At 40.6% G+C, this 110858-nt stretch overlaps 3 protein-coding genes across 3 annotated transcripts; 2 read left to right on the forward strand and 1 right to left on the reverse strand.

Moving 5' to 3' along the window:
* Window positions 1-610: 610 nt before the first annotated feature.
* Window positions 611-93191, reverse strand: mdn1 (midasin AAA ATPase 1). The gene is given in 105 exon segments (XM_036581362.1): window positions 611-2194; window positions 3271-3413; window positions 4285-4351; window positions 4636-4750; window positions 5247-5320; window positions 5795-5969; window positions 6468-6583; window positions 8014-8103; window positions 8271-8363; window positions 8365-8429; window positions 10656-10826; window positions 11131-11329; window positions 11910-12011; window positions 12461-12619; window positions 13750-14051; window positions 14492-14633; window positions 15458-15592; window positions 16372-16550; window positions 17637-17772; window positions 17856-17993; window positions 18327-18488; window positions 18575-18753; window positions 19449-19586; window positions 19999-20222; window positions 21509-21609; window positions 21611-21917; window positions 22553-22668; window positions 22941-23046; window positions 23818-23944; window positions 24280-24426; window positions 24825-24978; window positions 25332-25515; window positions 25682-25755; window positions 25884-25993; window positions 26776-26931; window positions 27110-27234; window positions 27528-27622; window positions 27784-27879; window positions 28126-28364; window positions 29140-29422; window positions 30269-30430; window positions 31198-31861; window positions 33043-33155; window positions 33705-34092; window positions 34378-34592; window positions 34675-34839; window positions 36079-36205; window positions 37990-38233; window positions 38508-38724; window positions 38884-39004; window positions 39875-40035; window positions 41272-41405; window positions 42098-42204; window positions 42289-42418; window positions 42580-42693; window positions 44131-44366; window positions 44470-44669; window positions 45048-45196; window positions 47096-47304; window positions 48230-48346; window positions 48706-48865; window positions 50082-50346; window positions 51426-51689; window positions 51826-51915; window positions 52003-52191; window positions 52989-53096; window positions 53187-53384; window positions 53635-53757; window positions 54042-54250; window positions 54876-55073; window positions 56341-56604; window positions 56923-57052; window positions 57265-57403; window positions 57501-57631; window positions 57791-57817; window positions 57819-57930; window positions 58206-58344; window positions 60064-60198; window positions 60282-60423; window positions 62175-62321; window positions 63016-63224; window positions 64677-64855; window positions 67122-67273; window positions 68306-68413; window positions 68548-68695; window positions 69619-69732; window positions 69950-70046; window positions 70624-70768; window positions 71255-71358; window positions 72207-72418; window positions 73476-73536; window positions 74122-74270; window positions 75201-75313; window positions 77716-77811; window positions 78846-78927; window positions 82982-83145; window positions 85163-85277; window positions 85569-85672; window positions 86434-86565; window positions 86713-86922; window positions 87731-87923; window positions 88248-88355; window positions 88852-89076; window positions 91758-91984; window positions 93096-93191. Coding segments are annotated over 105 exon segments (16596 nt in total). The 3' UTR covers window positions 611-2008.
* Window positions 93192-94895: 1704 nt separating this feature from the next.
* casp8ap2 (caspase 8 associated protein 2) lies at window positions 94896-105596 on the forward strand. Its single transcript, XM_036581363.1, is given in 11 exon segments — window positions 94896-95163; window positions 95955-96051; window positions 96925-97005; window positions 97224-97330; window positions 97500-97574; window positions 97850-97965; window positions 98104-98458; window positions 98461-100960; window positions 101173-103687; window positions 103781-103880; window positions 104082-105596. Coding segments are annotated over 10 exon segments (5967 nt in total). The 5' UTR covers window positions 94896-95163; window positions 95955-95996; the 3' UTR covers window positions 104145-105596.
* Window positions 105597-107334: 1738 nt separating this feature from the next.
* On the forward strand, window positions 107335-109344 carry gja10b (gap junction protein alpha 10 b). The gene is made up of 2 exons (XM_036581364.1): window positions 107335-108750; window positions 109306-109344. Exons 1-2 carry the CDS (start codon window positions 107335-107337, stop codon window positions 109342-109344), a joined length of 1455 nt encoding a protein of 484 aa, XP_036437257.1.
* Window positions 109345-110858: the final 1514 nt, after the last annotated feature.

Here is a 110858-nt window from a genome sequence, read left to right on the forward strand (position 1 = left end):
CTATGCTTCCAACTTTGTGGGAACAGTTTGGGGAAGACCCTTTTCTGTTCCAGCATGACTGAGCACCAGTGCACAAAGCAGGGTCCATAAAGGCCTGGCTGGGTGAGTTTGGTGTGGAAGAACTTGACTGGCCCACACAAAGCCCTGACCTCAACCCCATTGAACACCTTTAGGATGAACTAGAATGAACATTACGAGCCAGGCCCTCCGGTCCAACATCAGTGTCAAGCTCCTGTAGGTGTAATGTGTAGGTGCCCTGATACTTTTGCCCATAGTGTGCATCATGAAAAACCAACACAATCACATACATCCACCTACTCAGACTACAGCAGTTTAGCTCCACTCATTCACACTGATAGACGTTGAAGTGTTTCAGCTCAGACTGCTTTTCAAATAAGGCACAACACAGAAGGCAGCCAGCCAAGCAGAACAGAGATCATTTACATATCAGTCTTAAATGCATAGTAACAAAAACAACCCATTTAATTCTAAGATTCTAAAGTTCTCAGGAAATAAAACAGGATATTTAATAATTATGATACATTTTTGAAACCTCGATTCCTGTTTAATGAACCCAAAGCAGAAAGTCTGAAAAAATGACACGTCTTCAGTACATTTTCCCTATTTATTCTTTTAATACACTTCTTAAAAAGTTCTGGCCAAATACTAAAAATTGTGTCTCCTTCAGTTTGTACAAGTGCTTACAACTGTTTTTTAACGGAATATGAGCAAAAACTACCACTGGCCAACAGGTATCAGTCACATGTGTCTCATAAGATCCTCCACATCTTAAGATCCAACATCAAATCAGGCCATCATGAAAAGACAGGTCCAAAAATCTTTTATTATTATTTCCCCACTGAAGGTGTTGATGTTTGAAGACCCAAGACATACGCTGAGCTACGGGTTGAAATGTTGTGTACAGGAAGAATCCTTTTTTTTTATTGAGGCTACCAGCTTGAACACAGAATGCACATACTAAACTGAAACAGTGTCTCCTAGAAGTAGTTTAATAAAAACGATGCCAAAGAAATGTATTTAAAGTTGACACGCCTGGTCACAGGATGTGGAGTTTGTACCTTCAGTTTCTGTCGGCCAGGAAAGGCCAGATCCTAGCAGTTTTGGAGATCTGCCTACTTGACCACATGTATTAAACATGATGATGAACGGATGAGTTGATTCAGATGTTTCTGAGAAGGGAATTCAGAAAACTGTGCTGGACGAAGGCCCTCCAGGGCTGTAGATCTAACAATGCTGAATTCATAACCAAATGCCTCATTTAGCAGCACTTTCAGGCGTGTGGGACATAACGGCCTGATACAGTAGTCAGAATCCTTAAAAATGTGCACAGGCAATGAGTTTTCCTGCACATACTGTCCAAGTGATGCCGTCCAAGCAGAGATAAGGAAGTGGGGGAGTCTTAAAAAGGCACATTTTTGCTGGATTTCTTCAAATGTGTCAGGACGAGAATATCCACATCCACGTGCACCTTTTTCTGGGCATATCGATCACGTTAGATGAGCATTGGCAGTGCCATTCGCACTCGACGAACAGTATTTCACATTTGGAAACTGGACATGTACAGAATGAATGAGCCTGGGACCACGCGTCCACATTCACAGAGTCCAACTGAAGGCTTTTGTTTCATTCAAAATGGTAGAGAATCACATTTTCTTTCAAGACAAAAACGGAAACGCGTGCAGAAGTTGAATGATGGTAACAATAAGAGAGCAAGAGAGAGAGAGAGAGAGGAAAAAATACTATTATAATCCAAAGCTCTTCAAATTCCTAGTCAATGTGAGGAATAGTAATAGCAGCCACTGCTGCAACTACAATTCAATAAAATAATACCAAAATTAAGAAAAAAAAAGGCACATGTACAGCAGCCGGTCCGATGTGTGGATGCGTGTGTGTGCATCTGTCTGAGTCTCCGTGTCCGGGAGGGCTAGCAGCACCGGGAATTTTGTGCAGATGTGTGGCCCCTGCTTGACGGCTTCCGCACGCGTAGCTACTGGTCCGTGGCAGTGACGAGCTCGAACCACTGCCGCAGTGCGTCGCTCAGCGTCTCGGGCAGAGCGTTGACGTCGCGCAGGATCACGTAGAAGGGGAAGGGGAACTCCTCCATGTACGAGCGGATCTCTGGCAGCTCCCCCGGCCCTTTGAAGATGGGCACTTTGATATCCAGTATGGAGTCCTGACAAATGAGAGGCAAAACTGGTCAGCGTCCGCTGAGATCATTAAAAGGTTGAGATGTAAACAAAGCTATTCAGAGCTGTTGGATGTCAAATGTGACCTTTTACAGAAACTTACTAAGCCAAAAGAGTTCACAATGGTGGTGATAGGAACCAGACGTCTGAGGAACAGTTTAATGCCCCTAAAAGCTCCCTCACAGAATGTTATCACACAAAATGGTTATGAATATGTTGCCTGATGTCTGAGATGTCGTTTTGATAGTTTTGAGATCAGCCTTAGATCTATTTTTTTTTATTCATTTATAGAGGAGGGGTACACTGCAAAAAATGGTATCTTGTCAAGTAATAGTATCACAAATATAGTCAATACATCTAATATTTCTCCTGTTGTACACCAAGATTGTTGTATGCTTAATTTAAGATCATTCAATGTACTTCCAAACACTTTACTTGTTTTAAGTGATTTAGTAAAATTCTCTCATTATGTTGGCAGATAATTTTGCCTTGTTTTAAGAAATGTGCTTGAAACCAGCAAAATTACCTGCCAGTATAGTGAGATAATTTTACTAAATAAAATAACCTAAAACATTTTATGCTAGAAATAAGCTAGAAAATCTAATAACAAGTTCACAACAATCTCAAAATAAGAAATATTAGATACATCAACTAGATTTAAGACCACTTCACTTGACAAGATACAATTTTTTGCAGTGTACACAGAGAACGCTACAAGGTTCCGCTTAAAACTTATTTTTTCAGATTTAACACTGAAAAAATACCATCATCAACATTACATATGAGTACTCAAAAGATGCATGTAGGTTCACTGGTGGTTTTGGATACTAAATAAAATGACTATATTTGTGTTTTAGGCATCACAACATAACAACCCCTGGTTCCTCTCACCACCACTATAGAGCAGTCAAAGTCAGTAAGTGTCTCTCCATTTCACATCAAACCACTCTGAATGACTTTCCATCTCGTTATTATGTAGTAACTTTGAACAATCATAATTCTCCTGTAGAAATGTGCGCATGCAAAAGCTGAACATTGAGAATGAAGTTACAGTGGTGCTCACCCTGGAGTTGGGGTTGTCCAGCACTACAAATATGACAAAGACATTCGCACTCCGAGCAGCCTGAACTGCAGCCGCGACCCTCTCCTTCCCCTCCAGGAACAAACCTCTGCCATCAGACACGATCAGCAACAACTGAGCCGTCTCTGCAGAGAGAGGGACAAAAAAAATAAAAAGATTAAAGAATGGTAATAAACAATAAAATTAGTATATGCTTATTTACTTATATAAAATAAGTAAATAAGTATATACCAAACTGCACTGATGGATTGACCTGCACTCATCTTCCAATGACAGAATCAATTCTAATCAATAAGCAGATCTAAAAAAAAGCTGGGTACACTGAACTGTTTCATTGTTTCTATGAGGGACATCTATGATTTCTGTTTGAGTATCATTAGAATACAAAGTTCAAGAACTTCTCCACTACAGGCTTGATACCATTCGAAAACATCAAGAAGCAGAAAGTCTGGCTGAATATGACGCCATCTGTAGGCTCAGCTTTTGAAATGATGAAAAAATTCCCCAAAAGACAGCAACAAAGTGCAAAGCATAACTAAAAAAAATGGAATTCATTGCCTTGGATTACAGGCCATTTTCTGTTGTTGATGATGTTTGACTGAGTTGTGTTTTTGTGTATTGTCAGCTCAGTTTCATTCTATTGAAAACATATATTATCAAAAACAAACACGTATTTTCTTTATTACTTTGTATTTTTAAATTGATCCCATTTATTCAAGAGCATAAATGAAATGGTGGTTTGGTTTTTGGCCACTAATTATAACATTCAAGAAACTGTATGCTATTTTTTTTGGGCAAAATAATTTTGGGAGGACTATTTTTAAACATAAAACAAAAAAAAAAAAGTGTTTTTTCGGTCTATGTACCCAAATAATCAAATCATGGTGCAGTTCAAAATTTCATGATCATGGAATAATTTTTAAAGAACCATTATGAATCTGCGAAGTCAGAGACAATAATTCAGGAATTCAGCCTGTAAGGAACGTGAACTCTTACCTGTATTTGCTGAGCCAGGGCTCTGCTGTTTAGCTGCCACAAACATGTTAGCTGAAGACTCCAAAAACTGAAAAAGACAAGCAAGAAAGTTTCAGATCAGACTCACAGCAGTCTTGATGAAACAAAACATTCATTTATACAACGTCCACATTCAGTAGATTCAGAACACAGCTGTGTAGAGAAAAGCATGCGCTACATAGGACTGAGGAGGGCAGCAAAACCTGCCTTGCCACTTTGTAGACTTTGTCTTAGTCTGTATTATCAACACAATACCAGATAATAGTGATGGTTATCCAAAAATCAGTATGTTTAAAATCATAAGTGGAATCAAAGAGAATAGAAGATCCCTACTTGAGCTATTCTTGTCTTTTTCTGCTGGAACTGGCAGAGTCGCAGTATTCTGGCTCCTGATTGGTCGTTGAACTGCTGGTGGAAAGGGTGGAGCAGCTGGACGCTCTCGCCAAAGCTGTGAATAATAAAACAATAAAATCAACATGTTAGCATGAAAGGCAAAGCCCACTGTTCCCACAAAGGGACTATACTGTCCCTTTAATTATGGGGGTCATATTTAGGACACTAGATAAATTAGAATGAGCAAAATTATGCCTTATTTATTTACACACCCTGTGTCCGTCTCATGTCTGCCAAAAGATCCACCAACGCTGTTGTTGGACCAAAACCTCTCCAAAATGAGAACTTTACAGGCGAAGGTAAAAACATACCCTACTTTTAATGTAAGTCAATGGAACCAGACTTTTTTCCAAGTAATTTTGGGTCAGATCTTTTGGTCACTCTTCATTCAGACACAATATATAAGACCATAGGTATTTTCAAATTATGTCAAAAACTGAAAAATGACAAAAAATGGAGACACAAGGTTTTTTATCCCACAGCAGCGATAAGCAGTTTTACACTGAGCGTCAGTGTAGATGACAGACTGAACTGTTTGAGAATGGACTCACCTGCACACTGCTACCTGTCCCACCTCCAGCAGCGTCAGAGCGTTCACTATTACAGAGACAGACTCAAACGCCAGCTACAAACACAAACACATGCACACATTAGAAAGAAGAAAGAAATAAGTGAGCCAGAACTGATTTACGTAGTACAAGGGCTGAAAATCCCTCATATCCAGAGAACAGGTCCATTACAAAGGCAGGCCATTCAGTTACTTATGTAAGTACAATACATTTATATATGGGTGTTTCAGCAAATACAGGAATACATGACCACATTTTTCACTATGCAAAGAAAATAGCTTATAAGTATCATGAACACAAGTAAATTGGTGTAAATTGTCATTGAAGTACATTATAAAACATAGACTCGGTCAAAATACCAGTTTTATTCTCAACAAGATTTCAGTCTTCCAATATTTATAATATATAAATATCATATTTCATGCATTCTATATATGTATCATGGTCATTTATGAAAGCTAGCAACAACTAAAATACATGTATTTCTTAAATCACTACTATCAAGATCAGGTATTTTACTCATACTGCACCTGTTTGGAGTGGTTGTCCACCATACTGGACGAGTCGTCCACAGCCAGGCAGATTTGATAGTCCCTCTTGCTGGGTTTCGTCCTCCTCAGCCAGATTTTATCTTTGCGGAACTGGCTGGCGATGTAGGGAATGACCTTACGCATGTTCAGCCGCTTCCCTGTGCGGTAGTCCCCCCTGCACACGGTCCAGACAGAAGAACGAGGTTAACCGCAAACCAAGGACAAGGACAAACCAAGATATGCTAAATAGGTTTTACGCTTTTTTAAATGCCTGATGATGTAAGCGACTGAAAAGGAAACTGTAATATAGTAAGATTTTAGGCAGTTTGTTGGTATTTTGTCCTAAATGTTGAGGAAAAACTATTATGGACAGGATTTTTTTTGACGGGAAAAACAATTCCTATGTGTCTCTCCTACAACCAAGAACATTTATCAAAAATATGGCCTACTGTGCATAAATACAACAAACATTTAATTATATGAGCATCATTTCTATATATATACACATACATACATACATACATACATACATAGTTAACTGTGTATGATAATCGCAAGACGACACTTTCATAACAATATCATAAATACATTGTCAGTTGTATGCCACTGAAGAGAGAAAGTAAGAAAGAATGGGAGAGAGAGAGCAATAGTGAAAGTACAGAGAGGGACTAACTTGAGTTTGGAGGCCTGCGTGGGCTCCAGAATGAGCCGGAGCTGTTCACACAGCTGCTGTGAGAGAGGAGACGTGAGGGTCTGATACTGCTGCCACATCGCCGCTGCTGCGCTCTCCTGGACGATACACACGCACACGGACACACACGGACACACACAGACGCAGACAGACACACGGACAGACACACGAACAGACTGAGTCAACAAGGAACTTAAATAAGCTCAGTGTACTTGGAAGAAAACCTTGGGCAAATAGTCACAGCCACAATATTATTTAACATCACCATTTGGTATTAAAGACTACCTGCTACCTACGTAGAACTCCACAGAACACAGCTCACACCTTAGAACATATTAAATAGGGACGTGGGGGAGAATTCAGCTTAGGAAAAAAAGATAAATAATAATAATAAAGAAATCATAAAACAAATAGTAAATAATAATAATAAAAAAATAATCTGTATGCCCCAAAACGTATTGGTTACATTTTACCAAGAAGCACATCAATGTAGGTTTTATAATACATCGCATAGAGGAGACATAAATGTGAAAAGTCATGTCATTTGAATATCATATTTTATAAATAAAACATTTACCAAGAAAAATGTAGATCTGCAAATGCAATAAATTAGTATGAACGATTACATACCATAATACTTTAAATACAGGCAAGCATCACCTATAAAAAAATGCTCATCTATGCCCAGATACTAGACTCTGATACAGATCACCTGTGTTAGATCTGTGGCTCCTCTATTAAATGACTGTGTTTAGTCAACCTGAAGTGAATTTAAATTGTTCAATTTAACTGGCACTCCAGACTGTTTTCAGTCGTTTCTGGTGAACATTGCTTACAATTTTGTTTAGACATCAGTTTATATCTGTTATGTCCCATATGAGAACATCTGAGTTTCTCAAAAAAGCTGCTGCTCTGTGTAATTTATTGCTAGCTAAAATTATCCACAAATACAATCGTATGCAGAAGTTTAAACTCAAATTGCAAAACTGTCTTGCTGATTTTCTAATAACTGGTAATAAGTGAACGCGTCCTCTACAGGTAAAAAAAAAAATAATTATAGCACTTTTCTCCAATTTTTAGCACACAATTCCTGTTTGTAATGCTTGAGTTTAATACATTAGAAAAAAAAAATCACAACATATAGATTGTTTATGTTTTGTTTTAACATTCAAAATTCAGCAAATAAACAGTAAATATATATTAAAATGTACAGTGTGTTCTCTGTAGTGGATGTTTTAGTTATTATTTTCACTTCATTATTTTCAATCAACAAAAGCTGTCATCTGACCAGCGTCACCCAAACTTTTGCATATGACAGTATGTACTAGCATATGTGGTTAACTGGGTAAAAATGAAAAAAATACAGATCTGAGCTTTCATATTATAACCATATGGACATATACAGGATATGTATCTAATCTAGTATGTAAACACATATGAAGTTGGCTCAAATCTGATCTAAAAATTATGTATTTTTGTGATCACAATTATGCAAAAGAATCTTGGCCCATCATGTAAAGTACAGTACCTCTTCCTTTGTTCCTGCAGTTTGCTTCTGCCAGTCTTCCAACTGCAGCTCCAACTCTCGCCTCAGCAGTTCTGGGTCCTTCGCTGGGAGCTGTTACACACACACACACACACACACACACACACACACACACACACACACACACACACAAAAACACACACACACACACACACACATGAACATGAACATGAACAGATTCAGCAAAACGGGCTGATACAACTTAGTGCTTTATCATCTCCAGGGCAATGCACTGGTACCTTGAGCGTTTCTGTCAGCAGTTCTGGTACAGTGTGGATGGTAGATTCTCTACTCCTCTCCTTCCTCTCTTCTTCATCACGACTCTCCCTGTCTCTCTGGCTTTTCATCCTCCTCTTTGTCAGCCTGCTTCTGGCTCTCCATCTCTCCCTCTTCCATACCTGAGAGAAGCCAGGAGAGAGACACAAACACACAGGCGCATTATATTACTATCAAATTTGTCAAAAATATACAAATAAATGGGTAAATAGTATAAATAGTAGATAAATAGTAGACCAGTAACCATAAAACAAATAGTGCACCAAAACAAGTTTGAATGTCTTCCAACAGTAGCATTGGGACACTTTATAAATTCAATTTCTGTCTGACTTTTTTATTATTTTCCAAGCTAAAGCTATTTTTTATTCTTTTGTATCCATCAGAAAAGATATAACAGCCAACAATAACAACTAGGATTACTAACTGACACTCAAAATGATCTGAAAACTTAGTAAGGCGGGTAAAAGTGCTTTCATTTATGTAGCTCAGTATTTATTATGTTATTGAGGTCAGTATTTTGTTGCATATTGTCTCTTTTGGACGACAGCTTGAAGCCTTCTAGGCACAGAGCTGTGCAGTGTTTGCACAGCTGATGCTCAGCTAGCCTTCCTAGATTTTCAAGAGCACAGAGTTCATTGCTCTGCTGTGTTCATTACAATTTCTCTGCATTACCTACGTAGCAATTTTCACACGTGAATCATGTAAAGATGAACAGTGGAGGCAAGAACTGCAAAAAACCATGGTGGCACCAAGAAGGCAAGAATGAAAAAGCTACTTAAGGAGGACACAGCCGAGCAGGTCTACAGTGAGAAATTCTGACCTTAACTTACTTAGCTAGCATTAGTTTGTAGCATGTGTGTGTATGTAGCCTTTGATAGGCCATGGTTGGGCCTGGGTCTACACAGATTGATTACAGGCCAATCAAACCCAATGAAATAGAGGAAATACTAAGCTTTATTAAGATTTTTTTTTAAGGTAATGCAATTTAATTTGTTTTCTATGAGTGCTGCCATTGTTTTATGGTGAATAAAATCATTACGAACACCACCTTCTTTAAATCAACTTTCTGAACACTGCACAGCATCAGTTGCTGCCATTGCTTCAAGCCTTCAGTTCATTATCAGTGTGCCAGTGTTTGAATATAATAAGTGAGACTGCATCACACAGAATATGCCATTTTCTACTCATCTAAAGCCCATTCAAAAACATCTAATATTACTTGAGTGATTCAAACATAAGACAGGAATGGACCATTTTTATGGCCACTGTGGCATTATGTTCTGGATTTGATAATTGGATTTGATTTTAAACTTGCTGTGTTGTTTTTCCTCATCCTTGCACATCTCAGCTGTTTGATTTTATCTCAGTCATGTCGTCTTCTTTGAGTTTGCCCCCTTGGATAGTGTGCTTTAGGATGATTAGGTTCAGGCTTTTTTTCTTAAGTTTATAAAAATTAAGTCTATTTTCTTAAAACTTAAGAATTTTCATCTATTTTCTATTTATAACTATTTTCATCTCAGCTGATTTTTGTTATGTTGTCTTCATTGGATAAACTAGTCTGGGGTGAGAGGAAGCATGTTTTATAGTCTTTATAGTAAAGGACGTTGCAGTGTTCATTGTGTTTATGCAAATCCAGTACTCTGGTTGACTGCAAGAATATGGTGATATTACCATTGGGAGTGGAAGCGTTACGTGATGGTAAATAGGTAATAGAGGAATAGCTAAGGTGGTGACCGACCTGGTGTCCGGAATCGCCTACAGCCTGATGCATACATTGTGGGACGTTAGGGCATTTGGAAGTTGTATCTACTAATTTGGCCTACCCACTTTTCACAGGCCTACGTTCTGACTGCGCCACTGGTGTGCGTGTAGCATGAGAAACACAGTTAGAATCTGGGGTGGGCTGGCCTGCATCATGTAACTTCCAGCCTGAAAACAAGTCCCACTGCAGCCCTGCCATCAGACCAGTATGTAATAACTGAGACAGGTCAAGCAGTGTGCATTATTGTTGTATTTTCTGCTGACAAAGTCTTTTATTAAGTATTTCCAGACTAATAAAGTCTGGCTTTGCGTTTTCTGGACTGTCATGCTGATTTCTTCTTCTGCTGCTGCCATATTTAATTACTGAAATCAGGCGCCGTCCCTGAGTAGCCCAACAGCAATCGATAAGCAACCCCAAATCTCTGCTGGGTTTCAGGGAGATATGTAGAAATTTATTACATCTTGATTGAAATTATAGCAGAATAGACGAAATTCAGTAAACAGTCAGTGAAATTCTATCAGTTTGCATCAGTCAGTCAATACAAACACTTGGCTAGACATGCTTAGAAGCCAGGAGGTGTATGTACCTCTTTTAGAGGCCTTAGAGCTGTCCATCTTCTCTGGCTTCAGCTCTGGAGCTTCTACTGCCTGCAGTTCTTTCTCTTCATCTGTATCCATGGCTATGTCATCTTCCTCATCATCATCATCATCCTCCTGCTTCATAGCAGCAGGCCTCTGTTGCTCTGTGCTTGCAGCATCTAGAGCAGACAGACCAAACGCATGTCAAAGAAATCTCAACACAACTTTTACAGTCTAAAGCCCCTTTCACACATGCTTTTTCATAGGAACTCAAAGGTATTTAGGTATCCTATCAAGTAATTAAGTAAGCAGAAGTGTCCCAATCATGTCTTTCGTGTTGAATGTGAAAAGGGGTTAACAGAGAGAGAGAATCGAACGCAGTCTATAACATTGTAAATCAATTTAAAATAAATTCAGTATTTATCTAATATAAATATAAAGTGACGATTAAGGTAGTCTTTTGGCATAACGTGAGAGCCCCACCATATGTTTGCGCATCGTATTTCTCTTCTCCTTGTTTGATGTGTTCGTACAGGTCAGACTCCTGTAGAGCGTCAGCTGAGGTCTGCTCCTGCTCTCTCCGCTCCGCGCTCTCCATCGTACGCAGGCGCTTGTTGACCCGCTCGTTAGCATCACCCAGAGAGCGCTCGTTATCTGCCCGCCCCGGCTTCCGCTTAAAACTCTGAGCACATAAATATATCACAGCGTTACAATCCGCATTAGGAGACAGGAGACAGTGCCCTTATGTCATGTACCTTGCTATGTTTATACACACACAACACACACACACCACAGGGATCTACAGGATAAAGAGAGGTTGGAAAAGTTTAGGTACAGAAAACAATGGACCACAAATACTTTTCAACGACTGTTTTAACATCACTAATGTCAAATAAGTGTTTCTGCTCTAAATTTTGTGCCTAATAAATTTGCATTGCTGTAATATAAATCGCTGTTGTCAGAAGAAAACCTCGTATCTCCAAAATGGTAACTTTACAGAAGAAGGAAAAACATACTTTACTTTTAATGTACGTCAATGGAAACAGATACTTTTCCAAGTAAGTTTGGGCCATTTTTTTGGTCAGTTTATCATGAAATTTACACACAATATAAAGGACAACAGACATTTTCAAATTATGTCAAAAACTGGAAAACGACAAAAATAGAGATACAAGGTTTTCTTCCGATAGCAGTGAAATGCAGTGTTTATGTTGTATTTTAGCTGCAGAGGTCCCTCCTGTGAAGACAGCAGACTCGATCACCTGTGTTTGTTTTTGTCTCTGTCTCTGAGAGCTCATCCTCGCCATCAGTTTCGAGTCGTGTCCCTCAGCTTGACTGGCATCAGCTGCCCCGCTGCCGTGCTCCTGAGAAAGAGAGAAGGAAAGAGAGAAGAAAAGAGAGAAAAGAGAGAGAGAAAAGAGAGAGAGAGAGAGAGAGAGAGAGAGAGAGAGAGAGAGAGAGAGAGAGAGAGAGAGAGATACAAAGCCAGTGAAGGATTGAAGTTGTCAATGTACATGTATGAAATCAATTATGGTATGTGAGCATTAATTATTGAGGCAAATGTTTAAGGGTGTGTGTGAGACTATATTAAAAGAAATCAACCTGCATTTGCACAAAAAATGAGCAATTTCCACAAATAAGTAGCTGCATATTCATTATTCGACTATCACAGTTTAACCCATTCTTGTGCAACAACTGCATTTAATATAATAAGATAATGAGATGTCTAAAATATTGTGACGACAAAGACCAATTTCAGACATGCACATTAATGGGTTAACAGTTAACGACTGACTGAGGGAGTGGGGTGTACCTCTTTGGCCTGGTCTCGTTCTGACGCAGCACCTGCCAGCTCCACTGCCGTCTCACTCTGAACGTTCTCCTCGCCCGTCTGCCCATCAGTCGCGTGCTCCTTTCTCTCAGCTGATTCTACCTGTGGTTCATCATCATCCTCACCAGACTGCTCCTCCTCCTGATGAAGAGCACATTAAAAACACCCAATGTTGGCAAATTATAACAGTTCTTCGCTAAAAGTTAATAATTCAGAAAACACATTCTGAACATCTGTAACAATATGAACTATAAGACAAAGGTCTTTACAGAGGTAATGATATGCTGATAGACTTTCTGTCCTTAAATATACACCGATCAGGCATGACATTATGACCACCTCCTTGTTTCTACGCTCATTGTCCATTTTATCAGCTCCACTTACTATATAGGTGCACTTTGTAGTTCTACAGTTACAGACTGTAGTCCATCTGTTTCTCTGCATACTTTGTTAGCCCCCTTTTACCCTGTTCTTCAGTGGTCAGGACCCCCACAGGACCACCACAGAGCAGGTACTATTTGGGTGGTGGATCATTCCCAGCACTGCAGTAACACTAATGTGGTGGTGTTGTGTTACTGTGTGTTGCGCTGGTCTGAGTGGATCAGACACAGCAGTGCTGCTGGAGTTTTTAAACACCGCAGTGTCACTGCTGGACTGAGAATAGTCCACCAACCAAAAATATCCTGTCAACAGCGTCCTGTGGGCAGCGTCCTGTGACCACTGATGAAGGACTAGAGGATGACCAACACAAACTTTGCAGCAGCAGATGAACTATCGTCTCTGACTTTACATCTACAAGGTGGACTGACAAGGTAGAAGTGTCTAATAGTGGACAGTGAGTGGACACAGTGTTTAAAAACTCCAGCAGCACAACACACACTAACACACCACCACCACCACATCAGTGTTACTGCAGTGCTGAGAATGATCAACCACAGTACCTGTTCTGTGAGGGTCCATGGGGGTCCTGAGCACTGAAGAACAGGGTAAAAGTGGGCTAACAAAGTATGCAGAGAAACAGATGGACTACAGTCTGTAATTGTAGAACTATAAAGTGCACCTATATAGTAAGTGGAGCTGATAAAATGGACAATGAGTGTAGAAACAAGGAGGTGGTCATAATGTCATGCCTGATCGGTGTATAATCAGTATGACAGAATTGTGTTTTCAATCGACAGCTTTTCTTATTCTGCTCAGATTCTCCTTTAACTATGTAGTTAATGAGCTACATTTCATCTGCTCTCCTGTAGAAAAGTGACATACAAACAAACCTTTGGTTTCTGGCCCTGGTCAGCCGGGATAGACTTCTCCTCCTCTCTCCCTTCTTCCTGTCCTCTCTCCTTCTCGTCCTCATCCTCCTCTCCTTCATTCCCTCCTCTCTCATCTGTTTCAGAGTCTTCCTCCCCCTCTGTTTGTTCCTCTCCTGCGTCTTCCTCTCCTTTCTGTTCTTTGTCTTCTCCTCCTTCACCATCCTGTTGGTCTTCCATCATCTCTGTGCTTCCCTCTTCCTCACCGTTGCCTTCCGCCTCGTCTACCTCCATGGGTTTGTCCTCGATGTCATACGGGTTCTCGGCTAGAGCAGAAAAACAGAAGAACTCTAAAATGACGCGCTTCATTTAAACATGGCAAGCCCTTCAACAAGCTTGTGGCAAGTGAATTATTTATAAACCTGTTAAAATCTGTGACATTATGATTTAAAAGTTTGGAATCAAGTTTTTTTAAGAATATAAAAGGCAATTAATGTGTAATATACAAAATTTCCAGGTCTTAAAATAAGCTACAGCTACAAAGCTAATAAAAAATAAACAAGACAAGCACGGAATAAACAGAGCTGCAAATGCTTCTAAAAGAATAGTCGAAAAACATTATGTGACATATAAATATACAACTACAACTGTTTCATGTCAAAAACACACAGAATTCCAGTCACGTTAATAAAAAGGACCTGAACACGGATATTTTCTTTGACCACTAAAGTGTTAATAAACAAAAACAGACATCTTCATCACTCACCATCTCCCTCTCCCCCCTCGTCCTCTCCTCCCTGCTCGTCCTCGTCCAGGTTGAGCTCCTCCGGCAGGTCCATGGCCTCCGGCTCAGTCTTGTGCTCCTGCTTGCCGTGATAGGGGTCCACCTCGTTCTCATCGAACTCACGCTGCACACACACACAGACACATTAAACACAGTACTAAGCAGAAGTGAAGCACAAATGGCATTACAGTGTGTTCTTCCATGTGTTGTGTGCAATTACACATTTCCACCAGAGAGGTCAAACGTACACAATGTAGTGTTAAAGCTATTTATTCAAGTGGATTTGTTTCACTTTGGCATTGGTGCATCACTGTGTACTTTTTAATTCTTGTATTTTTTGTCCCTGCTTTTAGTTTTTGCACGTGTATTATTTTTTGGCTATTTTACTGTTTTATTTTAACAAAAGTTTGTTTTCTTTTTACTCCCTCCTGTTTTTGAACTGTAAAGCACTTAAACTTAATTCAATTTAACTTCAGAGTTATTATGCATGTACATTACACAAACAGTACAACAAAACACATTCAGGCTACTCCTCTAGTGCTTACAAAGGTGCATGGTACATGTACATGTGCACCTTGAGCTGCATTTAAATGAATTATGATGGAAGTGTTTATTTGCTTTGGAGAATGCCAACATTAGAGATTAGTAAATAGTGATTTTTTTTATCTGTCAGTGTGTTAGCTTAACCCTTATAACATGTTTATTATCCTAAAACATACCATTCTGTAATTACATATCAAACAACACAATTCATAAGTTTTAATAAAAGTTTGGACCTCATGGCTGACCTCCATTTCCCCAGTACTATACATGCATATTTTGATGGCTGTAACTTTAAAGGCACAGAAAACCATTACAGACTAGAAAACAAGCCTAAAGAGTAAATCTTAACCACACATTTCTATGAGAAAGAACTGCTCGAGGTGGAGCCCCTCAACTGAAAAGTACCTCATCTATCTGCTCATGTACTTTCTCCTTTTGGTCTTCGCTGTCCATCGGATGATCTTTGTCCTGGTTCTTCTTATCTTTGTTGGACTCCCCAGCGTCTGTGTTGTCGTCCTTGGCAACCAACTCAGACTCTCCCTACAGAATCGCATTCGACCAATCAAAGACGGCAAAACAGCACTGATGTTTACATTTATGAAATATACTTCTCCTCTGTTTTTGCAGTAAACTTCTCAATAAACAACCAACAATCGATAAACGCGACCCAACGAGACTTGTAGCCAGCACAGCCTTTGCTTAATAACTTTACAACTGACAAAAAAATGACGGTTAAGGGAAATTTCTCTCTTTAATTTCTCCATAATTAAATAGTAGAGATGTCAACAAAGTCATTCAGAGTGGTTTGGTGTGAAATGTTCCATTCTAGAGAAATTTATGGAGTCAGAATTGTTTACAGTGGTGGTGATAGGAACCAAATGTCTGAAAAGTTTAACACCTCTAAAAGCTGCCTCACAGAAAGATAGACATGAAACGGTTATTGATACACACTAACGCTCAAGACAATGTTTATGGTAGTTCTGAGACAAGATTTTGGTCTAAAACATATTTTTATATCTGTTTATGATGGACGGTACATGCAGGACGTTGTGTGGCAAAACTGTTCCCAAAGAAAACTACAGTACAGTACATAAAATGGCTACATGTATCAAAACTCTCTAAATGACTTTCTTCAATTCTCACTGAATAAATTACGCAGAAATTTTGAAATATCAGTGGAATTCCCCTTTAAGGCAAAAACTAAAGCATCTCAACCCAATCCATCTGAGCGCCAGCCAAATGTTAACATTAAGTCCAAAAAAAGTTTATCTAGGAGTGCGACTACCATTCAGCACTACTGTTCAATAAACTGTCATCACCTGGTCCATTCCCGGCCCGGACTCTTCCTCCTTATCACTGCCGTCAAGGTCGTCATTATCGTCATCTTCATCACCCCACATCCTTTCATCCAGGGTGTCCGTCGGCCCATCTCCCAGATCTCCCATCTTCTTATCCAGCTCCTCATTCTGCTCTTCATCAGAGTCCTCCTCATCCTCACCTGTAAATTAGAGAAGAGAATAAAAAATAAACACTTCTTAAACTTAATAATAACTTATTATGTAAAATTTATATCTTACTTTATTCACAGCATTTATTTAATAGTAGTAACAGGGCTGGGCTTCCTTTTTTTAGGGGCAAATAGGAGCATATTCATAAGCAATAAATAGTTATAGTACATATATACATAGTGTTTTTTTTTCTATTTGGTCTCGTACAATACAATCAATTGACAAATTTCCAGCAGTATTTTACAAATTACTAGATTTAGTTTCTAGATTTAGATGTCTTTTTTATTTTACCTATTTATTTATCTTTTTCATTCCTAGGTTTGAGTTTTTATGCCTGTTTCATTTTTTATATTTATATTTATTATATGTCTATTTCTATGTTTCATGTTAAAATACAGAAATGTGCAGGGAAGCACAATAATATTGGTGCTGTAACAGTATCAGCACTGGACAGATGTTTGGATTTAATAGATATTTCAAACCATTACTTGACGAATTAGTGTATTTATTTAAGAGTTATTATTTTACTCTGGAAGAGCAGAATGTTAAGGCAATGCCTGGATACAGAGGTGTATGTGTATACACACACATACACATATACACACACTTATATATATAAATAAATTTGTGTGTGTGTGTGTTAATTTTACTGCATTTCTATCTGTAATGCAGATTAAGTAAGTAATTACGTAAAGTTTATTTGTATAGCACTTTTATTTGTATAGCACTTTGTCACAAAGCAGCTTTACAGAAGAAAATAAAATCAGCATTACAGAAAGAAATCCGGGTCCAAACCCCCATGAGCGTCGCAGTGGCGACAGTGGCAAGGAAAAACTCTCTAAGAGCAAGAGGAAGAAACCTTGAGAGGAACTAAGACTCAGAAGGGGAACCCATCCTCCTCTGGTCGACACCAGATAGCAAACATTGTTAGTTTAAGGTATTGTAGTACACAATTAAGCTGGGTATAGTCACAGTTCTACATTTTATAAATTTTAGAAAATAACAAATTCTCATACGGGTGCATCACTTGAAATCGCTATAGTAAAACTGAGAGTCCTCAATTTAACATGACTCACCTGGTTCTCGAGGTTCGCCGTCGTGCATCTTTCCATCAAAGTCCTCAGACATCTCGATGGCGTTGTCTTCCTCTTTAATGTCTCGCTGGTCTGGCTCCTCCTCTCTCTCCTGTCCTTCCCGAAACGTGTCCTCAACCTGCACAAAATAGACAAAAGCCTTTAACAGGTCTGGCCTTCTTTTTTATTTTTAGCTTTCGGACAGGATCTGCCGAGCGTTACCTGATCTTCATTCTCAATCTTGTCACTGACGTCTTTGACTCCCTCTCCCTCTCCAATACCCCCACCCTCATAGTCATGGAACTCTGTAGCTCCCTCCCCATCACCTCCTCCCATCAGCTCCTGCGGCAAACAAAACCCCTGTACGTGCAGAAGAGAAAGAGAAGACATGTAAGACATGATAAATCATTAGTATGACATGATAATTTATCCATTTCAAGCTCTCTGATGACCTGTTTTAGAACATGAACAAAAAGTGAACACAGCTCCTCTAGAAACAATATCAATAAAAGGTAAACGTCAGCCAGCCAGATAAAGATGTGGTAAAGGTTGCGCCAGTTGCAAAAAATATAATGCACACGACTGGACTAGAACCTAAACAGTTTAGAACTGGTTGAAAGTTCAGAACAAAAAACTGGTTGCAAGTGCAGTTTTGCATTTTACAGTCGCTATGAAAAGTAGCTCTGACTCTACCTTCTGGCCGAGGTCAGTGAAGAGGCTGGCGAGGACGGACAGCAGTTTGCCGGTGCTGCGATGAGTGCCCATGCACACAGCCACGTACCAGCGCACTAGCTCCGAGTACACACACAGCATGGGCTCCAGACGAACCAGAAACCTGCAGGCCTCCTTAATCTCCTGCACATTACAAAGGCCAAGTTAGTGTTATTGCGCCATAAACACTGGAATGAATGTGGAGAAAGTTATTACAGTGTAAATCTTACTCCCAAGTGCTGCGGCGAACAGGCGTCTCTGTGGGATCTCAGTCGTTCCAGAAGCTGCTCCGTCACCCCCACGACGTCAGGCACGGAAAGTGACAACACGTCCCCACTCAGGTCCTCTTCCAGCAGCCTGCTCAAGTGACCCGGCTTCAACAGCTCTTCAGCCACTTCGGAATCACTTTCTATAAATATGTACATGCGCAAATATATAAATACTCGGAAAGTATGTTATCCAGTATGTTAAAAATGTTTATCAACAGTCATAATTAAAAGCCATGAAATGAATAAGAATTTATAGTGTTTTTGTTCCCTTCTTATTCTTCCTTCAAGCATGAAGCGCTTTCAATTTTTTTTTTCCTTTGATTTCTCATCCTGGCAACCAAGTGGCAACCACATGAGATACCACAGCACCACTTCATCCAAAATACTACAGCAACCAACAACCTTAAAACCATCTGTAATACTGAAACAATTCCATTGAATTTTCCTTGCAACCACCCGGAACACCATAAAAACCATCGAGCAGTATCCTAGCAACACTGTGGAATTGCTTAAGGACATGGGAAAAAGATGAGGACGAGAAGAAATGGATCTATACAGTAGTAAAAACTTTATTATTATAATTATTATTTTTGCCAGTTTCAACTCAAAGATACACAGCAGCAGAGTTGTCTACTTTAAAACCTTTCACTACTCTGATGACAAACTCAGCGTTACTATCAGTGTTTACGTTTTAAAAACTTAACATACACTTTGCTTTTTTGTGTAAGTAAAACAGAGGCCTTGTGGCTTTGCGTGTAATTTGTATATATTGTATAGATCTGTGACGTGTGTATGTAATTGTATAATAACATTAAATTACACATCAAATACGCACCCCTTCTGCTGTCTGCCTGTTGTTCTCCCTCACTCTCTCTTTCTCTCCTTTTCACCAAGCTCTGCACCGCACACAGAACCGTGTTGATGGTTCTCTCCACCTGCTCCGAGAACTCAGCCTGGAATGACGTAGCAGGACCTGAGATGAGAACACACTGATATGAGAACAGAGCAAGAATTTTTTTTGTTCAATAAAAATATTCTGAAAATTTTAAACATGAACTACTTGAAACTTACCTACTTGAACATTACCTGCTCAAAAATAAAAATGCAGCAAGGAGAATTCCAATCAAATTCACTTTTAGAGCTATTATAGCTAATGGGAACCTCCAGCATACGTGCTATTTGCACCATGTAACTAAAGTGATGGCTATTACATTCATTCATGTTAGAACTTCAGTCAAAGTGTTACTTTAAGAATTAGTTCAGCAAGAAAAACCACGCTGATGTGACACTTAGAGAAAGCTAAAGTCGCAACATCAACTCTTTAGAAATTAGCATTCCTTGCTTGAACTTTCCCTTAAACCAGGCCTTAGTAGGCTTTCTCTCACGTTTTGAGGTCTGTCCGAGTGACAGCAGCTGAGATTTCCACGCGGTGAACTCCGTGACGCAGGTGTCCACCTCACCCCTGACCGCGTGAAGCCCTCGGGTCAGACTCGGCTGTGTGTTGAGCACTGCTAACCCCTCAGGGACAAAGAGCTGCTCCAGAGCCACCATGCGGCCCGCCAGTGACCCCAGACCATATACATACGAGCAGCACTGCTCCATGTGGCTCCTGAGGAAGAGAGAAGAGAAACATACTAGGGTTCAAATGAGGATTAGACATCAGAAGCTTTTATGTTGCACGTAAACTCTGTCATTTAAGCTACCATATAGATTTTTCTACGAAATATGAGAATGGAGCTCCAGCTACTACTAAAAACTAAATGGTTAAGATGTAAACAGTCATTCAGAGTAGTCTGATGCGCAGTTTCTGATGTGATGTTCTCTAGATTTCTCTAATTGATGGAATCCAGACATCTTCTACGCAGCTTGGTGTCTGAGACAGTGTTGTATGATGGTTTGCGATCAGATTTTGCTATAAAACATACATTTTTAAACAAATTCAAAGTGGAGAGGCACCTGCATGGCATTGTAAGAAAAAACAGTCCTCAAAGATAACATATTGTTTCAGATTTACTACTGTTTACCATGATTAAAATGGTATATAAAAACTTAGGCATATTAAAAAGTCATAGTAAATAAAATATTTCCATTATAGACATTGGGACCCCTGGTTCCTATCAACACCACTGTAAAGAAATCGGTAAGTTTCTCTACAATGAACCACTTCACATCAAACCACTCAGAATGACTTTATTTACCTTTCAAAGACTGAATTATGCAGAAATTTTGAAGAGTCAATGGAATTCCCATGTAACCTATAAGTCTTTAAATAACTACACAAATATGCAACAATGGACTACGTCTGGTTTGGCGCCCAGCTGTTGGGGTACGTACAGTTACAATGTACATAAATTTATTTATTTATTTAGTTAGTTCTTTTTAATGTACCATTTTTTCTTACTTTTTTATATTCAGCACAATTTTACCTTTACCAACATTACATATAACAACTCAAAAGACACCTGTACCTTCACTGCTCCTTTTGGATACGCCTGTGACCCCTGGTTTCTATCACAACCACTGTAAACTTTCTCTACATTGAACCAATCCACACTGAGCACTCTGTTTAATTCTCAATGACGGAATTACGCATAAATAATTCTGTGGAATTAGCCTGTAAATACAAAAGCACCCTAAAATTCACTATGTTGTTCATATTGCACACATGGCTATTCTGACAGACTGCAATACACACTACAGGAAGCTCTGGAACTCTGACTGATGGTGACATTGAAGGGCAGAAGTGATTACAATTTCGATTAACTGATTAAAGAAATAATCATTTTCCGCTCTAGTGTGGGCTTCTCTTTCTTACTAGTGTAGGAGCCTGTTAGGATGTTGTGTAATGAATCTGCACCAGAAAACCGATTGTGGCCCTGTGGACCACTGACTCACCATGTATGGATGGCTCCGTTTGTAGACTCTAGCTCTAGAGCATTAAGCTTCTCTTTCAGCTGCGTGCTCTCGCTGTGTAAAGCCTCCACCCTCTGCACTGCCCTCGCTCCAGCCCGCCTCGCCCCGCCTCATCAGACACGCCTGAGGCTGCAGGTGAGGGGCCAGAGGTGACGGGTGGCTCAGAGTGGCTTCCCCCTGTCCAGCCTGGGACAGTGCAGCAGAGGTACCCTCCGGACAGCACTGGAGAACCCAGGAGAACTGCTGCAAGGCCGCGCTGCACTGCTGCGCCAGAGCCTGAGCCCTCACCACCCAGCCATGCAGAGAGTCCTGAGGAGGAAGACCACTGTCCTCTTCCTTACTCGAATCGGTCACATGTGAGCGGACGTCCTGGATGCTGTCAATCAACTTCCTGCCATTTTGAAGAAAGAAAGTAAGTTCAGTCTGACTTGTCCAGTGTCACTACAGTGCTGAGAATGATCCACCACCTAAATAATACCTGCTCTGTGGTGGTCCTGTGGGGGTCCTGACTATTGAGGAACTATGCAGGTAAGTTATCTTTGCTTTTTTAGTGAAATACATCCTTCTACTTTCCAAAATTAAAGGAAAGTCCTGGACCTGTGGTTAGAAACTATTTAAACTTTTCGTTTTTAGCTGTTTAGCTCCATTCAGTCCCACTCATTGAGGACTCACAGGTGCATTTTGCAGTTATGTTTTTGATATAAGGGCAGAAATAGTAACTGACCAGGCCCCCCTTAAACCAGCTCTGGTTTCACCTCCTCATTCAGGAGCTGGAACTTCATGAGAGCTTTCGCACACAGCTCCCCTGCAACTCAGTTTGAGGTGCTTTTGGAGATGCTTTTGCCGCATTTGATGAAGACGAGGAAAAACTAATCCTTATGACTTTTGTCGTCTGCATTACATTTTTGCCTTCCAAAAAAAACTGCATTTCTGTACAAAATATAATCAGTTATGCATGTCATCAGATTCATTAAATGACACCCGAATAAATCATGCTGTGTAAGGCTTTTGACATGAAGACAGTACCTGAGGTGCACCCAGTGTTCTGTTAATTTGGTGAGTCGGCGTCGTTGTCTCAGCAGCAGTTTGAAGAGGTGAGAGGAGAAACCACGGCAACGCTCCACACTCCCCAAACCCAGCTCCTACGCAGCACACACACACACACACACACACACACACACACAGGAGACACAAGAGCATCATAACACTGCACCGACAGCGCACCTAGGTGCTATGTGGTTTGTGTGTATAGAACACAAACACAGAAACACTTCCACTGACTTTTAGCCATCGATTTGGTATCCAGAGAGTAGCAGTCCTACTTTGAAGGAGCAGTGGTGCAATCAGTCACTTACAACTTAGTTCATATGTTTTGCTAGTGAAGAAAAATCACCAAACCACTGAAAGTGCAAACCTTTGCAGCCGTCTGCAGTGCAGCCTGCATGGCGTTGCGTCTGGCCCAGGAGCGGTAAAAATACTTCTGACAGCCGTCCCAAGCACTGGACATCTCAGAAAACAGGCTAGTGAGAAAAGAAAAGGTGGAAACTTAACACTGATGATATTTAATACTCACAATTTGGACATTCAATAACATGCAAAAGCAAATAGAACATTATCTAATAAAATAACTAAACGGCACAGCCTGGCTCCACTGTCAAAAGAACTCCGAATGGAACCAGGTCCTTCATACTGCAGTAGTTAGACCATGCTTATTTTTAAAGTTGATATAGTGGCACCCAGGTTATTTGAAGGTTAAAATAACTGGACCATACTATTAAATGGTTAGTACAGCTGGATCATGCTATGTGATGGATGGTATTACTGGACAATACTATTTCACAGTTAGTATAGCTAGACCATACTATTTGATGTTTGCTATAGGACCATATTATTTGATGGCTGGTTTCATTTTATGGTGTACATAGGTGGATTTGACTATTTAATGGTTAGCATAGCTTGTGTAGCTGGACCATACTATTTGACGGCTGGTGTAATGTTGTGCGTTGTATACAGCATAATGGGTAACACACTGCCCACCATGTAGCAGACTGAGATTCAGTTCCCTGTCTGGGCGAAGACTAAGAGTCCCTGGGCAAGACTCCTAATGCCACATTCACCTACATTGGTAACATGATTAAACTGTACGACGCTATAGATAAGAGCGTCTGCCAAATACCATGAATGTGATGGCAATGAACACATTTGTTGTAGATTTGTTATAAACACTACTTGCACTGATTAAATCAGAGTTGTGAACAGCAGTTATGTAGGTTGTATTAAGATGAACACACGTGTTCTCGGCGTGATCCTGTGTCCTGACTGATGACAGTGCTGTCCTCATCTCAATAGGCTGCAGACATAGTGGCTCCTCCGGATCTGCTGAACGACCCCACGTCAGGCCTTTGCGGTATGACAGGCCTAAATGAGAAAAGCACCAAAAAAAGTTATATTCCCGATAGCTTAGAGCCGACCAGCTCTGCTGCTAAGGTCATCTAGCTCCAGCCTTGTTCGATGAGCAGGTGTGCAGAAGCGTAAAAATTGAAACTGTCCAGCGTAGATGGGTCCCGGCTTCAAGGCTTCAGCGACAGTTTTAGCTATGACATATTCATTTTAGTCAATTTTTATAGAAGCAAACATGTCCTGGGTAACTGTATACATTTAGGGTAAGATTCTGAAATTTTTCATTTTTATTTTTATGTACTATGCATGTTTTTAAACTCTGAACCTCAGAGAGAGAAACAAACACCACTGACCAATCTGTGCCAGCATTTTGAAGAGGTCAGCCAAAGCTCTCTGTTTCTGCAGCAGGATATGTTTGACCTCGGCCTTCTGTCTCTCCTGTTCCATAGAGCGGTCCACTGTCAGACTCTGGAGGGCCTGTACGTTGGCAATGATCTCCGCTGGGAACACCAAACACACAGAGAGGAGTTAACACATGTTAAACAGGTTTGACAAACAGCATTCATTCTTTAACACTGACATCTTATCATGATAGACACAGAACATATGCAGTACAGTCACACTCATGTAACATTGTTACATTTTCCTCTGAATTAAACAGGCTGTTTTTAATACTGAGCTTTTAAGAAGCATGTAAATGATATCTGTTCTGACTGGCGGTCCAGTTCTGTGCCTTGTTCAAAAAGCAGTTGTGGAATTTGTTTGCCGACAGCCATAGTTGCTTTATCAATACTTTACACGTAAAGATTTAAAGGACTTAAAGTTCGACATAAACTCAAAGTGGTTATGTCAGAAAGCCTGTAAGATCACCATCATTGACAGTTTTGCAGCTTCTAACCTGTAAACTGGTCAAGGTCCTCTGACAGTTCCGGCAGAGGCATCTTCTTCACCAGCTGCACGCACATCTTCCTCATCCTCCTCGTGAGGAAGGGCAAGCGAGCCTGCAGTGACAAGGGCTCCAGACCTGATGTGATTTCCTCTGGACCGTCACTCTGAAATAACACATAAAACAGACGTGGGTCAGAACCCAAAGCAGTGCAGTAAACACAAGTGGAACTTCCCAAAGACAACATTAATTCATCAGACATTGGTTTGAGTGATAAATGATCATAATCATCATCATCAGACATTTTTTCAGTATCAAAAAAAGTAGTATTTTCAATAAAGTGTTGATGCCATTTTGTTCCGCAGTCCAGCATCATCAGAAAAGGAACTCTGAACACCAGATAGTTCAGTAGGTTTCGATATGCATCATTTACTCACCAACTGAGTAAATGATAAAAAAAAACCACTTTAAATACGGCATTTATAGTAGAAATACGGCATTTATAGTAGAAGTTTGCACCTGTAGGTCTCTGCCCCGTCCTGGGAGGCTGCTGTTGAGCGCCCGGTGGAGTCGGTGCAGTGGTGTCTCCTCCGGCTGAGTGTCCACGCTGTCCATCCCTGCACTGCTGGCCTGCTCCACCAGGCAGGGAGCACATGGCTCAGCCAGCGCCGCCTCAAACTTCTTCACAAACTTAAACAGGGTCCTGCACACAGGATATAAGAGAAATTATAGAAAACATTATCAAAATAAGCAATTTTGATTAAACTGAATGAGCCATTAATTGTTTTTGTTGAGATGGGGGTGTGGGGGGTGGGCAGGGGGCACATGTTTCAAATAAAATCTAATCATGCTTCCCCTTCCTTCCTCACCTGTGTGTTTTCTCTACAGACTGCTTGATGGACCAGAAACTGACATCATTCCACTTGGAGATCTTGACAAAGTCCTGCAAGGAAAAACACTCTTAGATTTAGGGTGAAAAAGGAAACTAATTTAAATAACGTGGTGTCTTCAGTGTACCACTTATGACTGTTTAGGCCTCGGCCATTTCATGGGAAATGTACTTGGACTTGCCTTGAGTTCTTTCTCGATGGGGGTCCTCAGCTGACTCATTCTGGACTGGACGCTCTCTGAGAATTGTGCGTAGTACTTGTGCAGGTTCCACAGCAGACTACACACTGAGCCTAACAAGCGACAAATGATAATACCATAACCTCAGGGTTAACAATACGATTTCAACTGTTTCAGTGGTTCAGCTATGATTTCAGGCCAGGCACAGTTTCTCTGTCCTACCTCTCTTCAGATCATGAAGCTAATAAGAAACTAATAAACCTGTCAGTGGAAATACAAAACTGTGCATTACTGTGGCCTTTCAAGGTGCATTGCTCGCTTTTGAAAGAGCAATAAACAATATATGGATTATATTACCTCCAAATTTGACAGTGTAACAGTCATTATCCATCTGGCCATCTATATACTTTAGGGTATGCAATTTAAGAATGGAGGCCACCCTAAAAACATCACCCACTTCTACAAGTGCTTGGATCCCGATGACTGCCACTAGCAACATACTTAATAAATGGTTGTTTAGCTCCCAGCAATAACAGAAATATATTTGTTGTATATCAATTTCAGGTTGTTTTGGTAGCTAAAAATTACCATTTACACATCTGAACCTTTTTTCTCCCACCGTTTCAGAGTTGATGAAGAAAGAAAGCAAAATATTCCAAAATGAAATCAAATTTACCGTTCTCTTTGCGTTTTAGTCACGTTATCTTAGTCCTGATTGGCCTATAAAAATCCAATATCTGTGAGTTCAGCATTCAAAGTTTATTGAAAGGGCAAAAAACTTGCACGTATGAATAAAAACTCATAACGTTGTAGATACTGTTGACCAGTTCGTACAGCCCATAAAACGGCACACACTATTTTTGTTTATTAGTGCTTAATTTGATATAAGCCCCACCGTGTCCTTCCTGTTTGGGAGCCAGTAGGAGATGGCAGTGGAAGACCAGTAGCATGGTCAGCCGAGTGTGGAATTCTCCCAGAGTGGAGCCCTCCATAAAGCCCTGTAGAGTGGACGAGACTGCGGAGATGGACAACTCCTCCACACCTCCCTCTGCTGAACAGAACAAGAATGACAGAGTGAACAGGACAAATCTGGTCCAATCACATCACAATCCAATCACAAATGTAATAACGGCAAAGAGACATGATCAGTCATCATTAGAGCTACGATATGTTTGCATTTGCAAAAAAAGACCAGTTTGACTGGACATTTGTAACTGAAAGCATGTTACCAGACTTAGAGCCAGTGCTCTTCTCCTGCAGATGTCTCTCTATCAGCTGGTAGATGGAGAACCAGTGCTTGTTGGAGTTCTCCGCATGCCGCTTCAGAGCGTTGTCCAGACTGCTTGACCAACAACTGCAAATGCAGACCAAATTACATTAGTCACACTGCCTATTTAGGACCGATTTAAAATTCACAAATCACTGTTCAACAAAATGTATCTCCTAAATGGGAACATCACAGGAGAGAAAACCTCAATATACAATATAACAATTTTATTCCAAGTGATTTCACTCATACAGCATAAAAAGGGCAGTTGATACAGTCAAGAAAAATGAAAGACGAAAAAAAAAAATACAGAGAAAGTGCAGCTTTAATACGACAGTGACAAAACGCTGCACACATGCCACAAAAGACTTCTCACTTACTTAAGCTCCAGTTTCCTCCACTGGATGATGAGCTGAGTGATCGGTTCCAACTCGTTCCTTAGAGACACTGAACGACTGGCGTTATTTTCCCAGTCCTAGGAGCAAGAGAGAGCAAAAAGCAAGAAAGAGAGAGGTAAATACAAAGAAAGATGCAATTTGATGTAAACATACCACATAAACCCTTTTATATAAGTATACTGTGCTTATAAAAAGAGATACAGTCTCAGCTTAAAAACCGATAAGCATGTGTGCTCACTTGTGCTTTGCTGAGTAGGATCTCCAGGCCATTAAGGAACTTGGCTAGAGGGCTGGACAGACTGAAGGCTAGAATTCTCTCCATGACCACAGTGATCTAAGTATGGTTATAAAAACAACATGAATCAGTGCACACTGAGCAAGCAAGTAAGCAAGATACCAACGCCTGAGTCATAAAACAGACTCTATTACTATTAGTACTACTACTACTACTACAATTACTACTACTACTACTACTACTACTACTACTACTAATAATAATAATAATAATAATAATAATAATGATAGTGAAAAAGAAAAACATTCAATCTTCAATTAAAACATTAAAATGAAAAAGACTCACCTGAATCAGAGCTGGGTGTTCTGGCCAGTCGTCCAAACGCTGTCGGACAGCCTGCCCCAGCTGCTCGATGGCAGGCAGGCATAGCCGGGCCTGGCTCATGTTGGGCTCTCTATAAAAGTCGTAGGGCCCGTCACTCTGCAGGATCAAACCGGCTGGACCCCCAGAGCCCCGTACTGTGTTCTGCAGCAGAGAACTGAGCAACAGCTGAGAACCTGTCAACTGAGAGTCCATTTCACAATCTGAGAGCGAGGGGGAGGGAGAGGGAGACAGGGAGAGGAGCAGAGAGAAAGAGAGATGCTTTAAGTATAAGTATGCCCTTCCTAGGGAATTTCAGACAACAGTCAGGCAATCGGAGTGATGAGCTACCAATCAAGAATTTGGAATCACTGTTTATCATTCATCAGTTTGGAATGTTTGCAATAATACTAAACCAATTTGGTTGCAGATACATATATAAAAAGGTTTAATAATACTCATTTTAATAACATATACTACAATATTACAATCATATACTTTTCATTAATTAAAATATAAATAATAATGTACAATAATGATTCTAAAATGATTTACAAAACCATATAATACTGAGAATGAAGTTCGAGAATGAAATAATAAAATTAATTTTCAGAATGTCCCATGTATCTAAAGCAAGGATTAAATCTTTGACTGTAAATAGACAAATACATTATTTAATATCTTTTTTTTTTGACTGTTGCCAAAATACTTACACAAAATACTAATGACACTGCTTTGTGTTTTAGACTTTACACTGAGTAAGTTTGTTGATGTGTATAAAACAACAAAAATGATCAACAGGAAAAGTGATTTTAACATACATGTACATCACTTTTCATGGGAATGATGCTAAATTATGAGAAGATTTCAGAGTAAATAGCATATATGCACTTATATGCATAACTGCAGTACACACATGGAAAAAATGTCCTGGCAAACAAAAAAATACCAAGGTATGAATCCTCATTATAATAATGAATACCTAAATAATGCACTTACCCATTAGATGATAGAAGCGAGCTATCAAGGGTGCAGTGATCTGATAGGATGAGACCAGAGCACTGATGTGGTCTTTGCTCTGATTGGTCAGGGGGCTGGGCTCGTACCACAGTGATTGGGCGTATGATAGGCAAAGTCGCTGGTGCACCTGGACGATGGTGTGACAGCTGGCTAACCGGAAGCCACTGCTTTCGCTAGACTCTGCCTCTTCAACATCGTCTTCATCATCCTCGATAATAATTGGCTGCTCCAGACTGGGTTCTGCGGTGATGTCAGCAAAATCCTGAAAGGAAGGGAAACAATTGCTAAAAATGATGACAAAACTAAAGGCAATTCAGAATGGAAATTTTCAGGCCATGTGCACAGTAGGCTGCAAAAGAAATCAAAACGGACATTTTCTACCTTGATTGTTCACGTTTTGGTGCCATTAAGCACAATACATTGTGTCATATAATTCAAAGGAAATTGCTTTTCACAACCCAATGAAATCCTGACAAACAAAACCGCCTCACCCACAATTGTTTCACAACTGAGTATCCTATTCCACTCAGAAATATGCCCAGTTAAAGAAAAAAAAACGATTCTAATTTCCAATTCATGTTGAGTTTTAATGTTGACTTTAACTATGACTGAGAAAGTCATGAAGAGATTTTTCCCAAATCTAAACTTTCTGCCTTTACAGTTCACATTTGTGCATTAAAAAGCTTGTTTATATCTTGCATTAAGGGTTTAATATCTGAACTGTATCTGGATACTGGCTGAATTCCATTTGTACCTTTCGGTAAAGCGCTTCTCTACTGTGACCAGATCAGATCCAAAGTTCAGATCAGATCCAAAGTTCAGTGTAAAAAGCACATCAACACATATGTTGTTTGCATTAACTTTAGTTTCCTTTTTCCTGGTAAGATACGAATCAGCAAGTTTACTTGGACACTTTTAACAGAGTGCCAGAAGCACTGCATGTCCATCATTTCGCATTTGCTTGTTTATCCTCTCACCTGCTAGATCAGATTTTGTGAGTTCATAGATCAGAAAATTTACTGCCACTTCAGGCAGAGAAAAATCCTTGACACATGCAATACTTTGGCCCCTGGCGGCGAAAGTGTGCTGGCTGAAGGTGCTGACTGACCTTGTGGTAAGTGGGGAAGGATCGTCTGAACTCGCGCTCCTCCTGCTGCTCCTCAGTAAGGCCTGTTCCGTGCAGACGAGAGCGGCTGCGGTACAGACTGGCTTCTCTCTGCTCTTTCTCCCGCGCTCTCCTCTCCTGCTCGTCCCACTCATTCACAAGAGCCTGAGACACACATACAATCACACACAAGACAATTTTCTATCATTATTTACCACTCCTGGGTAATTCCCAACACAACACGCTTTCATTTATTGGACCATAAAAATATGACTAAACATCACTGGTGATGAGGTAGTTAAATACTGAAACACAGCACTGTGCAAGTCAGAGGCTTCCCTTTTTTAATTTCCAGTCAAAACAGCTATTAAGTACAAGCTATTCATTTTCAGCATCAGGAAAAAAACAGAAAGCAATTGACAGAATATTACTCAGAAGCCTAAACGGTATCAGTATTCAGTATTTGGTGTGTCCACCTTTTTCTTTTATTACAGCTTCATTTCAGGAGACCTGCTTTCAGTTTTTCAAAGAAATCTGCAGGGATGTTTTTCTACACCTCCAAAGTTCAGTCTTAGAAGTTGGTCACATCGTATGCTTCTCATAATCCAAGCAATCCCAAACACATTCAACGGTGTTGAGTCTGAATTCTGGGGTGGCCCCTACGTTGTTCTGAGAACACCAGAAGCTTCCTTTCCTCAATAACAGCTTCTTGAACTTGATTTTAATGGCTAATTTTGACTGGAAATTAAATAAATGGAGGGAGGGCTCTTTTGAGGACTTGTGAACAGTACTGAGCATGTACTGCAGGGGTGTCCAGCTCTGGTCCAGTTTGGGATTTCTCTGCTCCAACACACCTGAAAAAGCTTATGTTCCATATGTAATGGATCTAATGAAATTCTTATTGAATATTAAGCACAGTATGTGACTCTCACCTGACAAACGTGTCTAAGCAGTGTGCGAGCCTCCGTCCCCAGCTGTCCAGCAGTCAGTGAGTGGCTCTGCAGGCGCAGCAGGGCACTAAGCAGTAAAACAGAGGGGTCAGGGACCACGCGAGGTGCCTCAGCAGCTGGCAGCAACTTCCCCAGCCCCCGCAGCACATCAATGCACGCCCGAGAGCACAGGAAGTCTGCACTGGCCAGATCGGAGGACAGCGGTGGACCAGGAAAAGCCAGCAGAGTAGAGAGAAGGCGGGGCAAGCCCGGCAACGCTGTCAGCGAGGAGGACACCTGCGAGGCCAGCAGGCGCATGCCGTGCTGCAACTGCAAAATGGCCGAGCGTAGCGGCACCACCACATCCGGATACAGCGGGTACTCCTCGGCCAGCCGCTGAGCGAAGCGCTGCTGGGACGCCTGCCACACCGCCTCCTCTTTTAGCAGGCCCTGGATGCCTGGTCTGGACTTTGGCCCGGAGCCCTGCAGTGCCTTCAGCAGGTGGGACAGCAGGTCGCCCACGGCTGCCGGCTGCCCAATGCTGCACAGGTAGTGCTGGAGCTCCTGGTAGAGGCGGCCGTATTGCGGGTCAGCCGGGCGACAGGCCTGCTTACGGCCGAGCTCACAAATCTGCTCTTTGACCTGCTGCATGCGGATCCACAGGTACCTAAATGATAAAATAAAAAATAAAAAATAAAAAAAACCACAAAAGTCACAAATCTCAACAAGCTGTTGCATAAAAACACACTGCCACTCAAACGTCTGGGGACTTCTTACCTTCTAAACTGGTAAGCTATTGCTAAAAAACACAGAGACCAGAGGAGCTGATTTTAAACTTGCTCACCATGCCTGTTCATTCTTAGATTGAATGCTTTTTCACTAAATGTGTATCTTCTAGGACTGTCAAAATGAAACTTCTAATATTGTTTAAATTCAATGATAAACCCCAGAAAAAAAGCAAAGACTCAAAAACATGTAAAAAAAAACTAACTTTTTAACTTTTACACCAACAATATCTGTAAAAAATAGTCATAAAATCATCAGTGTGCCAGCTGCACACATCATTACAGGAATGTGTAAGGCAGAAATATTTTAATTCCTTTAGGAGTAGCTTTTGTTGCAATTCTTACATTGTATGCTGCAGTTTTACACTGACTCATTCAGTGAAGATCTTAAGTTAGTCTGGCTAACGTAGTACTGATAGACTATTGGTGTTTACAGTGATTAGTCAGTGACTGTCCGGTTGAATAAGTTCCGATTATAGATTAAGACTGAGTTGTTTATATGCTCACTAGAAGTAATCAGATCCAAAATTATCCACATGCGTCGAGCACCACTTTGTGTAGATGTTACCATGACAACGAGCATAACGTGAGTCCAGTCAGCCTGAGACAAACAGCAGTGCGTCTGAGTTTTAGGCTGGCACGTTTGTGATTTTCAATACTTTAAAATGAAGTCAGACTCAGTAAAACGTACTTCACATGTACTTAAAGAAAAGCGAGAGGAAGACGGCATGTTGTATTCCGAATGGCCTCAATGGGACCAGTCTATTCTGATGGAGGTGTATACAAGGACAAATTCTATTCCGATTGAGCTATTGAGGATTGAGGATTATAAACGGATTATCAGGCTGCATGCAAATGTGGCTAATGATATATCAGACATCAGACGAAAGCACCACTGGTTTATAACAGCCAGTATAATAGTTACGTATCCTACTTATTTCTGTGCATCTAGAAAAAAATTAGTAAAATTTAAATATATCTGATTATTTAACAAAAAAGCTGACAGCACTAATGTCTGCCTTGATTATTCTGGGTTTTGTAGTTTTGTAAGGCAGATCTGTACCTGATTCGAGGATGCTGGAAGGCATCAGTGGTGCTGCTCTCTTCAAGCTCCGCCCCTGTCAGCAGCTGAGAGGAGAGACTCCTCCCCCTCCACTCATCCTGGAGCAAAGCAAGCTGGGAAGAGAAAAGGGCAACTTCAGACAGACACATAAGCATAAAAAGTGCTGGATAAAATAGTCGTCTTAAATCACATTTTAATTTTGGTGTACTAGAGGTTCTCATTCTCAGCTAGTTCTACAGTTACATCCAAATTTTTGGGCACACTGGTCAAATTACATTTTTTCATACGTTTTTTTTTGATTGATTAAGTGAAAATAACATCCTCTACAGAGAACAAATTTTATTTGCTGAATTTACCATGTTGGGGAAAAAAAACAATAAATAATAAACAAATAAATGAATGAACGGCCTTTGCAAGTTATGGAAAATAAAAATGTGCACTTAGCATATGTTACCTTATTTTCACTTAGTAATCAACAAAACGTCATCTGACAGGGGGCCTTCAAACTGTTGCATATGACTGTATTTCAGCTTTCAATAGTAGTTCAAGATGAAAGATACTGATTACTTAGAGATGATGTGACAAAAGTTGAATGGCACAAATATACAGACTAGAAAGTGTCAACAACTGCACTGATTTTTACTGCGATCTGCCTGGCTCACCTCTTCTTGTGCGTAGCTGAGTTTATACGCCCTCTTCACTGCCGGGTCAAAAATGGTCTGAGGGGCCCAAACTTGGATCTGCAGGAGACCCATGTTCACCCAGAACACGCCGGACCGGGCCGGCTGGATGGCATCCTGCACACGATTATGGGAGAACTGGGTCAAGCAGGTCACCAGCGTGTCCAGGAAGCCTTCTGGGAGAAGGTTTTCAGGGAGGCCTTCTCTGAGGGCCACTTGTATCTCCTGGGCTGCCCTGACGGGGTCCTGACCATCGATAAGGCTCTCGCAGGACTCTGCGTAGCTCTCCTGTAAGCCTGGAGAGAGCAGGTCAGAGAGAGCGTGCAGCTGCCGGCACAGGACCAGCCCCTGCAGCCTGCAGTCTGTTAACCTACCGAGAGAGCAGAGATGACTTTAATCTTAGTGTATATGTGTTTCATACACCTCTAAAAGGGAAAAAAGGGACTTCATAATGGCCAGCTACCCATTTCATGAAGCTCCACCCATTCTACTGCCAGTGTTTGCCTATTAAGACTGCATGGTTGTGTTTTATTTACCTGTCAGCAATGGACGTGGCGGAAACACCTGAACTTAAACAGCAGAGGTGTCCACATACTTTTGGCCATATAGAGCATATGCGTATGTACGTATGTGCATGAATCTGTGTTGTCCCTACCTGAAGTCGGCGAGTTCGGGCATAGCCATGTTGTCCCAGAGCACGGCGCTGAGGTCCTGCAGCTGCCCCACTCTCTCTCTCCACTCGCCCAGCGTCACACGCGATGACGACAGGAAGGAGGAGCCTGACGGGTCCCAGCGCCCACCCACCTCACTGCCGCTTAAAACTCCCAGTATGCAGCGGGACCACACAGCACGACTCAGCATGCCAGGACCCTGCGGGAACAAAGGCATCTAAAACTTTCTGACAAATGCTGTGTAGTGAATTGTTGCCCACAACAGCCACACAAATACACACCGTGTCAGAGGGCCCCAGCAGTGATCTGGAGCTTTTCTGCTCCTCTGGACTCAGTGGGCTCCACCTCAGCCAGCGCTCAGGGTCAGAGGTCACACTGCTGCTCCACAGCGCCGCCAGCGTCTCAGACAGTAGCTCACACCACACTAACGGCAGCTCCTCTACAGGCTGGGAGGCGAACAAGGACAGTAGAAAGTTATAAACAGGTCTGTATGTTCTACAAGGCCAAGCTGTTCAGGTGTGCAGGCAGTCAAAGTCTATGGGCAACCAGCACCACACAAAGGGCCAGATTCATAAAACGCAGGACCAGATTTACTATGACGGCAAAAGCAAAGAGCAGCAGATTTCAGATCAGCAGATTTTACTTCCACTGCACTTAAAACAGCCTCCTCTTCCTGCTAAACATTCAACGTTTGGCAAATCCCTCCTTTGTGTGAAAAGCAGGCTTGGCTTGTGAAGAGTAATTTGACACACTGAGATTCTAATTACGTTATGTTTGATTTGATTTTATTGCAAATAATTTTAGCCTTAATCCTATTTGTCAATTTACAAAGGACTTTAAATAGAAATTAATTTACAAATATAAAAATGTCATTTTACTAGTAAAAAAGTCTTTTTTTGAATTTTTAATAGTCAATATTTAATACTTAATTTTCACAAGTTTAAATGTAAATTTCACGTCTGATTGAATTCCTGAGATCAAGAAAAAATAGAAATAGAAGCTAAAACAGCTTGGCAAAATAAAATTCTCAGTAAGTCAATGTCATTGTTTTTAACCGCAATAAACTATCAAATGTTTAACTTCATATTAGTAAATATTGTTACTATAATTTAAATGAACTGGCAAAGGCGTTAAATTGTTATTATTATTACTAAATTATTTAACTGAGAAATACAGCACTTCTTCCCTTAAAATTCAAGCTCTATTTCTGAGACATTTGTTAGCCAACCAGAGCTTCTATAGGAGGCTCTTTAATTTGCATGACCTCATTTACATGTGGATTTTGATTGGCTCTTGCCCAGGACACAGGTAAAAATAACACAGCTTTATAAAGGACACAGGTGTATCAGTGTTTTTATGAATAGCTCTTAGTTACCATGCCGCACATTTTGCGAAGCGCAGCACTGTTACCATAGAGTTTTATGAATCTGGCCCAACATTCCATGGTGTAAATATAATAAATATACATTTTTCAGTCCCTTTAATTTAAAAGGACCCCCCAGCCAGGCTAGTTAATTAATAATAAGACTTTAGATTACTACGTCAACAATAAGCCTAGGATTCACTAACATAGCTTAACATTTTGTGATTATGGTACAACACATAAAGAGTGAAAGAGTTGTATTTACTAATATATTAGTATATTAACAAGATGAGTGTGTGCAAGACTAGATTTGGTGCCAGACCCGCTCTGTGCTGAGCAGGAACCACAGTGGCTGGAGCTGGCGGATGTTCATGGGTGTGGACTGCATACAGAAGCGAAGGTGATTGGAAAGGGATCGACAGAGACCAGCCTCTGCTTCCTTATTCCCTCTGTGGAAGAGAGAGAGTTAGAACAGCTGAAAATTCAAGATTCAAGAGCTTAAAGCAAAATGCACAGAAAAACATCCATGAATTTGCATTTTTTAATTCTGTTGTTTCATTCATTCGTTATTTATATCACTTTCACAACACAACGAATGTTATTTTCTCGAGATCTTGAGACATTTATGCCATTATCACAACATAACGAATGTTATCTCAATAACACAATGTCATTAAGATGATATAAATAACTTGAGATCTTGAGAAAACAACAATCATTTTGCTGTGAAAATGACCAATATGAGATCTCAAGAAAACAAATGAAAACATCTCTTTCATCATGGAAAAATGGAGTAAAAAATACATCTAAATCCACTGTCCCTTCAGGGCATCTGTAGAAACAGACACTTGTACTGCACAATGAAATTCTTCACTACGTTCTGGACTATACAGTGCTGTGAAAAAGTATTTGCCCCTCACCTGATTTCATCTATTTGTGCTAATTTGTCACATATAAATGTTTCAGATAATCCAATTAACATTAAGATAAGATAAAGACAACAAGAGCAAAGACAACAAGAGCAAACACAAACTGCAGCTCCTAAATTGTCATTCCAATTATTGAAGATTTATCTAAAACCTATATCACCTATGTGAAAAAGTAACTGACCCCCTAAATCTAATAATGTGCCACCTTTGGCAGTTACAACTGCAATCAAACATTTGCCGTAACTCACAGTAAGTCTTTTGCATCACTGTGGAGAAATTCTGGCCCACTCTGTTTTGCAGAATTGTTTTAGTTTGGTTACACTGGAGGGTTTTCGAGCATGAGCTGCCTGTTTAAGTTCTTGCTACAGCATCTCAGTGGGATTCAAGTCAAGACTTTGACTCGGCCACTCCAAACCTTAATTTTGTTTATGCTAAGTCTTTCAGAGGTGGACATGCTTGTGCGCTTCAGATCATTGTCCTGCTGCATAACCCAACTGCGCTTGAGCTTTAGGTCACAAACTAATGGACAGACATTCTCCTTCAGGATTTTCTGATAGACAGCAGAATTTATGGTTCCATCAATTATGACAAATCGTCCAGGTCCAGCAGAAGCAAAGCAGCCCAGACCATCATATTACTACCACCATGTTTGACTGTTGATATGATGTTCTTATGGTGGAATGCGGTGTTGGTTTTACGCCAGATGTAACGAGACATATGTCTTCCACCTTTGTTCCACCTTTGACTCATCAGCTAAAGAATATTATCCAAGAAGTCTTGGGGGTCATCTAGATGTGTTTTGGCAAACATGAGATGAGCTATTGTGTCGCATTTGGTCAGCTGTGGTTTGCACCTCGCAACTCTCCCATGGATGCCATTTTTGCCCAGTGTCTTTCTTATTGTGGAATCATGTATATTAACTGAGGCAAGTGAGGCCTGCAGTTCTTGGCTTTGTAACCCTTTCCTGCCTGGTACATTTCAATGACTTTCAAATCTGTATTTGATTCTCTTTAGAATGTGGCATCATGTGCTGCTTTTTGAGACCTTCTATCCTGCTTCACATTGCCAGACAGGTTCTACTGAAGTGATGTTTAGATTCAACAGGTCTGGCAGTAATTATGCCTAAGCGAAGCTGGTGAAACTGAACCCAACAGTCAACTGAATTTGGTTAACTAGTTGATTTAGTAGCTAAGGGAACAATTACTGTCTCACAGGGCCAGGTAGGGCTGAACAGCATTTGTCCTGAAATAAATAATATTTAATTAATATTACCAACTAGACTTTACATATGAGTACAGTCATACCTTTGCATTACGGACAGGTGCAGCAGGTCTGCAGTCACTTTCATTTGATTCAGAACAGCCAGTTCCTCCAGCACCGGCCAGAGTTGAGCTCTGCGGCCCAGCTGCAGTAGCACCTCACGGCCTGGGGCGGCGCCGTCGCCCATTATCTCCTCGTCCACAGTCTCAGTGAGAGAATCCAGCAGACCACAGGAGGCCAGGTGACCCTGCTGCTGATCCACACAGGTGAGCAGTCTGTCCAGCACACCTGAAGGTTCCACACAGTTCAAATCAAGACTAAATCCACTAACAAAGGTAATGCAGCACAACAAGGTACAAGCCTTCTGTGACCCGTGGTGGTTCTCAGTGCTAGTCCTGGGGACAGCGTGTACTGTACGTTTTGTGGTTTTACTTGTCCTAACCCAACTGACTGAGCTGAAGACGCTTTGACATTATGGCATTATAACATTATTAGATACATTATTACTCCACACATCAGCCTACCAGCCATTGGAGCATTCCTGACCTGTGGCCTAGCTTACCAGTGCTACGAGGGTCCAGCAGAAGATTGGCCTGCAGGACCAGACCCCAGCCTTCCAAAAGGGCTTCCTTAGAGTCTATCCCCATGGCAACGCCCCGGAGACGAGTCACCTCCCGTTTCCAAAGTGAAGGCGTGCTGTCGTCCAGGCGCAGGTCTTTGACGTCTAACGCTCTGCTGAGGAAGCGAAGACGAGCAGCACATTCAGCCACGGCCTCCAGCTGAAGAATGAAAACAGACACAAACAAAACAATGTGACAAGCATTAAAAACTTCACAATGGTTAAGCTAACATACTCACATACAGAACAACTATTATTTATATTATTATTATTAATAATATTCCAATACAGTGCTGTATTGTGCGAAAACACAGTGTACCTTAAAGGGCAGTGGCTTGCCCAGGGTTTTCTGAATGTTCTTCAGTGCCGAGGCCACAGAAACGGAGCTGGACAGTGTGTTCTGGATGGCTGTGGAGATGGTGTGCAGCTCCTGCTGACCCCTAGTAACATACAACCAACAGAACAGGCATACAATGAATAGGTTTTTAGGGGGGGGTTTAGCAGGAAAATGGTTGAAAGTGGCACTTTCTTTTCAGTCGAAGGACAAAAAAAAAGCAAAAGATTAAACAGGTCTAGAATGAAGTGTCAAAATCTGGCACTTAACAAATAATCTGTATGATAATGAAAATCAGAAAAAAATGATTAAAAACTGTGTTTGTGTCCTTCATTCTCTCACACTGGTCGGCACAAATGTGTTAAAACAGTTTGAGCAGCAGCAGAACAACAGTGAAACATAAACACAGTTTAATGCAGCTGCGTTCTATACAGTCTTTAACTTGCATGTTTTTTAGCATTAACTGATTTAATGTAATTCTTTAATGGAAATCACATAAATTATACTGAGGTTTACGGATGTTTCTTCTCTAAATGATAAACACTAAATTGACTTGCGTGTTCATAGCGCCCCTGGCTGGAGAAACTGGACGAGCTACATCCTATGCTTTACACATGCGCTCTGGAATTCAGCTTTAGATGCCTTTGGGAAACCATAAAGTATTACATTTCACAACAACTAAAGTGTAAAATTTACAAAAAACACCAAATTATATATCTAAAAAAATCTCTCTTTCAGTTTTCAACTGAGTGGGTCCAGCATTTCAGTCTGTAATTAACAAATGAAATGTCCAGTGAAAGATACCATACTACACCAGTATGGATCTGAGAAGCTGCTAAAACATTTAGGACACAATCATAATGAAAGACTTATCTAAAAGGAATTGACTCCAGTAATATTATAGTTTTTTTCAGTTATCCAAACAAAAATAACAAAAATAATACAAATCCTTAAAGGCATGGCTCTAAGAACTCACTCATAGTCTCCATCCCCCATCAGGAGCTGGGGCAGTCGCAGGACCAGGTGTTTGTGGACCCACTGCCAGTGCAGGGAGAGCACACACACGCCACAAGCGTCCGCTGGCAACGAGTTACACACGTGCCAGAAACGATCCCTCCACTGAAGCAGCTGCAGGATCTAGAGGCACCAAAAGAAGAAAAGGAGTCAATCAATAAGACTTTGCTATGTGGTTTCTGATACTATATAACTGTTTTCTATTAGGGATATGATTTGATACTCAGTAAATCTCAGAAAAGGAAAATGCAACAACAAAAACAACTTGCCAAAATTTGCGAAGCTCTGTGGGCTCATTAAAAAGTAGCAGAGGGAACTCAGTTAAGTAACTAAGCAGCCTTTAATTACATTTGCTGCATTTGGCAGACACTTTTATCAAGAGCGACATACAATTCCATCATTTTACAAGGGTAGACAACGGCAGTGTTAGGAGTCTTGCCCAAGGACTCTTATTGGTACAGAGTAGGGTGCTTGCCCAGGTGGGGGACTGAACCTTAGTCTACAGAGTAGAAAGCAGAGATGTTACCCAGCACACTATACCAACCACTCTAATGAGCTAACCAGCTACTACAGCTAACCAGTATATCGTCGTTGTCGAAACAAAACCTTTACTTTTAGTTGGAGAAATGTTTTATTCCAAGTATGTTTGGACCATTTCTATTGGACTGTTCATCACGAAATTTTGACATATTGTAAAGGGAAGCTGATGATTTATAATGGGCAAAAAATATGAAACAGGACAAAAATGGAGGTACAAGGTTTTGTCCTGAGAGCAACAGCATGGATGCTCATGGAGATTTGTTGTGTACTTACAGGTGGTCTTTTCTCCTCAGTGGACCATGCGCCAACATGTCAGTTTGTCAGTGGAATGTATTCTGGGCCTAACTAACATCAGCTAGTTAGCAAAAAAATACTTGTCCAAGCTGGCTACACTCTGTATTCTCAGTCATGCCCTTAATAATACTTCCTTGGCAACGCCCACACAATCTTTCCATCTTCTCACGACGAAACACAATGAATAATGGCAACAATTTGAGTATTAGAAAACTAACACCTCAAATGGTTAACCAAGTGCTTGTGCACATTAATATTATCTATAAAACTAATTGGTGTGGTGTAATCTTCCATTACAGCAAGCAAACACATACTGACTACATTTTGGGTTGACGGTAAAAATGTTGTAAATGTGATTTTTGGTCTAACTGTTGCTTTAAGTACACCATTAATGCCTGTTCATATTCCAGCACTGCATAATCAGCAACAGAAGGATGCCAGGAAAACAGAGAAGGCGGAAAAATCAATCTATGGAAACAAAAAGAATGCAAGGACAAGAGAGAAAGGGGGTGGGGTGGCTCAGACCTCAAACATGAGGTGGTCAGAGATGTTGGGCTGGTCTGTCTGTACAGCCTGCAGTACAAAGGAGTCCCACAGGTCGAAGAAAGGCCGCAGGTGCACCAGGACCGGGTGTGGCAGGTGTCCGATATCTACGGTGCCTTTGGAGAGAGAAAGCAGAAGACGCTGTTAACACTGAAACCATCAATGAAGGTATGTGTGGGCTTTTTCAGTGGCCAGCAGCCAGACTGGGTAGAATACTGGGCGGCTGTTTAGATTTGTGTATAGGAGTTTTGTTTACCATGGGTGAGAATAAGTACTCAAATTTGCATTACAATATTTTTCACTGTCCAGACAATGACATGATATGATGAATACCCAAGTCATAACAAATTATAATTGTCATTAGTAATAATAATAATAATAATGTCATTTTCTGAGCCCTTCAAATTTAACACATTATTTCAACATTGTGAGAAGCTCTTTGCAGTACTTTATGAAGCAAATGCTAAATGCTAACAAATACTTGTGTAAAAGACGCAACAAATCTACATTATTCAATCACTGATATAAACAACGTCATTCAGAGTGGCTTGATATAAGATGGTTAACTGTAGAGAAACTCCAGAGAAAAAAAAGAAATGGTGGAAGTCCCCTGTAAATTGTGTGCTGTGCTTTTTGTTCAGTTTATAATAATCAGTAATAAGAAGTTTAATTGGTCTTCAGGTTGAGGCTATTTCTGCTTTCTCATTTTTGGGACTGTCACATTATCCACAACATGGTATAATCCATATCCAGAGACAAAGGCACACTATAAACTGGTACACCAACCATCCCTAACATGTACACATACCTTTAGAGAAGGCAGTGGCCAGTCTTAAGGCGCTGTTATGGGGTGACGTATTTCCAGTGCTGCTGCCTATAGCTGCTCTCTCCTCCCGGTCCATCAGTATTATGATCCTGAAAGAAAGCAGGCAGAATATATTAAGTCCTGAAGTTAATAGTAACTACAACACAATAGAAAGTATATAGTCATAATCTCACCTGTTGGCGACAGCATATAGGGCCTCCATAAACTCCATACATCTCTCCTCGTCCTCAAAGTTACAGGTGTTGGCCAAGATGTCCAGGTACTGTTTGTTCCACCGCATGTCTACCAGGATCCTGTAGTCATCTGGGTAAGAGAAAGCAGCTCTTCGTTGCCATTGAGATGTTACAATAACACTGCCAGCTAATTATTTGTGGCCACTGTGGCAGGCAAGTGTTTGTCTACATGATTATGTATGCGTGTCTGTATATTTCTCCATATACATCAGAGAGCATGTCTATGTGTACCTGTACTATGTGGCTGAAGATGCTCAGTCAGGTATTTGCCCTTGCCGATGAGTTTGCTGTTGAAGACGGCTTTGAGAGCTCTGCTTCCCGCCTCCAGCTGCATCATTGCTGCCTCTGCAGAAAAACAACATTCAGTTTACTACAGCATCACAGCCACAAAATCCCACACACAGCACAAGCACCCTTAATCTGACGCTGATGAAACTTTAGTTGGGACAGTAGTGTTGGCCAATATCAATCCATATTAATACACATAAATGATTATAATATCGTCACTGTCCAGAAAACATGCCAACATATGCAACGATATTTTGTTCCACGTAGTTTTGGACCATTTCTATCGGGCCATTCATCATGAAATGTAAAGGGCAGCTGCTATGTTATATGGTATGCAAAAGTCTAGTTAAATTACATGTTTTGTTGATTTTGTTGAAAAAATCCTCTATAGAGAACACACATCTGCATATTTTAAAGCACAACTACTGTTTGCTTGCTAAATTTTATACATTGGTTAAAAAACAATAAATAAATAAATAAAAAAATGTAACCTAAAAAAGCTGTGGAATATTTTATATTGTATATTTTTTGTCCTCCGTTGTTAAAATTTTGCATTAACATCTGTAGAAAGTTCCGGTAAAGGTGTTCACTTACGTTCCCTCATAACTTTTGCATATGACAGTGGGAAATAAAACAGTATAGCTTGAAAATGACAGAGGCAATATGCTGCTCCCTGTTTCCTTGTGTTTTACATAAACAGCTGGTTATATATGAACAGTCCATTAACAAATGTAATATTTTCATTTAATATATAAAAGAATACATATGAGATAGCTAGCTAACTCTCTTAAGTGTCCTGCTGTCTGTGCTGTTGTAAGTGAATGGCTAGATTTATTCCCTTCCTCATCTAGTGAGTAATAACAGAGATGTTCTAAATAAGAAGACTGGTCACTGGTTAAATTATGAATGGGAAAGCTGGTAACACTCAGCATGGCGTCTATTTACAGAGAAAGCCCAGCCCTACAATTAAAAGAGCCAATCAGCATGCTGGTTACAGCGTGAGCAGAGAAGGGTCGATGATATTGTGGTGCTAGTGGGAAAGCACACCCCCATTGTGCAGATCTGCGCATGCAAAGTAGCCAGAACAACCTAAAAAAAATAGTATTTTGTTTTTTCACCATTCTGAGAGAGAGGAGACTGGTCTTGTATGGCTGGAAATAACTGCCCAGCGACGTTGCAAAGACGGACACTGAGTGAATAGACTCTCCTATAGGGACTCTGGTAATAAGCACATAATGCCATCCAGTGTACAGAAGTAGCAACTGTCCTAAGTTCAAGCCTTTACAAGTAATACCAGCATGACCATTTATTGCAAATGCCTCAAATATGCTTTATTGGCTTTATTTAGGTAATTAGTAGTCATTCATATTTTGTGCCTACGCGACAGATTAACGTTTATTTATTCCGTCAGGATAAGTAACTTCTAAAAAAGTAAAGCTACTTTTGTCATTTGTTTTTCCACGGTGTCTGAGTTGTTGCTGTGAGTTAGCACACCTGGCACATGTTTGTAGCTCTTGCTGAGGTAAGAGAGCCAGCTAGTTCGGAGGACCCAGTCACTGTGGGAGGCTCTCTCAGTCAGGATCCGCACTGCAGTGGGCAGGAGCTGCTGAGCCTCGTTTACTCCACCCTCTGCTCCACCTTCTGGTCCTCCCCCATGAAACTGCAGGCCTTCCAGGACAGCACCACTCTGCATCGCCCTCTGCAGGTCAGTCAGGCTCAGCGGGCGACTCCTGTACTCATACATAAACAGCACATCGTCACTGTCATTACAGAATCTCATGCTTGTTTATAGGAGAAGGAAAAGACGTCTACATGTAATGGAACACGACTGACCTCTTGCCGTGCAGACTGAGTGTGTTGAGACAGTAGAGGAGGACCTGTCCGTCTCTCTGGACGCTGGAAAAGCACGAGTCCTCAGTGGACTGCAGGGCCGAGGGCACCCTGTCCGGCCACACACCTGCACACAACAGCCTGCTGCCCCATTCCTCAGAGTCCAGCACAGCCAACTGCCGCTCTATCACCTCCTGGGCCAACTGAGGAGAGGAGAGAGGAGAAAAGGAAGAGAGATGAGACAGGAGGGAGGGAGAAGTCTAGCCATTCTCTCATAACAGCACAGATCATTGTGACTATGTTAGTTAGCACAGAATTTTAGTCTTGGAATTATGCAGAGTAAAAAATGGCTGCGAGCTTAAGGAAAAAAGTCCCAGAAAAAAAGACCTCTGCCGTGTGGTAAATGGTTCGGAAGACTATTCACACTTAAAAGTGGCCATTATGGTGTTCATATAATAACTATCAATAATTATATGTACTGAAAGATTTGGAAAGAAAGGTATGAATTTTGGCCATATAACTCAAGGACTCATTTGTGCCTGGATATGTGTGTTCGAGCATGTATGCGTGTTAGCACGTACCTGTTGGTTGGCAATGGTGCGCTGGCAGAGTGCGTAGGCCTCCCCACAGGCTTGCAACAGTGCACTGGGCAGGTCCACTCCCCTCTGAAGCTGACCAGACAACAGAGCTGCCGCATGCAGCAGAGACGACACTGAGGAGGCAGGAGAGTCTGGGCCAAGAAAGATGTATTATTAGTAATCCTGTTAGTAACGCACTGTTACTACTAGCCAGTTTACATTCAATTTTAATTGTTTTTAGCAATGTCAGCATTCTATTTTAGAGCTGTGATATGTGATCTGTCATCGCCATACTACATAATCTGCATAGTGACAAGCAGTTTTTGCATTTTATCCATTCCAACTTATTCACAAACCTATTAGCAGGTTTTTCATCCACCAGTTTTTTGAAAATTTTGAAAATGCATAAAAAAAGGAAAAAAACTCTGAATTTTGAATGAAAAAAAAAAGCTCAATATTGCAAAAAGAGTTTAACGCTAGGATGAGGTGGAAAAGATAGAATATCAATAAAGCCGGAATGTGAAAAAGGGTTTTTAAAAAAAAAAAAAAAATGATGACTTATCAAGCTGCAAGTGAGAAACGACTGGCCAGTCATGGCGTTTTTCGAAGGCTGCTTTCTGAAACGCTTAACTGAAAGCTTGTTTAAAAATAACTCTGCACAATGTGCTCCCAGAACTGTCTGGTGCATTTGCGTTCTCAGATGCAAGGTAGACGTCGTCAGGGTGGCACCGAGATTTCAGCCCTCATTAGAAGGGATACGGCTCGTCCTGCCCGGCATCTCCGAGCTGCAGATAACATGGCCAAAAAAAGATGGCAAATAAAAAGATAATCCTACTTAAAGCAAAAACTGAGCTCAGTATCTCCATCTTGCTTTTTTCAATGCAGCCCCTAATTATGGTAGCCTACGTCATCTGAAGTTTGTTCGCATAACCGTAGTGAATGGAAACACAGCTTAATTTGCTGTTTTTCTGCCAAAATTTTGTGAATTTGCATAACATTTGCAAAATGTTTGAATGGAAACCCAGCTATAGTGATACAGACTAGCCTCTTTTCCACTGTAGAGCCAAAGGGTTTCCAGGGCAGTATTGAGCTGTTTCGCACTGATGTGGACTTGTGAGATGGGTTCGGCATGCTCTCAGATTCTTTATCCTCTAAACGGGTGTTATCTGAGGATCACTTACTGAAACCGAGCCTGTACTGCGGTGGGTTGCATTTGTAGCTGGCTAACTATGCTAGCATTAGCGCAGCCCAGCAGGAAACAGCTCAAAGCAACACAGAATAAGTCTATTTTTTTTTTCCTGTCACTTGAATACCAGACATTCGAATTGTGCCCTCATTGGTGGTTTTTAAGCATTGATTCACTGGAATCGAGCCTGTACTGCAGTGGTCACCGTATATTCGCGTTAGCTTAGCCACATATAACAGCATATAACACTAACGTTACAGAACACGTTCGATTTTGGCTTTCTGTCACTCCAACACCAATCAGTAGACTTTTCTCTCCCTGATATAAGTATTTATTATCTATATTTGTGACAGCAGAGCAACAGTTAATTTAACTGAATCCATAATGGGCTATTTGGATCTCCTTAGCCAAGCTAAGTTGGCTACGCAGCAGAGTGCGGTGGCACAAAATGACATAACTTAAATGTTGAATCGATTCACAAATATCTACATTACATCATCCTACTGAACATATTTCCAGCACTGAACACGGTTAGCTAACTGTACTGAAAAATACATGCAGTTAAAAAAAAAAACAAGTCCAGCTTTTAAGTATTCTGCGTCAAACCACGTCTGTGTGGAAATGCCACTAGAACAGCTACCCTCAGTGCTCAGAACTCCTCAGCCCTGCAGTGGGAAAAGAAGCAACTGTGTTTCGTGAAAACGCACAGGGCTTCATCTGTTACTTTACAAGTGAGCAGAGAATCTACAAGGATTGTTCTCGATACTCTTTTGAAAAGCAGAGCCACACAAGACAGCAAATGATAAACACTCTGAGCTGGATCTGCACGTTTCCTGCTATAAACAGAACCATTCCTAATACTCACCCCAGATGGCCGACTTGATCTCAGAATGAACGGACATCAGTATGTCGCACACACAGTCTCCGGTCACTCCTAGAGTGTGTAAGACCGTCTTCAGGTCCAGTGAGTCCCAACACACCCCCTCGTTCTCTCCAGGGATGAATATTTCCACCCCGCGATTCCTCATAGCCCGAGAGATCTCTCCATGCGCAGGGTCCATGGTGAGGAACAACCTGGAGGCGAAGAGAAGAAAATGAAGTAAGAAATGGCCATTTGTTACTTTTGTGATCACCACATTATATCGTTCAATTTTTTATTTTTTTGGATTTTTAACCCGATTTTCTCCCCAATTTAGTCGTGTCCAATTCCACCCGCTAGTTAGGACTGCCCCAATCACACAATGCTATCAACGCTAGGAGGGTGAAGGCTAACACAGGCTTCCTCCGAGACCTGTGAAGCCAACCACCGCTTCTTTTCGAACTGCCGCTCACGCAACGTCACTGGACAGCCGAACGCGCTCGGAGGAAAGCACCAACCGCCAGTTCTGTTACGTCAGCTAACAGACGCCCGCGCTGACTAGCATCGCGCTGAGTGATGGGGGGAGAAGGAGGGGCCATCCTACCCACCCAGAGAGAGCGAGGCCAATTGTGCTCTCTTGGACTCCCCGGTACGGATGGCTGTAGCATCACCAGGGATCGAACTCGCGATTTCCTGATGATAGGGCCAACGCTTAGACGGTTGCGCCACTCAGGAGCCCCCCATATCGTTCACATTTTTAACCAGGATTTCCCCACTGCTAACAAACCCCTGATTTTTAGAAAACAGCCAAAAGCTGTTTGAAGGTTTGGTGAAATATTGGCAGAGAAATTCAAATCATTTTAAAAGACAGCTGAATATCAACCTAGAACATTGTAGCAGAACTAGCATGAATGAAGCTGAGCATGAGCTGAAACACTCCTTAGAACATCAATGTGAATGGGTGGGGCTAAACTGCTATAGGCTGAGTAAGTGAATATATATAAAAAAGGTTGTTCTTGTAGTTTAGTTTCCATTTATAGACTATGTGACTGAGCTGTGAATAGAAAGGTTTGGAGTACACAGTATTTACAAAATAGCTCAAACTTGCATCAAAAAAAAAAAAGTGAGGAAAATTTGTACCTGAAGTTCGGGTGCGGGGTGATGCTCGGGGTTGTGCCATCGATGACCCCACGCTCATTAATGGTCAAAGACCCACTCGGCTCCAGAAGAGCATTCAGGCGATCGAGCACAGACGGGCTACAAACGCAAACAAATACACACAAAAATTAGATGCAGGTATTTTGCTATACATGCCAACTAGGAAATAAGGTTAAGCATAACCTTCATACATTCCTCCTATGCCGTCATTAACAATATTACAGCATAGTAGAATCATATATAATATTGTAGTCTTACTCTGAGATGCTAAACAGCATTCATGTCCACAATAATAAACAGGATATTAATGTAAACCCATCCAAAACCCTGATTTAAGCGACTGGAGCAACATCACAGGGCTTTTACTGTCTCTCGGTGACAGAGTGAAACTGAAACGAATCAAGAGACCATGTCTCACACTGGCTAAATTCATGGAGATCACTGTATCAGTAACCGACCTGCAGAAGTTGACGTTGTCCATAAGCAGCCAGTCTCCAGCCTGCAGGGCTTGGACCAGCATGCCATCCAGCCACTCGAAACCGCCATGACTCCAGCCATCTTCCATCTGCGCCAAGCGCTCCTTCAGCAGGGTGAAATCCATCTGCAGCTTCGACATGTCTGTATCAGCAAGAAATGGGTACAAATAAACTGTATTCAGGTATGTGAACTGACTTATAGAAAAGAAACCAGTTCAAGAACATTTAATCAATCAATGAATAGTACGAAGAATAATTTGTGGATTGAAGTTCTTTGAAATTCATCAATGACTGAGGAGAAACATGACGCAGATCACTGTCCGGTGACACACACAGGGGACTGAGTTAATGCCTGTGCAATAAAATAAGTTAAAGGGCCCATCTCCTGCATTTTTGTTGGATTTTAATTTTTTGGGATTTATTTGGTTTCTTATAGCAAGGATTAATTTTTTGCTATTACCAATTTCCAACCTCTCTTTATCATTTAGAATTTAACAGACTATTTTTATTACAGTGCCCTTATATGCAAATGAGCTCTGTTTTGATTGCCCTATATTGTGTCTAGTCTGCCTTTATTTGGATAGTGCACTATAGTCCCCTATAGACTAACTATCTGTTAAAAATCAGTTGATTCTAAATAGTGGTGGGGTTAGAACTAGGATTTGGACCAGGTTGAGGGTTGGGTTTAGGTTTGGGGTTGAGGTTAAGGTTAGGGTTAGGATTTGGACCAGGTTAAGGGGTGGGTTTAGGTTTGGGGTTGAGGTTAAGGTTAGGGTTAGGATGAGAGCCAGGTTTAGAGTTAAAGAAAATTATGGTCAATTTAGATTAGATATTTAGTTGAATGTAACTTGAAAGTAAATTAAAGTATCTACAAAGCATCTAAAGTGGACTATACAAATAAAGTGTTACCTTGTGTCTCATGTAAAACACAGTTCAGTCTGAAAAACTCCTTATAACATTAACGTGACTGGGCGGAGCTAGACTGCTGAAGGCTGAACAGGAGGATATATATGCAAGTGGGCTTGTTTTTGTGACATCACAAAAACTAGGAGCTCAAAACGCCTGTTTTTGGAGCTCTGTTTTTATACACGATCTGCAAAGACTGCAGAGTGAACACTACACTTTAAACCTTTAACAGTGTTTACATACTACAGCAAACTCTTGTGAGGAAAACAGTTTTCTATGATATGGGCTCCTTAAAACATTCTAAGCAGAGAATAATCTAAACGGAAGGTAATAATAATATGAAGGAATCATAGAACATTTAACAGAGTATTTCAAGACACAAGTGTGCCCTCAAACGCATGTAGGGAACTGTATAGAAAAAAAGGGACATTTCAGTGTTGAAGCTGCTGCACCTGTGAAGACTTTGAGTTTGGTGTTCAGCTTGTGCAGAAGCACTATGATGACCTCCAGCTTGTTCAGGGCCTCGAAGGTCAGGGCTCCCTCGGTGGTGTCGAGTCCCTCGTCCCGCAGCCAGCGGCGGAACGTGCTCCACGTGCTCAGCAGGAACTCTGTGTCCTGCACCGCCCCGTCCAGTGACATCAGCCCCCGCCGCGTCACCATAGCAACCACGTAGTCCATGCTCTCCAGCACCTGCTGCCATGGCCGGATGATGTCCACCTGGTGGCCATACGAACAAGCAAATAAGTGAAGCATCCAGCTTTCACAACATGAGCTGTTCTTCTTTAACTGTTATGTACAAATGGACGAAATAAGCTCACAGTACTAGCAAACACTGAAAGATACAGATGCAGTATTGACTAACATTACAGAACTCATTACTAGCAGCAAGTATTTCGGCACTGCGAAAACTTAATTTAGAAAAACAATAACCAAGCCTGTATAAACATACATTTCTAAGCCCAAAAACTGATCCTAAAGTGACCCAAAATGAAAAAGAAAATGGAAAAAAAAACTTCTACAAGTTTTTGTTGCGTCAGTGGTAGATATAGGTTAGACATAGGTTAATCAAAAAGGAAACAGTGAAACAGTTTTTTCTTCCTTTTTACAGGAACATTTACTGTGGTTTAGAGGGCAGCGCTGAGCAATGTTTGTTTATTTGTTAGCTCGGGTTTTAAGCTGAAATTATCTGGGAGCCCGGGCAGCGTTCAGTATGCCTCAGGTTTTTATTTGATTGGTTATCCTCATATGCAGTGCTCTGCTGTTGCTATTAACAATGCAAGAATAAGACAAAACTGAACTTATAAAGCTTTGGTTGGGTAATCAGCCACAGTGTCTGGTAGTTGAATCTACCAATCAGATACTGCAGAAAAATGATGATTCGTACGTGGTGGGCCAGATGTTTTATACCACTTGTTATTTTTTTTTTTGGTGGAAAAACTTCCATTTTCTCAAAATAAGGCCTAACTAACTCAATACAGAGAACAACAGATTTACATTTCATCAACATTCGTATCTTTAAAATCTACATGTTCAAAATAACATGAGATGTTTATACTCACTGGCCAAAATCTGGGGTGAAAAATTTAGCTTAATATCTTAAGATTAATTGTGTGGTAGCAGGTGGACCGGGAAACTGAAAAGGGTCAGATTATGAACAGTATGTAAGGATTAATGTCACCTCAGTAGAACAGCAGCTCAACCCAAAATCTGTTTTTTTTATTATATTTTCTGAAGCATTCCGTTTGGTTTTGCTCCAAGATACGGCAAGATATTTCGATTGCTGACCATCTACTCACCTGTTCAAACCCGCCCAGCAGTTCCGTGGTGTCCATAGCGCTGTTCATAGCCATTACCCTGAGTCTGTGTCCGGTCAGTAAGGCCAGCAGGTGTACCAGGCTACTCTTCCCACTGGCAGTTGGGCCCACCAAGATGGCCATCCAACCCATCTTCACACACTTCATTATGGACTCCAGCGGCCTCAAAGCCTGATGTGTAATGGATAGAGGAGGGTCCAGGGCGACAGGTGCCCCACCGCTGCGCTGTAGGACTGAGGAACCAACCTTGAGAAAAGGAATAGAAGATAAGGAGTGACAATTCAATTAATAGGTGGCACTCAACAAACAGACAAAAAGTACCTCATTTATTCATTTACACTGAAATTGACATTCACTAAAGACTGTACAGCATCTGACTGACCTGCAGGTTGAGGGGAGTAATGTGGAACTGCCTTGAGCCCATGTAAGGCTCAAAATCCTCTGTAAACACCTTCCTGAACACAGAGAGCACCTGAGAAAGCAAAATATTTTGTCAGTCAAGCCACCAGTATGTGTTAACATTGTACATGCTCATATAAATAGGTGCGGTCATGGCTACCTGAGCCTTATCTGCTTCAGTTCTCATTCGATCTGCATACACCAGTCCAACATGCTGTCCAGGGTTATAGAAGGCTGGTGATTGGTCAGTCTGCATCAGCTGACACCAGCGGAAGAGATCACGTAGGTTGAACTCCCATGGTCCTCCTTTCTGACCCCATTTCCTCTCCACTGTCACTTCATGCGCAAGCTGTTAAAAAGACAACAGTGTGGGCTGTTTGGAAATGTTAGAGTAGAAAAGTATATATTTTTATTTCTGACAAGCTATGAATGAATCACTCTGAGAAAGTAGACTAATGCAGGAGACTGGCTATGTGGGTTGTTTGGAATTCAATTATTTAGTGTTACACAAGAGCTACAAAGCTAATGTAGCTAATAGGGCTTTCATTATCGATAATATTAGTAATCAGGTAAATGAGCAATTGTTTTGACAATCAAATTGAGTAATCATATACATGCAATTTACAATAACTATTTAGTTTTACTTCATATGCATGAAATTTGTAACTACAAAAACACTTCATTAGATTCTGCTGGTGTGGGTTTCCTCACTTTCAGTATTGCACACAAAAGTGACTTGAGCTCCCCCTTCTGGAGAATATTCAGACTGCTAAACACGGCCTGCGGATGCCATGTATATCATTCACGCTGCAAAGTAATCGCTGAGCCGATTTACTGGGAATTACATACTTAAATAATCACCCACGTCAAACTATACAGTGCCAGAACCCAAATAATCAGCATACTTGAGATTAATTAACTCGAATGTGCGACAGTTTGGGCATACAAGTTGTATGATGCTAATTAAAGTACATAGGCTTCCATTACTTGTTAGCTAATTAGCTGTTAAGCTCTGGTGAAAAATTACAGAAGCAAACTTCGTAGACTAAATATGTCGTGCCTGACCGAACTCAAATGGGGTAAAGAGGAACTTGTGTGAGTTTTATTTTATGCCAAACTTTTTCCTTTAGATGCCGCTGCTCTTACCCTGTTGCTGAACTGCACCATTTTGGAGATGATCTGCTCATTAATGTTTGGAAAGATGGAGTTACTGATGAACTGCATGTCTTCACTGGTGAGCTGGTCCACATACACCTGCACGCACCAAACAAAGCATAATCTTTTTACCATGGACTAGACATAAACTGACTCAATACAAGAAAGGCATGTATGAAGGAGCTTTACCTGAGTAAACCTGTTGAGGAAGGACTTGGGCAGGCCTTTGCGGCCTCCTCCCTGCGTGAAGGGGTTCTGGCAGCCAAAGATCTTGGTCTTCTCATGCTGGACCTGGAAACGCATGCTCAGTTCTGGAATGTAGATTTCTGCTCTGTGGTCGAAACAGGCGTTCAGACCCTCCAGCACCGACTGAGAGGCCAGATTCAACTGTGTGGGAAAGAGGATCAGCTTTATCTTGTGAAAAAAGTTTGCAGTTCAATTATGCTCCAATTGAAGTAACATTTTCGGATAGCCAACAAAACTCAAGCTGTTTTTAACAGTTTCACAGTTTTACTGTAGTCACCACACTGCCATTGTTGGTCAACAAGATTTTGAACAGCTTTGAAATCCAGGCAATAACATAACATGTACTGTCCTATCAAGCAGGCTGCACAGGACAGCATCCTCTTAAGATTACCTCATCTAGTACAATCCAATGCCCAGCCTTCAGAGCAGCCAACAGAGGACCGTCCCTCCACGCAAACTCTCCCCCCTTACCACCCTCCACTGGAAGGTCTGTTCCAAACAGGTCTGTAACATCCTGAACAGAAAGAAAGATAAATAAAAACTGCTCAAAACACATCTCTGCAATGACAAGTCGAGGTGGGCGATATGGCAAAAATATCATATCATGATACTCAGATATCATAACACACAGTACAATATTTTAACACAAAGAAACAATATGCTAGTTGTGTCTCGTTTAAAACTGTGGGTCAGTATATAGAATCAAGCTTTAAAAACATCTCCCAGCGCCTCCTCCATCTTCTTGCTACACTTCTTATCCAAATTTGTATGCTTAAAACCAAGATAAACGTGTCTTACGGTCTGCTCAGAGAGGTTGATTCGGACGAGGTGGTTTCCGGATGCTTTGGCGAGGGCGGCCACCAGGCTGGTTTTGCCCACTCCGGGTGATCCCTCCAGCAGTATTGGTCTCTGTAGCTTCAACGCCCGCAAAACCCTCATGGCATTCATCGCTGTTGTACCCGCACCCAGAGCGTAATCTGACAAACTACGGCTCTCACTCTCAGGACCTGGAGCGCAAAACGGTAGCATCAGTTGCTGTGCGTGTCTTACGGAAATGTATTTAAAACAATACATTACAATCTATATGTTATAAAACAAAGTGACAAAAATAAATGTAAACAGAAAAATACAACATATAATTCATCTTATCTTCCTGTTGTTCCCAAAATATTCAAACATTAAACAAAGCATCTTAAAAATGCTTTTGGTATCCAGTTTTTATTTAAATCAATGTAACATTCAAACATAAACTGTACAAGTTGTTATTAAAAGGCCCATATCATGAAAAACTAAAATTTTATTTATGAGATGTAGTATATAAATATCACTCAAGTTTCAAAACATAAGTCACACTCCAGTCCTTACAGTCTAAATATGGAAACTAAGCTGCAAAAACAGCCTAATTTGAAATCACTGTTTCACTGACGTCACAGACGCCAACACATTGACATATCTGCCTCCTCAGCCTACAGCAGTTTAGAAAATATATATATAGTATAAAATATCCTCAAAACTGATCAAGACGGCTTGGAATTTCACTTGAAACAAATAAAATACAGTACAAAACAAATATGAGCACAACATTAAAGAGCACCTCTGTACAGATGTGTGGTTAACAGCAAAGGCTCTCACCGGAGACGATGTAGAAGGGTTCAATTCCGAAGAAGTCCTCGCCCCAGCGCGGATCTCTGAGGAGTCTTGTGTCGTACACCCTCAGCACCTCCTGCATCTTCTTGTCCAGCTGAGTGATTCGGCGCAGCTTCGTCTCCAGAAAGGCAAGACACGCCTTACGTGCCGCCACCGCGTTCTCCGCTGCCGACACCGTCGTGCCTGAGGAAAAGAAATGAAACAGCTTGTACCAAGTTGAGCAGCACTTCTCAAACCAGTCCTCAGAGCCTCCCAAACGGCTCACAGCTCTGTATAGTTGCTCTACAGTGCTGTGAAAAGTCCGTGCCCCCTTCCCAATTTCTTCTGTTTCTGCATATTTGTCACACTTGAATGTTTCGGTTTATCAAGCTAGTTTTAATATTAGACAAAGACACCCAAGTGAACACAAAAAGCTGTTTTTAAATGATGACTACTGAAGGAAAAATCGTTGTTTAGCCCTACCTGGCCCTTTATGAAAAAGTAATTGCCCCTTGCTACTAAATCAACCAGTTAACCAAATTCAGTTGAAAACCGGGTTCAGTTTTACTAGCCACACAAAGGGATGATCACCAGACCTGTTCAATCTAAACATCACTATAACAGAACCTGTCTGGCATTGTGAAGCAGACTAGAAAGTCTCGAGAAGCAGCACATGATGCCACGTTCTAAAGAGATTCAAATACAGATGCGAAACAAAGTCACTGAAATCTACCAGTCTGGAAAGGGTTATAAAGCCATTGCTAAGGCTCTGGGACTCCAGTGAACCCCAGTGAGAGCCATTATTTCATTATCCACAAATGGATAAAACTTGGAACAGTGGTGAAGAGGTCACAAAAGAACCCAGATAAACATCTAAAGAACTGCAGGCTCACTGCCTCCATCAAGATCAATGTACATGAATCTACAATCACAAAGAAAGACACTGGGCAAAAATGGCAATCATGGGAGAGGCGCAAGGCACAAAACACTGCTGACCAAAAAGAAAACAAAGGCTCGTCTAGCATTTGCCAAAAACCATCTAGATGACCCCCTAGACTTTTTGGGATAATATTCTGTGGACTGATGAGTTAAAGGTGGAGGTTTTTGGAAGACATGGGTCCCATTACATCTTGCGTAAAGCAGAGCATTCCACCATAAGAACATCATACCAACAGTCAAACACGGTGGTGGTAGTGTGATAGTCTGGGGCGTCTTTGCTTCTGCAGGGCCTGGACACCTTGTCATAAGTGATGAAACCATAAATTCTGCTCTCTATCAGAGAGGAGCAGGATAACGATTCGAAGCACACAAGCAAGAGACGGTCCACAGCCCTACATGTGTAGAATCGCTCTGTGTGTGTAAAGCTGCTCACATGTAAAGCTGCTCTATCTATGGTATAGTTGCTGTGTGTATAACAGCATTATGTGTGTAGTTGTGTGAACTTTTTTAAATTGTCAGCTGCAGCGTTCACCTGATCCAATGCCGTCCACGTAGACCAGGCAGGCGGCATGGACGAATGCAGTGACGGTGTCCAGCCTCTTGTCCCATTCCGGCTCCTCAACTTCGGCCAGTGCCATGAAGCCATTCTCGTCTCGCGGCTCGTCCCTCTCACATACCACGTTCAGGAAGTCTACCCAAGACAGGATGTCCCTGACACTCAGGATACACCGCCTACCAAAATCCTGATTGGTCAGCCAGTCGATGAAGTCCAGCATGAGCTCGGCAATGTCCTTGCCTGCAATTGAGAGTGTGGATGAGTTTCTGGCATGCTTAATGAAAACAGGAACCAGATAATCCCAGTTTATACCTACACAAAGATAACATGTTGTTTAAATACTTTATTCGTCACTTTTTTCACTTGTATAGCGTTTATGAGTCATGTATCTACATGAGAATTGTGTGACAAATTAAAATAACCATTTTATAGAAGACAGACATGAATATTTGAGTGGAAAAATATTGGACTGTGCAGGAGTCTTTAATAATGGACTGTGCAAGAGTCTTCATGGCTGGTGGTCAGCAGTGCCATTCCCAGTGGGCAGTGAACACACACCTTGGTGGTCATGCTGGTCCAGGGAAAGCCCTGATCGCAGGTTGTGCTGGACGATCTTCATCATGTCACTGCGGCTGTTAGTCTGGGGACACCAGATCTCAGTAAACCTGTTCCTCAGTGCGGGGGAAAGCTGGACACACCACACACACACACACACACACTTTAGTTTGGTTTATTTTCCTTTGTTCTCATCAATTTAGTTTAACCTATTAATTTATTCCAATGAACCAACGCCATACTGTAATTGTATTTTTTGTATATATTTTTTCCTACTTTTTCAAATATTTCAGGGACCTAAATTTCTGAATGCTCTGAATGTCTTTAACTTCTCTCAGAACTGACCTCCTTCTTGCCGAAGTCTCCACCAGGATTCATGGTGGCAACCAGTCGAAACTTCTTCCCCGCGATGATGAGCTCAACATCGTCGTCATCACCGCTGCCTTTCTCCGCCAGGACCAGAGACTTCTCTGTCTCCAGCACACTGCAGAGAGCCAGACAGAGAGAGGGTGTAATTGAGAGGGGATCTGATTTGTTTACTTGTGGATGTAGTCTTTGTTTTTGTGTGAGCTCTGTTTCACCTGTTAAGTCTCTCCAGTACAGAGTCGTCTGCCAGCGAAATTTCATCCATCAGAAACACTCCCTCCTGTCTCATAGCCAGCACTAGAGGTCCATCACGCCACTCAAACAGACGGCCATCTTCAGCATCGCCCTGAATGAAAAACATAATGAAGAGGGCCATTAAAAAAACGCTTAAGCTCATCCTGACACTCTACTCAGGAGGATATAAAGCATTCCACTTCTAGATTTCTTCTTTATTTTGCTACATTTACTAAACTAGAATGTACACAACATCCCCGGGGGCTCTTACGTGTCCCGTTCCAGCGTGACGGACAGGGCCTGAGGCCGCCCAGGAAGTCGGACGTCTCCATGTGCAGATGACAATTCACAGAGAAGAACTTCTGCCCTGCCAAAGCAGCAAACAGCTGGCAGATGGTGGTCTTTCCACACCTAAATAACAAAAGTGAAAAGCGCTTTTAACACTTGGCTCTTCATTTGAACTTTTGTACAGTTAAGAGAAAATCTGCAAACGCTTCAGAACGAAACAGGTTTTCTGTGTGAATGGCTCCAAAAATGTGATCATGTTTTATACAGTATTTTACATTTTTCGTAATTTGTCATATATTACTGCTACTGAAAAAATGGTTTGACAGTAAACATAGCTAACTGTTTTTCTTTTTAAAATATTACCAATAGAATGTGCATTTTGGGAGATAAAATCTTACCCAGTATCCCCCACCAGCAGAACAGACTCTCCGAATCGGAGAGCACGGCCCACCAACACGGCGAGCCTCCTCATTCCCTGAGTCCAAACCACGTGACCGAACTCCTCAGGAACACCTGCTATGCTGGCCACAAACGGACCTGCCAATCACACACACGTACAGACCATCAGCCAAAAAGGTCAGATCAGAATTTATATAAAAAAGTCACTGCTGGGGTTATAATAGTTTTGAAATGTTCTTTTTTTTATGGTTTTGAAATTCAGTTAGCTTTAAATGAACATTCATAGTTTTGGTCTAGTTTTAATTTTGAAAAAAGAAGAGTTTCAGTTTAGTTTTTGTTTAGTTTTAGTTTTGCTTTCGGTTTTACTGTGAATATTTTGTCAGAAACCCGGCTGTAATTCCAAACTGGACTCTGCTGTTCCCCTCTGATGAGTTTTGCAGTGCTAAATTAACCCAATAGACTGAACTGCCCCAGGTTACTACAGAACCTCCACAAAGATTTCTCCATTGCTTTAGTCAAAGACATCTCTGCCTCTCGTGTCTACCCGATTTTCTCCCCAATTTAGCCGTCTCCAATTCCACCCGCTAGTTAGGACTGCCCCAATCACACGATGCTATCAACGCTAGGAGGGTGAAGGCTAACACAGGCTTCCTCCGAGACCTGTGAAGCCAGCCACCGCTTCTTTTCGAGCTGATGCTCACGCAACGTCACTGGACAGCCGAACGCACTCGGAGGAAAGCGCCAACCACCAGTTCTGTTACGTCAGCTAACAGACGCCTGCGCTGACTAGCGTTGCGTTGAGTGATGGGGGGAGAAGGAGGGGCCATCCTACCCACCCAGAGAGAGCAAGGCCAATTGTGCTCTCTCGGACTCCCGGCTATGGATGGCTGTAGCATCACCAGGGATCGAACTCGCGATTTCCTGATGATAGGGCCAACGCTTAGACGGTTGCGCCACTCGGGAGCCCCCTTCTTGTGTGGTTAAGGTCTCAAATAAAAGAAATCCTCTCTGGGTCACCAGAGTATATGAATGGTGTTCTTTGAACCACTCCGCTTCGAAATGGTGTGTAAAAAGTTTGCAGCTGCTGAAGTTTAAATAAAGATAAAATCTATCTACTATGTTATTCATACATTCCACTACTTTTGTGAACCTGAGACTTTGGTAAACTCATTTTAAGAACCAAAACAGGTAATCCACATGAGGAAAGCTGTTTTCACAAGAGATATTAAGAATTTCTAAAAACTTCAATTTTTCAGCTTTAAGGCTGAATTTTCTCTTTACACAGTTGTCCAGGTCAAAAAGGCCTCATTACAGAGAGAGCTGAGATTGTTCAGAACATTATGATATATAACGTGGGGGTCATTTTGATGTGTAATATGTGGTTATGCCTATTAGGAGCATTTAAAAATATACGCAAAAAAAAACACCCTTAGACCCCAAGAGTATTTTTTTTCACTGTTAGTTTTTTTTTGTAGTAATAGTTTTCATTAATGATGGTCTCTGCTTAGAAGACATCTACTGAGTCCACAAAATGATCTAATCACCTCACACTCATTACCTCCTGTACATAACTTGATTTACCCACCAATTTAAAGACACTTAGATCCATTACTATTACATAATCACTCAGAAACACAACAAAACATCAATGAGGATACCCTGCACTTCAAAATGAGCCAAATACTGGCTTGGGCTCCAGCGCCAACAATTCTTCTGACTGACAGTCAATGGAACAACTTTTAAATGGGAGCTTTTAAGGAAACCAGTTTTCAATCCTAAATTAGATGGGATCGACCGGGTACACTGTGATTCTACAGCAGTTGGGTGTTGTGCCAGTGTGTCCTGGGTTAAACTCACTGAACTGGGTGGTGACCTGAGCCTCCGAGAACAGCACATCAGGGTTTACTGTCCTCTTGAAGTGCTTCTCCAGGATGTTCTGGATAGTCGAGGCCTCCTCTGGCTTCCGCACACGGCCCGCCAACAGCATGTACCCTGATTGAAACAAAGGATCAGATGTAACATGTGAGGTCTACTCAATATATAAAGAAATGAAGAATGTTATGGTTAGACATTACCATCGTTAGCTAGATGCTGCAGCCAATCACGTGAGGTGTCCGTCTGCTCCTCTAGTCTGTAACGTTCAGCCCAGCGGAACAGGTCTCTGAGAGTGATGAAACCATGCTTCCCAGCAAACACGCTGGATCCCCTCCGCAAGGACTGAAACACACACACAAACAAAGGAGCACATGTGCATTAGTTACTGCATATCAGCAAACAGTTTAAATTAAATAAAGATCCAGAACAGTTCATGTGTAAATTCGGGCCCAATCTGCATGATAATGTTGCCACTTATTATGATACAAATTTTAAGGAGCTACAAATGTTGACGACTAAAGCTCAGAATAAACAAGGCTTTAACAATCCTAACAGATTTGGAAAATGGAGAGCATCACATACTTAACCTCCGAGTTTCTTGTTGTTTTGTCATACGCTACATACACTAGACGATAAGGCAAAAAGAGGCTGCTATTGACACGATGTTAAGATTCTAACAATAGCAGAACCCTTTTGGGTGCTATATTAGAACCATTTTCAAAAAAGGTTCTATATAGAACCAAACACAACACATTCTCAATCAATCTGAAGAACTATTTCCCCATGCAAAGAGCCATTTAAGCATGCAAATGGTTCTCTGAATGTTCATGGGTCTATATAGAACCACTGTCTTTACTACAGAACCCTTGAAGAACCATGTTTTTTAAGAGTGTTAAAAGCTTCTACTCTCCGTGAAAAAGCTGTAAAACATGAACATACACAACTGATTTTCTAGTCACACCTTCTGATGTCATGAAATCTGATCTGAACAGTCAAACTGAGTCACATATCTAGAAATGTGATTTGAATCAGATTCTAAACCACCTACAAATTTGGTTTGAATCCTGTTGGGAAAAGCCAGAATTCATGTGCTTTTTGCCGTTCAGACTGCAGAAAATCTGTCCCGCTCAAGTCGGATACAGAACAAGGCCTAATAATACTGGCTGAAATCATCTGATGTAGTAAAACATTAATCAGATTTTAGTTAAACAGTGCTTTACGGGCTAAAATGATGGTCAGTTGTTAATATGACCATCAATCATTACATAACCACCTAATTGCAATTAATTACGCTGAGCGCAATTATTTTCCACAGCTGTTACACAATCATGTGCTTTCACAATCATGTGTTTAGGTCGCAACAGACAGAATGTAAACTGGGTTTTCATTTACTGGGCTGAGGCAAATGCATGTAAATTAAAGAAAGCAGACAACATTTATTTTGAGACAAGTCAAGGGTATTAAAGGAAAATTTCACTTATTTTTCAAAATGTTCATATATTTAACGTTACGGAGCAAAGAAAGTCATTTAGAGTGGTTTAATGTGAAATGGTCCACTGTAGAAAAACTTGGAGAGTTAGAATTGTTCACAGTGGTGGAGACAGAAAGCAGATGTCTGAAGACGCCCTATAGAAATTACATGAAACAGTTGTGAATATGCTGTCTGATGCATGAGACATTGTTTAATGATAGTTTTAAAATTTATATTTGGCCTAAAAGTATTTTTAAAGAACATGCATGGTGGAGAGGTTAAAATAAATGCATGTCCGAGTGATAAAGCTCATATTCAATGTTAATTTGAACTACCTTCTTATGTTTTGCAAAAGTATTGCTTGGTACAGCAAATTTGATTTGATTATCACACACTTGAAATATCAAATCTCACTCCCTCCCCCTTCTTCAATATCACTATCAGTATCAATAAATCTGAGTCTTAATATCAGCCAAACGATATGTCAGTCAGTGAGAATCTACTCCAGTTGTTATTTTTACTCTAATATTGTGGTTAAACTCATCAGTGTATTATTAATGTCTTATTGAGGTGGACTAGTCTGGATAGAACAGTGAAGTCTGTATGTGGTGCAGGCCCTCACCTGTAGATCCTGCATAACTTTGACCAGTTTGGTGCAGTAGGAGGGGGGCAGGCTGCAGCGCTGGTGCAGGATGGTCTCCAGCTCCTCACTGGGTAGTTCGTCAAAGTGCAGCTCCACAAAACGATTCCTGAACGCCCTGGACAACACCTGCAATAACACAGAACTCATTTAGTCACATTAGTCAACATATTCCAATAATGCATTAAATTAATAGGAAATGCAGAGAACTGGTGACAGGATGAACGACTCACAAACCTCTAAAGACACTAGAATAATTTTTTTTTCCCCATTTTGTTAAGAAAAATGCAGGGGTGTGGCTAAAATAAGGCTCCAGCAATTGACTAAAGCTCTGTTTCTGTAGAGACATGAAAATGCGGGACAGCATTTTTCGAATGGTGTTTTTTATTTTTTTATTTCAAAATTAAAGTAATGATGAATCTAAATCTTTCAACTTCACCTTAAAAGAAATCAAAAAGATCTTAAAACAATGGAAAAAATGTAAGTATTACTTTCATAAGTGTATAAAAAGGGGTGAGGGTTTGGCACAGCCAACTCCCAATAGAAGGTATCCTATAAATGATGATTTTGTATATATTCAGCTTATTACTATCTCAGGTAATATCTTGGGTTTAAAGAGATCATAACGTAATCCTTGTAAATAGTTCTGAATACCATAATGTAATGAAACATACATACAAGCAAGTCTTTATTTAGAATTTATGAATGAAGAGTCTGTAATAATTATGTATTCTTTTCTCCGTCAGTGTTTCACAACTAAGATTTGAAGAGCTATGTGAGGAACCACTTTTACATTTTCACTGTATCCTGTTAAGTTTGGTACCTTTCTGCCACCATAGAGCCCTGGAGGATTCTGGGTAGCGAAGAGCATGAATCTGGGATGAGCTTTGACCACTTCCTGTGTCTCAGCGATGAAGAGTTCCCTGTTATCGTCCAGCAATCTGTTCAGGGCTTCCAAGACATCCGTGGGGGCGAGGTTCAGCTCATCCAAAATGATCCAGTAGCCTTTCCGCATGGCATCGATCAGAACACCTGAAGAGTGGACAACACTTTAGATCAGCAGCTCCCAACTATGAGTGTCAGCTGGATGTGTTCTGTCTAAATTATTTGCCTGAAGTACCCCCCAGATATTAAGTAGGCTAAATTAAACCATATTATAAATGAAATGGTTTTGTTGCAGTATCACAAAGGGTTCTTTGAGCAAAGCCACAGAACAGTGGTCACCAACCCTCTTCCTGGGTATCTACTTTCCTATAGAGTTTAGTTCCAACTTGCTTCTTACAGGCTACAGCCCCCTTACCTAACACTGATCCATCTGATCCAGCCAATGAAGGACTTCTGGAGCAGGTGTGTCAGATGGTGGTTGAACCTAAACTCTAGAGAAAGGTAGGTCTCCAGGACCAGGGTTGGTGACCATCTAAAGAACCATGTTTCTCAAAGAGACACATCATATAAAGGTTCTTTTACAATTTAAGGAATCTTTACATTATATGAAGGCTTTATAAACTTCAAACAGGTTTCTCGCACTCACAGACATCATTAACAAAAATGGTTTTCTGATGTTTTTGCAATGAATTCAAAGTTTCATCAGGAAATCAAAAAGGGTTCATCTATGGCATCACGCGGAGAACCTTTTCAGGCGTCTTTATTTTTAAGACTGCATGTCTTTTCAAGAAAGCTGGCTTCATACTTTGATTAAAAATCTGCTCCAAACATTTCACCCACTTAAAACGATCAAGATGTTTTAGCCAAGAAGAATGATTCAGCAAGTCAACTATTAAGTGTAAACTGTAATCTACTTAAACTGTCACAACATTATGTCTATCACATGACATGATAGTCAATAATTACTGAATTCATATTAACAATAAACATATATTTGTCATATTTTGTATTTTTGAGGTCATCTTTTTGTGTGTTTTAATTATTATTATTATTATTATTATTATTATTACTTAACTTGAAAGTGACATTTCCCCTCACAGTTTACCCCACCCAACGCCACCATGAACCCCTAAGAGTTTGCGTATCCCTGCTTTAGATATACATATAGATGTGTATAATCCACAAAGCGTATAAAAAAATCTAATTAACACAATCTTCCCCTTAACCCAAGACACTACGCTTCCTTACTTTTACACTAGAGCTATGAGGCTAATGTAGCTAACAAATAATGGAGGTGTATAGTCAATTAGCATTGTGCTCACACGTCTAAATCATCACACTTTCCTCCAACCATGGTAATCTCAAATACAAGGCTTCTGACATGGTATAATTGACTGTTATCTAACAAATGTACATCATTATGTTACACAGCTGAAAAAAAATTATGGTAATCGTTCTAAAGCCTAAACAATGTCCGTACTTTTGTCCATTTTCAAGAACAAAAACAGCTTAATAACAATGACAAACTGCCTCGCTGAAACTGTGACCCTGACTAAAGCAGTGCCTCAGCACTACCGTCCATCTTTAGCGCCTCTCTACCTTCTTTGAAGACGAGTTTGCCGTGCTCGTCGGAGGAGTAGCAGCCGATGTATTCCTGGATATCCGTGTGCTCGTGGTTGTTGATCCTCACGCATTGATTCCCCGTGGCGGCCGCGAGCCATCTGACCAGGCTGGTCTTCCCCACTGACGTCTCGCCCTGGATCAGCACAGGGTGAATACTGACCAAAAAAAAAAAATAAAAAAAGCAACACAATGTTAATACCGGATCCTCCATGACACAACTAGCCTGCTTTTGGCTCTTATTTGATGAAAAATGCTTTGTAGAAGTGCACATGACCAATGGTAGTAATGGGCAAAGTTACTGGCTCAAGTCTACTAGAGCTGCATTTTATTTTATACTTAGTGTAGAATGAGACGTTATAAACTAGACACCAAATCGTAAACCACTGGTTTATTCATCACCAGAATTTAAACTTATGACCTCCCAATGATGGGGCAAAAACTTAGATACACTATATGGACAAAAGTATTGGGACACACATTACACCTACAGCAGCATTTATGACATCCCATTCTAAATCCATAGGCATTAATATGGAGTTGGACCCCCCTTTGCAGCTATAACAGCTTCTACTCTTCTGGGAAGCTTTCTACAAGATTTTGGAGTGTGACTGTGGGAGTTTTTGCTCATTTATCCAGAAAAGCATATGTGAGGTCAGACACTGATGTTGGGCAAGAGGGCCTGGCTCGCAATCTCTGTTCTCATCCTAAAGCTATTTGATGGGGTTGAGGTCAGGGCTCTGTGCAGTCCAGTCAATTTCCTCCACACCGAACTCACCCAGCCAGGCCTTTATGGACCCTGCTTTGTGCACTGGGGCTCAATCATGCTGGAACAGAAACGGGTCATCCCCAAACTGTTCCTACAAAGTTGGAAGCATAGAATTGTCCAAAATGTCTTGGTGCTGAAGCATTAAGATTTCCCTTCACTGGAACTAAGGGGCCTCGGCCAACCCCTGAAAAACAACCCCATATCATCATCCCTCCTCCACCAAACTTTACAGTTGGCACATCGTAGTCAGGCAAGCAACGTTCTCCAGGCATTCGCCAAACCCAGACTCGTCCATCAGACTGCCAGATAGAGAAGTGTGATTCATCACTCCACAGAATATGTTTCCACTGCTCCAGAGTCCAGTGGTGGCGCTTTACACCACTCCATCTGACACTTGGCATTGTGCTTGGTGATGTAAGGCTTGCATGCGGCGGCTCGGCCATGGAACCCCATGCCATGCAGTTCTTGGTGCACAGTTTTTGTGCTGATGTTAATGCCAGAGGAGGTTTGGAACTCTGCAGGCACTGAGTCAGCAGAGCATTGGTGATTTTTATGCACTACGTGCCTCAGCACTCGGCAGCCCCCTCTGTAACTTTACGTGGTTTGACCCTTCGTGGCTGAGTTGCTGTGGAACCTAAATGCTTCCACTTTTCAATAACACCCCTCACAGTTGACTGTGGAATTTCTAGGACGGAAGAGATTTCACAAACTGACTTCTTGCAATGGTGGCATCCTATTACAGAACCATGTTTGCATTCAGTGAGCTCTTTAGAACGACCCATTCTTTTACCAATGTTTGTAAAGGCAGACTGCATGGCTAGGTGCTTGATGTTATACACCTGTGGCAACGAGACTGATTGAAACACCTGAATTCAATGTTTAAGAGGTGTGGCCCAATACTTTTGTCCATATAGTGTTGTTGCGCTTATGAGAAATCCAATACGAGGCACCCTCTTTTGGGCGTCTGTCTCCAAACACAGGACTTGCTGTGTGATTCTACTGTTCACTCCACAGTACAGTGACACTGAACTATATACTATATATATATGACCTTGAAAATATGGGGAACAGTAAAACCAGTGTGTTCAATAAATCGGTCAATGATATGGGAAAGGAGATACATGGATATGTATTGAGTGATGCATGGTAATGTATAGGGATTTATGGAATGCTGGGAGCTTCTATCGATTTACATATTTAAAAGTGAAAAAGAGGTGCTAAATGAGTGGTGGGGGTAAATTTGGTGCGGAAAAATATTGATTATTATGTGATATGGTGTGGAAAGGTCGATGACCTGAATACCATGCCTGAGTTAACCTCATTAGTAAGGGCAAAGATCAATTGGGGGCATAATTAGGGGGCAAAAAACAAAACGTGCATGCACACATACATAGTTACACATGTGACTATACATACAATCCTCCTGAACACCTTACACATGTAACTGAATGAATATCTCTAGAAGATAAACAAAAAAAAATCTCATCTTAAACATCTGTTTACAACTCTTGTGCTCTTCCAACACTGACTTGGATCTGTGCCAGAGAGAACCAAGAGACAGCGGATGGGAAGGGTGGGGTGGGGTGTGTGTTTACTGATGATGTGATTGGTCTGTAAAGCATCGGGGGGCAACGTATGAGAGCAGGAGTTCCTACCCAGCGGCCACCACACGGGACAGGTCTCTGAGGTTGAGCCGGACGGAGGGGGTGAGGATGTAGCTGGGGTCCAGAGCGGGGTCCATATCACCCTGACTCAACCAATAACCCTCCATCTGCACAAAGCCACGGGACCGGGGCTCTGGAATGGGCTGCAGAGATGAAGCGAGAGAGACAGAAAAAAGACATATAGAGAAAGAAAGAGAGGGAGAGAGAGAGACCAAGCAATTTGGTCCAGGACTAGCCTCAGCTCATATCCAGGAAACTGGCCCTATTTTCATGCTTTACACTCTGCGCTGCACTAGATTTAACTGAATTGGAAAAATGATTAAGAATGCACCAATATGATAATTGTGGGCCAATATTAAAAAACATTAAGTCCACCAATGTCGGTGCCAATACATAAACTTTTATACGATGCAAAAATCGGGACTACATCTGGATTTGCATTACTGAGAAATATAATTTTTTTATTAAATAGGGTTGCAAATGCAGTAAAATTAATAAAATATTTTAATTTTATTTTAGCACAGTAGCCCAGCGTCACCTCAACACTCAGCTCTTCCAGACTACAATAAATGTATATCATCATATCTTGGTGAAATTTAAACATTTGTTCAATACTGATGTATTTTTTTAAATCAATTATCCGCCAATAACAATATGATTCCGATATTATCTTGCATGACGCCCTCTTTGGAATCAAACATGTAGTCGGTGAGTGTTCACATATGAATATTGGGACATAATTTAAGACGATAGCGATAAAACATAGTCGTACTGCTTACCCCTAACAGCTTTTGAAGTAAGTTACATTTAATAATCAAGAAACTCCTCTTACATTTACTCTAGTATTTGCCATTTCAATCCAGTAATACACTGTCATTCATAGTTTTGACTCATAAATTCTATTTTATGCACATTCGACTATGCATATAAATTCAAATAATATTTAAACTGTTTAATCTTTGCCAGTTAAGAGCCCAAGTGTTACAAAATATTCATAAGTGGTATGTTTTTTGTAATTATAATCACACCTTTGGTCATAGCTTTTTTTTGGCCCACAAAGGGGAAAAAAATCAGCACTGTTGCACGTTTAACGTACACTTGGCTAACGCCATTGTGTGAATATGATGCATTTTCTGCAGTTGACACATAAACTGCTGAGCTCCAGCCACTGTTACCTGCTTCAGACACTTGATATTTCCTCCCAGGATGTACTGGTACACCAGTTTCTCCACGAGGGGATGAGAACTGCGGTCCAGCTGGGTCAGGAAGCTCAGGCAGAAACCCTAAACATGAAAACATAAATCTGCTGAAAACAGTAGCAACAGTAATTAACTGTAACAAATATGTAACAAAACAAGTACCTTGATAAAATAACAAAACATTAAGTCGGCTTCAATGTCCTGGAACCATATCTCACCTCATAGAGAGAGCGCTGGACATTGTAGCAGGGGTTGGCCGCCACGTACTTGAGAGCGCGGCACAGTGTACGTAAGCTGTAGTGAGGCTTGTGGCCGGTGCCGTCCACCAAGCGCGAGTTAGCTTCCTTACGAACTGCCAAATAAAAACTGCAGAAACAACGACAGATAAGGCAATTCATCACCAATGCATGAAACTGCACCACGTAAGCTTTACAGATGTGGAGACCCCTCTGGTAGAAAAGTATAACTACACACAACATGTAGAAAAACGTTTTGTAATATCAGTTGTGCTTCAAAGCCCTTTCCCGAGCAGATGAATCTGACGTTTGCAAGCTCGTTTATAAGAGTATTCAAGGAGCAACCTGTCAAAACTTGGTGAAGGACGTGTCTTCAGAGGATGAGAGTGAATTATCTACTATTGTCATCATTTCTTCATCAGTAAAATGTTGATTTTGCATTTACGATTTAAACATTGACTTGGACCTTCTTTGTCAACATGTGCTTGTGATGATAAGTGGAATTCCATCATTCCATCGATTAGTCTTCTGCCTAAAACGTATTTTTGAAAAATGTTTGTGGTAGAGGGATACATGCAGGGTGTTGTAAGGCAAAATAGTAGCCTAGGAAAACATATTTTTTCAGATTTACCACATATACCAAGCCTCCTTCTGGAGATCAACTTTCTTGCAACGTTTCACCTCCAACCCACAACTAACACACCTCCTCCAGCTAATAAAGGACTTCTGAAGGCAATAATTAGATGGTTCAGGTGGGCTCGATTAGGATTGGAACTTATATCTTCTGGAGCAGAGTTGGTGACAACTGCTGTAAAGGAAGTTTCACTCAGCAAATCAACAAAATATGTCATTCGACTGTTCAAACTTTTAAATACATCTGTATGTCTTGTTACAACCTTCAACAATTATAAATGTACAAATTGTGTGGCTAAAATGCAAAAAAAAAAGTTGCGTCAAAAAATTTAAAAAAAGAAAAAAACAACTATATATGAAAAGACGATATTTATACACTGACTTCTTGTACAGTGCTGAAGTGTTGAATGAATATCAGACCTGATGATTCCATGGATGGTGCTCCTGTTTAAGTTAAGGCCTTTGAGGTAATCTGAGACGAGGATCCGTAAATCTGCCTCACTCTCCAGCTCTTCTACATACAACTCAGTAAACCTGTAAGTAAACAAGAAGTAATTACAATACACTTACAGCTAGGACAGAAGCAAATGTAGCATAAGGAGTCTGATTAGTGTAGTGTGGTGTGCCTGCCCGGGCAGGGATCTGAACCTGTCAGCATTACCCACCACATTACACCAACCACTGTATGGTTTATGAAAATGGTCGATAAAGGTGTACTCTCATGTGTACTCCGTTTTCCTCTGTCCCTCACCTGTTGCGGATTCCCAGAGGCAGATTCCTCTTACCCACGTCAGTGGCTGGATTCATGCAGGCAAACAGGCGGAAGTCTGAGTGTCTGACCAGAGGCTCTGCAAACAGAAGTTTTAACATGATTTTCTATTTTATTTTTTTTTACTCTTACAGAGATCACTTGGCACTGAAGCTAAGTGGCTAATGTAGCTAATGAGTAATACTTACTAATTAGCATTGCGTAAACTGCACGCCTTAAATCATCACAGACTGACCTCACATCTTGGTGAGTAAATAAAGTGCCACACATTGTTAAAAATGTCTGCATAATTAAATGTTTAAGCTCCATTCTAGAGAAACTTAAGAGTCAGAATTCTTCACAGTGGTGGTGACAGGAACCAAACATCCACCTCTAAAAGCTCCATCATGGAAAGCTATTACATAAATTTTTATGACAATGCTGCCTGATTTCTGAGACATTGTTTTAAGATAAATTTGGGAAGGATTTGGCCTAAAAATAGTCCCCAACGAAAACTTTTTTTTCCAGATTTAACAATATTTTACTATGATCAACATTACATATAAATGAAGACAGGTGTAGGTTCACTGATACGTTTGGGTTGTAAATAAAACAGCTATATTTGTGTAGAGACATTGCCACCCCTTGTTCCCATCACCACCACTTGTTTTGATCACCTGTGTCTCCTCTGTCCAGCAGCACCAGAGAGCCAGCGCTGCCCTCCAGCAGACCACTCAAACATTCCAGAGTCTCGGGGGCAGCAAGGTTGATTTCATCCAGCAGAATCCACTCACCCTTCTTCACCGCCTGTGCTAGAGTGCCCTACAAACACACACAGATCCACATTAACACACAGCTAATGTTACATGACTCTCATTAAATTATCATGAGATAAAGTCAAATCAGATTTGTCTGAACAGTCGTCATTTCAGTCGTCATTTCCCAAATGTGTCGGTCTTGGGTTGGGTCCAAATTTCATATTCAGGTTCTCAAAGCCCGCCTCCCACTATTAACAGATTTTACCTGCATTTATTTTTATTTTTTTTACCTGTGATCTCATGGTAGTTTTTATTGTTGCTACAAGGCAATTTAACCAGGACAATCATTAGAAATAGCAGGTATTACTCAATATGTTAGGACCTGGCTCGGGTGAGTTTCAAGCAGAATTCTCCTGGACTCAGTTTTAGACTCAAAACTTGATGGTATGTTTCAGGGTGAGTCGTGATTTGGACTAAAAACAAAGTTTTCAGGCAGTTTTCAGATTTGGACCAAAATTTGAGGCCCGATTAAAGCTGGATGTGCATTTACCTCAACGAAGGCGAAGACCAGTGCGGATTCCCGTGCTCGTATCTGCTCCTGAGTCTGACTGAGTTTCAGAGCCAGTGCCTCCCACTGCTCCTGCAGCAATGCAGCTGATACACACACACACACACACACACACAGATAAGTTCAATAACGCGTGACAAACAATAGTATGACGTATTGCTATCTACAAAGAGCTGAGAAAACATTTTGTACTTTTAACTGACCTGGACTTAATTATGGATGTAAATAATGTTTATTTTAGTAAAATAAACTGTTGAAAATTCAATTTTGTCACTACCAAAACAATCATAACACTATCAAAACTTGACCAAATGTTTCAGTAGTGATTGTGTCGGTAGTGACAATTTTAGTTCATTTTGAGCAAAACTCAAAAACACTAGTCAATACATGACACAGCTTTGAACAGTTATACACTTTAAAATTATTATTTTTTTTATTAAAGCACAATAACTTATTGTTTTTTATTTAACTGCAGAACGTTTGTGTTTCGTTAGTGACAATTCTTCATGTTCAACATTGATGTTCAGACTCATTTAATTCAAAACAATGGGATCTACTTGCTCACCATGTGGCCATGAGGGACAGGGATGCAGTCTCACATCCTGCTCTAAAATGCAGGGGTGTGGCTAAAAGTAGGCTCCGCCTACAGACTAAAGCTCTTTGCGTTTCAGATGACAAGAAACATGGGATGGCATTTTTTGGATAACCTTTTTTATTTAAAAATTAAACTTAAATCTTGCAGCTTCACTTTAAAAGAAGTCAAAAAGCATAAAAATGTAAAAAAGTGCTCTGTACATTATGATTTTATTTATATTTACATATGTATTTTTATTTTAACGTGGGTCCACAGTTTGAAATAATTCAAAGTGATCGACTACATTAAGGGTAATGACGAACCCTGCTGAAGTGAAAGAATGCCAGATGCTGCTCTTACCGTTGGGCTTGTCTTGCAGCTCTTTGGTGAGAGCAGACTTGCACACGTGGTCCATGAGTTTGAGCAGGTCCTGCCAGCGCTTTCCCCGAAAGCAGGTCTGTACGTGGCCCAGGAAGGTGATGTTCTGCTTCCGAGAGTACGTCTGAGAGAACAAATCCTCAAACGCCTCACGCAGAGGCAACAGGATCAGCTTATGATCCACAGGTTTATATCTGCAAATCAAATAAAATCAGTACAGCCAATCTTTAATAATGACCAGTTCAATTCATGTAAAATGATGTTATCTATCCAGTCTGAACTAATCCATCAAAACAAGACCAATTCACGTCAATATACACAGCTAAAACCAACCAACCCACATCAGTATAACCTGTCAAAATCAATTATGTAAAAAATTTAAATTAAAACCAGTTTAACCCCACAACAACACATTCACTTTTAAATGTGAACATCGCATTTAGGTCGATCTCATCCATTAATCTGGCAAATGCTAGCCATGTTTACATCTTCAGTGCAAGCCAAAGTGAGACTTATCTCTTTCTGTTTGTATGGAATTCATTTATGGATAACTAGTTACAAACAGTGTTTTTCAAAAAGGAAAGGTCCCAAGGCTGGACCACCTACAAGTGAAACAGCCACCATATCTACCTATTCGCAATTATCAAACAGAGCGAAATTAAAATAATGGCACGTTTTCATCATTCAAAATATTTCATTCTGTGTGCAAGACACTACCAGTAATATGTTTGATCAAAATAATTTACTGTCTGGAAAACTCCACAAATAAAACGTGTTGGGTGTGTAAAGGCTTTTAGGTTTCACATGTCTGAGAACAGAAAACAAGCGCCTTCTGCTGTGCTGTTCGCTCAGAGGTCTTTTCAAATGAAGCGCTGAAGCCAAACAAATTATGCCATCTATTGGTAGCTACACAAATATGAATCTAAACCTACTGAACTGAGCCAGACGTCCTTTCGCAACTTTCATTTCCCTTAATGTCATCAACACCAGCTTAGGTGTATGTAAAATGTTCTTTACTGTGTTGCATTATATTATAAAACCAAGCAAAACTGAGAAACTACATTGATTACTGTATTACATTTTTTTGCACTTTAAATGATGTGGTCGCTAAAACGTTGTGGGCCGTGGTTCGGAACCTCTGTCTTAGACGCTACATGGCTACAATGTTAATAAATAAAATAAGACTATTTTTTTGCCAAAATGATTTGTTGTGATTAAGAATAGAGATCCAGCAGGTGGTCTCTTACTCACCCTCCCAGCAGGTCTGCAGTGTCGCTCTGCTGGTTCATGTTGACCACACGCAACTTGTGTCCTAAACATAAGAGACGATATGACATTATATTTTTGCCTGTTACATCTTAATGAACAAGAATTTTCATTTTATACACAATAATAACTTACACAGCGTACGTTTAAATACTGTTTACTTGCTGAGTTTAACATATTAGCGGGGGAAATGTGACCCGTCCAAAAGTATGGCACATTTTATATTTTGTGTTTCATTTTTTCCCCAATATGGTAAAATCAGCAAATAAATATTGTGCACTAAAATTTGCAGAAAAATGTCATATTTAAGATCATCAACTTACTCTTATTTAGAAATCAACATGTAATTTGACCACACCATAACTGGTTTTCAAACTTTTGCATAAAATTATTTTCGTTCAAACAAGCTTGTTTTGTTAATAAATCACGATTCATTAGATTTGTAGCATTTAAAGTTGATTTTTTGACTGATGCAAGCGATTCCATATGATTTTGTTACGGTTACGGTTGTTGCAGCAGGAATCAAACAATGCAAAAGGAATGAATTGTCACATCACTAGAAAATACAGATTCCAAACTTCGGAATTCTAGTGTATGCCCTGGGTCTGGGTGGTCCATGCGGTCAGCCCACCTGTTAGTCCTGCCAGATACTGCACGGTCGATGTCTTTCCTGTGCCCGTCTCTCCGACCAACAGGACAGGCTCTCCCTTCGTGACGCAGACAGACAACTGCTCCAGCAGCACTGAGGAGGGACGCGTAGCAGCAAAAGTCTGTTTCTCTCTACGAATCACATAACAGAACATACATCACACAAATATGTCTGGAGTATTTATCTGTTTACTATTCATTGTGTACTACCCGTCTGTAAGTAGGGACTATATTCAACATTTCAGAACAATAGTGAAGATATTTAACTATGAAGTAATACACATATCACTGCTGTCGGAACAAAACCTCGTATCTCCATTTTTGCTGTTTTTGCCAGCTTTTGACATAATTTGAAAATGCATGTTGCACTTAACACTGTATGTAAATATCATGATGATTGGACCAAAAGAATCAGCCCAAAATCACTTGGAAAAAAACCTGGTTCCATTGACTTGCATTAAAAGTAAAGCATGTCTTTTCCTTCTCCTGTAAAGTTATCATTTTGGAGTTTTGGAGATTTTGGAGAAGGTTTTCATCCGACAACAGCGACTTGTACTGTAGACATTGCGACCCCTGGTTCCTATCACCACCACTGTGACGAAACCAGAGACAGTTAAGTTTCCCTACAGTGAATCATTTCACATTAAACCCCTATGAATTATGACTATTCACATCTTGGTAAAATGCAATGGTGCAACAAAAAAAAAAACACATATCAAAACTTAAACATACACTATAGGCCAAGCTTTTGCAGGGTAATGTCTAAAGGTAAATATTTCATTTTCTTGACATACCATTATGAAATAAGATGACCTTAAGTGACTTTTGGCAACCTCTGGAACAGCGAGTTTGATTGGCACATCTGTCTAATGTGCTCAGGGGCAGTATGGTTGTCTATTTAACCAGCGCAGTTAGAGATCAATTCAATGTTTATTCAATTTACCAGCAGGGTGCCACTCAGTACTAGGTGAATCTTGGCATAATCCTAAACTACCAGAGAGAGAGAGACAGAGGGGGGGGCGGGGTGGACAGATTAGGTCATGCCCTAATAGAGAATCCTACATTTCCAGGCGTACGGCGTCGCTCTGTTTGCGCAGCAGCATGGCACGTCCCACCGTCACCTCCAGCTCCGTCACACTGATGCCCGGCTGATACATTTGACAGAAATGCTGAGCCTGAAAAACAACAGTAGGGCACATGTTACATAATACTTGACCTTTCAGTATAAGGACAATATTGGTGCACTGTAATTACTGTGAATATGTTAAATGACCGTAAACAAATTTTCTGACAGCAATATGACGACCCCATGAGGTTGCCAACATCTTATAATACCAGGGTAAGATAAATTCTTTCACTTTCTTTCTTAGAAATAAGCACAGCATCCCTCCTCAACTCTTGGAAGCCCAAAGTTATTACTTTATTACATAATTACTTACATAATTAGTGTATTGACAGGTTCAATTCTGCACTTCTGACAAATGTGCTGTTGATTGAAAGTTTTTTCCCCATATAATCAAATTACAACATGCTTTTTAGGGCTTTCAGAACAGCAGGCCAATTAGTTACTAACAATGACAAATGACGACTAGCCAACAGCTGACAACATGCCACTGCTGACCATAAACAAACAAAACAATTCATTTTTGCCTCATAAGAATTGTGTGGGGTTCTGAATAACACCTCAGGTTTTTAGCAGCTCAGTCATTCTGAACAGGGCGATATGTTTACAAAATGAAAAATGATAACAGGCAAAAATACATTCTCGTGCGAGGTAACCAAACAGTCTGGTTCCGACGACAGACTTTTCTGAGTAGCTAGTGCTCTGAATGTGGATGCTTTGTAGTGTAGTAAGCTAATAGTCACCTAATATTAATAAGGCAGTGAAGCTGTGTGGCTAAGGTGCTGCACAGCTACTGTAGATGCCTGCGCCAGTTATATACTTTTACTGTCACTGCAGGCAGTGTCTTCACGCTTTCAGCAGTCACTCTCTTTAGGTTTTACACATCTCTTTAGATGTCAGATGTACCTTTTTTGACGACCATCTCACAAGTCGAAACCCCCAGGCTGAGAATAACTAAGGATAAATCATATATTCATTTGCAAAGGAAATAAAAAAGTGAAAAATGCATAGAAAATGCCAAGTCAATTTTATGTCTTCTAAATCCACCAGTACTTGGAAAACTGGCATTTAGTTGGCGTTTCATGTTTACTTCTTTTCTTAGCAAAATGATGTATAACATATTTTTGAGAACTAATGTATTTAAATTCAACTACATTTGAATATCTGAAAAACAGAGAAGGGACAATAAATTTAATTTAATTTCTGAAACCACCTGACTGCCCTAATGATTTTGTTATTGCAGTAACAGTTATGGTTAAAAGAGTGTCCTGAATGGCTTAACCGTGCTGACCCTACTGGAAAATGCAAGTTCAATCCCTAAAAACATGATTATAACTCCCAAATTGCTGAGCAAATAACCCAGAAATAACCCAGTCCTTGGTCATATTTCAGACAGAGTTCTGCATGCTCAGTAAGTAAAGAGTGATGCCACAGCCATCCGTAGTCTGTCCTGAAGCTTGTGCTAGCCTTCAGCCTCCCAACTTGGAAGTATTGTATGACGGGAGAGACCTAGTTAGCACGTGGAATTGGCCATGACTACAATTAAAGATAAAAATAAGAAACTAAGTAAACAAATAAACACAGAGCGCTTCCTGGTGCTTTTGTAGATGTAGATGTAAATGTAAGTGGAGCACCCCTTAGAGAGGAATTAAACCGATTAAGGCCACATGTATCCGGATATTTTTGAAAAAGGACTTTTTTCTGCATTTTGGCCTCCCATACACACAAAAACGGTGCTCCTTCACTATAAACAGAAGTGTTAAAAAGCTCTCCAGGGTGGAAATTTCTGAAAAAAATGAGCAAACTGTTCCTTTTTGAAAATGCTGACATTAACTTGTGTTCACTTGTCTGCAGCTGTTTTCATTTACTGTTTACACAGAACTCTGTCTGAAATATGACTGATGACTGGGGTGTTTCTGTGTGCTCAGCATTTTGGGAGTTATAATCATGTTTCTGATTGAATTTGGCTTTAGTTTTCACTAAACTGTAGTGCACAGGCATCAAAATGTACCACACTCAGTTCTTGTAAATGCGGAGTCACCTCGACTGCAAATATTAAAACTACCTCAATGATTCTAAAGAAATGTGACTTGATGATCATTAACCAAAGTCAGATTCAAAATAAATCCCAACTCTACTTACATGGATGGTGAAAACAGAGGGACAAAACTACATCTTTCAGAATATCCTGATACAATACCTGAGGAAGACAGGCTGTCTGTCTTTAGCTTTCCTGTCCAACTGCAGAAATGTCCAATAAAACAGTTTTGTTTTCTATCTTTCTGCTTTTATTCACAAATTTTGACCCATTTCATCTTTTTTTTATGGTTTACTTATGCTTTGGCGGTGAACCAAAGGAAGGCCCGATGTCTGTAAAATCTGAAGAAGATTGGCGTAGAAAGCTGTGACGATGAGAACAGTGTAGAAATGACAATGAAAGAGTTTTGTTCTCACCTTTTCTCTGGAGATGTTGAGTTTGCTGCCAATGATCTCAGCCAACTTTATTCTGCTCTCAGCTTTAGACAGCATGGCAGTGAAACAGTCCAGAGCCTGAAGGACACATCATTATCACCATCATCATCATCATGATCATCATCATCATCATCATTAGAGGTGAGGTGGGCAATATGCCGACATGTCATCACTATTGTGATAAATTACTGTATAAATTACTATAAATACTAAACAAAATTCAACTGCATTCTAAAAAATATACCAACAGCATAAACCACATCGCAACAGGCAGCTTGTCTGGATGTCCGCCTGGTTATGCAATTATCTTATTCTACTATTTTTAATAGTTTCTCCTCTCTAAAAGTTATTTTTACCTTATTAAATGCTAAATTAAAAACCATAGTTTTTATAGCCTTTTTTTAGAAGTAGTACTTAATTTTTATTTGTCTGTTTAATCCATTTAAATTGATCTGTATAAATCAGAAGAACTAAACAGTACTGTGATGTCATACAATCACATTCAAAAGTTTTGGCACCCCTTCAAATTACATGTTCAGTTTATTTTCTGTGTGAAACGCACATTTTAATACACAATATTGTTGATTTGCTGAATATAAAATGTGGCATGTGCTAAAGGTATGGCACTTTTTATAGTGCGTATTTTATTTTTTCCAGTATCCAATATCTTAAACTTAACCCAGGAATAGAAACCGTGCACTAAAATGTGCAGCGAAATACCGTACTGAAGTTTGTACACTGTAGAGGATGACCTGTTTAAACGTTTGTGACTGAATTCTCAATATCACCCACTCTTAATCATCTTTAGTGAAAACATTATAACCCAAAACACTAGTCTTCTCAATGTAGGCTCCAGTGAAGAGGGTACAGTAACAGTTTTTCATTAATAAGTATTCTTTCTGTAAGGCGTACTAATGACTACACTGCACATTTCTAGGTTCGTGTTCCACAAAATGAACTGCCAGCTGTTCTACACAATATACTAAAACACTTTTATCCACACCACACATCCTCAGTCTCTGCAGATCCCAGAGAACAGTCGAGATAATTCAGTGTCAGGCCTGTACAGAAGTCATGTGACTGTCTCACCATGGCAACAGCAAGTCACTCACCTCTAGGAAGACGTTCTGGGCTGTGGCGGAGCAGGAGTTGTCAAAGTTCATACATATTCTCTCGCACCACTTCAGCAAGTCCCTGCGAAAACACACACAACACATAACACATGGTTAATGCACTGTAACCACTGCTGTAGCATGTTGTTTGTTAATGCTGCGCTTGCTTTTAATGCAATGTATCATTTCAGTGATTCATTAGAATGAGTGTGGAGAAGGGGGCGTGGCCGAGCGTCAAATGCAGGACGGAGAAGCCAGTCGGGCTGAACGGGCTAAGTAGCTGATGATGTTCACCTGTGCCTTGTTTCTGCCAGCCTACTTATAGTCATCTCTTCCCGCAGTAGGTGGCAGAGGCCAGAGGGAGAAGGAGACCTGTGAAGTTGTGAGAGCTGAGCTGAGCTGAGCTGAGCTGAGCTGAGCTGAGCTGAGCTAGAAAGAAAGAAAAGAAACGAAACGAAAGGACTGAAAAGTCCCAGCGAGCGTCTTGTCTTACTTTGTGACCTGAAAAGCTGAGTGTTTTTGCGTTGTGTATAAATAATAATAAAAGAAAGCTCTCCGTCTTCACACCTCCCCCCGGCGTCTTTCCTCCACCCATCATTAAAGTTGTTACAATGAGCTACTCTTAAATTCATGTCCAGCCACTTAAAGGACTATTACTTTACTGCTAGTAGTAGTCATATGATTAGAATGGTGTATTGTTACAATAACTCCACCAATTGGATCTTTTTGATTAGTTGATAACATCAGTCAAAAAACTGCCTGTCAGAATTGAAGTACTGCATTGATTTCCTTGGTCACAGAACGGCTACAACCGAAACATCACACCACCACAAAGCTGGCGTACGCAGATTGATTTCTCTTTTGTGGGATAACCTCTTTACCCAGAAACGCTGTGTGTTGGAGCTTAGGGCAGAAAAAAAAAAATCCTATCTTATCATAGTAAAATGCAAGTGTTCAAGGAAAAATTAGCAAAATGAACACATAAAACAAAAGACCTGCAAGCTTTTTTCCAACATTTAATCAATGATATTTCAATCTTGTTATGTAATCCACAGATTTCATCCACCTTATCAGCTTGGTTGCTGATTAAATCATAATGGAAACACCAAAACATGGAACTGTGTTTTTGACTGTTCAGGAAATTCCACTTGTAACATATTTATTATTTTCTACAATACTGCATTTCTACTTGAAGGTTATTATATTACTACTGCACTACTTGGTGCATGATTATTATCATATAACTGCTCATAGAACCGCTTTAGATTATTAGATTATTAGAACAATAGAATTTAAATCAATTTATTTGGGCAGTAACCACTTAGTTGTTAGGAAAATAACATTGGAAATAAATACAATACAAAATAAACAAACATAATAAGTAGCAATTTTACAAATCATGTGGCTAATCAGTATTTTATGATGTTAAATTAAGCATGCTGGTGATGGAATTTCAAAAATCAATGCAATGGCTGGGGGCCTCGAGAAAAAATCTGGAACCGAATTTCATTTTTGAAATCAGCTCACAAGATCACATAGTTTTTAAAAACTAAGAACTTCTTATTTTACTTTTTTTCACTATATTTATGTTTATTTGCATTTATTCCATATTCCGATATATGGCAGTTTTGCAAGCAAAATCACACTTATTGCCAAGATCAATGGCTTCAAACAATGAGCTCAGGTGCATAAGACCTTTGCATAATACTACATGCTACAATTAATAACCACTTATTAACAACTTCTACTGATTAACTATTAACTACTACTTATCACCATAAAATTAATAATATCTACTTAACATAATCTAGTATTTTGAACAAGTACACATAGTGTCATTAATATGAAGCACCACTTTTACGAAGCACTAAAAGCCAATGCAGATGGAGAGAATCTTCAGCCTATTAAATATGCATGTGGAAGTCAGATCCACAAGGTGCTTCACATCTAAAAGCAAAAACACCAAGAACATTTTGTTCTGTCATTCGCTGGTGGGTATCAAGGCCTAGAGCTTCAGGCGTGTGCGATGCTCCACATTATCTGAGCTGATTATCTAATAGTGCCGCCCTGGCCTGACGGTGACTCTGTCTGCTGCTGCTGGGACTCTCCTGTGGGGATGGAGGGGGTCGATGGCCCATCGACTGGAGTCAGAGACAGTGGAAAGCTAATAGAAGCCCCTGGGGGGCTGGCTGCCCAGTGGACGGGTACCAAACTTTCACAGATCTTCAGCAAAGCAGACAGATGTTCTGTTCAGTGTGGTGATAAGCAAAGGTTTGGGAACACCTAACTTTTCTAAATGCAAAACTAAATTTGTTTTCTTTGCCTGTTTGCAATAGCAAGATAAAGGGATAGTATATTAAAGGGTCTTTATCACGGAAAACCAAATTTTCCTCGATTGAAGTTTCTAAACGTATCGTTCACTCCACAGTCCATAGAGTCCATGTACGGAATTAAGCTGCAAAAACACTGTTCTGAACTCACTGTTCTTGTGATGTTAAGAAAATATATCTGCCTATTTGGCCTATATGAGTTTAGCCCTCCACTGAACTACTGTATTATGACAGTGGCATCAGTTCTAAGCAGCGCCATGAACCTATTGGCCCGTATGTACTGATGAACCCACTGTGCCCTTTTCACTACAGAGCACTGCGTCTGCATTTCCATGGAATACAGAGCAAAGCAAGGTTTAGAGCAGGGCTGAACGATTATGGGGAATATATCTAATTGTGTTTTTTCTGACGAATATTGTAATTGTTATTTAAGTGTAATCATTTTCTATAAACATTTCAGCCCTAGTGATTTGAAAATTGCACACTTTCAAATTTACTAATCTTAATCTTAATAATCTTAATAAATAACTAATACTTTGGACAAACAGCCTAATAATCAAAACTCTGGCCCAGCAGAGTATTCACCCCCTACTGTTCCCCACATATCTGAGCTGACTGTGGCGCAATCAATTCCAGTCCTCCATGATATAACTCACCCAACCGTTTAACATGAACATGTAATGATCTAACGCTTCCTTTAAAGCCTGAATTAATCAGCAAAGCCTATATAAAATCTTAGAAGCCTAAAGTCCTTTACATTGTTTGATGACACTTTATTTCGAGTGGTCCTTTTAGATGAAACACTCAATGGACTCTCAGTAACACGTCAAAAACATATGAGGGTTACGGTTAGGGTTTGGGTTGAGGTTAAGGTTAGGATTAGGATTAGGGCCAGAGTGAGGGTTAGGTTTTGGGTCAGGTTGGTAAGGTTAGGTTTCGCATAATGGAAGTAACATAACAACACATCTACTTAACGTAAGTAATATATCAACAGAACATCTACAAGATTCAGTGTATTCAGATGCTTCACTACTGTTACTTTACTGATATGTTGTTGATGTGTTACTGATAATCTGTTAAGAGTTTATTAATCATCTACAAAAGGACCACACCAAGTGTTACGAATTGTTTTACACAGATAACATCACACTTATAACTTTATGAATAATTACACTGGCATTTAATGTAAGATTTCCTTTGACAGAAATACATAAAGGATGGTTTTCCTTTTTTAATAACAATAATAAAGTTATGCAACAATAATAAAGTTATCAAATTCACACTGCAGTAAAATAGCTCTTCTATTTACAAGCACCTTTAACATAAAGAAAAAAGAAAACCTGCTTGTTTCTATGAGCGATGAAAAAGGAGTGATAGACTGTTTGCACACTTTTGTGTTCGACACAGTGGACGTCGTCAAAGCAGGTCAGTTGTGGCGATCACATTGACTCTGTATGTTTTGACGCTTTCCACAGTAAATGTTAGGAGTAGCACAAGGCTGACGTGGCTTCCTATTCCCCAGCTTCTTTTTCACATTTTCCATTCCACCTTAAGCCATGTAGCAGTTACATTATGATGCCATCAAATTTCTGTTCCACTGTGCAGCTGTGCCACATTTTGACGCCAGAAAGTAACTCCTGCACCGTTTCAAATAAGACTTCAGCCTCATAACGTTAGCTGTATTACTGCTCAAACACTAAAGTAATTAAACAGTGTCATGTTGGTTAGCTTACACAGGAACCGTAATCTGGACATTTACAACACTGGACGCTACGCAGAACAACTGTTTTCGCTTTTTCACGTTACCTCAGAGAGAGTCCTCGGCCCTCCAGCAGTGAGGACTTCTCCTCGCCTGGGGTCTGCAGGTTGGAAAGGACTGGGACATGGTGTCTATCTCCGGTCAGCTGGCAGTAAATGTCCAGCAGGCGGTCCACCACTGCCGCCAGATTTGGGTACTGGTTCAACAGGACCTGAAAGAAACCAGGCAGGAAAAAAATAAGTCACTGGGCGAAAGAAGAAAAAAAAAACTGAACCAACAGAGGTCACATTAACCAGAGGCATCTGCTTCTGAGCTTTATGTATTTCTACTGTGATTAATTTTTTACCCACAAACAATGCAACTGTGCCTTTCAGGGGGGTTGTATGTTCTGGGGTTTTCAGTTTTTACACTTAAAGATGTGCTATTCAGGCCAAACCAATTTCAGGCCACAACTCATTCCAAAAATTGACCCTGACCTCAATATTTCACTGCAAACCAATTTTATTGATACGTATAAACTGAGTGGCGCTCTTCGTCTCTGGTTAGCTACATGCATTTCTGCATGCTCATCACTTTGTTCTTCATTCTTGTTAAAGATATGCCACAAATTAAATACAAACCATTCAAAAGTGTGGAATCACTTCAATATATATGTTAATAATATTAATAATTGTGTTATTTTATACACAGTAAGAAAAAAGGAAACTCAGCTGAGCATAAAAAATTATAATGTAACTGACTTGAGATCACAGAGTTCAAATTCAAAATGTAATTCAAACTTCTTAGTTTAGTCAAAAGTTCTCCTAGCTCTCATTTTGAGCTCTTGGTCAAGTAAACAAAGTGGAACTTGTTTTTTTTTTTACTCAGTTTCCCCCTCTAGCTGGGACTCTTTCAATCACACAATCCCACCAGGCTTTTTCTTCTCTGGGGCTTCTAGATGTGGACATCTGTGGCTTTGCTGGGGTTCAAACTTACAACCTCCTGATGTTGGGGTGAATTCTCAGACCACTGCACCACGTGTTCCCATATTACATTTTAAACTTAAAGCAACACATTTTTACAGTGTCTTAAACATTTATGGACACAGAAACCTGAGTAACTTTAGGAGCTAAGCACCCCCCCCCCGCCCCACCAAGTGGTTGTGCATTTAAACCCCAGTGTTGCTATAGACATCCGTAACTGGGAGGAGAAAATGCCAGATAGAAAGAGCCTCAGGAGAACTGAGTAAAATCAAATCAAAAGCAAATCAACTTCCTTATGATTTTTTAAGTTGAGCTCACTTTCATTTTTACAGTGCATACAACAATATTTTTAATAATTTTAATAATATAAACTAGACCAGAAGGTATTCTTAAATATTGTATTTAATATTTAGGCAATTTTGAAATCAACAAGGATTGACTGAATGATAAGTCATATACTGTTTACAGTACGTTTTTGTGAGGTTTTCTGCTTTGAGATTTGACAAAAACATAACTTCATATGTGTTGTTTTAGAGCATTGAGGTGAGTGATGTGGAAAAAAATAATTTTTTAAAGATACTTTCACAATATATGATACATCATGATATTTACTGTCATCTAATAATTTGGAACAGACAAAAAGAGCCAGTAGTGCCACATTTGAAAAAAAAAAATACTATCAAAAACATCAAGTACAAATTATTTTTAATCACAAACTGCACTGCATGCTGTGACATACTGTGATAATGACAAATTGCCCAGCCCTACTGAGTAGTTCCAGAAACATCTACAGCTCTGCTCACCATTCTGGATACAGCTTTATGTCTTCCAACCAATTGTTTGAAAGCTCTGAAACTGCACACTTTTTTCTGCAACGCAGGTAGGTTCCCTTTATTTTAACTGATTCTGAACTTTTGAACAGTTCAAACTTTGGTCGTGCAGCTTAAATTAATATTTTGGTGAAAAATTGAATTTGGACATTTCTCCACCTCAAATGAAGCCAGTCAGCCAAGACATGTCTGGTGTCAGAAGCTTGATTCTTTTGTTTTGCACTGAAGCTATGAAGCTAATGTAGTCAACAAGTAATGGAAACCTATACACCACCAATTAGCACTGGAGAACACGTGCTTTATCACATTTTCTTCAAGTGCATTCCGACGTTAAACAAGTCTTGGCTAATAAGCTATGTTTGCGGGAAAACTGAGTAACTGTTACCAAATAATTCCTTTAAAGAAAACCAGAAAGGGTGGAAAAACATCTACTTGCCTGTCTGAGTTCATCTCTGGTCATATTGCAGATCTGTAGCTTGCTCCAGTATTTGTCCAGTAGAGTAGCATGGGTGCTCTGGGGCCGGTGCCATGCTCCACCACTGTAGAACATCCTAAATAATAAACGGAAGTTTTACTGTAAAGATCTACAAATTGAACACGTCAAACAAAAGTAGCACATTCAGTGGGTATTTGAGAGGGCAATTCTCAACTGACCTCAAATGTGGTTATGAGAGGAAATCATGAAAGACAGTGTTAAGAGGCCAAAAGCACAGAGCATATACATTCCACACATGATGGACACAAGACAAAACGTCCAGACCTTGTAGGTCCCTAACAGACAAGTTAAATGGGTTCAAGTGGTGAGATCAAAAGTGCAAACAGATTGAAATGAAAGGTCTCACCTTCTTGTAGCGAAAAACTGGAAGCCAGGGGCCACCTGGATACAGTCTTCCCGTCCAGGAATGGTCAGTTTCTTGTTCTCCATTAGAGGCAGCAGCACTGATATCTGGACAGAGCACATAGTGACACAAGCCACTCTATAAACCCCTGCAGCTCCCATCATAAAAAAAACCAACACACAATAAAACAGAATCTCTGAGTTCAGGCTGGACATAAACCAAACACCACACCGTGACTATACTGCTAGAAACTGTGACTGATATATTCCTTATGTTATACCAAAATAATACTGATGAGCACTTGATGTTAGGTGGTTGTGGCATTAATTTTAACCAAGAATTATTTACACTGAAACAACGTTGCTTTAACAAAAAGTGTTGTTTTTCCTATTAAAAAAATTAATGAATATAAAAATCAAATCTTAACATTCAACTTTTATTTGTAGGAATTATATTTTAGCATGTCAGATTAAATTTCTTATTGGTAAGAATTCAAGCTTTTTTCCAAATCATTATAAATGCAGTAACATTTTTTTTACTAACATGAGTTAAAATTTAACATTTGTTATGAATTTAGTTAAAAATGAAATTATGTTTGTATTTTGTATTTAGTGAATGGTTCTGATGGCACGCTGCTCGTGGCAAGTGTCAAAAAACAGACTCAAAAACTTGAAAACTGGATAAATTTACATTTTAATATCTATTTCAAGCCTTCATGAGACTTTTTAAGGATCTGTGGGAAACCTGTGTGATAACAATAAGTAAACAATTCACTCAACAGCCCCACTTAAAGTAGAAAAGGAGTCAAAACTAGGTGGATCTGATGAAATGGAAAGTAGCATGAGTTTTAATATGGTGGGACTTTTACCACATCCAGAGGAGCGTGATCAATGTCCTCCAAAAGAATCCAGTGGCCCTTGGACACCGCCTGAGTGAGGGACCCTGGCTGCCATACGAACTTCCCAGGAATATCTGTGCACCGGTACATCCCCAGCAACATCTGCACACACAAGGAGAGAAGTGAAGCTCAATGGAAATACTTTAGCCAGCGTAGTCGATGAAATGAAATCGTGATTCTGTGATTTTTAGCCAAAGCCTCTAAGCACTCCCAGTATGCCTAGAACAGGGCAGAGACTCATAAGCTTACCTTGCTGTCTGTCTGATCCCCCAGCTGAACCTTGAGGATGTCAGGGGCTTTGACATGGCCAGTGACAGCTGCTAGGTATTCGACCAGGGCAGTTTTGCCACAGCCGATGGGACCTTCCAGAAGAACGGGCTTCTGGGACGCTACAGCCATGGCAAGCCGTCTGAGATTTCGACACGTGGAGTCCACCAGCACCAGGTTTTGCAAGCATTTCTACAAAAAAAGGAACAAATTTGTACAAACAACATCCAACCTGACAGACGGAATGCCAGCTGTAGGATCTGGAAGCATTTGGAATATTCTCAGCACAGCTACACTATCAATATTAAACTATGAATATTAAAATCAACACGATATTAACACTCATCTTTTCTGTTATATTCCTGGTCATGTTCAGCACAACTCATCATATCATATAAAAAGACAACATTTCTGTTTTTCCATCTTCCATCAAAATGTAACAACTTTAATCATAACTTTGAACATAATTTAATCATAGCGATGTAAACAAAGTGAGTCAGGTCAGTGTGATGCGAAAAGGCGCACTGTAGAGAAACTTGCTACCCAAGACATTTTTATAAAGGTGGTGATTGAAACAAGGGGTCACAATATCTACAAAGCAAATATAACCAATTTATTTACCACCCAAAATGATACCTACCCTGAGTTTTTATATGTAATGCTGATGATGGTAAAATAATGGTTAATCTGAAAAAATAACAACACCTTACATGTACTTCTCTGCCACGAATATTTTTTATAAATACATTTAAGGCCAAACTTTCTCTAAAAAATGCAGCATATTTGTGATTTGTCATTTGATAACTTAATAACTTCATATGATCTTTAACTCTTCAGACAACTGGTTTCTATTTCCACTACTGTGAACAATTCTGACTTGATAAGTTTTTTTCTAGAATGGAGCATTTCACATCAAACCACTCGGAATTTGCTTATGGCTTAATGATTTAATTATGCAGAAAATTAGAGAAATATTGGTTCATATTATTTTTCCTCAAACCTGTTCCTCTTGTCGAGGGGTCAGCCTTGGCAAGATCACTCCGCACACAGCGGTAACGTTCTGGGAGAGGTCCTCCGACACCACCTGCCCCTTGGTATACTTATTTCCTCTTTCCAGACGCCACATCACTGAGCCCTGGTTGGCCAACACCAGAGCTCGCTCTACTTCAAGCTGCTGGGCCTCTTCCAGTGATCTAGCAAGATGAGAACAGCAGCATTATGGTCAGAAAAAAAAACAAAAAAAACAATGACTTTAACACTTCATACACTAGGCTTACCATTCTGTTTATTAAAGGGTTATTACACAGTAGCTACTGTGAACATAGATTAAAAAGAGGACTATTTTTAATAGGAATGCAAACAGAGCCAATGCAACCAGGTCCAGTGAATAACACTCAGGCTATACATAACAAGGTATAAACATAGCTTACTGTTACATTTCTTTATGAAATCTATGTGAAGTCTATGCATCTTTTAAAAACTCTTTGCTTTTTTATTTTTGTGGCCTTGCAGCTTACTTCATTTTCAGATGCAGAATCTCCTCAGTGGACAGAACCTTCCTCAGGAAGATCGTCTTCTGGTTATCAGTCATGTGGGACACCAAAGCAAGGCACTGCACAGTGTAACTTCATAAAAATAATAAAAAAAACCATTAATAAAGAAAATCAAATGAAAACTGGACAAAAAAGTAAAAAACTAACAAAACTTTCTTTTCTCTCAAAGTCACTTGACAGAATTTCTAATCCATAAATATACACATTTTGGGCGTTTGCCAAACTATCAACATTGCTAGAGTCCATTTGTGTGCAGCTGGTTAAGAGTTGGGCGATATGGCAAAAATACAATATCACAATACTTAAGGGTACATTTGTGATACCAATATGTAACACGATGCTCAGTTTTTCTAAGAAGTGGGAACAGACAGAATGACCCAGCAGTGCCACATTTTAAAAATACTATTAAAACCTTTCAGTTGCACGTGGTCAGAATTCTTTAAGTACTGACGATATCCATGATATGCTCAGAAAAGCATATTGCGACGACATTTATCCAGACACGATAAAAATATCGTCAAATTGCCCACTCCTACAGCAGGTCTACATTTAACTCAAGCAGCCGTACCCTCGGACCATGACGTCGCTCGTGAGCAGCTGCGAGACGCAGGCGCTCCAGTCCCACAGCACTCGGAACTTCTCGCAGTCGCTCTGGAGGAAGCGGAGAGTGGCCCCCATCAGGTCCCGCAGCTTCATGCGTCTGGGGCCGTACTGTATGGAGGCGGACTCTTCGCTGGTGAAGAAGAGTCTCTGAAAGACGGGCGGGGCACTGGTGAAGTACCTCGATGCAAACCTAAGAGGCAGCAGAACAGAGATGAAGTGAATCATTTGCTTTGACAGAAGGACAACAAGGGCTGAAAGTTTTAGTCAGCAAAGTCAATTAGTCATCGATACATAACCAAATAGATCAGTGTCCAAAAAATATATGTATTTCCATTTTTGGCAATTTTTATTTTTCTACATCTTTTGAAAACAGCAGCTGTCCTTTACATTGGGTCAAAATTTCACGATAAATGGATCAAGAGAAATGCTCCAGAATCACTTATAATAAAACCTATTTACATTACCTTACAGGAAAAGTTATGTACGTTTTTGCCCTCTACTGTAAAGGTACTATTGTGAAGATGCATGTTGGACAGCTACAATATGTAATTTAAAAGCTGCAAATTATCCAGGATTAAATGAGGCTCTGAGTCCATTCCAATAGGTGTATAATTGCAGTAACAGTTGGCATTTTGTTTATATTTAATACTCTTCTGAAATATTTGTCATTTTAAACATGTCATGTGACTGATAAAAGTTGGGTAATCAAATAAAAATTGATCATTAATCTATGCCAGAAACTGTGAGTCAGAGCCCTGATGACAACTTTGATTTCCAAACAGAAAACCACTGCAACAGCAGGATACCAAAACCTATGACACATCAAACTCAAAACCTGGAGAATGACAGCACTGTATTTATGAAGGTGACGCTACAAAAGTTAGTAAACAAAGTCCATTAATCTGTCTGTGCTCTACAATATTTACATGGAACAGCGAATGCATTTACATGCACACCAATAACATGATCATTATTGTTTATCGGTTAATTGATTATTCAAGCAGTTGTGTAAACAGCATACTTCAATTCCTTCGATTGGATTAAGGTCAATTTAATCAAGAAATCAGATAAAGAGAGCTGGATTTTAGCCCAGTAATCATTTTTTTTTTTTTAGTATACCCTTACTCTGATTTCTTTCGTTTTTCCTAGTCTGCACATGTGAGCAAAGAGAAGGTAGAGCAGTCCCAGGAACAGCACACAGCATTTAACACAGCACCCGCAAAATAGCAACAAAACACTTTTGGAGTTTAACTGAAACCAACTACATGCTTGACAGAATAAAGAAATAAAAGCTAAAGTGACTCCAAAAAGCTGCAACATGAAGTTTGAATTTTGTGTCACATTTATCTTCTTCTGTGAGTTACAAACAAGTAATATGAATTATTCCCTGACTCATGTAGACCTGGAGTTTTCCCATTATCTGTTTGCCAAGTGCATGTAAAAAAAAACTGCAGTCATCAGATTATTTAGTGCATGTGAACGCATTCAGGATCATTCTATCTTGCAACAGACTACATTACTTTTACTGCATTATAAATTAAGAAGTTGATTGTTGCACAGACTAAACTTTAAAAGAAATCAGCTGTTGAGATGGGGACAAAAAAAAGGAAACGGCAGAAGGAAAAATAACTCACACCAATAAACTCAAACAGGAGTCTATTGCACAGTCTATTACATACTTATAAGTTGCAGCTCTTTAACACACATTCCACCTCATGACAAGGTTTCTAGTTATAAGCTAACTAACAAAAACACTCACATTTGCAGTGCTGTGGATTTTGGTACTCCATGTGTAACATACCATGAAAAATGAGCCAGTTTTCCAGATGCAGATTAAGCCTAGCACTAGATTATATGGGAAATGCAACGGCAACATGTGTCTCTTTTACTGCCCTTTTGCGGCTCCACAGCAGAATCAGATAAAGCTCTGCTGATCGTTCTAACACAGTTTTAACAACAAATGGTCTTAAAAGCTGGAGCTAATGTATAACTGCTAATTCACCCTTTAAGCCTAAAGATTACCACGCAGACTGCTGGTCACCATAGCAATGACAACAATCTGGACTAGCTAGTAGCTAACGAAAAGGCAAAGAGAAAGATTTCAGACGAACATCGATAATTTGGAGATGAATGGACTTTGCATTTATAATCGCTCCAGCTGGTTTCCTGATACATTTAATCTGCAGTGAGAAACTGTCAAACACTAAAAAGCCCAGTAGCTAAAATCAGCTTCTCGTTTGTATTTTTCTGTTCCACCTTAAACGGTGCAGCACCAACACGTCCCAGGCATCATTTAAGGTGGAACGGAAAAAACTGAACAAGAAGCTTGCGAATGAGGAGCGTCGTAGCCTTATAAAAGATGAACTTTGAGAGACATTTTACAAGAAACTGTTCTACTTTTGAGGAAAAGTTTCCTGCTGGAGATGCGAGACAAGGGGCTATAGCTGAGCTAAAGCTTAAAGCAGAGCAAAGTAAGTCTGCGTTTTTTGTTTAAATTATATTTTTCATCCTTTACTAGCGCATCAGCACATAATAAGACACACTTATAGCCAAGAGGGTAAAATGGACATAAAATGTTGTGGTTCCCAAGGTGGTTTGATTTTTATTGACAGGACAAAATGGCTCTTCTCAACATTTGGGTTGCGACCCCTGCCCTACCCTAAACAGGATTTTTAACACCTTTGGCTTTGCAAAGACTAAACTTAATCCACGTCCACGAAACCAGTGCAATAACTTACAGCACTACTCTTTGCGTAGCAGTAACTCTGTTTTGGCTAACTGGTCCTGATTAGTCCTCAAAGACCAAAGCTTAACAAGCAGCTGTAGAGTGGAAAAGTGGTAAAGTGTACAATAAAAAAGGTTCCCACTCACGTCTGAGCGTCCGGGCTGATGCTGAGGAGCTTGCTGACGGCCACGCACAACCGTTCATGGAGGTCGTGATTGAGCCTGACGTCCGTCTTGATCCTCTCGGCGTTCCTCTCCAGCAGGTCCAAGATCAACGGCCGCAGATGCCGGGCAATGAGGAGGGTGTAATCCTTCTCCAGCAGGAGCTGGGCTAAACAACCCAGGATGCACTGCCTGTCCTGCTGGTTCCATACCTTCAGCATTAATAAAAGAACAGCGCTCAACATCCTCAGCATCTCCTCGGCCCATATCCAGCAGATTAAGCTCAAAAGGACACTACATGTCCAAAAGTATACAGACACCCCTAAAGACACTACATATCCAAAAGTATCCAGACAACTCTTCTAATTAGTTAGACGTAGCTCTAATTAGCTACTGAAGTGCTCTCATTCAATTTCAAGCACACAGCTGGTATATCCATATAAAAGGCCAGAGCAGGGTCACCATGCCAAGCACCAAGTGTCAGAAGACCCCCAGCACTGGGCTGTGGGGCAGTGGAACAGCGTTCTCTAGAGTGTTGAAGCTCCATCCAACACATACGATGAGATGAAGTGATCCAGAACTGACCATCCAACATGACCTCACCAATGTTCTTGTGGCTGAATGCAATAAATCTTTATAGCAATGTTCCAGCATCTAGTATAAGACTGTTATTGCAGCAAACTCCATATTAATACCCTTGATTTCAGAAGAAACGTTGGTGTCTACAAACTTTTGGACATGTTGTGCACCCTGAGCATGTTACTTCTTGGCTCCTAACAGCAGCAGCTTAGCAACACAACCCAAACTACTGCAATGCTAACTAGCCTTAGCCATTTTCGAAAACACACGTGGAGGAGTGGAGGGACGCTAACCGCCACCTGGAACACCGTCAAGACATGTTTATGAAATTTGAGACGCTTTATCGAGCATAAATGAACAAAACACTACAGTGTCGTGAATTCTGACCGTCTGCTGCTTCGTTTCCAAGCAGTTTTCAGAACCTAAAGCAGCCGAGATGTACGAGGCTCAAGTTGGCTCACTATTCGCCAGCTTCTTGTTCGAATTTTCCCGTTCCACCTTAAATGGTGCAGCTGTTACATTCTGGCGACTCAGGAGCGACTCAGGAGCCAGAATGTAACAGCTGCACCATTTAAGGTGGAACGGGAAAATTCGAACAAGAAGCTGGCGAATAAGGAGCTTCAGCTCCGTCCAAGATGTAAACAGAAGTGAAGGACTGATGCTAATGCCTGACCCTCACACAAGAAACGCCACTAAAAACCTCCCTACAGAGCCTCTGTACCCGCCGACGAGCCCCAGTCTTACCTGCTTGCTCAAATACTTGCTCAGCTCGTTGTGACTTTTGTCGACATGCCTGGAAATCGCAGCCAGTGATGTGAGGCTGAGCTCCAGCTTTTCCATGCTGCGCTCCGCACAGCAGCGCTCAGAGGAGCAGTGGAGACGGCGCGGTCCGCTGCTCTACGGGCCGGGAACGGGGAGGCTCATCACTCCTGGAGCGTGTATGTGTGTGTAAATGTGTAAATGTGTGTGTGAGGACAGAAGGAGCTCCGCGGTCCCGTCACTGTTAAAACCCTCCGTCCACATGTGTGTGAGCGGACGAAGAGCGTTTCCGGGTCGAGCTGCTTACGCGCAGATCCGCGACGGGAAGAGGCTCGAGACGAGCTCGAGGAACACGAGCTGTGCATATGTGCCAATCTGTGTGTATACACACACATACACACAAACACACACAAATACACACACACACACACACACCTCCTGAATTTCTTAACTTACACATGTGCATATATGTCTTAATGTATATATATATATATATATATATATATAAACATATATATATATATATGTGTGTGTATATATAAGATTAGCTAGCATTGTAGTAGTTTGGGTCGCTATGTTGCTGCTGTTAATAACCAAGAAACATGCTCAGGGTGCAGGTTCAGTATGTCCAAAAGTTTGTAGACACCAACATTTCTTCACATGTATTCCATATGTACACATGTACATACGTGCATGGATTGATATGCAAAATTCAGAGCCCACCCTTTATTTAATTTATAGTCAAAACGGCCATTATGTTCAAGTTATTCATTTTCAATAGATATTTCTATAATATAGATTAGATGTGGCATAATCCACTTGCATGCATTAGAAAAATGTCAAAGAAAAATAAGCAAAAGGAATCAAACAAAAATTTTGCAAAAAAAGAAAATGTAATATTAAAATGTAATATGATATGTACATGTTAAGGATTCTGTGTCATTGATATTAAATATTGTCTATTGATGGCCATTTTCACTGAAATAATACATATACATATTTACATATGCATACACACACACACACACACACACACACACACACACAAAACAGTCATGGCCAAAATTGTTGGCACCCCTGAAATTTTTCCAGAACATGAAGTATTTCTCCCAGAAAATTACTGCAATTACATGTTTTGTTATACACGTTTATTTCCTTTGTGTGTGTTGGAACAACACAAAAAAACAGGGGGGAAAAAACCCCAAAAATGATATAATTCACGCAAAACTCCAAAAATAGCCCAGAGAAAATTATTGGCACCCTCAATTTAATATTTGGTTGCACACCCTTTGGAAAAAAATAACTGAAATCATTCCATCAACATTCCATCAACAAGCTTCTTACACCTCTCAACTGGAATTTTGGACATATGTATATATATATATATATATATATGCATACATAGATGTATGTTAATACTGCTTGGCAAAATAATACAGTTTCATTTATTTAAATTCTAGTGAAAATGGCCATCAAGGACAATATTTAACATGATGCATACTTGCATGTTTATATATTTAAAGGACAGGCTTGGAAGTGGTTAAACAAACTAACACGTGTTAATATACATATATATATATATATATATATATATATATATATATATATATATATATATATATATGTATATATATATGTGTATGTATATATAAGTATGATAACTTCAACCCAGGACGAATGTTTTATTGATTTCTGTTTTCTTTTATTATACTCAAAACAGAATTTTAATTTAGGCGATGCAGAGTTCGCGGGAAAATGTCGTCACTTCCTGTTTTGCAAAGCAGTTCGGTTGGCGCGCGGCTCTGTCTGTCGGTACCGGCCAGCGAGAGACTTCAGGACTTTAAAACCTTCGAAACGGGGAGCAGCGATAAAAACACACGGCGCTCACCGCCTCGTTTCTCCGCAGACTCTGTTTGGAAGACACTTTTCTCCCTGAGCGGCGATAAAGACTTTAATCCGAGCTCCATGACTCCGTGTACGACTCCACTGATACTGTTAGCTAGCTAGCTTTTGTATTGGGTGGCTAACGCTGGCTAACAGGTTGTTGTTGTAGGTAAGAAACACGGTAACTGCACTTTTACCGCGTATTAAAGCGTGTTTACCACACACAGCAGCTTCTGCTGGATGGTTTTGATCCTTAAAATAACTGTCTAACACTTCTCTTCATCAGCATCGAAGCTAACAGTCAGAAAAGTACTAATTCAGCTTGTTAGCCTTGGGCTTGTGTCTGCTTTTTGTACTCTGTACAGACTTAGTGAGGTCCATATCTGAAAATGTAAAGTTTTTTTTGGTCCATATGTGTTTTGCTCAATATCTGTCTGATGAGTTTGCTTTAGTTGAGCAAGCCATATGGCTAAAAAGCAAGCTTTTCATCCCTTATTACTCATATTAGCATGAGATCACTGATTTGAATCAAAACAATCCAAATTTGATTGTGAATAAGAGAAAAAAATTCACTGGCTTCAGTTAGATGTTCACCCACAGTGTAACTGTTAACCACTTTAGATCAAGCAGCACACATTCAGTGGTATATTTACTTTTCATATCAAGTTTAGTTGATGAACAGTAATGAGTTAACTGAAATTCAGGAAGGTGGGCAGCCTGATGTAACTGTACAACCGCATATTTTGCTGTGTAGATAAGTGGTTGGAAATTGCTAACACTTTTTTGTTGCTGACCTTCTTGATCGAGACTTCCACCTGTTATGCCTTCATTGTTGCAGTGAGCAGATTTAGGTCACATTAAATTAGCTTTTCTGCTCTCCTAGTATTTTTTTTTTCTTGCTCAGTGTTTTATAATGGGGCTGCATTGAAACAGCACTTATGCCTTTTCTCTCACTTTCAGCCACATCAAGCAATGCTGTGCATGTCGTGACTGACAGAAAGCATGGAGGAGAGGGTTATGGATGAGCTTTATGGTGATCTTGGGCAAAGGCATTATGGTAAGATGAACAAATCAGTGTCTGTGATTGTTTGGGTTGGAAGTAATTAATTACTAAATTATCAAGCAAATAATAGGTGATAAAGTCATTCTCTGCAAGCCATTCTGATTTGAGGCGTTTTTTCAGTGTAAATTGAGCTGTAGGCACTAAAATGCATTGCATATCTGGAAGTTGTCAACAAATGCATTTAAAAGATAAGCGCCAGTGATTGAAACCTGTTCAGTTCTAGCTGTGCAGTAGTGGGACCAGACCTGATCTGGTGCTAGGGACGAATGATTAAACTTTCAGTGCTTGATTGCTGTAAAATCTGCCACAAAAAATCACCCTAAATTCTTGAAGTCCATGCTTTTTTTTAACATCTAATCAATAACATAAGCAAAACAATCAATCTAGCTTTCATTAGCTAATAGAACTGTTATGTTTCATCCATGGGCTGACAACAGGTTTGCTGTTTGTCGACCAGTGTTGCTGAGGGCTTCATTGCCTTTACGAGCTGTTGGATTGGTTTAGAAATTTCACACTAAGTTTGTTCCCACCTAACACGTCTTTGTTACCACCCACACTTTGCATAAAATCTCTCGTGCTTATTACAAGACTAGCTGTCCAGATCCTGAGGTAGTCGAGCACTTCTTGTGATCAGTCCTGTATGCGTGTTGGAAGCCACATTGACCCTCTAACATCAAATGCACTCCAAATTTCAGTATCATTCCCACATGTCATTTGTTTTTGGACGTCAGCATGCATGTTTATGAACATGAAAGGAATTTATTATGTGTGAAGGATGGTATGCGCTCCTCATTCTGATTTATAACTTGAAATATTTTGTAGGAAAAGAAGATTTTGTCAGTACCTAACAAAATGTATTTCTTTTAGATTCTTCACTGAATCATGATGAAGACTCTGTGGATATTTACTCGGGGCTAGACGACAGTCCCAAGTGTGATGGAGGCAACCGTAAGTGTATCAGGTTTATTCTATGGTTTCCTGTAGAAAAGGGGTGCATAGTGTGTCAGTGGTGGTGGTTGTGCAGATATGTAGGTACCATCACAGCTGTTAAATAATGTAGAAGTCTTACTATGAAAATCACAGATCCTAGAGCTGTGCTTTACCCTTATTCATTTTTGTAGAGGGATGTGCTCCTGTCTGACATGGCATCTCTGTTTTTCCCTCAGGTGAAGTCAGCACTTTCCTCTCACCACAAAGGGTGAAAGAGTCTATGGATTTGTATGAAGAGCTCATCACGGAAGAACGAGAAGAGAAAGATGCAACATACAATGAGGTTTACATTTTTACATACAATTTTAGCATTCACCGTATTTCTCTGAACAAAACAGCTATTATTATTAATATTATTATTAATAATAATAATATAAAATAACATAACATTTGATTAGTAAGCAAATTTAAAAGGTTTTAATTATGGTTGTTGCTTGTTCTTTTCTTTACAGTTGAAAAGTAAATTTGATGCTGCGCAAAACCAGGTGCAGGAATTGCTTGCAAAATTGCAGCAGATGCAAACAAAGGTGTGTACTTTTTCGTTTATTGTTTTTTGCTGTCTCCAAAATGATACATTTACAGGACAAGAAAAAAGCGTTCTTAACTTGTAATGGAAGTGAATGTAACAAGATATAAATTCTGTTTTTGTTTTTTTGTGGTAAGAGATGTTTTCGTTTTATGGCATTATTATAACTGTAAACAAGATAGCTGAGAGACACTGCAAAAAATAAATAAGGATTTATTGTGTTAAAACACTTTACTCTGGAGGGAAAAATGTGATTTATTTAATTTGTAATCACAGAACTCAAGCCTACACAAAGAGAACACCTTACTGAAGAAAAACATCTCTGCACTTATCAAGACTGCTAGAATGGAGATCATTAGAAAGGATGAAGAAATAAACAAACTAAGCAACAGGTAAATGACACCCTTTTATGACTCATTTACTGAATTTACTGAGTTTGTGTTTCCTACTAAATATAAATACACGTATATTCCGTGACGCATCAGTTACTACATTTGTACATTTGTCTTAACTGGATGTGGCTCTTGCAGACCTGGTCGGGGCAGATTCCATCAATCCTGGATAGAACGAAGCCAAGAACCCTGCCTGAGGAACCAGGCCAACACTGGCCCCAATGTGAACAGCCCTGCAGGCCCTTCAAAAGAGTCCCAGGAGTGTAGGGGAGGTCGGGGATTAGCAGAGGCATCAGAGCACAGGGATAGAAGTCGACTATCCAGCCACCCTGTTCATCCGGTAACGTCGACAGATGCTTCACCATCATCAGTGCTCCAAAGATGTACCAGAAGTAACCATGACCGTCCTTTGTATTGTCAAAGTAAAGACTCAATGGCTGGAGAGATTACCAACGTGTCCAGTCCAGTGGCAAAGAAAGGGGAAATGTATGCTCTGAAAGTGAGATCATGAATTCTCAAAATTGTATTACAGCAGGGCAGAACGTTTGTGATGAAACAGCTGGGACACGGATGGATAGCAAGGAGGTAGGTAAGGAATATCTGACAAAACAGTGTAATAAGCAGAGCATGGAGAGTAACCCTAAAGAGAAGAACTCGTCAGAAAAAACTCCATGTGATGTAAACAAATCAGAGAGACCACAAAGGGAGTCTGAGAAAATGAACTGTGCATCTAGCAAAAGCCAGCGTCAGCAGCAAGAGGATCCTGTAGTACTTAGGAGGTCCGGACGCGCGAAGAGTCCTTTCTCTCAACCACAGCACGTCTCACCGTCTAAATCCCACTCACAGTTGTCCAAAGGACCATCTAGAGTGACTTCAGACACACAGACAGAAAGCCGGAAACAAGAACAAGACAGACGCAGTAGGAGCGGAGCTCATTCTGTAAGTGAAATAAGCTCCTCTGAGAAGTCAAGTGTCTCTCTTGACCGGAAGATGGAGAAAAGAGGGTCCAGGGAGCATCACAGGAAAGAGGAGCGGCGGCACGAAGATTCTAGCAGTTCAGAAAGGAGACGCACCAGGAATGACAGGAGTAAAGAGTATGAGCAAAAGAAGACAAGAGAAAGCGAAGGAGGAAATGGACAGCAGGGAAACAGTAGCAGTAGAGAGGAAAGGAGAAGCACGAGGTCAGAAACCAGCAAAGAACATGAGCGACGGAATGCAAAAGAGATTGAAGAAGGCATTGCGAGGGGGGCAGCTGATAAAGCTGATAGACGTTTCAGAGATGGGCGGGACAGAAGCCACAACGATGTCCGAAACAGTAGGCGAGAATCTTCACCTGTTAAACATGGCGATCAAGACAGTGGTCGTACTCTGAGAAAAGATCGCGACGAGGATATCAACAGAAGGAAAATTTCTAGTAAAAGGGAGGAGCAGTTACCCAGAAACAAAGCATCCAGCAGCCTTGATGATTCTAGAAATAAAGCCTCTGATAAGCATAGTGTAAAAGAGAAATGTGTTGATATTGATTATGACAAAGGAAGAAGGAGGACTGATAAAGACAGACAAACTCTAGACAGAAAATCAACAAAAGAAATACCTGCTGCAGATATTGCAAAGTCTGCCATTCCTGAGAAATCTCGAATTGGTGAGAATGGGCATGTTGGTGAAACTGTTTACTGTCAAAATGAAAAAGTAAACATGCGGGCTCCATTGAAGTTAAGCAGCCATGATATTTCTGCCATGGCAGAAGAAAGTAGTCCAAAGAGAAAGTTATCTTTTATGGAAACCTTAAATCTCACTCTTTCACCGATTAAAAAGCAAAGCCAGTCTTCTGGACATGAAGAGCCAATTATGCAACCTCCTGAGGATGCTCACGTGAGCAATTCAGCTGAGGAAAGAGGTTCATTTGAGCTTGGAGAGGAATTCTGTGTCATAGATGAAACGGAAAACAGCCAAGTGTCAGTGGAAGCTATGGATGTTGAGTCAGCGTCTGCAACAGGTAGTTCTGTGCCACTTGACCCGAGCAATTCAGGCACGCAGCCAAGCCAGAGTCAGGACATAATTCCTGGTTCTGGGAAACCGAAAACAGACCTTCAAGACCTGGTAGTGAAAGAAAAAGGATTGGAATTTTCCAAAAGTGTTGGTGAAGCGACGTGTAAAGGTGTTACGACTCCAGTTGAGGAAATTTGTATTGATTTAGAGACACAAGAAAAGACCTCTGTTATAAATACAGACCATTCAGGTGATTCTCCTGAGAAATGTACAGACAGTTCTCAGTGTGCTGTAGATAAAACTGTGATGGCTGAAGGTTCTTTGCCCAGTGAAGGATCTGTGCCAGTTAATAGTCTGTCTGTTCATTCGGTTGAAGATGTATGCAAGAAGCAAGATCCTCAGGCTTCTGTGAGGAAGCATGAGGAGGACAGGAGTAGAGAGAATGCTAGTAAAGAATGCAAACCAAAGCCACAAGCCCCACTAACCGTTCAAATAGATGCATCTCAGGAGAAAGTGTCCACCTCTATCAAAGTGCATGCTGTCCCTGAGGCTTGCTCTAATGCAGACACCTCTGTGTCTTTGGAAGTTGTTTCTAGTACCGTCAGTGTAGATGTCAACCCACAATGTGAGCATGGCTGTGCTGACACACAAACCACTGCTTTGGATGTGGAAATGATAGGAGGCCTTCAGAACTTAGATTCTTGTCCAAGACCATCGGAAGGGGGACTTGCTGGGGCAGTCAACACCAGCAGCACTTTGAGAGGGAAGGGAACGCCAACTGAACAAGCAAGCTCCTCCCAGCCGGATTCCACAGAGGATGAGCTGCCAAACTCCAGGCCTTTCAATTCAGTAGTGGTGACCCAGGATGAAGATTCCATGATGCTTACCCTGAGCAACATCAGAGTAATTCCAGAAGCCATTAGCCCTCTCACAAGTCCAGTCCGCCAGATGAGGAAAGTCCAGCATAGTTTGGGAAAGGAAGCCCATGTTAAGAGTCTTAGTAAAGGTGGGTATGAAGCTGTTGTAGTTATTATAAATTGTTAATAAAGGATTGAAAGTGCCGCTTAACTGAACAAATAATTGTAGTAATATAAATGATCTTCATAAATGTTGCATAAACAGAGCTGGACATTGTCTACGTTAAGCAATTTAAGCCTTGTCAAGTGTCTATTATACATGTTTAGAAGTTTAATCAAAATGTTTGTGTTTTCTATAAAGATTTATCCGCTTCAGCCAGTGAGACGGATAAAGATACTATCAAGATGGACATGAACAAAGAGAATAAGCGACCTGATTTGTCAGTCATGCCCACTGTGGTGAAAGATCCGCAAGAGGTTCTCTCATCTACTGTTGAGGAAGAGGAACTTGAAGAGGGGGAGATAGACAGCAGGAGTGATGAAGAGAGTTCTTTGATCATTCAGAGTCCTCCACATGAAAAAACAAAATCAGTCTCAAGAAATCAGCCCAGTCCTAGGTCGCCAAGGCTAGAAAAAAGAACATCTCAGATGAGACCCACTGTTACTCCAACACGTGAACAAGACAGAAATCTGACTGCTGCTTCTAAAGACAGTCCCACTTTCAACAAGAGGCGTTTTAAAATAATTGCTGTTCCGCCCAAAGCGAAGGTTACAACATCTGCTGAATTTATGAACATGCTGTTGTTCATTCGGTCCGAGCTAAGGCGAAAGTACATGAAACTTCACAAAAATGTTACCAAGTCAGCTTTTTGCTGCATTGTTGACATGTCTCTAGCCTCTTTCACAGAATTTGTTGATGGTGTTAACTTTCATAAGTTTTGCTCTCAAGGAAATGAGATCAAATCTAGGCTCAATAAGATAATCTCTTCTGTTATGAGCAAGGTTTCTAGCAATGGCATTGTAAACCGCATCTTTGAGCAGCGAGCTGATGATCTCAAGCAAAAGCTGTGGAACTTTGTGGATGGTCAGTTTGATTTCCTGTTCAAGGAGCTGAAAGCAGCAGTTAAAAGTGCATCTGGACTTTCCAAGAATACTTCTTTTGAAAGCAAGTGTTTAAATTCCAGGGTGAAAGAGAGTTTGAATTTGGATATTCATAAAGTTCTAGCTAAAAAACCCTTGAGCACAGCTGAGCACAGACCAAATAAAAAGGATGAAGCTGGGGGCCATGAAAGCAAGCAGTGGACTACTCTGCACAGCTTGCCTGGTAAAATTAGAGGCCTTGGCAGCAGAGGCAAAAATATCAAAGCAACCATGGAAGGAGAGACTCAGGTATCAGAGAGACAGTCATCAGACCAGCTGCCTGCTGTTTCCACCTCTGAAAAATCTTCCCAAGAGAGTGTCCCTGCACCGGAGAATAAAATATCCACCTATGCCCGCCGTGTTTCTCAGGACAGGACAGACTTTGAGATTCTTACAGAGCAGCAGACATCAAGTTTAACTTTTAATTTGGTCACCGATTCTCAAATGGGAGATATTTTCAGGTGTCTGTTGCAAGGGTCAGACCTGCTGGAGGCTAGTGTCTCAGCTGGGGAGAATCAAAGCTGGCCGCTGAATACTCCACGAAAGGAAGGTCCTGCTGGAGAGAGTTTCATTGGAGTCGTAACACCCAGCAAGATCATAACACCATCAAACCTCACATGGACCTCAATTTCACCTTATAAGTTTGCCTCCCCAAACAATAAAATCCAAATACCTTTAAACCCAGAAGTCTTTGATGAAAGCTGCTTGTTAGAAGTCCCGTCTAACACTCTTCCAAACCAAGCTGCTTCTGGCCTTACTACAGTGAGTTCCCAGCAGCCCTTTTCCATTTTGGCTGAAGATTTGGCTGTATCCCTTACCATTCCATCTCCCTTGAAGTCAGATGGCCATTTGAGCTTTTTGCATCCAGCAAGTGGACAGCCATTGTCTGCACCAAGCAGCGTCATCAGTGCCCATTACAGCGAGGATGCACTTCTTGATGGAGAAGACGCCACTGAGCAGGACATACACCTCTCTCTTGATACAGACAATTCCAGCTGTGGGTCAAGTTCTGGTCAAACATGTGATGAGGATTCTCATCCACCAGTGTTTCAATTCAAACCAAACTTGCCCATGCAAGCAGAGGTAATGGAGAGGTCCAACGATCACTTTATTGTGCGAATTAGGCACACGTCCACTGCAGCGTCTGAGGAGCCTACACAGGAGCAGAAGGAGGCACAATCAGCAGTAGAAACTAGTGCAGTGTGTCATGAGGACAAGACTTTAGTCTCGCAAGCGTCCCTGGACAATGGTTCTCGCTCAACAATTCAGCAGGTGGTTACCGTAAGTGACAGAACAGAAGCTCAAATGTCAATCAAGGACACCTCTTCTAAAGGTGTTTTGGAAGGAAACACACCGGCTGTCTCGCCAAAAACCACTGGGGACCCAGCTGATCAAGCTGATGGTGATGCTGCAGATGCCTCACATCCCCATGTTGCCACTGGTGCCAGCGTTGCATTCAAAGAGAAAGACGATGCACCTGATACCAATAGCACATGTGAGAAGACACACAGAAAACGTAAGAAACGTCATTCTGGGCCAAAGGCAAAACGCTCTAGAACAGAGAAACACCAAGACAGACATGAAAAGCAGCGGCACAAGAAGAGGTCAAAGTCTTGCAAGGAAAAAGACGAGAAGACTCCTCCAAAGAAGGGGGATAAGTCTCCTCAGGAGTCCCCTGGTCTCTCAGCTAAGAATGTCATCAGAAAGAAAGGGGAAGTGGTGGTGACGTGGACCAGGTGAGTGCACTCCTGCTGCTGCGTATGAAACCAATAGTGTGTTCCAAGTCAGTCATCCCAACACTCATATTTTACACATTTATTTATTTTAAGGGATGAAGACCGGGATATTCTCATTGAGCTGAAGATGAAAGGAGCTTCCTCCAAAACATTCATTGCACTGTCAGCCAAGTTAAAAAAGTCACCGGCCCAGGTAATTTTTGTGCATGCGTAACACTTGTTAGTCTAGAGGCAGTTTGTGTCTTGGATGCTTGCATTGTAAGATCTTAATCTGTTGTAATTCAGTATTAGTGTGCATGCTAGAACTCTAAGTGAAATTGGGAACATGTTGGATTGTCAGGAATTGTTCCAGAAGTACTTTAGTAAGCATTTCAGTCTTTCTGTCTTGTTACAGATTGAAGAGCGATTTACTCAGCTCATGAAACTGTTGAAGAAGAAAGAGAAGATGGAAAACTGAGCCAGTGAGCCTGTAGGTCCCATTTCTTGTTGGTCCAAGAGTTGCAAGAGGACACATGCCAGCAGAAGCTGCCCATATCACAGACACAGATGTCTAAACCAGCCAAGTGGTCTTGTTTGGGAGTTTTGCCAAATTTAACAGATAAACTTGAACGTTCTGTCTGAGAACATCAGAATAAGCGTTTTTCCAGTGTTGCCTTGTGGAGGGAATCTCAGATGTACTGTACTGTAATCTCAATGATAGGTTTCCAATTTGGGAAACTTTCATTAGATTAGTCACCAGGTGCAAGCATGTACTGCCTAACATACCTTGACAGATTCAGCAGAGATCAGCAGTTTATCATTCTAAATATAAAGTAAAAAACATAGAAGGTACACTAACCAGCACCAAATGTCGTATCCCTGTAGCTCATTTGGCCCTTACATTGGCTCAACCATGGGTGTGCCACCCTAGTGATTGTCAGGTTTAGTAGGATTGTTGGAGCAGGGAAATCAACAAGCTGTGTAGCACTTGAGGACCAAAGGTAGGCTCCCATGGATTAGAGATTATTTTGTCCAGGTGAAAATCAACCAGCTTTCTTCATATAGATAAATAAAGAAATGGTTCCTTAAAACCATTGTCTGAACCTGAAATGAGCTAACTTAATGAGTTCCTGTATGTGCACTGGAATCATTTTTGCCTTGAATGCTCTACCTCTGAGAATTGGTCATAGTCATGCATCAGTGAGATCACTTTGGCAGGTTAAAAATCATAAGGTGCTCTTTATATGGTGACCGACCATATACCTGTACATTCAAAAAGTTTTCATTTTTTGAAATACAAACTCAGTTTGTAACAGTGTCCTGTCTTCTTTATTGAGAGCATATCACCATGAACCATGTTGAAGGGACCCCCTCTAACATGAACGTCTGATCTTTTAGTCGCTATCTTACATCCTAAATCACGTCAAGTCTATGTGCGGACACAAAGATCCATTCAGTATGTTTTTTGCATTGCAATATGCTGTTGCAAAGGTTACAAATAAATTCAGAAATGGCCTTTAATTTAGCTGTTGTAGTTTGTAATAGATGCGCCATTTCCTTTGTTAGATCTTCCACCTTTTGTTTTAACACTCGTTTCCCTGAGTACTGAAGACATTACTTAAGTGTTATCGGGGGTTGAAAAGCCTAATTTTGGCCTTTTGTTTTCATTGTCCAGACTCAGCAGAATCTGGATTTTATTTTCAAATTTTGGTTTAACAAATTAACAGGCTGAAAGACATGAATATATGTTGAAATGACTGTATGAGTTGTTCTTTTATTCCTTCTCAAATTTCTACCTTTTGTTTTTATTTAATTTTGTTGTTAAAGCATTTGAAAGTTGGACGACAGCCTTCTCTACAATTTATTTGAAACAAATATGCTGTATATATTGTAAATTGTGGGTCTTTTCACTTTTTAAAATAAAGCTAATTTATTTCAGTTGTCCTCTGTTGGTCTGTGTTTGCTGGTAATTGCATACTTTATATTATTCATGAGATCATTTTGAAAAAGCTTTCATCATTCACATTGCAACCAGTTGTCAAAACCCGTTCAGACCACCAGTTTTCATCTATCTTTGTCATTCCGGTAACAACTCGGCTTTCTGGCCTAAAACTAGCATTTGATATGCTATTAGTCATGTATTATTATGTACCGTAGGGTTCTTCATTAGTTTGACAAAACTCCTTATCTTGTATTCTTTTTTAATTTTCATCAATGGCTTATCACTACAATACCCAAAATGTATTACATAAATACATCATACAACCAATGGGAATCCCACATAGTGATAAAATCTACTGCTGTACCACTGATGTGGAGGCTAATTACTACATACATGAAATTTGGTGGGGTTCAGTAGCCAAAAATAAAACAACCAAAAAAAAAAAAACATTAGCTTGCCATATGGTGTCAATTGGTAGCCATTCTCAAATGGTTCATTTTGGCTCCTTTAATTCTTGCTGAACTGGAAGAACCTTTATAAATGAGGTAACAAAACTATTTCGACTACAGTTAGAAGATGAAATGTGTTCTATGTAGCCTAATTTGAGCAGGTTTAATGCATTGCATTCTGTGAAAATGAGTAGCAATCACAAGTGCCCACATTTTTTTGGATCCCTCTATCTCTTACATCACCCATAGACTACAGCGAGAGCCAAAAATAGCCTTTCAGGCAGTTAACTATGAAATCGGACATGACTCATTGATTATTGTGTCTGGTCTCTTTCAAATCAGATGTGGTACCTTAACTGCATATTCATACACCTTGTTCCAACCTGAGCATTAGCATCAAGCATCTGCATGTAAGTTGTAAAAAGGCAGGTCACTGTTAAGCACTACATGCATGCAGTGGTATTGACATGTGGACATTACAGGTCAGAAGGTTGTTGGGATTGTCACTAACATGTTCCCCCTCCTGCCTTGATGCTGTCAGTGGTCATGTTGTGCTAGCTATGCCCCTAAGGCGTTGTCCAGCTGCCCATAGATCGATTTAAGCCTCGTATGAGTTCACCGTGCAGTGGGTCTGGAACTCATTTACTGAAGCTATGCCCAGAGAGAGGATCTCACCTGTTTTAATGAAGAGGAGAGGATACTGGAGGCGTACAGCCAGTCTGCTAGTGTCTCTGGTAATAATGCTTCAGTGCTGAAAGTCATCTATCAGAAACTTGTAAGTCTGTTTACTTCTTTTCTTTCTTCTTTGTTCAGTCCCTTAACCACTAGGCTACAATACGGGTTGTATTTTAACGATATCTGAAAGTATACAGCCTGCCTGTTAATAGTTTACACTTGGCCTTCTTTTAAAATAAGAACAAAACATGGAAAGACTTTGATGATAAAACAGCTATTTGCTAACTTTGGGTATTTTTGTATTAGCTCTGTGTTCCTGAAGTTGGCTTAAACATCTGAAAGGTTTGAGTGCTGATGTGTGCTGAAATCACAAGGGGATAAAGTACAAGCAGTATGTTATTATTCCCAGGATAGTACTTTTGTCAGTTGTTCCTTCAGTTTTGAAGTTTGCAAAAGAAAAATGCAAGCTTTCTCTTTAAAAAGTTGTGCTAAATGTTCCCAAACATCTGATGGGCAGTGTACATCATGGGATCATTAAGTTGTTCAAGAGCACATTTTGTTTTTGGCCTGCATACACAGCTTTAGGCTATGTGAGACCAACCATGGGAGACTGGAACTTGTTGGGGAGCATCTTAGAGGAAGTCCACATCCACTCCACCATTGTGGGTAAAATCTGGCTGACCATCCTTTTCATCTTCCGCATGCTGGTCCTGGGAGTGGCCGCCGAGGACGTGTGGGATGACGAGCAGAGCGAGTTTGTGTGCAACACTGAGCAACCTGGGTGCAAGAACGTCTGCTATGACCAAGCTTTTCCCATCTCCCTCATCAGGTACTGGGTCCTGCAGATCATCTTCGTCTCCTCACCTTCCTTGGTATACATGGGCCATGCCCTGTACCGACTGCGTGCTCTGGAGAAGGAGAGGCACAAAAAGAAAGCCCAGCTCAAGGTTGAACTGGAGGTAACGGAAGGCATCGTGGATGAACACAAAAGAGTCGAGAAGGAGCTGAGGAAACTGGAGGAGCAGAAGAAAGTAAGGAAGGCCCCTCTGAGAGGCTCCTTACTGCGCACATATGTATTTCATATCTTGACCAGGTCAGTAGTGGAAGTAGGCTTTATAGTGGGTCAGTATGTTCTCTATGGGATCGGATTGGCCCCGTTGTACAAGTGTGAAAGAGACCCTTGCCCCAACATTGTGGACTGTTTTGTGTCAAGGCCAACTGAAAAAAGCATCTTCATGATCTTCATGCTGGTCATTGCTGGGGCATCCCTCTTCCTGAACATCTTGGAGATCTTCCACTTGGGAGTCAAGAAGATCAAGCAGAGCATCTACGGAAGCAAGCATGGCGGAGATGACGAGAGCATTTGCAGGTCAAAGAAAAACTCCATGGTGCAGCAGATATGCATCCTCACCAACTCCTCGCCCCAAAAACTGATGCATGTGACCCAGCCATCCTACACAGTGGTGCCCGACGGTCAGGTAGAACCTTTGCCCCTCTACCCACCTCTCACTACTGCCGGCGGCCCTCGGCCTGCCCTGGAGGCTGTGTCTGAGCAGCAGTCCAGGCAACTGCATCTCCCCAGCCAACCTGAGATCCAGGCACTCCGACAGCTGGGGGCCACAGAGCGTCGTGATACCCTGGACGACCGCACCCATTCCTGCAGCAGTGAAGAGTCTGGACCAAAGAGCTCTGGTCCTCCAAAAAACATTGGGCAGCAACCTCGAGCAACCCTACAAGCCAGCAACATCGAGATCCCGGCAGCCCTCCGGAATGCCATGCGCAAACAGAGCCGGGTTAGTATGTGCAAGGATGTGAGTGAGGAGAGCGACTCGCCAGACAGTGACCACTACCCCACAGCCAGAAAAGCGAGCTTCATGTCCCGAGGGCTGTCAGAGAGCAGGCTGGCCAGTCTACCAGACAGTCCAGAGTCCAAGAGTGGCTCAGAGTTGGAAGCCAAGGCTCAAGGGGAAAGCCCTGCCATGACCCCACCACCTGCTGCTGGTCGACGAATGTCAGTGGTGAGTAAGGCAGTACAACCTATTTTTAGAACAGTTGGGCTTTAATCATCACTGTCATGATAAAACCTTGCATCTTGAAAACAAGAATTTTACGGGATAAATATTCTTTACATCTGTTACTGTGAAAACTCACTTTTCTAAATTTCCATTGGTCAGTTCTTTATGAAATATTCATGCAATGTAAAGGTTTCTTCTGTTGTAAAGGCAGAAAATGAAAAAGTGACTAGGTTTTCTTATGACAGCAACATTATGAAAGTTGTTCAATTCATGCACTTCATAGTTACGATATATTTACATAGAAGCAAATAAATGCAATTTTTGTACAGATATGTCATTCCTGATTTGCAGTATGGTTACAGCCCAACGGGTTACCGGTTTCACAGTATTACTGTTATAGAACAGTGCAATATAGTGCTTTTTTCTTAAAGTGAGAACAAGACGTTAACACAAATTTCAGTCATTTTAATGTAGTCAGGTAGATATACTGATACCGGAGAAACCCAATGGCAATAATAAGAAAACAGAAACCTTAAAACAAGTGTTTCCCTTTTTCAGAGCATGATTCTGGAACTGTCTTCCATCATGAAAAAGTGAGCTCATGAAGATCTGATGGAGTATCTACCTTTGCGCCAAGCAGAGCGCCACAATTGGGCCATCGCTTTGAGTTTCCTTGGCTTCAGTGACTTCATACTACACAATTACTGGCTCTCTTCTGTTCTGTGTGAACAGCTTGTCTGTGTTCAGTCCGCCATATATAGAGCTACTCTAACTGAAATGCACTTTGGTCCTAACAATTTTTTTTTTCTTTTTAAGATGACGTTGACTGACGGAAGTGAAACTTTTGTACATGGAAATTATGTTCAAAGAGTTATCATTGGATATCTGTTGTGTTTGAAGAAATGCACTAAAGTTTGTTCATTACTTGGACTGTATTTTCAGTATTTTGATAGTGTTTTGAAAAAATAAGGTGAAGTAAGTAAAAACATTCAGAATGTTTGATTCACAATAATTCTAAGTGTATGTGGGCTGTGTGCCAGCGTTACCGCTCGGGGGTTTAACTCTGAATCTGAAGGGCTTTAATGTTCAACGTCTTTGTAAATCTAATGAAAATATCCTTCAATTTGTCTTAGCCTACAGTAGCTTTATTAACCCTCATGTAGAATAAATGCTTTTTGTACTTAACTCTTTCTGATCTTTATTCCTTTGTTCATTTTCCCTTAAATCCTTTTTAGATGTGCAGATACAGACAGATAGACAGAATAGAGAGCATACGGGTGTGTGCAAAAGTTTGTGCACCCTTGGTCAATGTATATATGATATTTAAGTTGTGCTTTCTGTAGAGGATGTTTTTCATAAAACGTTATTTGACCAGGGGTGCTCAAACTTTTGCATCACTCTCTTCAACTGACTTGAAGCTCTTGAAACCATCAACTCTCACTCATAATGTGCAACACTACCACCTAGTGGCCAACCATGTTTGGCAAAAAAACTGGCCTTCCAGTCTTCCAGTTTTCCACAGAGGTTGTTCCACTTAGCCAGCAGCTCTGTTATAACCATCAGATCGAAATATGTTGACCTAGTGTGGGACTTTATTTGTATCTGTATTGTCTTTCTACATTAGCTTCAGTTGTCAGTAGCTGTGCACTGTACAGCATTGACTGATCTCTGGGAACTGTTGGCCTCATTAACATACATCAATATGTGCTAAGTTTAGAACTTCCAACACATAAACTTCTATTAGTATTGTTACGTGGGTTTTCCATTGATCTATGTATTACACTAGTTGAATATCCAATATTCAACCATCCAAACCTGCCCCTAATCTTCTTTCATCAGCTCAGGAATTTATTTTAATTAATATTTAATTTTTAATTAATTTCTCCAAAGTTATGTTTTTGGTAACACATAATTTTTAGGTAATTACAGTTATTACTAATAATAAATTCATGAACATTACTTTGTAAGACACATTTGAACCATAAGTTAATTGTATCTTATAAGAGACTTATAAGTTACTTTTGCAGCCCCTAATCTAAAGTGTTGTCACGGTGTCTTGTTCCTGGCTCTGCCCTCTCCTGTCTCCTCCCATACAGTCCCGCCTCACTGTT

The sequence above is a fragment of the Colossoma macropomum genome, unplaced genomic scaffold (assembly GCF_904425465.1).
Source record: "Colossoma macropomum unplaced genomic scaffold, Colossoma_macropomum, whole genome shotgun sequence".
NCBI lineage: Eukaryota > Metazoa > Chordata > Actinopteri > Characiformes > Serrasalmidae > Colossoma > Colossoma macropomum.

Coding starts and splice junctions, on each gene's coding strand:
- gja10b (XM_036581364.1), top strand. CDS start 107,335: ATGGGAGACTGGAACTTGTTGGGGAGCATCTTAGAGGAAGTCCACATC. Junction 108,751..109,305: donor CTGGTCGACGAATGTCAGTG/GTGAGTAAGGCA, acceptor TCCCTTTTTCAG/AGCATGATTCTGGAACTGTC.